The sequence below is a fragment of the Eschrichtius robustus genome, chromosome 3 (genome assembly GCF_028021215.1).
Source record: "Eschrichtius robustus isolate mEscRob2 chromosome 3, mEscRob2.pri, whole genome shotgun sequence".
NCBI classification, from domain to species: domain Eukaryota; kingdom Metazoa; phylum Chordata; class Mammalia; order Artiodactyla; family Eschrichtiidae; genus Eschrichtius; species Eschrichtius robustus.
The window spans coordinates 108570438-108712074 of NC_090826.1; the positions used below are offsets into that span (position 1 = coordinate 108570438).

The following is a 141637-nucleotide window of genomic DNA, read 5'->3' on the forward strand; positions in this document are numbered from 1 at the left end:
CAAGATGTATTAATCTGTGAAAATGGTTCTTCAATTGTGCACCTTTAATAGAAAAAAAAGACACTTAGTATTAAAATGGATAAATTATATATCACTATGTTTATGTAGTAGTTGTAGCCAAGGTCCCTAAACAGAATATTGTCCAGCGGTGCCAAGGGGATCGTAATAGTATCAAGAAGTGTTAGATTCAGATTTCAAGTTCTAGTTGAAAAAAGATAACATTTTATTTGTTTTTAAACTAAGCTAAGCTCTTAAAATCAGAAATATTCCTCAACAGTCACCCTCCAGAGTTGAGGGAAGTTTTTGGAAAAAGGAGACAAAAAAGCATTGAGAAAGATAACATTTTCTAGAGAACTCTGCTAATATTAGAATTAAATGTTTTAATTAGATAGTAATTTACTTGCTTTCTTGTACGTTATGTCATCTTCTCTAGTTTGTGTTGTTACAGTTCTGCATGTGAAATAACAAAAACATATCATATAACAAAAACTGATCATATTTTACATGATCAGTATGTTACAACATTAAGATCAGACTAATAATACAAATCCACTCCACTGCCAACTTTTAAACTCCCTGCAATCTTACAGCAAGTCCTCAAGAATATTAAAATGTGAACAACAGGCTTTATATTTATCTTACAGAAGGTATAAACATCAATTATAAAGAAGAGATGCAATCCTTTTTTAGTTAAAACATAATTAACATGATTATAAACCATCTCTAATAAAGCGGAGGCAATAATTATATTGCTTGTAGTTCTATTCAGCGTTCATTGAACAATTAAAAACTTCAAAAACAAATACAAAGGCAAATCCTTATTATAGAAACAAAATAAATGCATTAGCTATTGATCCAGCATTTGCTTTTCCCCAATCTAAACAAACTAATCTTAATTCCTATGGCATACAGGGTGGATTGGAAAAGGAAGAAGCTAAAAATCTGTTGTTGTAGAGTTCCTGGTGTGTGGCATGTGAATGATGTAGTAACAGTGAAATTGAAGGGGGAGGGGCAGTCTTCCCTCACAAAACCTCTTTTCCTGCAGTCTTCTCCATCTCAGTTCATGGCAGCTTCATCCTGCTAGTTGTTCAGGCTAAATAAAACCTGGTATCTTGCGGGGACTCCTCTCTGTCTCACATATCCTTCATCCAAACCACCAGCTAATTCTGTCACACTCTCCAGAATCCATCCACTTCCTCACCATCTCCGTCTTCCTGGTTAAGACCTCCTACCTCTCACCTGGATCATTGTAAATGCTGCTAACTAGTCTCCCTGCTTGTTGCCTTTGCTCTCTGCAGTTTACTCGCAACCCAGCAGCTGGATTGATCCACTCCTTAAAGCTCCCCAGTGACTTCTCATCTCATTCAAAATAAAAGTCAAAGCTCTCACAAAAGGGTCCTACACAAACGGTTTCCCATTATCTGTCTTTCCCGCTCCCGGCCTCAATTCCAGCTACACTGGCCACTTTGCTCTTTTATGAACAGGTGACTCTCACCTCAGGGGTTTTGCAATTGTTCTTCCTTTTACCTGGAAGTTTCTTTTCTTTCTTTCTTTTCTTTTTTTTAGAATTCTGTACCCAGTGAAAATATCTTAAAAAAAAATTTTTTTTTATTGGAGTATGGTTGATTGATACCTGGAAGTTTCTTTATTTAGATAACACATGGCTTACTCCTCTCACCTCCTTGAGGTTTTTGCTCAATGCCCACTTCTCAGTGAATGATTCCCTGACCACCCTATCTATAACTGTGAACTTTATAAAAAAGAGACACTTAGTATTAAAATAAATTATAGATTTATCTATAATTTATATTTTATAATTTATAGATTTATCTATAATTTATCTATAATCTATAAATACTCCTCCATCTCCCTTCTTTAAACCTGTTTTGTTTTTCTCTATAGAATTTATTACCATCTGATTACCATAAATTTTACCTATTTTCTTTGTCTGACTATCCTCACTAGATTGTAAACTCCATGAGGTTAGGAATTTTTGTCTGTTTTGTTTAATGCTTGTTTCTTTTTTTTTTTTTTGGCCGAGCTGCATGGCTTGCAGGATCTTAGTTCCCCGACCAGGGATTGAACCCCAGCCCAGGGCAGTGAAAGTGCCAAGTCCTAACCACTGGACCACCAGGGAATTCCTGCAATGCTTATTTCCACAGCTAGCACATAGTAGGTATTAAATAAATGATTTTTGAAAGAATGAATACACTCTACAAATCCTCTAGTAACCAGAGTTGAGAACTAGATGCTTATATAGGTGACCCAGACAATTTTCTCTAAGAACCACACAGAAAAATGACTTTGAGGAAGTTAAGTGTCATTCAATTTAGATGTTTTAACTCAATTAAAAATAGCAGCATTAAATAGTCACATAAAAATTAGACCACCATTCCCTTTACCGCTTTCCTATCTTAAGTCTGGATGCCATTACTTTACTTCCAGAAAGAAATAGTTCCTAAATATTCTGCAGGAGAAAGCAAAAGAATATTAATAGAGATACTCTGCCCTTACATTTACACAGTCTTTCTTCAAAAAGTTGATAAAATTCACACCTCCCTCCAGGAGTTTAAGAAGGGAGATACATCCTTCTTCTTCCCACACTTAAGGAAATGCTTTAACCAAAATTTAAGAAAGCAAGCACAAGCTATCCCCAGGAACCTATGCAAAGAAAGAAAATGACAGCATGTCCTAAGAAACATCAAAGACAAATGACTGTACTTCCATGGCTAGTACATAGTAGGTGTTCAATGCTTGTTGATAGAATAAATACCCTCCACAAATCCTCTAGTAACCAGTGTTGAGAACTAGATGCCTATGTAGAACTATTCTGGGGGCTCCACACCAGTGCTAAAGCAGACGCATGACACTGTTAGATTTCTATTAATATACTGCTCCCAGAAATTGAATAACATGTATAATATGAAGATATAAAACAATGATTTCCATATGCAAAATATAAAACTCAAAGATTTATGAACTGAGGTTTTCTAATCCGTTTCCTTCATTTGAAAGACAGAGGTCTAGTGAGCTTAAATCATCTCTGAAACTCATCTAAATATTAGTAGTGAAACATGCTATAAATCAGATTACTTGGCTCCATATTCATTACTCTTTTCATTCTATCATGGTACTCTCTAAACTTGAGTGTTCCTTGACCAGGAGTTCTATAGCATCTGAGTTTAAATTACTACATCACCAGGAAATTAGAAGTCTAATTTCCCAATATTATGCCTAAATTAAGTTGTGGTGAGCATGGATGTTGCTGTAGTCTTTCAACAATAACTGGAAAAAAACCAATTTCACAATTAATTGCATATTTCCTGCCATGAACAGAGGAAACTGTCATTTGCAGTATAGTTTTCTGGTATAAACATGAATTCTGGTGTTCACATCTCCCAGGTTCATATCCCAGTTCCGTCACTTTTTAGCAGAAATCTTCTTAATCTCTCTAAGCTTCAATCTTCTCATTTTTAAAAAGAAGTTAACAGGGAATTCCCTGGCAATCCAGGGGTAGGACTCTGCACTTTCACTGCCGAGGGCCCAGGTTCAATCTCCGGTTGGGGAACTAACATCCTGCAAGCCATGTGGCAAAAAAAAAAAAAAAAGGATCACATGCTGTATTTAGTTGCATGGAAAGTACTCAGCACATGGCCTAAAACATACATATTCATGTTGACAGATCTACTGTCAACTGCAGTCAGACATGAATAGAAGTTATAATCAGATTCCCACCCTTCAAATTTTAGACTTTATGTTTATTAAAATAATCTCCCAAACAGAATGCCTGTTGATTTGAACCTGGTAGCTATTACCTTTATCTAGTTCTTCAAGAAATGAAAAAATTATAAAGCAGTGAATTCATGTAACAGTTCGATAAGATTTAAAACCAAAACAGATTATACTCAACATTAAAGCATTTTGTGATCTATTTTGGCCAAAACAATGCATTTTTCCCTCATTCCTGTAACCATTACTTGGTGAACCAGCACCCAATGTTACAAAGATCTTGTAAGTTTTTTTTGTGTGTGTGTGATATTCAACACTTTATTATAAAATAGGCTTTGTGATTGATAATTTTGCCCCACTATAGGCTAATGTTAAGTGTTCTGAGTACATTTAAAGGAGGCTAGGCTAAGTTATGAAGTTTGGTAAGTTAGGTATAGTCAATGCATTTTCAACTTATGATATTTTCAACTTACAATGGGGTTTATTGGGATGTAACCCCATTGTAAGTGGAAGAAGCAAAGATCCTGTAAATTATTGATACCTTCTTAGTGGTCCAAGGGCGCCCTCTGTCTGGGTGCAGAAAAAGTTCAACGCTAAATTACTTTTTTAAAGCTGATGCTTTTCAAGTAAATTCTTAACAAGTCTATGAAAAAAAAAAAACAAGTCTATGAAATTAATCTTCTCTTTAATCACTGCTAACATATTGTCAGAAAAGACAATGTCATTGTTACAAGAGTACCAGAATGGTCAGGTCTTACATCCCTATAATTTACCTGGGAATTGGAAAGAAAACCCATGTTATTTTCCCCAGAATTTATTCCACATCATTCAATAAAATTGTTGGCATGGATCACCTACATAAGTATATTGATCTCTTTGTTTGTTCTGTCCATGTAAAACTCTATACTTTATTAACATGCCATTGTAGCCGTTTGCCCAGTAATGAGTATCACCAATGTTAAATATTTATTGGGCATCTCTGTGTACAGGACACTGCACTCGGTGAAAAGGATGGGGAAAAAATTCTCTATTCTCAAAGAAATGGCAATCTCCTTTCTTAATAAGGATGTGAACAAAGAAATATAGGGTAAGATGTCCACTGAAAAAGATATGCTTCTCTCAGTGCTGCTTTCTGTGTTACCTCAGGAAAGTTATTCAACTTCTCTGAACCTCAGTTTATCTGTAATATGGAGATAATACTCACCTCAAAGGAAAGTTGCACACATTAACTGAGATATTTGCAAAGGACTCAGCATATAGTAAAAGCTCAGTAAAAGGTGGTTGTTTTTATTTATTAATATTAAGAGAAATCTTAAATAACAGCATCCTACATTAAATTTCACTTGCTTCAAATGGAAAGATGCGTAAACAAAATATTTTGTATCTCATTTTTTTCAACATTATTCTTTCTAGTGAAGAAAAATAAGTGATACTGATCAAGTGCTTGATTAAATCAATAATTAGCCATTTCTAAAGGAATTATTTCAGTATAAAAAATATAGTTAAGACTCCTTTACCACTACCGAAATTTAGGATTCATAAGAACATGCATTTTCTGGCACTTACTTCATATGCCTTGCCTATTCTCTTCAAATATCTAAAATGTTGAAAATAATTTCATTGTGTTTCATGATCAGCTACATTTCTAACATAAAAGCAGCCCAAGAACAGAATCATGATCATAAAAGGGATCTTAGCAACTTCTAGTTCAATCTTTTTTTTTCTTTTTAGAAATAAGAACTTATGCATCTCCTTAACATTACAAAGCACTTTAAAATTTATTTTGTGAATTTTAATAATTTCTCGGGGGGGCAAGCACATAACAAAAAATTTATTCAGTTTGTAGGTGGGGAAACATAAATAGCAAAACTAAGCACAGTACAAAATATTCACTAAGAAAAAATAGTTAAAGCTAGGCTAAGGACTACATGTATTATCTCAATTCTCACATTAACCTGATATAGGTGCTATTTTCTCCATTTACAAATGGGGAAACTGAGTCACTAATCGCTTATGTAACTTACCAATGTCCTGCAACTAGCACACAGCAGAATCAAATCCAGGCTGCCTGATTCCAGAGTCTGCACTCTCAACCTCTATCTATACCTTTCTATTACTTAAAAGTGACAATTTTCTTAAATATCCATGAGTCTGACATAAATGATTGTATAAATAAATGGGGGAAAAGGATCACTTTTTTACAGAAGAATTCCAAATAATAACTATAGAAGGAATGAGGAAAATAATTATCATTCAGTAAACACCAACTGTTGCAAGGAAGAACCATCAACGGATTCCAGTTAAAAGTAACAGGTGTATGATGAGAATAGGATATTTGCAACTCACCACGGCATCTCTCCATATGATATTTATTAATTATAAGGAGAAAAATAGTAAATTTACGGTGGAGAAACCCAGCAGACACAACCTAAATAAAGTGATCAAAGTTAACATCACCACCAGAAAGGTGGAATCACTGTAATTACTGAATGTACAGACAGAACCCTCCATGCAAATAATTTTTACTTAATGATTTAAAGCTCTTCAGTGTTTTTGCTACCATAAAGTTTGGTACTAAATTACCAACTGTGACAAAAACTTAACAAATTCTGTTTGATTTGAGGCTGGGTAGGCACTAAGTCTCTGAAATCACTTGAAGCATTTTTCCTAAGTTTTGTCTTCGTGAAAACTGTATGCTTTAAAGAAATTATGATGGAGCAGGCCAAATATTCCCATTAATATTTCTATTATCGTATAGTAATGCAAGATACAGTTATTATGGAAATTATATTTGGAAGCTATAGTTTACAAATTCTGAAATCCATTCTATTTTTAAATATTATTGACAAAGGAAACTGAAATATGCCATATGTAAAAAAATAAAAGGTATGTGTACCTTTTGATTTCAAATAATTAAAGCTGATATTTATTGAGCCTTTACTATGTACCAGGCACACTTTTTTCTTGCACATTATTTCATTAAATTCTCACAATTTCATAAGGTAGATTATATTACCACCACTTCTCAGATGAGTAAATGGCTAGAAAGGTTAAAAACACTGCATAAGGATGGGTTGTCTGACACAAGCAATACTGTCATTCTTTTTCTAAATATTTTTCCAATTGCTAACAAGCAGAAAATCTAATTAATTTGAGTTTCATTGACTTTCATCTTCACTTCCCTCCTATGCAGGGCTATGTTAACACACAGCAACAAGGAGAATGGTAAATAATTAATAATCTAAGATAATTAAGAGTTGGCCATATTGTTAGTATAATTATACTGAACTTATTTACATATCCTTTGTTTTATATCAAACTTTGAGTTCTTATGGAGGAGAAACATGATTTTGATTAAATATAAAATGGACAGTTAAACCTCTAAATAGTACACACTTTGTAAGAAGCTGAAGCACATGTCATTATTCAGGTAATCATTCTTGATTACTTCATTTACACACATCTTCACAAGTCTAAACAAAATGTACGGATATAAACACCATAATTTTTAACTTCCTGTTTTCCACCCTTAAAGCACTGATTCCTTGAACCTAGTAAAAAAAACTTCAAGTAACTGCATTAGAAAGTTTAGAATTAATGTAATCATTTATATTTGAAGTATTTATTTTTTAAATTTGAAGTTTCTATTATTAAAAATATTTCTTATTATTACAGTTTATTTACACCCTTGATTTTTTAAAAAATAAGTAAGGTGCTTCATATTGGCTTCTGGATTTGCTGTCTTGCCCACAACAAAACAAGTCACTGGGTTTATCCTGGATGAGTCACAGAGCAAGAGTTTGGACTTGATCATTGGTTTCAGTCCTATTTTTAGAGGTATGGGAATACAAAAGAAGTTCTTAATCTGGAGACATTTAAAATGGCTTTTTTAGTTTTCTTCAGAAAGGAAATGGGCTGCCAAACTTCAGGACCATCAGAGAATCCATTAAATATATAATAAATATTCTGTACAAAATGTTTACATTCTATTCAACATTGTATCTTACCCACGTGTAAAATAACACTGCCACTGACATCAGTGGAATTTCATGGGCAACAGAATGAGTCAGTAAGTCTTGTCAAAATAGGCATTTTTCCTACTCCTCTAAAATGTTATAATTGTCCAAATATAAATACTTAAAAGGATGCAGTTTCCATGTATTACTTACAGATTGACAATTGTCTAAAAAAAGCACAAAGTTCATAGACAAGCCTCTCTCTCCTTGTTCTTTCTAAAAAATGCATAAAATGGAAAACAACCTTATACTATACTGAAATCCAAATTATAGGTAAGAAAAAACAAAAACCAAATGACACGAGTGGAAATTAATTTTCAAATATTGGTAACTTACAGGATTTGCAGTTACTTAATTTTTCATTAGCATTGGTTTGCTGTTTTCTATATTTTAAATTGTAATATACTTTAAAGAAAATATTTAATGTACTAAAAATTTTTTTAAACATTTTAAATTAATAAGAATAGAATTTTCAGATAACATTAGATTTTTCTCATTTGTATCCATTTAAAGATTCATTTTCATTTTAATATAACTTTTCTTGCAAAATATATCTCAAAAATAGAAAAAAATGCCCAAAGGAAAGTTTTATTTATGTGGTAGAAAAATTGAAAAGGAAAGAAAATAAACACATTTTCACAATTTCAGAGGTGACAAAAACCTATGGTATTTCAAGTGGTTTCTGATCTCCCTTAAAGGATTTGAAAATTGTATACAAAGTTTTATAAAGTAATCTTAACAGCCCGATTCCTGTTGACGTGCTCTGGGTCTAGTTTTAAGTGTAAACTTCATACAATGTAATGAAAGAAAATTGATTTGGTAATGCTGAACCTATTGATTAAACTGTGAACACAACAAACACTGGTCATTTTTTGGGTAGAAGTATTTACAAGCAATTAAAATCACTGATTTCTTGCAGTTGTTTCTTGTTGTCTTCCTGATTTTACAATTCCCCAAGGCAAAGGTGCAGAAAACTGACATTTACCATCCTTTTCGAGAAATGGCATGATGGAGAGAAGACCTGCGGGTTAGAAACACAAATGCAGACATGTGGAAGTTGATGGCTTTAAGATTCATTTTGTTGCTAAGTTTTTGTCGTTTCTTAAATTAAAATTTTGAGTTTTTCCTTAAAATCCCCGCGCTACTTTGCTTTAGCCCCACCGAATACATGCCCCCTACCCATTTTTGACCCTGTTAACTCTTCTGCTGCCGCTGTTTAAGCATCTCAAGTCCCCAGCACCCCGGGAGAGTTGAAGCCCACGGAATCCAAACGCCCAGGGAGCCGAAAACTGGGTGGTTCCGGGCTCCGCTGGACCCACGGCCTGCGAGTTCGGCGGCAGACCCCACCTCCAGGCCCTCCTGGGAGATCCGAGGCCTCTCCCAGAACATTCCTAAAGGGCGTTCCCTCTGTTTATTCGTTCAATAAGTATTTGTTCAATTTCCGATGCCCCTCAGTCTTCGGAAAAGCAATTCGGGCCTCACCTTGCTGTGCAGTGTCCTCGCCTTGTTAATGACACAAATATGCCGGGGAAGACGAATCTCGGCCACTATTTAGCAAATACCTCGTGAGATTTACCAAATGCCGTCCCTCCGAGTCCCTAGCATCTGCCGGGAACATAAAGCCACCTCCCTTCCCTCCATCCTTCACTGCCACCCAAGAAAGCGTTAATGGCAAATAGCGACCACGGCCAAGCTCTGCTGTTCTTGCCTCCGAGCCAGCATTATGCCAAGTTCCTCCACACCGCGAGGCGCCACCCTCTCCCCAAGCCAGCAGGAGGGGCGTCAGGCCGCGGCCCGGACCCCGGGCCAAGGGCCGGGAGAGATCTGAGCGTCCGGGCCTCAAACACCTCCGGGCTGGAGGTGGGTCGAGAATCAAGTCCGGGCGTGGCGGCCTAGGGTGTCTCAGCCGAATTCTTCCATGCAGCCGGGAGGCTGTATGTCCGAACCGCGTAGCTGAACTACAACTCCCAAGACCACAGCTGACCGGACTTCCGGAAGCCAAAGCCGGGCGGGGAGGAAGCTGTTGAGATCCGGCCAAGAGGCCGGGGGTTAATTTAGCAAGAAAAACGGGGGGCGGGAAGAGCTATAGGGCTAACCTGTCAATTCGCCACCATGAACGTGGTTTTTGCTGTGAAGCAGTACATTTCCAAAATGATAGAGGACAGCGGACCGGGCATGAAAGTACTTCTCATGGATAAAGAGACGGTGAGTTTGCTTTTGCTCAGTGTTTGTGAGGGAACCCTCCTCCCTTGGAATAGCTGGTCCCATTCCACTGTAGGATTTAGTATTTAATTAAAGATTTATAAGTGAGGGTCAGTTCAGTGTGGAACTGAAAGGTTGTATAAAGCTTGCCTAGAAGGATTTCAGTCTGAATGGCTCTAACCACTGCCAGAGGTTCTTGTACCCAGAACAATTTATTGAAATCAGAAATCGTTTTCTAAATGCCTCTGCCAAGAAATAATATATAAGACAGCGCACTTGGAGGACTTTGGGATGGTCCTGTTATTTCCACTCAGCATTATGTTTTTAAAGGAAAGCTGTTAGGGCTCAAACTGAGGTGACAGGTTATTATTTATTGGTTACAAAATTTAAAAAAAGAACTCTTTAAAGTGATGGGAAATTTTTTATTTGGAAATTTATGGGTTGTCCGTGTTCAGAGAGAGCGTTTCATTGTGGTACATTACTTATTATTTTAGATGCTCAGTAAATGTTATTACATATGTTAGTATTTAAGTTATCCAACTAAGTAGTATTAATGAAAAAAAAATTTTAAGGCTTAGGTATGGCTGCTTGTTCTTATTATTCTGGACTAGCATAATATTAGTTAATTCTTTTTCTTTACAGACCGGCATAGTGAGTATGGTATACACACAATCGGAAATTCTCCAGAAGGAAGTGTACCTTTTTGAACGCATTGATTCTCAAAATCGAGAGATCATGAAACACCTGAAAGCAATTTGTTTTCTTCGACCTACAAAGGTACTACATAAACAGCTGCCGTCTGCCTAGGCAAATACAGCACACTATGATCTGGAAGTATTATTAAGGCAAAATAAATTTATATTATCATCATCTGGCATCATAATTATCCTGGTTTATCAGAGTTATAACCATGACTCTCCTCCTTTCCACATCTCAGTCACTGCTTACAGCCAGTTTTTCCTTCAAGATGCCTTTAAGGTTCTCAGCTACTTCCGAAGCCACTAACTATACTAACAGAGACCCACATCACTTTATTCCTGGATTAACCTCCATACCTATCACACTGAACACCATTGCCATTTATTTATTTATTTATTTTTAATTTTTGAATTTTATTTTAATTATTTTTTTATACAGCAGGTTCTTATTAGTCATCAATTTTATACACATCAGTGTATACATGTCAATCCCAATCGCCCAATTCATCACACCACCACCACCACCCCCCATGGCTTTCCCCCCTTGGTGTCCATACGTTTGTTCTCTACATCTGTGTCTCCATTTCTGCCATGCAAACCGGTTCATCTGTACCATTTTTCTAGCTTCCACATATATGCGTTAATATATGATATTTGTTTTTCTCTTTCTGACTTACTTCACTCTGTATGACAGTCTCTAGATCCATCCACGTCTCAACAAATGACCCAATTTTGTTACTTTGCATGGCTGAGTAATATGCCATTGTATATATGTACCACATCTTCTTTATCCATTCATCTGTCGATGGGCATTTAGGTTGCTTCCACGACCTGGCTATTGTAAATAGTGCTGCAATGAACATTGGGGTGCATGTGTCTTTTTGAATTACGGTTTTCTCTGGGTATATGCCCAGTAGTGGGATTGCTGGGTCATATGGTAATTCTATTTTTAGCTTTTTAAGGAACCTCCATATTGTTCTCCATAGTGGCTGTATCAATTTACATTCCCACCAACAGTGCAAGAGGGTTCCCTTTTCTCCACACCCTCTCCAGCATTTGTTGTTTGTAGATTTTCTGATGATGCCCATTCTAACTGGTGTGAGGTGATACCTCATTGTAGTTTTGATTTGCATTTCTCTAATAATTAGTGATGTTGAGCAGCTTTTCATGTGCTTCTTGGCCATCTGTATGTCTTCTTTGGAGAAATGTCTATTTAGGTCTTCTGCCCATTTTTGGATTGGGGTGTTTGTTTCTTTAATATTGAGCTGAATGAGCTGTTTATATATTTTGGAGATTAATCCTTTGTCCGTTGATTTCGTTTACAAATATTTTCTCCCTTTCTGAGGGTTGTCTTTTCGTCTTGTTTACGGTTTCCTTTGCTGTGCAAAAGCTTTGAAGTTTCATTAGGTCCCATTTGTTTATTTTTGTTTTTATTTCCATTACTCTAGGAGGTGGATCAAAAAAGATCTTGCTGTGATTTATGTCAAAGAGTGTTCTTCCTATGTTTTCCTCTAAGAGTTTTATAGTGTCCAGTCTTACATTTAGGTCTCTAATCCATTTTGAGTTTATTTTTGTGTATGGTGTTAGGGAGTATTCTAATTTCATTCTTTTACATGTAGCTGTCTAGTTTTCCCAGCACCACTTATTGAAGAGACTGTCTTTTCTCCATTGTATATCTTTGCCTCCTTTGTCATAGATTAGTTGACCATAGGTGCATGGGTTAATCTCTGGGCTTTCTATCTTGTTCCATTGATCTATGTTTCTGTTTTGGTGCCAGTACCATATTGTCTTGATTACTGTAGCTTTGTAGTATAGTCTGAAGTCAGGGAGTCTGATTCCTCCACCTCCGTTTTTTTCCCTCAAGACTGCTTTGGCTATTCGGGGTCTTTTGTGTCTTCATACAAATTTTAAGATGATTTGTTCTAGCTCCGTAAAAAATGCCATTGGTAATTTGATAGGGATTGCATTGAATCTGTAGATTGCTTTGGGTAGTATAGTCATTTTCACAATGTTGATTCTTCCAATCCAAGAACATGGTATATCTCTCCATCTGTTGGTATCATCTTTAATTTCTTTCATCAGTGTCTTATAGTTTTCTGCATACAGGTCTTTTGTCTCCCTAGGCAGGTTTATTCCTAGGTATTTTATTCGTTTTGTTGCAATGGTAAATGGGAGTGTTTCCATAATTTCTCTTTCAGATTTTTCATCATTAATGTATAGGAATGCAAGAGATTTCTGTGCATTAATTTTGTATCCTGCAACTTTACCGTATTCATTAATTAGCTCTAGCAGTTTTCTGGTGGCAGTTTTAGGATTCTCTATGTATAGTATCATGTCATCTGCAAACAGTGACAGTTTTACTTCTTCTTTTCCAATCTGTATTCCTTTTATTTCTTTTTCTTCTCTGATTGCCGTGGCTAGGACTTCCAGAACTACGTTGAATAATAGTGGTGAGAGTGGACATCCTTGTCTCGTTCCTGATCTTAGAGGAAATGCTTTCAGTTTTTCACCATTGAGAATGATGTTTGCTGTGGGTTTGTCATATATGGCCTTTATTATGTTGAGGTAGGTTCCCTCTATGCCCACTTTCTGGAGAGTTTTTATCAGAAATGGGTGTTGAATTTTGTCAAAAGCTTTTTCTGCATCTATTGAGATGATCATATGGTTTTTCTTCTTCAATTTGTTAATATGGTGTATCACATTGATTGATTTGCGTATATTGAAGAATCCTTGCATCCCTGGGATAAATCCCACTTGATCATGGTGTATGATTCTTTTAATGTGTTGTTGGATTCTGTTTGCTAGTATTTTGTTGAGGATTTTTGCAACTATATTCATCAGTGATATTGGTCTGTAATTTTCTTTTTTTGTAGTATCTTTCTCTGGTTTTGGTATCAGGGTGATGGTGGCCTCATAGAATGAGTTTGGGAGTGTTCCTTCCTCTGCAATTTTATGGAAGAGTTTGAGAAGGATAGGTGTTAGCTCTTCTCTAAATGTTTGATAGAATTCACCTGTGAAGCCATCTGGTCCTGGACTTTTGTTTGTTGGAAGATTTTTAATCACAGTTTCAATTTCATTACTCGTGATTGGTCTGTTCATATTTTCTGTTTCTTCCTGGTTCAGTCCTGGAAGACAAATTTCTAAGAATTTGTCCATTTCTTCCAGGTTGTCCGTTTTATTGGCAAAAAGTTGCTTGTAGTAGTCTCTTAGGATGCTTTGTATTTCTGTGGTGTCTGTTGTAACTTCTCCTTTTTCATTTCTGATTTTATTGATTTGAGTCCTCTCTCTCTTTTTCTTGATGAGTCTGGCTAATGGCTTATCAATTTTGTTTATCTTCTCAAAGAACCAGCTTTTAGTTTTGTTGATCTTTGCTATTGTTTTCTTTGTTTCTATTTCATTTATTTCCACTCTGATCTTTATGATTTCTTTCCTTCTGCTAACTTTGGGTTTTGTTTTTTCTTCTTTCTCTAGTTGCTTTAGGTGTAAGGTTAGGTTGCTTACTTCAGATTTTTCTTGTTTCTTTAGGTAGGCTTGTATAGCTATAAACTTCCCTCTTAGAACTGCTTTTGCTGCATTCCACAAGTCTTGGGTCGTCGTGTTTTCATTGTCATTTGTCTCTAGGTATTTTTTGATTTCCTCTTTGATTTCTTCAGTGATCTCTTGGTTATTTAGTAACGTATTGTTTAGCCTCCATGTGTTTGTGTTTTTTACGTTTTTTTCCCTGTAATTCATTTCTAATCTCATAGCATTGTGGTCAGAAAAGATGCTTGATATGATTTCAATTTTCTTAAATTTACTGAGGCTTGATTTGTGACTCAAGATGTGATCTATCCTGGAGAATGTTCCATGCACACTTGAGAAGAACGTGTAATCTGCTGTTTTTGGATGGAATGTCCTATAAATATCAATTAAATCTATCTGGTCTATTGTGTCATTTAAAGCTTCTGTTTCCTTATTTATTTTCATTTTGGATGATCTGTCCATTGGTGTAAGTGAGGTGTTAAAGTCCCCCACTATGATTGTGTTACTGTCCATTTCCTCTTTTATAGCTGTTAGCAGTTGCCTTATGTATTGAGGTGCTCCTATGTTGGGTGCATATATATTTATAATTGTTATATCTTCTTCTTGGATTGATCCCTGGATCATTATGTAGTGTCCTTCCTTGTCTCTTGTAACATTCTTTATTTTAAAGTCTATTTTATCTGATATGAGTATTGCTACTCGAGCTTTCTTTTGGTTTCCATTTGCATGGAATATCTTTTTCCATCCCCTCACTTTCAATCTGTATGTGTCCCTAGGTCTGAAGTGGGTCTATTATAGACAGCATATATATGAGTCTTGTTTTTGTATCCATTCAGCAAGCCTGTGTCTTTTGGTTGGAGCGTTTAATCCATTCACGTTTAAGGTAATTATCGATATGTATGTTCCTATGACCATCTTCTTAATTGTTTTGGGTTTGTTTTTGTAGGTCCTTTTCTTCTCTTGTATTTCCTGCTGAGAGAAGTTCCTTTAGCATTTGTTGTAGAGCTGGTTTGGTGGTGCTGAATTCTCTTAGCTTTTGCTTGTCTGTAAAGCTTTTGATTTCTCCATCGAATCTGAATGAGATCCTTGCTGGGTAGAGTAATCTTGGTTGTAGGTTCTTCCTTTTCATCACTTTAAGTATATCATGCCACTTGCTTCTGGCTTGTAGTGTTTCTGCTGAGAAATCAGCTGTTAACCTTATGGGAGTTCCCTTGTATGTTATTTGTTGTTTTTCCCTTGCTGCTTTCAATAATTTTTTTTTGTCTTTAATTTTTGCCAATTTGATTACTGTGTGTTTCAGCGTGTTTCTCCTTGGGTTTATCCTGTATGGGACTCTCTGTGCTTCCTGGACTTGGGTGGCTATTTCCTTTCCCATGTTAGGGAAGTTTTCGACTATAATCTCTTCAAATATTTTCTTGGGTCCTTTCTCTCTCTCTTCTCCTTCTGGGACCCCTGTAATGCAAATGTTGTTGCGTTTAATGTTGTCCCAGAGGTCTCTTAGGCTGTCTTCATTTCTTTTCATCCTTTTTTCTTTAGTCTGTTCTGCAGCAGTGAATTCCACCATTCTGTCTTCCAGGTCACTTATCCGTTCTTCTGCCTCAATTATTCTGCTATTGATTCCTTCTAGTATAGTTTTCATTTCAGTTATTGTATTGTTCATCTCTGTTTGTTTGTTCTTTAATCTTGTAGGTCTTTGTTAAACATTTCTTGCATCTTCTTGATCTTTGCCTCCATTCTTTTCTGAGGTCCTTGATCATCTTCACTATCATTATTCTGAATTCTTTTTCTGGAAGGTTGCCTATGTCCACTTCATTTAGTTGTTTTTCTGGGGTTTTATCTTGTTCCTTCATCTGGTACGTAGCCCTCTACCTTTGCATCTTGTCTATCTTTCTGTGAATGTGGTTTTTGTTCCACAGGCTGCAGGATTGTAGTTAGAAGAACTTCTGCTTCTGCTGTCTGCCCTCTGGTGGATGAGGCTATCTAAGAGGCTTGTGCAAGTTTCCTGATGGGAGGGACTGGTGGTGGGTAGAGCTGACTGTTGCTCTGGTGAGCAGAGCTCAGTAAAACTTTAATCTGCTTGACTGCTGATGGGTGGGGCTGGGTTCCCTCCCTGTTGGTTGTTTGGCCTGAGGCAACCCAACACTGGAGCCTACCTGGGCTCTTTGGTGGGGCTAATGACAGGCTCTGGGAGGGCTCACGCTAAGGAGTACTTCCCAGAACTTCTGCTGCCAGTGTCCTTGCCCCCATGGTGAGCCACAGCCACCCTCTGCCTCTGCAGGAGACCCTCCCACACTAGCAGGTAGGTCCGGTTCAGTCTCCCCTGGGGTCACTGCTCCTTCCCCTGGGTCCTGATATGCACACTACTTTGTGTGTGCCCTCCAAGAGTGGAGTCTCTGTTTCCCCCAGTCCTGTCGAAGTCCTGCAATCAAATCCCACTAGCCTTCAAAGTCCGATTCTCTAGGAATTCCTCCTCCTGTTGCTGGACCCCCAGGTTGGGAAGCCTGACGTGGAGCTCAGAACCTTCACTCCAGTGGGTGGACTTCTGTGGTCTAAGTGTTCTCCAGTCTGTGAGTCACCCACCCAGCAGTTATGGGATTTGATTTTACTGTGATTGCGCCCCTCCTACCATCTCATTGTGGCTTCTCCTTTGTCTTTGGATGTGGGGTATCTTTTTTGGTGAGTTCCAGTGTCTTCCTGTCGATGATTGTCCAGCAGCTAGTTGTGATTTTGGTGTTCTTACAAGAGGGAGTGAGAGCACGTCCTTCTACTCCGCCATCTTGGTTCAGGGCCACCATTGCCATTTAATCTTACATACTTATATCAGTGTTTTGAGTCTTTATCATTTTATTCACATCTATGCTCAGGAACCTTTAATGGCTCAATTTTACTTCCATGATTAAATTTATATTTAGTAGCCCTCAGAGCCCTCCTTTAGCTGGTCTGGTCTGCCCTTATGTATTCAACCTCCTATGTCCTACCTCTGCTCCTCCACTGCGGCCAGATAGGCCTTTTTATGATCCCTCTACATGCTCATTCCTGTCCTCTGTTTGTTCTCTTCCCCTGATTAAAGATTCTTTAGCCTTCTGTCAGTTTTCATCCATCATCTTCTAAATCTAACTTGAGTCCTGCTTTAAAAATCCTTTACTATTTCAATCTTATTTTGTATATTCTCTTGTTTTATATTCATGTTCTTAACTCCAGTACTTGTACATTATCTACTTTCCAATATACAAATCTGACCATGTCACCACACTTGAAATCCTTGAATGATTTCTCATTGCTTTTATGATAAAGACAAAACTCCATTAAGTGTGGCCTGCAAGGCCCTGTATGGTCTAGCTCCTACTATTTCTATAGCCTCATTTCAAACCATTCCCCTTTTTGCTCTTAGCCACACTAATCTTTCAGTTCACTATATTCTGTCATGCTGCAGGACCTTTGCACAGGTTCTTCTCTTTGCCTGGAACATTTTCACTCCCTCAAGCAAATCTTTCCTGGCCTTGCTGACCAGGTCAAACCCCCCTCTCATAAACACTTATAGCACCATCTTCCTCTCCCTATTACTTGTTGTGGTTGAAGTCTCATATGGTTTGTGTGATTAATTAATATGTCTCACCTACCAGCAGTAAGCTCCAGGAGAGCAGAGATGATGTCCATATTTTCACACTGTTATGTCCCCAATGCCTGCCACATAATGGATACTCAATAAATAGTTCCTGAATTAATTAATACATCAATTAATTCTTTGATACAGTAGTTTCCAATTGCTTCATATTAGTCATGAAATTTTGGCTCTGGGAGGGATCTTAGAGATTATCAGTCCATCATTTCCTAACATTTTTTATTAGAGAAGCTCTTTCAGCGCCATACGTATGTTCTCTCAAACTCAAATGTGTTGTTAAAAACAATTTTTCCTTAAGATTACATTATAAAGTTAATTTTTAATGTGTTTTTTAAATTTAAATGACAGTTGTTAAAGTCTTTTTCCCATTTAACAAGCAATATGTATTGCTTACGTTACTTTTAATTCTGTAAGGAAATGTATGTTTTTTTAACATTCAAAAATGATATTTTATATCATGTATAATTTGGGGATCAACTTTATACTGAAATTTAACCATATGTTATAGTATCAAAAGTAGATAAGACCTGCATTATGATCGTATGTAATTGGAATTATTATGTTTTGACCATTTGAAAATCAACTGTTTTTTAGTTCTAAATTTCATGTTTTATTTTTAAATAATGTAATTATACAAAAGGTCTTAGCCTACTGTTTGCAAATACTTCACAAATATTGAAGTTCTGCAGCCTCTGGTCCCAATTAGTTAAAAGCCCAAGTGAATATATTTAACTATATTTTCTCTTTTTTTTTTTTTAAATTTATTTTATTTATTTATTTATTTTTGGCTGTGTTGGGTCTTTGTTGCTGCGCGCGGGCTTTCTCTAGTTGCGGCGAGCGGGGGCTACTCTTCGTTGCACTGCGCGGGCTTCTCATTGCACTGGCTTCTCTCATTGTGGAGCACGGGCTCTAGGCGTGCGGGCTTCAGTAGTTGCGGCACGTGGGCTCAGTAGTTGTGGCTCACGGGCTCTAGAGCACAGGCTTAGTAGTTGTGACACACGAGCTTAGTTGCTCCGCGGCATGTGGAATCTTCCCGGACCAGGGATCGAACCCATGTCCCCTGCATTGGCAGGCGGATTCTCAACCACTGTGCCACCGGGGAAGCCCCTCTATTTTCTCTTGAATGTTGGTTTTTAAAGGACTAGACACATTTTGATGTTCCACATAAGAATTTTGATCAGATGAATAAAATTTATAAGCAAACAGCTTGAGGCAAATTTGCAGAATTATTATCTATCTTATGTTATATTTCAACATCTATGTCCTTTATGTTTTTTAATCTTAATTTGGCCAAGGCAATGCAGCTACTTAATGTTACATATGATTCCTGATCATTATATTTAATGTGTCTCTTTTTTATCCCCAGCCCTCACCCCTCCCAACATACACACACTTAATCTAGACCTCAGCACACAGTGGGCACTCAGTAAATACTTAAATAAATCAGTGGATGATATGTATTTATTACTTTTTCACTTAAGCAGTTCTCATATTTTGTTTGTTTGTTCTTTTCTAGGAGAATGTGGATTATCTGATTCAGGAGCTCCGAAGACCCAAATACAGTATATATTTTATTTGTAAGTATGTTATTTCACCTGTTCAATCATGTAACTAAATCCTAGCTAATATGTTCTGTTGGGTACTTCATATCATCAGTAAGTTAATTGAATCCATCACTGTAAGAGTCTGGTGAGTTTTTTTGTCCTTTCAAAGTATTAAAAGTGTTGGACCAACATTCTGTTTCTGAGAGCTAAATGTGATTTCCACTCATCATAGACTGCTTAGGTTAAAAACAAATTTTTTTTTAAGTTTTACTTTGCCCTTCAAGTTTCTTTATAAGTCAAAAGTTATAAGTAGTCAACTTTCACATTCCACCTTTGCCAAAAAAGTATGTATACTTATTTCTATTTTACACTCTTATGAACTGAGGCATAGAAGCTGATTTATTTGGAGGGAGGATATACTTGAGTTTGTTGGAAAAGCAGAGATTTACTTTACATACCAGATGAAAACAGTCTACTTCTCTTTGCAACTTTATGTAATACTTGAAAGTACAAGTCATCAGGTAGATATCTCCTATTTGCATAACTTTTGGGGAGGGGAAAGGGGGTGGAGGCCTGGAAATAAACTGGGTTTGTGGTTACTATACAATTTATATGGATTTTTTTAATGTAATACATTCTGCTTTGGAAGTTACATCTTTTCTCCTCTAGATGTCATTATTGATCTTCATAGCATTTGTATTGTTTACTTGAAGGCTTTGGAGTTTTAGGGCTTAAACTATGGTCTAAGATATATACTTTCTTCCGCATATACTACAATTTAATAATGGTACAAAAAGTTAACATTTGTGATAAGACACTGTAGTTTATAAGAACTCTCTCATATTTTATTCAGCCCTTAAAACAACCCCAGGAGGTAAAAACAGGCAATTTTATTCTTTTCTGTCATCCTACTTTTGTTTTTGTAATTGTTTTATTTTTGGCTAATAATCATGGGTTTTCTTTTTCAATTAAGGTTTTTTTTTTTCTTTTTTTATTTTATTTTATTTTTTTAAATTTGTTTGATTTTATCTTTGGCTGCATTGGGTCTTTGTTGCTGCGCACGGGCTTCCTCTAGTTGCTGCAAGCGGGGGCTACTCTTCATTGCGGTGTGCAGGCTTCTCATTGCGGTGGCTTCTCTTGTTGCAGAGCATGGGCTCTAGGTGCATGGGCTTAAGTAGTTGTGGCATGCGGGCTCAGTAGTTGTGGCTCACGGGCTCTAGAGCACAGGCTCATTAGTTGTGGTGCACAGGCTTAATTGCTCCGCGGCATGTGGGATCTTCCCGGACCAGGGCTCGAACCTGTGTCCCCTGCATTGGCAGGCAGATTCTTAACCACTGCGCCACCAGGGAAGTCCTTTTTTTTTTTTTTTTAAATTACTGAGTAGTATTCCATGGTATGGATGTACCACAATTTGTTTAACTGTTCACCTGTTGAAGGACATCTGAGTTGTTTCTAGTTTGGGCTAATACAAATAAAGTTGTTATAAATATTTGTGTATAGGTTTTTGTGTGAACATAAGTCTTTATTTCTCTGTAATAAATAATACCCAGGGAGCAATTGCTGGGTCATATGGTAGTTGCATGTTTAGTGTTTTAAGAAACTGCTAAATGTTTTCTGGCATGACTATGCCATTTTACATTTCCATTAGCAGTGTACAGGTGATCTAATTTCTTTGTATCCTCACAAGCATTTAGTGTTGTCCCTGTTTTTCATTTTAGCCATCCTGCTAGGTGTGTAGTCATTCCAGTATTTTTTAAGTCTGATTACAAGCTAGGTACTGAGGATAGGAAAGTATAAAAACTTTTGTATTCAATGACACACGTAGACACACATACACACACATATATTTATAGAGAGAGAGAGATTGATTCCCCATGCTGTCAAATTTATCTGGACATCTAACAGAATTACTGTTTTGCTGAGTCTCTTAGCTAAAAATTGAATAGATCATGAGATGAAAGACTCCCTTTTCCTCTGAAAAGAGTTATTTGATGCAGTGGTTGAGCTTAATAACCAATAATAAGTCTAATATTTACTCTTCTGGTTGTAAAGTTTGTTTGATTTGGGCTGTAAATCTATGAAGTCAAAAAAAATTATATATGTTAAAGTAGTTAGCACTAAAGCCTAGGAAAAATGGACTGTTGAAATGTCTTGGGTGGAGCAATCAATTTCACAGTTTTATTTGATTGAAATAAACTAAAATGAGTTTATATATGGTGATTTTATTCTTTACAGACTTTCAGCACAATTTCTATTAATTAGCACAAAACTGGCCTTCTGCTCATGTCATTTTTTAATAATTCTATTTTTGTATATTCTTGTATAACAGGCTCCTCCCTTCCTTTATTTAAAAAAAACTTCTTTATTATGGAAGTTTTCAAATATGTAAAAATAGAATAGTCTAATAAATCCCAATGTACCCATCACCCAGTTTCTACAATTATCGTACTGTAGCCAATCTTGTTTTAGCTATACTGCTATCTACTCCCCCATCAATATTATATTGAAGATAATCTAAGACATCACATGATTTCATCCATAAATATTTCCATGTGCATCTCTAAATGATAAGGACTTGTTTTAAAAAGTACCATTATTATATCCAAATAATGAAAAAAAATCCTATTTATTCAAATATTCATTCAGTGTTCAAATTTCAAATTCTTTCATGCGTTTTTTTTTCACCACTGTTTGTTTGAATCAGGATCATAGTAAGGTCCACACATTGCTATTGGTTGATATGTTGTTTAAGTTTCTTTAATCTTCTGTAAGTCCTCTCTCTACCCCAACCCCCATGCAGTCTATTTATTGAAGAAACTACATTGTTCTATTAAAGTTTCCCACAGCCTGGATCTTGCTGATTGCGTCTGCATGGGGTATTTTAACATGTTCTTTGCAATTTAAAATGTTCCCTCTGTCCTCTAGTTCTTGTAAATTGGTACTTGGATACAGAGGCTTAATTAGATTCAGATTTGATTTCTTTTTGACGAGACTATTTCATAGGTAGTGTTGTGTGCTTCCACTGATTGTCTCTTACTATGATACTAGCAGAGGTCAATGCCCAATGCCTAGTTCCATCCATTGATTCATTAGGGGTTGAAAAAAATGATGGTGTTTTGTTTTGTTTTGTTTTTTATAAATTTATTTATTTAATTTATTTATTTTTGGCTGTGTTGGGTCTTCGTTGCTGTGCGTGGGTTTTCCCTAGTTGCGGCGAGCAGGGGCTTCTCTTCGTTGCGGTACGCGGGCTTCTCATTGCGGTGGCTTCTCTTGTTGCTGAGCACCGGCTCTAGGCACATGGGCTTCAGTAGTTGTGGCGCGTGGGCTTCAGTAGTTGTCACTCGCGGGCTCTAGAGTGCAGGCTCAGTAGTTTTGGCGCACGAGCTTAGTTGCTCCATGGCATGTGGGATCTTCCCGGAGCAGGGCTCGAACCCGTGTCCCCTGCATTGGCAGGCGGATTCTTAACCACTGTGCCAACAGGGAAGTCCCAAAATGATGGTGTTTTAATTCTATCATTATCATTCCTTCTTTGCTTTTTAGCTGGAAAATTTCTTAAAAGAGGAGTTTCCCCTCATCTACCGTTTGGTTATCTGGTGGTACAGTTTGCATATAAAAGGATAAAAGCTTACTTCTTTCCCAGTATTTGCTATTTTCAATATAATGATTTGGTTCCCTAGCATCCTCCAATGCCTACAATGGTGGTTCCCTTTTTTTTTTTTTTTTTAAGTATTATGAATTTACAGATTTAAACGTATTTGTGCTGTTCATTCCAATGTGAAGGTGTTTGACGTATACCACAATGTATACTAAATTTCACTTAGTCATTAGACTTTAACTGTCAGGCCCATTTATGTCTAATTGCAGCAGAGATGATCTCCTCTGAGTCAACCACAACTTATATGTCTGTTTCAGATTTCAGTAATGTGATCAGCAAGAGTGATGTGAAGTCATTAGCTGAAGCTGATGAACAGGAAGTTGTGGCTGAGGTTCAGGTAAAGGTATTGGTCCTCTAATACATATCTTATATTGGCCCTTTCTAAAGATTTGAGTCTAAAAATAAGGAAGGTGTTGTCTCATAAGAAAGGAAGCTATTGATCAGACAGAACAAATGTGCATTGCACCAGACTATACTCATATTTAGAAAGTTTGGAAGAGGTATCAAATTGAGTGGGAATAGAATTAAAGGAGGCAGTGGGAATGAGGAGATTGGAAAGGTACTGGATTGGTAGGGAGGGTTTCACAGGGTTGGGGACAGAGTCAGATATGTCTTATGCTAGTTTTATGAGCTATACTATAAGAATATTCATCTAAACAGTTATAGTTTATGTCTGATTGGGAGAGAATAGGAAGTAAAGGATGTGAATGAGGTTTATTAAAGTTCTGTTTGTGATTATCTTGCTTTGGGAAGTAGTAAGCAGATTTGTCATTAGGTTAAAACTTGAAACTCCTAAATATTTATACTGCATGCTATGTAATACTTCACATTAGAACATTTCACGTTACCTTTTCCTTCTTAAACCCTTTAGTGTTCTTGAATACATTTATCACAGATGTTTGAATACATTTATCACCTAAGTGAAGAATATAGTCCTCAGGGAAGCAAATAAACAAGTTTTGGATTTTCAGGAGGATGTGCTAGGTGATAAATGAATGAAAAAAGAATGACCTATTTTAAATCATATTCTCCCTCATGAGAATACACTGGACAGCAAAGTTCTTATTCATCTAACTGAGTGTAACATTGTATATCTTCAGCAGTGTTTTATTTTTACTAATTGATAAATCTCCTTAAGTATGATATGTATATTTATACAACTTTGTTTTTTTGGTTTTTTTGTTAAAGATTTATTATTATTGCTACTATTTTATGATTATCTTATTAATTCGCTCACATTGACTATTGTTACTCAATTGTTAATTAATCAATTTTTCTCTTTTATACCTGCATTTCCTCAAATTTGATTGTATCACATAGTATTATATCACATATGAAAAATAGTATTGCATGATACAGTTAGGAGTTTATGGAATGACTGACTGATCCTGGTGCTTTGTTTGCAGGAATTTTATGGTGATTACATTGCTGTGAATCCACATTTGTTTTCCCTCAACATTCTGGGTTGCTGCCAGGTATGGAAAGAAAGGATTTTTTTTTAAGTTTATTTATCAGGTAAGAGTTAATTCAGTAAGTAATTGGACTTGTAAGATAAAATTCAAATATTTTCTCTGAATATATGTTTTAACAAAAAGGGTCGAAATTGGGATCCAGTCCAACTATCCAGAGCAACTCAAGGACTGACAGCTCTCCTTTTATCTCTGAAGAAATGTCCCATGATTCGTTACCAGCTTTCATCAGAGACAGCAAAGAGACTTGCAGAATGTGTTAAGGTATGGCATTCTCTATCACCAGTTCCAAAACATCAAGACCATTCATTTCTTTTTCATATTTCGGAAATTAAAGGAATGTTTTATCTAAAACTAAGGAGATGATGTGTTAGGTTTACTGGCAAAGAGGTAGGCATTTGTAATTCAAGACCAAAAGCAACAAATTAGAGCTAAGATTCTTAGGTTTAACCCAAGAAACATTTGCAAGCTACTTAACTTCTTTTGATCCTATTAAACCGCTTGTAAAATAGAGTTTCAAATCCTAACCCCTTAAACAGAATGCTACTAAACTTTGTCAAGCTTTTGAATCCTTTTATGGAAGGCCTACGAAAGTGCAAGAAACTATTGTTAAATGTGGTTTTTGTGTATTAATTTTCTATTTATATCGTCTCTATCTGCTACTAATTGGTTCACCAAACCGTCTTTCTCTCTTACCCACAGCAAGTGATAACTAAAGAATATGAACTGTTTGAATTCCGGCGGACTGAGGTTCCTCCATTGCTACTTATTTTAGATCGCTGCGATGATGCCATCACCCCATTGCTAAACCAGGTGCAGAGCCCTTTGTTAGCATAATGAAAGGATGATTTCAAGTGGTATTCATCAAAATGCAGATGTGGAAATGAACAACGTGGTCCATTTATTTGCCTCCTTATTTTCAGCTACTCTTGTTTTTGCCTTGTGTTTCCTAGCATTCTGGTATCAGTGTTCTTTCAGCCACAGTCATCTTCAGCTCTTTCTTCTGCCTCATCCTTCCTGTCCCTTTCTGCCACCATCCCTAATTAAGGCAACTTCTGGGTTCTGTAGATTCTACTTTTCCAGTGTCTGTTCTTTTCCATTCATATTGCCATTATCTTGGTGTATCTAATCTATTATAGGAATCCTCAAATAGTCATCTTCCTGATTCCCCACTTTTAATTTCTCTCCACTCTAACGTATCTCACAGACACATGTTGTTAAATTACTTTTACTAAAGCACAGTTCTGATCCTATTACTCCTGGCTTAAAAATCTTAATTGTTTCCCATTTGCCTACTGGGTGAAATACAGACTCCTGAACTTGGCGTCCATGAGCCTTCACAATGTAGGCTCAACGTTATAGAAAACCTGCAGCTCACTACTGTGTAGATATACCTCAGGATTTCCTGCCATCATTTTATTCATGTTGTGACCTCTCTTTGAACTCTGGCATGTTTGGAATACATTCTCTTCCCATCTTCACCTCTCAAAATTGTTATCCTTTAAAACCACTTGAAACATCTTTTAAGTGTTTTTGAAACATCTTATGTCTCATGCTGCACTTTCTGTGTTGTACCTTTGATTGTTTTCACAGTCTCCTAGGTTATACATTCCTTCAAGGCAGACTGTGTCTTACTAATGTTTGTTCTTCTGTGAATACAAGCACAGTGCCTTACACCTTGTAGATACTTTATTAATAGTGACTTTAACTTTATAGGAAAAGGCACAGTCTATATTTCAGTTCCATCCCAGCTTATGTTAATGCTAGGGGAAATCTGTGCTGTGGAATGCAACTTCTCTATGATATGATAGATAGCCTTGTATTCCTAAAATTCAAAGTAATATAACTTTATATATTCTATATATTACATATTATATGTTACATATTTTATATACATTTTAATAATATAACTAAAGAAATTTTGATGATATAAAAAAGTAGAAAGAAAAATAATTGCTTATAATTTAGTTTCCGAAAGAAAAGCAATCATTCATTCAACAAATTTCACTGAGGACCTATTATGTGCCAGGTACTGAATTAAGTACTAGAGATAACAGGTTAAAAGATACAGTCTCTGCTCTCAAAGAGTTCATGATCCAATGAGGAGAAAGTAAACATCGTTATAATTATGAAGTATGTGCTAATGGCAAAAGCATGCACAGCATGCTGTCTATGGAAGCATAAAGCATTTTGTTGTACTTACTTTAAATGCTATAATAAAACTTGCTTTTTCAAGAACTCATTGGCAAATATTTTAGGAAATAAAGCACCTACTTTTATAACCTCTGAAGTTATTTTAACAAATCTAGTGTTTAGATTTAGAGGGTAATTTGCTGGAAAATACTTAGTTTTCTCTAATGGGCCTGTGACTAAAAGTAACCTGTTCTCCATAAAAGGTGAGAAGGCAAATTTGGGGGTTTCTCCTTTCCAGTTTTACAAAATAAGTTCACATTTTGTAAGACTGGAAACCGGTCCTTCTTCACAATGCATATTAAGTAAAAACATAAAGTAAAATGGATTCAGAGGCAAGCTTCTGAATATGTGTGTTTTGATCAACTCACAAGGTTTTTTTCTGGTAATATTAGTGTTCCCAGGATAAATATAGCACCACTCAGATCTGCAAGAACACACTTCTCATGCTGCAGAAAACCACAGAAGTGTACAGGAAATGGTACAGCTTGTAACTGCAGTACCAATATAGCCCTATCTATGAAGCCAAAAATATACTCTTAATTCACAGGCAAAAATTGGAGCTAATGATAGATCTAATTTGTTTTCTTTCTATCAGGAATATTAATCTGGCTGCCCTTCTTCCAAAAGTGTGAAATCTAAAAGTATTTTGACTTTCGGATGTTTAACCAATTAAAATGACAATCTTAATGCTTAGTATGGCACAAGGTATTAATAAAATTTGAGCTAAATAGAGAACCTCCATGTAAACAAGACTAGTTACTAAGAATGTTATAAGTTTTTATTTGTTTTCCTGAACGTTTACTATTTCCATGTTTTGTCAGTTACCAATTTCTTTTTTTGTCATAATTCTTTATTTAGTGGACATATCAGGCCATGGTCCATGAACTACTGGGCATAAACAACAATCGGATTGATCTTTCCAGAGTGCCAGGGATCAGTAAAGACTTGAGAGAGGTGGTCCTATCTGCTGAAAATGATGAATTCTATGCTAACGTAAGTAGTTTAAAATTCTTTTAAATTTTTTTAGTTGTTTTTATGTAAGAAGGTTAATATTGATTTGTTAGAATGAGAGCAGGTTTGGAATTTCATGTAGAAGGATGATAGAGGCATCCTGTAGATAAACTGCATCTCAAGGGAAGGCAGACTTTTTTCTGACCCTTTAACAGTATTTTTTTCACAGTAATCACATACTTAGTTTTGTACTTTTAAAATTAGAACCTAATTTATTTACTTCCCTCCTGTCCTTAGCCCTTTGTGAAAATGGTAATGGTATTCATCACCAGTGTCCTGGCCAATATCCAGATTTGGTAATGATAATGAAATTTTCTTGCCCTTCAGTTCTAGCTGTATTCAGTGTTCTTTTTCACTTCTTTTAAATTGTCTGAAAGTCAGACTTGTTGAAAGAACTGTGTTTCCAACTTCCTTTTTCACAGAATATGTACCTGAACTTTGCTGAGATTGGTAGCAACATAAAGAATCTCATGGAAGACTTTCAGAAGAAGAAACCAAAAGAACAGCAAAAACTAGAATCAATAGCAGACATGAAGGTAAATTGAACATGTACATGGATGATTAACATGCAAGACTTTGGAACTATTCATGTAATCAGCATTTCTGGAATATTCTGGGTCTGATTTCTGCCTTGATTCCTTTTGTTTGGTTTGAGATTATTTTCTGTAATACTTCTCTTTGGGAAAAAATATAGTGAAAACTTCATAATAAGCCATGTACTTCTTTCCATTCATCAGTCATATTTGGACTATTTAAAGACTCAGTCTACTGACATATACTCGTTCTTCTCTTCTTAAGCATAACAAAATGCCATGTGATTGAAAGTATTAGATGTCTTAGTCTGGGCAGAAGAATAATCCCTGCCTTTTTTTTTTTTTTTCCTTCTTCATACATGCCTGTCCTCATGAAGAAATAACAGAACCCCCAATTGATGTTTTTCCCATGGCAGGCCTTTGTTGAGAATTACCCACAATTCAAGAAGATGTCTGGAACTGTATCAAAGCACGTGACAGTGGTTGGAGAGCTGTCTCGGTTGGTCAGTGAGCGGAACCTGCTGGAAGTTTCGGAGGTTGAGCAAGAACTGGCCTGTCAAAATGACCATTCTAGTGCTCTCCAGGTATCTATTCAATCCAATTTGATGAGCACCTACTATGTGTAAGGCACTGTGCCAGGCAGAGCAAGAGATACAAAGGCAAGTAATCCTTCTTAACCAACATGGAATTTACAGTGTAACAGGGAGTTGAGACAAGAACACAAATTAGTATTAAGATAGATGTATGATAAGAGGGATAGTAGAAGAAAAATGTGCAATCTCAAAAGGTTCAGGCAATTAATTGTTTAGGAGGGCAGCCTAGTCAACTAGAAAGAATGCTAGACTAAAATCAGAAGATCTGAATTTCAGTGTTTGATTTGCCACTGCTGGCTTTGTGACCTGGAGCTGTTGGCTTAATCTCTGAGCCATTTTCCTCATTTGTTAAATAAGTATAATGATATTTATCTCACAGGGTTGTTAGGAAGATTTTAAAGATATAATATATTAAAATGCATTATCTAGGTTTTTATTATTGAACATCTGCTGTTTATTCCACAAACATGTGAATGCCTGCTCCATGTTCATGGTGCTGTGAGGATCTAGTGGTACAAAAATGAATAAGATACCATCCTTTTCCTCAAAAAGTTCAAATTTTAGTAGGGGAGAAAGAAATTTAAACCAGGAATTATAATATATGCAATAAGTGCTATACTAGAGGTATTACAAAGGGATATGGAAATACAGAGGAAGGACAACTGTTTTCCCTAAGGATGAGTCTTCTTAGAGCTTCTTAGAGACGATGATATTAGGTTTGATTCCGGACAAGTAAGTAAGTAGAAGTGCACCAACCAGAGAAAAGGAAGGAAATTCTCAGCAGAGGGAATGCAGGCATGGAGATGTGAAAAAAAAAAAAAAAATTTTTTTAAGGGAACAGAGACTAATTCAATGTAGCCAGTGCTGGATATAAGATGAGGAGTGGTCTTAGATAAGCCAGAAGGACAGATTGAGGCCTGGTTATGGCCATTGAAAGGAGGTTGGGCTTTAATCTTAAAATGATGAGAGCTATCAGAGGATTTTAGAAAAAAGTGACATAATCAAACCCTAGCCTCATGAAATTTACAGTATAAGTTGAAGAGACAAAACTAAAGCATGAGTAACAATTAGGCAGTGTTTCACGTTAATATTTAATTAAGTCAAAATTGTGGTACTGACTATAATAAGGTTTGAGGTTATTAGGGACAGTTTCTTAGAGAAGGTTATATTAAGATGGACCATAAATAATGAATAGAATCTGGAGGAGGATTTCAGCAAAGAAAAGATGCAGAGCTATGCAGAAAATAATAAACAGCATGACCTGTTGAGAGTGGGTGTGGGTGTCCAAGAGACATAGGAGATAAAATTGAATTGGTAAACAGGAACTAGTTTATGAAGACGCTTGTAAGGGGGATTTGTACTTGCTGAGATAGGCAAAGAGATCCAGTGTAGAGTCTTATGTAGAAGTTGATATGATGAAAGCAGTATTTTAGGAAATTTAATCTAGTAAGGATGCTTTGGAGATGAAAAAATTTAAAGGCAGAGAGGCTAGAAGACTCATAGTGATAGTAGTAAAAATGTACAGAAGGGCAAATATGAAAGACATTTCAAAGGGAGAAAATAACTATTTAGTGATAGATTAGATATAAGGATAACAAGACAGAACAAATCAGAGATAATTCCAAAATTCCTGAGAAGTGGCAAAATGTGGTATCACTGACAGTAAGTAACTTGGGAATGAGAGTCCTTTGGGAAATAGCTGTTTCTAAGCCACTTATTATAAGAAGCACATTTCCTTATTAATAGGACCCTATATTCTAAAACTTAGTCTGTTTCTTTCCCTGCTGCAATTCTGCTTTATAAAATAAAGCCAGCATGGTATAATGGAAACAACACAGGCTTTGGAGCCAGACTGTCCTGGCTTATGTCCTATTTCTATGTATCAGAGTTTCTCTGGGAAAATTACTTATTTTGCCCAAGCCTCAGGGATAATGATTTCAGACTTTTAGGTTGTTATCAGGATTTAATGAGATATAAAATGCTTCCCATACGGTAGGTACTTTGTAAAGGTTAGTTTCCTTCCTCTAAGCATAATTTTTTAAAGATATGGTACAATCAAAAGAAAGAAATTCACCCACCTGTGGTTTCTCTAGTTATACCAAAGTCTTCACTGTGATTTATGTTGATAGTTGTTAGTTTTTAATTTTTAAAAATGTTTATCAAGAGTTCCTCTGAAAACACCATCATTTTGAAAATCATAAAGATGCTATTTGCTTTATATTTATGAAAAGTATTTCTGTCAACACTTAATTTTATCTCTGTGTTCTTAAATCTTCACAAAGAACTTTTAGGCTGACTTTATATTTTTAGTTGTATTAAATGCTAATTTTTTTTAATCTATTTTTTTATTGAAGTATAGTTGATTTACACTGTTGTATTAATTTTTTGCTGTACAGCAAAGTGATTCAGTTATACATATATCAGCATTGTTTTATATTATTTATATCATTGTTATGATAAACCATTACGGTTTATCATAAATTCTAATTCTTAAATAGATAATATAAGTACTTGATGAAAGAGATACATAGTAAAAACTGAGTCTGTTAGTTTCACTTGCATCCTTACAGTTATTCTGTGTGTGTGCAAGCCTCTATGAGTGTGTATATTTCCTTCTCTCTCTTTTTAAAATTCAGATGATACCATACTGTACACATAGCTCTGCATTTTGCTTTTCACTTAACTGTGTATCTCAGAGATTGTTCCAGACCAGAACCTAAACACTCATTCTATTAAATCACTAAATAGTATTTCTTTGTAAAGATACATCACAATCTATTTAACTTGGCCAACTTACTTTAAACAGCACTATTAATAACAGTTTATAGTTGGTTTGTGGGCCTAATAGAAGTATTCCTGTGAAAACTTTTTATTTTTCTCAATAAAATGAATTTTTTTCTCTTATTAAATAAAAATACAATTGTGTCCTGTAACTAAATTTAAATTTCCTTATGTTTCTTTATCATTTTATTTTTCCCTTTAAAACAATAGAACCAAACTTAATCACTAGCCAATTTTAGTATCTTTATCTGTATCTCACCATATGGAAAGCAGTTAGAAAAGGCTACTGTAATTCCTTGCCTGAAATCTTATTTTTTGTTCATTTTAAAAGAAGAACAGATACTTTAAAATATGAATTCCATTTGTGATCCACTTTATATTTTTAAAAATTATCTTTTGAAGGTTTTCTTGCCCAGGGTATTAGGGTTTTACAGTGAGCAGTTGATTTGGACTTCCCCATCATAAAGGATTTCTTTGACAACATGATTTAAATAGTCAATAAAGAGAACTTTTGTTTAATAATGAGTAGATGCCAGGGGCCTGACCCCTAGATGGGTTACAGCATTCCTTGGCTTGACCTTAGGTGATAATAAGCAATGAATTGACTTTTGAGTAAAGATGAGGTTTGCTTTATTGAATAGTAACTGTATCATGGTGAGGCAAAAAAAGCTCATACATTGCTAAAAATTAACCTATAAATTGCTGCCACTTCTAACCAGTTATCCTACAGGGTAACAAAAAATTTGATTCAGAAGAATTTCACTAGAACCAAACTGCAATGTACTATCATTGGGACATATGCATAGCCTTGGAAAAGACTCATTTGATTAGTAAGGAAGATTTTTTTTCATACCATAAAGAGAAAAATCTTCAGAAAGTAAATAATTTCTCCCCCTTTTGTTGTCATATTACAGCTTTTCATTTGGAAGGAGGATCTAGTCTTTTTATATCCTTCTTTCCTGACCTTGGGTAAAAGATCTCAAATCATCCCATTAATAACACGTAGTAAGGACAATAAATATTCATTAGAGAAATAAAGATAAAGAGTTCTGTTTGACGCAGTATAGAATAGTGGCTAAGAGCTTGAATCTTTGATGGCTTGGGTTTGAAAATGATTCTTAACCACTCCAAGTCTTAGTCTCTTTGTCTGTAAAATGGGGGGAAATATCAGTACTTACTTCAAAAATTTTTGTGAGGGTGTAATGAGCTAATACATGTAAAGCACTTAATACGGTACCTGGTACTTATAACATTCAATGAATATTAACTATCACTATTTTCAGTATTATTGTTTGATGGTACATTCTCTTTTCTTTATGGCATCTAGGACATGTTTTTTAATTCACTCATGATCTTGGAACTCTCCCTGATTTTAGAAGGGTTTTTTTGCTTCTCGTTAAAATTGTAAGAAAATTGTTTTGGACACATTGAGCTGACAATTTTACTTTTACCAACTAAGAGTAAAAATGATCCTTTTCTCTCTAAACTATCATTTGACTAAGTATTTCAGAAACAGTGTTGACCAGCAGAAGACCTACACCAAAGCTAAATCTGACTAGTCATTAAGTAAAAGAATACTGACTCATGTATTTACCAGTTAGTGGAATTGGGTCCTGCCTACTTTCTATCATTTTTCCTAGATAAGCTCTTTATAGTCCCATAACACTGTTCTCTCAAACTGTTAGATTAGACTCATTATTTAATCATATCAGCATGTTGAAGACGTCCACCAATTTCATCTTGCTGTTCTAATCTTTTGGCTTATAATGCTATTCATTGAGTGTTTTACTACATTACTGTGATAGTTGATAACAAGGTACAGATCCTATTCTTTAGGTTAAATTAAAGCAAAAAGAAAATGGGGACTATCTTTAATTGCAGACTTCAACTGTAATTTGTACAATGGTTTAAAGTATAGGTATGTCGTTACAAAAGTTTTTTCTTGTACTGCTATATCATAGTTTTGGTAGAAGAAAACAGAAAAGTATAAAAGTAGTCAGGCCAAAATAATAGAAGAATCTCTAAATATCAGAAGAAAAGAATTGTTTTTTAATCAATGTCTTTTGAATGAACATTAGCTCCCTTTTGAAACTTGACCTTCAAAGATAGTGTTTTTGCATTTCTTTTCCTATTCCTTCATTGGGCCTACACTAATGTTAGAATTCAATGGAAGATTTTTGAATCTCATCTTCATAAGTGGACAATAGTTTTCTGTTTCACTCTTTATTCAGCCGTTGTTATTATGTAACAGTATACTTTTCTCCCTTGATTATCTCAAGGTTTACAGGAAATTTAATGAGAAAAGAGATACCAAAAAGTTCATTATATAATTCAGTCATATTTCCAACATATAAATACCACCGTGTAACACATACCTCCTATGTAATTAAAGTCTCTCAGATTCTTTTTCTCCTCTTCTCTGGTTAGTACCCTGGAATCTCAATATAATGTATGTCACTGTCAGTCAAGTTGATGAGTCAAGTAGCCATGAGGGAAATAGTTCAAAATTAAGTCAAAGGATAACGTGGGATCCAGGCAGACAAAAAGGCCCTGCTTCTTCAAGTACTTATATAGCTGAAAAAGAAGAAAGAATTCAGCTTGTGTCTACAGGTTTCTTTTCATGAGGGAATAGATAAGTCTAACTGGAACACTGATCTGAGCCATGGGTTGGGTCCTAAGAGCTCAAAAGTAAGTAAAGTACTCTACTCAGCGTAGTCTTGGACCAGATCTGGGCTATCGGATCAGAAGGCCTCCCATTGAGGGAGAGCTAAGAGTCAAGCCAGGGACTCTAAATACCAGTACCAAATCTCAAGGATTAGAAGTGGATTTTTTAAATGGGAAACAGAGCCAAGAGTCAAGATTCAAGGAAAGGTAATTAGAAAGGAGCAAATAGGAAGGGTATAAACTGATTGCTGCAAATAGTCTTTGACTGTCCCCATACCAGTTTTTGTGGGTTTACAGTTACTTGAGTATCTCAGATTTGCTTAGAAGTACAGGGACAGGTCAGTCAGAAGTTGAGTAGATTTAAGGTAAAAAGAGAGTGACTGCAAGGGCAGAAAATGAAACATTGTGCCTGTAAGAAAAGCGACAACAGAGATCCCAGATGGATGTTTTAAACTTATGCCAGGTTGACTGAGATACATATGAAATTGTGTATTTTTACTTGATAATTAATTTGTATCCTGAACTTTCTCCATATTATAGTAGAAATTAGTGGAACATTTAAACAAATATTCTAAATAGTCTGTATTTAGTCACTGCTGTGTGCAAACGTTACCACAAAAGGAAAAAGAGGTAAGGAAAATTTTATGACTGCAGGGTTTAAATCTGTAGAAGAGAAATTTATTCCTTTTTGATCCTGTAAGGACGATGGTAGTGAAATGTTCACCTGAAAAGCAACAATAAGAATCCTACCCAGAGAACTTTCTACTTGAAAGCTACCTGGGAGGTTGCCCATTTCATCATAGTCCCTCTTTAGTGTGAAAAAAAGAGTTCTTAGTCATTAGACCTGGTTGTTGTGAAGTACTAAAAGGACAATGTATGTAAATGCATCTTGTAAGTTGCAGAGTACTATACAGATGTTAGTTGTTATGTCCTCAGAATCCAGTGCCCTCCAAGGCTCTTACTAGTCTTTCAACCCAGCTCATTTCTTTCTCTGATTTCCATATTCCTATTAATAGCATCTCTTTCAGTCTCTCACACTAATTCCAAAATTTAGTTTTTAAGACCTTTTATAATTGATCCCTCAGTAACCAGATGAACTTCTCTTCACTTTGTGTCCCCTGTCCCCCATTGCACTGATTTTCAGTTTTTGGTTTTTGCATGCATATGTTTCTGTTATAATACCACATATGTGTTCCTGAAAAAACCTCACATTCTGCAAAATCATGCACTAAAAATAAACAAAGGTTATGGGAAAATAGGATTATAAGCAGATCACTTAAAATTTATAGAACTAAGAAAGAGAAAGAAAAATCTATATAACTTTGTAATCAGAGCCCTGATAAAATAATAATCTTAATTAAAATGCTAGCACAGTTAAATTTCACTGGCATTTGCACCTAGAAATGCACTCAGACCATCCTTTGTGGTTACTCCTGGGGCTCATGTTTTATTCTTCGACATATAAGGTCTCAAAAATATTTGCTTCTCATAGAGACTTGTGTCATCAAAATTAAAAATACAATATGGGGATATCAGTCAGTTTGGGGTTGTTGTTTTGTTTTGCTTTTTAACACAGAAATATCTTTGCATCCTTTTCATTTGCACTTGCCCTTTCCCCACATAGCTTAACATTGTGGAAAGCACAGCAGTTCTTAAAGCTACAAAACCAGTTACTTCTAAAAAAAAACACTTCTGTAGGATTTTCATCTTTTTTCCTTAACATATTGGTAAAGCTTCCTCTTTAAAGAGGAAACTTGTGCCTGATCTTTTCTAAATATTAACTTGCTGAAAAATTTACATGTAAACCAATATGCCTTCTGTGTTATTCCCATAGTTACCAATCTCATAGAGCTAAGTGCATTAAGAAACATACTTTATAGCAGAATGGAATATACTTGTTTTATCCCCCTTTACCCCATTGTCTATGAACTCACTGAGGACAGAAACTGTCTCCAGCTCATCTCTGTATCCCCTCCAGTGCCTGGCATAGTGCCTTTTGCTTAGAGAGCAATCAAAAAAGTATTTGTTGGCTCTAATTAGTTTGTTCTGCTGCATAATAAATATAAATCTATAGTATAGGGAAGTCCCTTAATGTGAGGACTGATACAACCTAAACATGATTTTGTTCAGCTTCCTTTGCTGTCAGTACCTGCCCTCTTAAGATCTTACGTATTCAGTTTAGAGATTATATGCTGTTACATATTCATATCTCTGTCAGCCATGTTGAGACATATTGTTATATATGATGCTTCTTGGAGATTAAGCCCAGTCCTCCTATGTAAAATTCTACCAAATTGTCTCCATTTCACTGGTCGGTCACTGACACTAAAAAAGGCAGTAGAGTTTTACAAGTCAACTGGTCAGTTCTCTTCTGTGCTGTATTGATTGAAGTGGTAGAAATAGTGGTGGAAATAGTATGTGTTCCTTATTTCAGTGAGGAAATTGCAACCTTTCCTACATGAGACCCTGGACCATCTCAATCAAAGGAAAGAAAAGGGGAAATAACCATAGTTAAATTCATATTTGTCTTAAAGCAATTGCAATGAGAATTTATGTCCTTATTTAATTCTTATCTTAGGCAAAACGCATTTAATTTTCTGTAGTTGAAACAGTTGCTAAACCTATGACTTGTACATTGCCATAGTAGTGATCTTAGTCATATGTATTTTAGTCAGATGTATCACTACCATTCAATAATTATTAGAACTAAGATATTATACATCACCCAAGTGAAGGGAGGATAAATATTAGTTCTCTCTTTTTTCAGAATGTAAAGAGGCTCCTGCAGAACCCCAAAGTGACAGAGTTTGATGCTGCACGCCTGGTGATGCTTTATGCGCTACATTATGAGCGACACAGCAGCAATAGCCTACCAGGATTAATGATGGACCTTAGGAATAAAGGTGTTTCTGAGAAGTATCGAAAGGTAACCAGATTTATATATTAATCCCACCAAACAGGAACCAAACTCTAGTATTATAGCCTTAACTCTGACAAATGATGTCATACTGTTTTTTTTCACAGAAATGTATAATTCTGTCCTCTCATGTTTTCATTTCCTTAATAAAGTTATTTTCTTCCTGTTCCACAAGCAATAAGAGGTTGTTTCTCTTTTTTTTTTAAAAAATAGCTTGTGTCTACAGTTGTTGAATATGGTGGTAAACGGGTCAGAGGAAGTGACCTCTTCAGCCCCAAAGATGCTGTGGCTATTACCAAACAGTTCCTCAAAGGATTGAAGGTATGATATCTCTATGCTTTCCTAAATGAGAAACAGTTGAAGTCCCTGAAGCTGAGAGTGAATGAATATGATCTTCAAAGTAACTTCAGGATTGCTTCTGATCTAGTACTATGTCAGTTAAAGGAAATTAAAGCAGACATCCTCTTGAAAGCTTTTTGTTTAAATACTTTCTGTATTGGAACCGCATCATCATTGGCCCAAATAGCTGAGAAGGGAATAATGAGATATTTCCAGGAAATACCCAAGAGTAAAAAGGCAGACAGTTCTGTTAGTCATAGCTATTTTACTCCATTTGTTTAAGATTTGTTCGGTTGTTTTTTTTTGACGGAAATTAAAGATGAAGCAAACAATTGTAGATCTTTTAAAAATACTAACCTATTTTCTTAAAATGGTCAAAAATTAGTTTTAATCTGCTAGCCTTTCTTATGTTTCCTGAAATTTTTCCATTTTCCTGAGTGTTTCTAGTCTCCTTTGCTACATAGTCCTTTTCTTTTATTTGCTCTACATATCATATAATATTTCCACAAAAGGAAGGGTGTCAGTGAAGAGATAATAAAGGAGTTAAGCAACTGCATTTAAAAAATTCCTTTATAATAGCTAACCTTAAATTATAGTTTTTCATAAGATTAGATCATTTCTAATTGATGAAAATAATTAACTATAAAATTCTCCTAAAATTCCTGCTTGACTCTTGTCCCATGAAATCTCTATTGAGTGCATGTCCTTTTCTGATATGAGTATCATTAACTGTTATATTGCAAGTTCCAAAAAAAATGACATAAGAACCATTTCCCCCTGTCTTAGGGAGTAGAAAATGTATATACTCAGCATCAGCCTTTCTTACATGAGACCCTGGACCATCTCATCAAAGGAAAGCTCAAGGAAAACCTGTATCCTTATCTAGGCCCCAGCACACTCAGAGACAGGTAAGATAACAAAGATATTAATAATAAAAACCAGAGACACTAAGAAAATAGGAAATTTAGGGTAATGTAAGAGACTACAACAAAGGTTATATCATTCTAATCTTCCTTCCCCAGTTGTTTCAGTTCTAAGATTCTTTTGGTTTTACATGTGTCAAAGTTAGATTTAAATTCCCCTACTAAGCCTGAAACATTATTTCTTTTGGAATAAAGAAACAGATATTTTGGAGAGCCCCAAATACTGTGTCCTGTCCTTTAGTATCAGACCAGTTTACTTATGCCATTTAAGGTTCAGTTCCATGGCATCTAGCATTTGGAGTTTCAAACATTAAGGCTGAAAATAGATTTGCTGCTTGATTGCCATCCAGAGCAGGTTGTTACTATTTTTGGTGAGGACTGGACTTTGCCAAATGTGGCCAGTATGTAAACTGAGACCTAATTGACAAAGGCCTTTTGTCACACAGGAGAAAAGGATGGCTTTCTTTTTGAGTATTAACTGAAGGAAGCAATTAATTGTCATTTTAATCCAGTGATTTGTTAGTTTTAATAAAAACAAAAGTTGTCCAGAACAACTTACATAGGCCAACCTGAAATTTTAAATATACACAAATTCTACCTAGTTATAAATTATATTCTTGTGTATTTTTTATTGGGACCACATATTATAAAGAGCCTAATATATGTAGCTGAATCCTATTGGATAGATTGATGTGAGAATTGTTACTGTTGGTATAATTCTTATATTATTTCAGCTAATCATAATCTAAGGCCTTGGAAGAATAGTGTTTTATAAATGTAACAAATTTCTGAAAGGAGAAAAATATTTTGAGGTACATAAATAACTCTTGTATGATAAAATATATTTTTTCACTTTTTTCCTTAAAAAAAAAAAACAACTCTGTAATTTGGTAACAGAACAGAAAGAAAAAAAAAGAAAAAAAGAAATCTTTTTAAAAATCCAAGGTTCAGAAGCAGAACATCTGGGGTTAAATTCAGAGAGTATACTCATTTGGCATCAAAATTTAGAAATGTCAGCTAAGTGGTAAGAATGAAAACCAGCCCAAAGCTATTCACCTACCTGAGAGGCTTTTTGAAAAACAGTATAACTCTGTTAAATAGCCTTCTAATTAACATGATAAAAGTAAAAATATTAATTTTCTTATGAATTTCATATAAGAATTATTGAATAAGAAATTAGCCACTTATTGCTAAAGGGACATAATAGACCACCAGAAGAATATTGTGGATGATTAGTTCATGACAGCAAACCTTTCTAATTTGGGGAATTCATTTCCAAACAAAGTTCAAAATGAGGCTCTTCCAACGAAACGCACATTTATCAGTTGTCAGCATCTGTTGGCATTTGTCACTATTACCTAAATATATATATAGTTAATAATTCAGTTACTTCATCCTTTTATATAACAAATATTTGAATGCCTTCAATATGTCAAGAACTGCTGGGGAAATAGAAGTGACAGGAAAGACAAGGTACCTGCCCTCAAGGAACTTACATGAAGGAGACAGACAGTAAACTAGTAAACAAATAAAGAATATAATTTGAATGAGATAAGTGCTATTGAGGAAATAAATAGGGTAATAAGCTACAAAGTAACTTTGTAGAGGTGGGGAGGGCTACTTTAGATGGAGAGAACCTCTCTGAAGAAGTGATACTTAAGATGAGCTTTGAATTACAAGAAAGAACCAATCTTATAATGATTAGGAGGAAAAGCATCACAAGTAGAGGGAACACCAGAACAAAGTCCTTGAAGAAAGAGAACTTGGCAAGTTCGTGGAACAGAAAGAAGTCCAGTGTGGTTGGAGCATAACAAGTAAGGAAATAAGAAGTTGAGAAGATAAGTAGGGCTGGATCACATAGGGTCTTATAGGCTCTGGTAAAGAGGTTTTTAAAATTTTTAAATGTCATAGGAACCCACTGAAGAGCTTTAAGCATTCAAGTGACATAAACTGAATTATGTATTAAGAGATCACCTTGTGGGGAGAATGGATTATTGAAGACAAAGTTAGAAGCAGAAAGACTACTTAGGAGGTGGCTGCAGTAGTCCAGGTAAGAAATGAAAGTGCTTTGGATAAGGAACCTAGGAGAGAAGGTAGAATCAATAGACTTACTTAATGGAGTAGAGTAATGGGATAAGGGTAAGAGAGAAACCAAGAATAACTCTCAGGTTTTGGGGGGAAATCAAGAGTTTTGTTGTTAAATTGCAGATGCCTGGTAGATATTCAAATGGAAATGTTCGATGCTAAATTGGGAGTCAACAAGATTTTGGTGATTTAAAGCCATGGGACTAGACTAGATCACTTAGGGGAAAAGAAGAGGACGCAGGACTAAGCACTGAATAGAGGATTGGAGTCAGCAATGGAGACTGAAGAAGAGACAGAAAGATAGAAGGAAAACCAGAAAAACTTGGTGTCATAAATATCAAGAAGTGAGTGGTTACCTGAGACCAGTCTTCTGAGACATAAAAAGGGTGAGGACAGTGAAAAATCCATCAGACTGTTCCCCAGGTTCAATGAGTTTGGAAGCCAAATTAGAGAGGGTTACAAGAGATAAGACAAAATGGAGATAACAAACAGTATGTAACACTTTTTAAGAAGTTTTGCTTGAAGGGGTCAGAGAATGGGATTGTAGCTAGAAGAGATTGTAGGCTCAGGGGAATGAGAGATTCTAGAACATACTTATAACCTGATGAGAATTATCCTAAAGAAGGAGAAATAGGTAATGCAGAAGAGAAAGGGCAAGAGTTGCAGAAGTGAAGTCTTTGTGAGATCTAGAACACAAGCAGAGAAGATTTTGATAGGAGCAGAGGTACTTCTTTCACTGTAACAGCTTTTTTTTTTTTAATTAATTTATTTTTGGCTGCATTGGGTCTTCACTACTGCACGTGGGCTTTCTCTAGTTGCAGCGATCAGGGGCTACTCTTTGTTGCGGTGCACGGGCTTCTCAATTGCGATGGCTTGTCTTGTTGCAGAGCACAGGCTCTAAGCATACGGGCTTCAGTAGTTGTGGCATATGGGCTCAGTAGTTGTGGCTCACGGGCTCTAGAGCACAGGCTCGGTAGTTGTGGCGCACGGGCTTAGTTGCTCCGCAGCATGTGGGATCTTCCTGGACCAGGGTTCGAACCCATGTCCCCTGCATTGGCAAGTGGATGCTTAACCACTGCGCCACCAGGGAAGTCCCCACTGTGACAGCTTTGATGTTGAGAACATGGGGGCCATCTTGTTTGATTACTTCTATTTTCTCAGTAAAATATGACATCAAGTTATCAGCTAAAGTACAGGATAAAAAGAGAAAACACTGTGAAATTGTTATCTTGTAGGCTTGTAATCAGATTTACTAGGGAAATGTAGTAGGACTTCTAGGCACGACTGAGTGCCCACTGGAGTTCTGTGGTCATTAATTTAAAATACAGCCCATGAGCCTAGTTGTGTGGTTTTCTCTAGCAACTTTTAGCTGCACTAGATTAAATGAGGAGAAGGCTGATAGCTGGGTCCAACCAGGATTTTAGGAAACAAAAAAAGAAGGAGGGTATTGGATAGTGAAAAAAATATTGTTGAATGAATTGGAGGTATTGATGAGGTCAAAGAAATATTACAGTAGAGGCATTAGCATAAGTGAATTAAAAGTTGAGGGAGTGGTTATTAGAGAAAAAGGTCTTCAATTCAAGATTTCATATTGTGGATACTTGTAATGTAAAAGTTTATGTTATAATCATGGATGTTGGTGGCTGTGAGGGATGAAAGAACGAATCAGTGTGGGTGAGGAGACCAGGACGTGAGATGAGTAATCCACATTGGTGTTAAAGTCACTGAAAATCTTGAAAGGAGCAGGAATGAAAAGGAGGACAGTAAACCAGAGCTGAAGTCTTCAGGGAATAAGAAAGTGACCAGGAAAGGAGGTCAGGAGAAAACAGTGCAACTATATCATAAGCCTCTAAGATAGTGGAAATTTTGAAGAAGGCAGAGAAATGGTTATGAAACTATAGTAGGGGGCACAGAGGATACCTATGCCACCTCCTGGCCCTGTTTAACAGAAAGAAGACCACAGAGGACTTGAAAAGACCTACTAAACAATTCACTTCTTAGTTTGCCATGTAGATATACCGGCACAAGTACACAAAGACATGTACACAAGGATATTTACCAAAACATTATTTGTAATGGTAAAAAAACAGAAAGAAGCTAAATATTTATCAATAGAGAACTGGTTACCTAGATTACAATACATTACTGTGCATTCTTCTTAAGAAATGGCATAACTCTTCATGGGATAATATCACAACTTTTGAAGATATATTAGATAGAAAATTAAGATGCTATAATATTCCTTTTGTGTAAAAAAAAAAAGCTTTATATAAGCATAAATGTGATTGTGTACATATGTGTATATAAATGTCTGTGTTTGACTATACATATATATAATATATATGTGCAAGCATGTATATGTTTATGTATACAGTAAATATTTCTGAAATAAGAAATAAGAAATTGTTAATAATGGTTACCTCTGGATACTGAGACAGTGGTTAGTTGTATACATATCTATCCTTCCCACTAGGTATTGTATTAAGTATTGTAATCTTGAAGTAAGAACTATGTTTTATTAATATTTGGGTTTTTCACAATATTTAACACAGTGCTTTACATATAGATGTTCAATAGATATTGTCAGATTTCTTATGTAGGCATCTGTAGTAGTTGATATGACAAGATTTACAGTTGGGAAATATAAACTAGAGAGTAAATTTGGTTGATGTTACCAGACAATTTCGACTTTTGCAGTTTTCCTGTATGGTATTTTGGCTCTGTATTCACTTAGACCCACCCTCGGCTCTAGGCACCATCTTCACACTGGGTTATCACATTTAAAAGAGTCATTGATTTTAGTCATCTTTATGGTTAACTTAAGTCTCATCATGATAGAACTTCTTGGTTTTGTTGTTATTGTCATATTAGAAGATATCAAAGGAGATCTGGCAAGAACACAACTTTGCAAAACCAGGAACAATTGTAGGAATGTTTTAGCCCTTAGCTTTAAGTTAGTGGTTAACCTGTTTGGCAGTATAGCTATATCCACAAATTGGGTTTGCTCTTTCTCGGCAGATGGGACTCCCACATATCCTATTTATCAGGCTAGATTTTTTTTTTCTCACTCCAGAATTGCTTCTTACCCCTGATAAAAACAAGCAACTTAAACATTTGGTGAGAAAAGGGAGCTATCTGGTCATGCATTCCAGAATTAGTCAATTCAAAAAGGAAGTACTCTTTCACATTTATACAAATTTAGTAGAATCTTGTTGTTTTTGTTTCTATGAAAGCAGCAGTCCTTTCTCATTGGCCTTTTCTCCTACAGTCGATGCTCATATGATCTTTACTACCTGTAAGTACTAGATTCAAAAATTTGAATTTTAGCCATAAGTGTAACAGTCCACAAAGTAGATAAAATACTGCCTCTTAAAAGTTTGTTTTTCTGCTTAACTGAATGATTAACGATTAAAGTAATGATTTCCAGAAACACTATGTGTGAAAATATTTTTATTTTTCTAATACAATAGGATATAAATTGGTTGGGTTCTCAAGGTGTCCTTGTATGTGTGTGTGTGTGTGTGTGTATATATATATATATATACACACACAGCATGAACAGACTGCTGTTTTCTAATGTTTGCTATCTGCATTAATTAATGCTTTTGGTTGCTATGGTGAATTACAGAGCACAGGAAGATGTGTACAAAGAATTGAACTTGTGTATTCCACGTAGCTTCAACCATCATATAAAAATGATTTGCTGTATGTTTTACTGTTGGCCTCATCAGAACATCTACTTTTAAAATTCACCAGGGGAAGGAATTAAAAGGAAAAATGTCAGGGATGTTTTTTTAAATTTTTTTTTCACCAATGTTCCTCCTTAAGCCAGCCTGACTAAGTAGTAGGAGGCTCAGGAAAACATTTATTAATGTTTTCATAACCAAATGTGACATAGTCATCTTTGTTAGGTACACAACTGAGTCAAGCTCTAAGAGCCTATCCCTACATGTAAGTTTTGTCCTTACATTGATATAACCTACACCCACCGTTACTACCCGTGGCATCTTCTTCCCTCTCCATCAATACGAAATACTCTGGCACCCTGAAATTATAAGACTAAAGGATAGTGTTCTCTGGCTATGTTAGAAACCTGCTTGAATTTATTCCTTCCCAGTTCTTGCCTTTCTTTTCCGTAAGAAAGATATGTACTCTAGAGGCAGGTGATAGGCAGAGGGCAGCTATGGAAAAGCGACATCATTTTCCAGGGTGATCCTTATTACTCCACTCAGCTGCTTTTCTTTTTTTTTTAAGATTTATTTATTATTTATTTTATTTTATTTATTTTTGGCTGTGTTGGGTCTTAGTTGCGGCACGTGGGCTCTCTCATTGAGGCATGCAAGCTCAGTAGTTGTGGCGCATGGGCTTAGTTGCCCTGTGGCATGTGGGGTCTTAGTTCCCTGACCAGGGGTCAAACCCGCGTCCCCTGCATTGGAAGGCGGATTCTTTACCACTGGACCAGCAGGGAAGTCCCTCAGCTGCTTTTTTTTTTTTTTTTTTTTTTTAATTATTATTTATTTATTTTGGCTGTGTTGGGTCTTCGTTTCTGTGCGAGGGTTTCCTCTAGTTGCGGCAAGTGGGGACCACTCTTCATCGCGGTGCGCGGGCCTCTCACTATCGTGGCCTCTCTTGTTGCGGAGCACAGGCTCCAGACGCGCAAGCTCAGTAGTTGTGGCTCACGGGCCCAGTTGCTCCGTGGCATGTGGGATCTTCCCAGACCAGGGCTCGAACCCGTGTCCCCTGCATTAGCAGGCAGATTCTTAACCACTGCGCCACCAGGGAAGCCCCCTCAGCTGCTTTTTAAATTGACTTACCAGATCAAGAGCTCAAAACAAACGTGTTACTGTCTAATTCTTCTCATCAGTCACTGTACCCCTGTAAGGGAGAAACCTACTTCCCTTCTTCTTAATGGAGTATTCTGTGTAATTCATGAGTATTTACTCAAGATAAGCTGCATAATGGGTCTCAAGCTAGATTTGTCCCTCAACATCAGGAGCACTGCTTTTGGAATGTTACTGTAAAAAATACTCATTTTCTGGCAAAAAAACTCATTTCAGTTTTGAGGATTTTATTGTTTCTGAATACTGTAACAGCCTTTTTTCTTTTTTCTTCTGTTTTCCACCTAGGCTGACCCTAGATAGTTACAACACAGACCAAACTATTGGTAGAATGTCCTCTGTCTCCTTGATGGCACATTCTTATAACACTGGAATTTTTTTTTCCAAAGAACTCATCCTTTAATGAATATTAAACCAGTTGGGACTGCACTTCAGAAGCCATTATTATCTCAGATCATTGGTACCTCTAGAACCAATATAGTGGGAAAATTTAAAAATATATGTCCTTAGAAATTTAGTGTATATTCTTGAGGGTAATACTATGGTAAAAGTTACAGGGACTCCTATCAGTTTTTAAAATTACAACCAATTGTAGTTTATTTGATCTCTTTCTTATGAAATACACCCCTAAAGATGCTGACAAGAACTGAACTTGAGTTTTAGATGTTCATATTCCCCTTCCCCTTCTGTAGAAATATTAGTAAGAATTGAAACAACACATATCAGATGTAGAAAAAGACAAGAACCTGTATTTTGCCTGAATATTCAGTCCCCAAATAATTGAGAGTTTATCATACTTGGTAGAAAAATATTGCTATCACAATTATACAACTCGTCCTAAGCAAATGACCTTTTTCAGCAAGAAAAAGCTGGCCAGTAACTGGAGGCAAATACTTGAAGGAAAAAACCTTGATAGTATAGAAAATTTTAGTCATTCGTGAACAGTGGTAATGCTTTCCTATAAGTTTATAAAGAACCTCTTTCCCTGCAGCCTAAAGCACCAGATTAATATTGGATTAATAATTTAGGCTTAAGGCTCATATCTCCTTTCTGTGCTACTAGAGGAAATCATACAAATTATAGATTAGGGCCACTACAAATTCATTGTTTCTCACTTCACTTGGGCCTTCAGGGATACTCAGTCAAACTTAGTAGTTCTCTTTCTGTCTCATTCACTACATCAGTTTAGAATGTTTTCCATAATGTCTAAGTCACCAAACCCACACCAGTGTTTCCTACTTCACAGTGGAAAAAATTGAGTCTGTCAGACATTAGCTCCCTCAGTGTCTAGCCCCCATGTTTATAAACTTAGTTACATATATCTGCCTTAATCTCCTTCCTTCATTCTAAAGGAAATACATCCTCTTTTCCAATTCAGAACTAACCTCTCTGCCAACACTCGTTTTAGACTCCTACCATCATTTACTTGCACTTTCTGTAATTATTTGTAATTATTTGTACTTCCTCTCCTCTCTCTCTTTCTCTCCCCCTTCTTCTCCCTCTCCCTCCTTCCTTCTTCTGTATTTTCGGCTTGTCTTCCTCTAATTACTTTTCCACAGACTACAGGCATACTCATGTTTCTCCTGTTAAGTAAAGTATTTAAAGCCCTTGAGCCTGGGTTCTCCTCTAACCTGTCTTCTCTTCAGTCAAGCTTCTTGGATAAAGTCACTATCTTCACTTCTCACCTCTTCAATCCATGTACCCTGGCTTCTTGCTCCACTATAATACCCTGAAACTCTTCTTGCAAAATCACATTGCAGGAATGTGCACAGTGGTCTCTTTCAATCCTCACTTACTTACCTCACTACTGCATTTAACACTTAACCATTCTGTTCTTCTTCAAACTCACTTGTCCCTTGGCCTCTCCCTCTGGTTCTCCTCCTACCTTTCTGACAGTTTCCTTCTCAATTGCCTTTGCTAGCTACTCTTCTTGCTTATCCTGTAGATGTTAAAGAATCCTCCCAAACTCTGTCTTTTGGTTCTCTTCTCATTCTACATGATCCCCCTAGGTAGAACTCATCTATTCCCGCGGCTTCAGCTGCCACCTGTATTCAGGGACATCAGGTCTCAATGTCCAGATGTCTGGTGGACATCTCCATTGGGATGTTCCACAGGTATCTCAGAAAGAGCATGTTTTTGTCTTCCTTTAAGTCAGTCAGTCTTGCTTTCTTTGTTCTCACACTTAAACCACTATACCTAGTCACCAAAACCAGAATACTTAAAGTTATCACAGATTCTTCCTTTATCCTCATCCTTCACATTTAATCATTGACCAACTACTGAATGAAGAGCCTACATTTTTTGTGTCTTCTATATCCAGTCCTTACCCCTCCACTTCTGGTATTTCTTTAGTTCCAACTTTTATCATATCTTCCCAAAAGTCTTACAGTAGCCTTTTGTTCTCCAGGTTTTCCCACCAGCAACCCCCAATTCATTCTCACATAGCTGCCAAAATTATCCTTCAGAAAAGCAAGTTTGATCATGTTTAACCTGTTAAAACCCTTCGGTGATCCCCCCGTGGCCTATAAGATTCAAGATTCTCCCTCTCTTCCTCTCACTATATCTGCAGCCATAAAGGAGAAGTTAGGATGGCTCCAAAGTTTTGTCCTAAGCAAGTGAAAAGATAGGTTAGCCATCCACTAAGATGGGGAGAGCTATATGTGGAACAAGCTTGGGAGAGAGGATTAGGGATTTGGACATGCCGAATTCAGAAATAAACTAAACAGCCAAGTAGAAATGTCTAATAGACAGATGCTTAAGTCTAGCATTTAGGAGAGCATTCTGGGCTGGAGATAGAGATTTGGGAGTCATCAGCAGATAAATGTATTTAAAAACCACAAAACTGGGTGAGATCATCTAGGGAAGTGCAGTTCAATAGAACTTTCTACAATGATGGAAATGTACTATATCCATGCTGTCTAATAAGGTAGCTACTAGCTACATGTGACTATTGAGCACTTGAAATATGGCTAGTTCCACTGAGGAACTGAATTTTTTATTTTATTTTAATTAATTTAAATTTAAATTTAAATAGCCATATGTGGCTAGTAGCTACTACATTACACAGATACAGGGAGTAAGTGTAGATCAAGAAGAAAGGAGGACCGGTGAATGGATTCTGGACATTCTACCATTAAGAGGTTCAGGGAGGGACTTCCCTGGTGGTCCAGTGGTAGAGAATCTGCCTTCCAATGCAGTGGATGTGGGTTTGATCCCTGGTCAGGGAACTAAGATCCCACACGCCGCGAGGCAACTAAGCCCACATGCCACAACTACTGAGCTCACGCGCCGCAAACTACAGAGCCCACGCTCTGGAGCCCTCGCACCAAACCCACATGCCACTACTAGAGAGAATCCCGTGCGCCACAACTAGAGAGAAGCCTGCACACCACAACAAAGGGCCAGCGTGCCACAACGAAAGATTCTGTGTGCCGCAGCTAAGACCCCACGCAGCCAAAAAAAAAAAAAGAAAAGAAAAGAAATAAAGAGATCAGGGAGATGAGATGAGACCATCAAGAGATACTGAAAAATGTCAAGTAATGAAGTAAGAAGAAAACCAAAAGAATGTGATGATGTCCTGGAAACCAAGTAAAGAAAGTATTGAGGAGGAGCAAGTGATCCACTTAGTTTGAAAGGACCAGAAGCCTTGATAATACACAGTACTGACAGGATGTGGAAAAATAGGCACTTTCCTGAATTGCTGGTAGAATGACATCTGTAGAACACCTTGGAGATACCTACCAAAATTTAAAATGCACAGTATGTCCACACAACTGTATATAAAATGCAGTTTATAGACTGTATATAAAATATATATTAAATATATATATACATATGCATGTATCTTATAATATGAATATGTAAATTTGTAAATATATGTATATACACATAGTATCTCTGAAAGGATATTCATAAGAGATGAGTAATAGTGTTTGCCTCTAGAGAGAAACTGGGGTGCAAGAGGACTGAGGTGAGAAGGAAACTTACTTTTTTTTACAATATGCCCTTTTTTTATATTATACCATGTGCAAACATTTATCTAGTCAAAAACAGATATTTTACTTTATAATTTTTTTTTTTTTGGCCGTGCCACGCAGCTTTCAAGATCTTAGTTCCCTGACCAGGGATAGAACCAGGGCCCCCTGCAGTGGAGGCACAGAGTCCCACCCACCAGACTGCCAGGGAATTCCCCAAAACAGTATATTTTAAAGTAACAAAAAATGATTGTAGAATATATAACACTATGGAACACTTAAAGCATCGTGATGCTAAATACATTGTTTCAGGTGGGTAGATTCGAATGAAGCTTACCTTGTCTTAAAAAGTAGCATTTCAAAGGCATGATTTTAAGTCCCAAGTTCACATAGAAATGTCATAATTGACTCTGCTAAATCAATTGCAAAATAACCACCCCTTCATTATTGGGAGCCTTTGTTGGGTATCTCTGCAATTCAGAGATTATCTGAACATTCTTATATTTATTTTTTAAGTTCTTTTTTTATTGAAGTATAGTTGATTTTCAATGTTGTGTTAATTTCTGCTGTACAACAAAGTGATTCTGTTATACAAATATATATTCTTTTTTATATTCTTTTCCATTATGGTTTATCACAGGATACTGAACATAGTTCCTTGTGCACCTGGTTGTTTATCCATTCTATATGTAATAGTTTGCATCTACTGATCCCAACTTCCCAGTCCATCCCTCCCCCATCCCCCCTCCCCCCCTTGGCAACCACAAGTCTGTTCTCTATGTCTCTGAGTCTGTTTCTATTTCATAATAAGTTCATTTGTGTCATATTTTAGATTCCACATATAAGTGATATCATATGGTATTTGTCTTTCTCTTTCTGACTTACTTCACTTAGTAAGTGATAATCTCTAGGTCCATCCATGTTGCTGCAAGTGGCATTAGTTCATTCATTTTTATGGCTGAATAGTATTCCATTGTATATATCTACCACATCTTCTTTATCCATTCATCTGTCAGTGGACATTTAGGTTGTTTCCATGTCTTGGCTATTGTGAATAATGCTGCTGTGAACATAGGGGTGCATGTATCTTTTTGAATTATAGTTTTGTCTGGATATATGCCCAGGAGTGGGGTTGCTGTACCATATGGCAACTCTATTTTTAGTTTTTTGAGGAACCTCCATACTGTTTTCCATAGTGGCTGCACCAGAACATTTTTAAATAGCCACAACATCTGATTCTGTTTTCATGAAGTCCCACAAGAACAAATACTCTCTCAGTTAGTGATTCCTTCAAGGTGTTTTAGAAAGAGACAAAGAGACAAACAGAAAGGAAATGTAGGGTTGGTTGTTGGTTTTTTTTCCATGATTTATACATAAGCAGGTACATCCTTTGACTAAAGATATTTCTATTTAGTTTTGTGCTATAACCTCCAAAATGGTTGCTTCTGCTTGATGTCATTTTAAATAATGGCCAGTAAGTGATTTAACAAAATTATTTGCCTACTAAGATTAAGTAATTTTATCTTCTCTTGGTGGCATGAGAAAAGAAAAACAAGGCAAACTTAAACAGTTTTGAAAATAATGTGATCTCCTTCTTGTTCATATCTTCAGAAGGATCTAATAGGAGGACCACTCAATTTTGTTATAAAGCTATTTTGATAAAGGTTGAAACACCGTAAAACTACACAGTGCAACCTAAATGAGGCTAGTGACTGAGCTGATGCGTCAGCATGTCCAGTATCAAAACTACACCCACGGGTTTTTTGTTTGTTTCCATGGTTTCTTTTTCTTGGTTTATCAAAGGATTGAGGAACAAAGATTTTAAGAAGAGGTGGATTTCTAGAAGCGCCATTAATTTATGTATCCCATTCTTTTTTTGCACTCAAAATACTAAATGTTTCTTGTTCCCGTGTTATGGGGACATCCAAATATACCAGTACTTTCCAAAATACTTTGAGGTCCTTGGACAGAGGCCATTGTAATGACACTGTACTAAGTATTTGACGAACGGCTTATACATGAAAGGAGATGTGTAGTACAAGCATAAATTACTGCTATATTGATACCATATCACAGTGAAGTACTCTTCAGCCTCTTGAATATAAAAGAATATTCCTACATTTGGTTCCAGCAAATACTATTGTGCTATTCTGAAATCCACAGCACAGAAATTATGACATCCACTCATAAACAGAAAGCAAATCACTATTCAGCATTTCCTGCTCTGTTTCCTGCCAATTTCAGATAATTAAAACTTTTTTTAAACCTTTTATTCTATTCTGCTTTAATTCTGCTTCCTTTACCAAAAAAGAAAGATTCAGAAATTAAAACTTTGTATATGATAGTAACAGCAAATTTTGCCTTTTTTCCCCCTTATCCTATGATATTAACTTCCTTCATTATTGTAGACCTCAGGATATCATTGTGTTTATAATTGGAGGAGCCACCTATGAAGAGGCTCTAACAGTTTATAACCTGAACCGTACCACTCCTGGAGTGAGGATTGTCCTGGGGGGAACCACTGTGCATAACACAAAAAGGTAAGGGAGAACATTCAGTCCTATAACTCTTTCCCCTTTCCCAGAGAGGAAGGCTTAAATTCCCTTTATCTAGGAAAAGTAAGGCCAGTGCTGACCAAACTGCTGTAGACCAAAATGCATCAGTTCATAGAATAATTTAGAGTTTGTGTGAGATGAAGGATGTATACTCTATTAAATTCATAAATCACTTAATTCGGTCAAAGACCTGGAGAGTAATGACCAACCTGCACTGTTAACAGTTTTGTTTCCTATGTTCAAGGAACAGACTGGCATTTTAAAGATACCCAAACATAATACTATTGAATTCTGTGAGTTTTTCTGTTTTGTTGATTAAGTACATTCATTCAGTAAATATTTAGTAAGAAGAATACAAAGATGAAGAAGATAAAGATCCTGCCTCAAGTAAGTCATTGTCTATTAGGAAAGATAGAACATAAGAAATAAGAAAATAAGTGCCTGGAGAGAGAGGTAAAAGAGCCATGGATTCTCAGAGTGGCTAAGAGAAACTAGCAAATGTTTCATGGAGAAGATAGTGTATAACCTGAGCCTTGGATAAAAAATGGACATATGGAGGGAGAGTACATTTTAGGCAGATTTAGCCACATGAACAAGTTACAGAAAGCTACAGGCAACATACATAGAAAAAGAACAGCGAGTAGTCAATTAGCTGGAATGTGTGTAATAAGTGAAAATGTTGATTGAATGCCATAATTGTAGAAGGTCTTGAATTCCATGCTGAGGAATTTTTTTCTACTTTCTTGTGTAGAAAATGAGGAATCATTGAAAGTTTTAAGCAGTAAAATTACAAGAAGGTCATAGTATTTTAGGAAGATTAATTTGGAAACTAAGAGTAAGAAAGACAGGATGAGGAGGAAACTAGAGACCGATGGCATGATAATTGAATTTAATGATTGGGACCCTGAGAGATCCATGCTGAGCCATGTATACATAGATACACAGGGAGGCATTAGAGGTGTTTGTGTACTTTTCACTTTGTATTATTATTTGCCTCATTGTACATTCTGTTTTATAACCTGCATTTTGTAGTCTATGATAAAAACATCTTATAGTCTTAAATATATAATCATTCATTCATTAAACAAATATTAATTGAAAGGTAAGATTGGCTGGATTTGAATATTTCCCTCTTACTGTTTTTGTGAATTTAGGCAGATTAGTTAACCTCTTGGTCAATTTCCAGAGCTCACTGGCCATTTATATATTTCTGTTTGTGAATTGCCAGTTCATATTCTTTGCAAGAATTATATCTGTATAATTAAGGATAGTGACCATTTTTCTAATATTATATATTTGCAAAATATATTTTCCTCTATTTGATATTTTTGTTTTATATTATTCACCGTGTTTTGTTGTATAAAACTTTTCTTTTTTTTACTTTTATGTAGTCAAAGTTACCAGTGATTTCTGCCTTTGATGTCATGCTTAGAAAGTTCTTTCCCAGTCAAGATTATATAAATACTAACCTCTATTTTTTCCATTATTTTTAGGACTTGTATTTAAAGTTATATATTTATAGTCTATCAAAATTTTATTTTGGTGTAAACTGTGCAGTAGTTTCCTTTTATAAATTTTATAGAAATATTACATGTACATACTTCGTTACATACAGAAAAGTATACAAATGATAAGCCATGAAATAGCACAAAGTGAATACATCTATGTAACCACCACACAGATCAAATAATAGAATGTTACCAGTACCTCTAGAAGCCTCCCTTATTCCTCATGTCCCCTCCTTTGCACAACTCCGCACAAAATAATATTATGACTTCTGTTATTATAGATTAGTTTTACCTGTCCATAAAAGGTAATTGTTGAATGAATGAAGAAACAGTGGTTAAAATTAATCTATTTCTACCTTTCTTGCAAACAGATCCTCAGAAGAATCTCTAATCACCTTCCTCCCAACTTACAAGCTATCATTGTCCAGCATATTGGTTCCACTTTGTTTTTATAATCCCCAAATGAATCATTATTATTTTCAATAGTCAATATTTGTTTAGATTTACCTACATATTTGCCTCTCCCCCCTCTTCATTCTGGCCCTTCTTTCTGATCCAATATCCTTCTTACTAAAGAACTTCTTTTAGTAGTTCTTTCAGGTTCTGGTCAACTTGACGTTTTTGTCTAAAAATATCTTAGTTTAGCTAAGTTTAGAATTTCAGGTTGATAGTTTTTTTCAGCACTTAGAAATCAGAAGACAGTGGAATACTGGTACTTCCCTGGCAGTCCAGTGGTTAAGACTCCATGCTTCCACTGCAGGGAGGCGTGGGTTCAATCCCTGGGGAGCTAAGATCCCACATGCCAGTACCGTGTGCCCCCCCCCCCCCAAAAAAGAAGACAAGGGAATACTATTTTCAATTGTTGCTGTTAAGAAGTCTACTCTCAATACAATTGTTTTTCATCTGTAGGCAATATTTTCTTCTCTGGCTCTTTTTAAGATTATCTTTTTGTCTTCGGTGTTCTTGTTTCAGTATTATGTATCTAAATGTGGATTTATTTTTATTTGTGTTACTTAGTATGAAAATACATGTTTGGCATAATTTCTAGAAATTTTCCAGTTGTTATTTCTTTGAATATTGCATTTTTTTCCCAATTATTCTGTTCTCTCCTTCTGGAACTCCTGGGAGCTATACGTTAGGCATTTATCTATTTTTCATGTCACTTAACCTCTTATTTATATTATCCACCTGTTATCTCTCTGTGCTACCTTCTGTGTAATTTTTTTCACATTAGTATTTCAGTTCAGTAATTCTCCCTTCAGCTATGTATAATCTGTGTTTAAATTGTCCATTCAGTTTTTAATTTCAAAGATAATATTTTTACACCTGTAATTTCTATTTGCTTCTTTTTCAAATTTGCCTGATTTTTCATTAATTTCTTCTCTTCTCATGTTTTCAAATCCTTTTCAAATTTTTCTTTAACCACATTAATTCTGTAATCTGAAGTACTTGGAGGTCTAATTCTGCTGTTGTGTCTGCTGACATTAGCTCATGATGGCTCATTTCTGCATGTAATTTTGTATTACGAGTTATCTTAAAGAAGACTCACAGGACTCATGAGGAGCCTAAGTTGAAGATATATCTCTTCTGCGTAGTTTGTCTTTCATTTATGCCAGGTACCCAAAGAGTATTATCAGTTCAGAATTTTTTTAATGTTAATTTCTGTACTGAAGGGTTCCTGAACCATGCAGAGCTTATACTGGTTTATTTTCAAGTTTCCTTGTCATCTTCCTGTGCAGATAGAAGATTTTTATTTTTCTATTCTCTCTTTTCAGTGAGGGCCTCTACATTATGCGAGAGTCTTAATTCTAATTCCCTTTCTTACTGAGGCCTAAGCCCTGTCTCCTGACCCTCTGCAGCTGTTAAAATACAGTGCCCTTGTTTATGAACATTGGCATATTATGAACATTGGCATATACCTATCGGGTAGTCGCAAGCATTGGTTTATACTTATCAACCTAAATTTTGGTTCCCTTTTTGTGATGACTCTTGGAGATTTCCCTTAATTTCTTAAGAGGTAAAGCTATTCATTTAAAAGTATGTAGGTCATTTTTTATACAGCATTTCTATGTGTTTTATTTAATTTCGCCTTATCTAGTTGGCCTTGATTTCAGAAGTTGAAGTGTAAGTGTGGTTATGATCTTGGAAAAGTTTAAAATGGTAATGACATTATGCGAAGTTTACTCTAATTTGAAAACTTAGGTAGTATTTGGAAGCTTAACCGTGCATCCTAAAATGTCAGACTGAGGATTCTGTACCTAATTCAGTAGTCTGTGGGGTACCATTAAATAATTTTGAGCACAGAGTGACACAATACTATCAGAACTATTTTATGCAAGTTTTTCCCTTTGTTCCTGCTGCTGCTAATAAAAATAATCATAATATTTATTGAGCATCTACTATGTGCTAGGCACTTTACTAAGTACTTTACATATATTAAGTCATTTAATCCTCATATAAGGTATGTACTATTATTATCTCCACTCTGTATATGGAAACTGAGGCAGAGAGATTAAATAACTTGCCCAAGTAAACATGGCTACTAAGAGTTAGAGCCAAGACTCAAAGCCAGAGTCCATGCTTTTAATCACTATGCATTTCCTTCATAAGTATTACTTGAATGCCTGACACTGTATTGTTCTCTAAATAATATTTAATAATTTAGTGTTCAAAATGTTTTATTACTAGATAGGCATAATGGATTTTATTTTCGTAATCTAAATGAGTTCTCTCATGAATGTATATATAATTATCTGCTTTTAAATAGGCTTTAATATCAGAATTCAGAAAGGCTAATTGACTTTTTTTTTTTTTTTTTTAATTTTATTTTTAGCTGTGTTGGGTCTTAGTTTCTGTGCGAGGGCTTTCTCTTGTTCCGCCGAGCGGGGGCCACTCTTCATCGCGGTGCGCGGGCCTCTCACTATCGCGGCCTCTCTTGTTGCGGAGCACAGGCTCCAGACGCGCAGCCTCAGTAATTGTGGCTCACGGGCCTAGTTGCTCCGTGGCATGTGGGATCTTCCCAGACCAGGGCTCGAACCCGTGTCCCCTGCATTGGCAGGCAGATTCTCAACCACTGCGCCACCAGGGAAGCCCACACTAACTGACTTTTAAATGATCTTTCTGCGAGTTAATATTTCCCACTGAGTATTTGTAGCCCCATGGCCCATACTTAAGAACTATAGCGGGCTTCCCTAGTGGCGCAGTAGTTAAGAATCCGCCTGCCAATGCAGGGGACACGGGTTCGAGCCCTGGTCTGGGAAGATCCCACGTGCTGCGGAGCCTGTGCACCACAACTACTGAAGCCCACGTGCCACAACTACTGAGCCCACGTGCCACAACTACTGAGCCCACGTGCCACAACTACTGAAGCCTGCGCGCCTAGGGCCCGTGCTCCGCAACAAGAAAAGCCACCACAATGAGAAGCCCGCGCACCACAACAGAGTAGCCCCTGCTCACCACAACTAGAGAAAGCCCGCGTGCAGCAACTAAGACCCAAAGCAGCCAAAAATAAATTTATATTAAAAAAAAAAAAAAGAACTATAGCATTTTCTCTTTAACTTGAAACAGACTTTAAAACTAAACATCTGTATCTCAATTTTGAAAATACTTTGGATTTAGATGGAAAGATAGATTGGCAAAGATTTTTATATATTTCTTTGTAATTTAGTCATATTACATACAAATAAAAATGCATATATTTTCAGATGTGTTTGGCTAATTAATAGTACTGTGAATAAAACTGCATTTTACTATTAAAAATGGGGGGGGGGAACCTAAACATCTAGGTTTTTCCTTAAATTAGTGTCCCAGGTCCTGAGAAAATAATCTTTAATGTAAAATTAAGACAGGCAGAAAAAAAAAAAAAGGCAGCTTTGTAAAAGCTTTATACTAGATTCTTCCAAATAGCCAGCTCAGTATTTCTTTGTCTGACCTAACAATATGCTAAGCAGTACACTAAATTACATTTGAGCAGATATCCTTAAGCAATAGAAGAGTCAATAAAATCTTGAATGGGATTGTTCACTGGTCCCCGATCAATGAAATTTTTAGGAAGAGGGTGTTGCTATGGTAATTACCAACCTGGAAAAAATTTAATGTTTGTGATACATAAATGTTCCAAAATCTGGTTTTTTAAATTTACTTTCATAAATATATAGCCTCCAGCAATAAGTAAATAGTGAAATTTTTCACTATCAGTAAAAAGATAGTGCAATTTGTATTTCAGAGTCCAGTTATTGTAAAGGCTTAAGTAATTAAAAGCAACAGTTTGAACTTTTAGAGGAAAGGCTCAATTTTCATGATGAATGTGGTTTACCTTGGGTATTACTAGACTGTTAAGTAATTAAGAGTTCACAACTCTTAATACATATTGAAATCCCAGACTCTCAGTAAATGGGAAGGTTAATATTTTTTAAAACTCAGTTTTATACCTGCATATAGTAGGGCTGCTGTGAGCAGCAATAAAATATGGGGGGAGAAGTTGAACAATTTGTTTCTGTGAATTGTTAGGGTTTAATTTTTGTGGGAGTCTGTGCAATTTCCTATGTAATACATGGATTATTTCTTAAAAGTCCAAAGGAGTAAGTGACAAAGACACAGCCTTAACCTCAAAACTCTACCATACAGAAGTATTATTTTGAGAGACTATGGCAACCAGGAAACAGAGTATACTTTTAGATGTGCCATGATGAGTGCCCTCTTTTTAAGCTTTTCTTTTTTTTTTTTTTTATTTTATTTATTTATTTTTGGCTGTGTTGGGTCTTCGCTGCTGTGCGCGGGCTTTCTCTAGTTGCAGCGAGTGGGGGCTACTCTTCGTTGCAGTGCGCAGGCTTCTCGTTGCGGTGGCTTCTCTTGTTGGGGAGCACAGTCTCTAGGCACGTGGGCTTCAGTAGTTGTGGCATGCAGGTTCAGTAGTTGTGGCTCGTGGGCTTAGTTGCTCCATGTCATATGGGATCTTCCTGGACCAGGGCTTGAACCTGTGTTCCCTGCATTGGCAGGCGGATTCTTAACCACTGCACCACCAGGGAAGCTCCGTGCCCTCTTTTTATACTTGGAATTATGTAAAATATGATATGCCCCACAAAGATCTGGATTGGTGAGCATTGCAATAAGCAGAAAAGAAATCATATCTTGGGAATTCCCTGGCGGTCCAGTGGTTAGGACTCCGCGCTTTCACTGCCATGGCCCGGGTTCAATCCCTGGTTGGGGAACTAAGATACCGCAAGCCCTGCGGTGCAACTGAAAAAAAAAAAGAAAAAAGAAATCATATCTTGTAGCTCAGAGTGTTATATGCTGATATAGAAGCTACCATCCTTCCAGAGTGGGAAATACCTATTGCAAGATATTTCTGTGATACAGGTCACTTGATTTCCCTGATGTATTAAATAAAATCTGCGATTATGACAGATTTATTTTGCAGTCAGATCCCAGCACTACCACTTACTAGTTTACGATTTGGAGCAAGATACTTAATGTAATACGTAGATGGGTCAAAACTCGTCTCTTGCATCTTAGAAAATCACATGAACCTCTCATGTAGCAATTTGAACAGCCTTCATCCTGGGATACCTTCTGTTTCTAAAATACATTGTGATTGCCTTCACTGTGAATTGAAACAAAATCTGTGTTAAACAAAACAAAAAAATGAAAAGCAATTCTTTCCTTCCCTCCCTGAGGTATGTATTTCCAGAAATGAAAGTAACTTTTGGTGAGAGAATAGGGCCTGTGTATAAGTAAGCTAAGTTTTAAGCCAGGAGGTAGCTGAAGATAAATGTCACTTAGAGGTTTTTTTTTCATTATAAAATATCTGCTTTATTTTTAAGAATAAAGGACTGTTATTCCATGTTGAATGTGGTCACCATTCTCTGTGAAAGCATTGAAAATTCTAACATTTTTTATTTCTTAAGTTTTTTGTTTTACTTAAAATGTCCCTTAGATTTTAAAAGGAAATATACATTAGTTGAATCTGAAATTCAACTTGCCATTTAGAGTTCTAATTTCAGCTGCTCTCTCTTAAGTACCTTATTTCTTTTTTTTTTTTTTTTTTATTTCACACACACACACTGTATTTTATTTTTACAAGAGATAAATAGACTGACACCAAGCATTGTACATGGATGACCACAACAAAAGCAACAATGATTGCAATTACCAAACATGAAACACACTCATACTATGTCATAATATTGACATTCAGTCCAGTAATCGTCCACTGTAACAGCTCCTTTACTTTGCAGTGAAAATTGATTTCTATATTCTTTGCCTCTGAGTCCTTGTGGGATTTTTTTTTTTTAAATTCAGACAGAAAGTCACAAAAATTATACTCATCCTCATCAGTTCACTCAGTCCCATGTAATTAATTTTTTTTTTCATCTTGATCTTTTTGTTAGCACTTTTATGAGTTCATCAGTTTTTCATTAGAGTTCTGAAAATGCTTATTCATTCAGTTCAGCAGTACAGTCAGTTACCAGAAACCTGTACTTGTCAGAGTCTTTTCCATGAATTTCTTGAAGATGAAACCCTTTTATAGGAACATATTTGCAAAATCATCAGAGTACACCCAGAACTGTCTGTAAATGACAAAAGACTTAAAAATGACCACGGTTAAAGATTTGATGAAAGTTCCTAATAATGCAGTTGACAAGAAAATTAGTTATTTCTGAGATATACATTTTAAAGTAATAACTAGGATTATTACTTATAACATTATACCAGAACATATAAGATTTTTAGAAATTTCATGTAATGTCTGAAACATTTATATTAACATATTTCCATACATATTTCCATACAAATACAAATATAAGATTTTTAGAAATTTCGTGTAATGTCTGAAACATTTATATTAACATATTTCCATACATATTTCCATACAAATACAAATATAAGATTTTTAGAAATTTCATGTAATGTCTGAAACACTTATATTAACATATTTCCATACAAATAACCCAATGAAAGTTTAGTATTAGTTGTTTTGTTTGTTTTTTTATACTGCAGGTTCTTATTAGGCATCAATTTTATACACATCAGTGTATACATGTCAATCCCAATCGCCCAATTCAGCACACCACCATCCCCACCTCACCGCAGTTTTCCCCCCTTGGTGTCCATATGTCCATTGTCTACATCTGTGTCTCAACTTCTGCCCTGCAAACTGGCTCATCTGTACCATTTTTCTAGGTTCCACATACATGCATTAATATACGATATTTGTTTTTCTCTTTCTGACTTACTTCACTCTGTATGACAGTCTCTAGATCCATCCACGTCTCAACAAATGACTCAATTTCGTTCCTTTTTATGGCTGAGTAATATTCCATTGTATATATGTACCACAACTTCTTTATCCATTCGTCTGCTGATGGGCATTTAGGTTGCTTCCATGACCTGGCTATTGTAAATAGTGCTGCAATGAACATTCGGGTGCATGTGTCTTTTTGAATTACGGTTTTCTCTGGGTATATGCCCAGTAGTGGGATTGCTGGGTCATATGGTAATTCTATTTTTAGTTTTTTAAGGAACCTCCATATTGTTCTCCATAGTGGCTGTATCAATTTACATTCCCACCAACAGTGCAAGAAGGTTCCCTTTTCTCCACACCCTCTCCAGCATTTGTTGTTTGTAGATTTTCTGATGATGCCCATTCTAACAGGAGTGAGGTGATACCTCACTGTAGTTTTGATTTGCATTTCTCTAATAATTAGTGATGTTGAGCATCTTTTCATGTGCTTCGTGGCCGTCTGTATGTCTTCTTTGGAGAAATGTCTATTTAGGTCTTCTGCCCATTTTTGGATTGGGGTGTTTGTTTCTTTGATATTGAGCTGAATGAGCTGTTTATATATTTTGGAGATTAATCCTTTGTCCGTTGATTCATTTGCAAATATTTTCTCCCATTCTGAGGGTTGTCTTTTCGTCTTGTTTATGGTTTCCTTTGCTGTGCAAAAGCTTTGAAGTTTCATTAGGTCCCACTTGTTTATTTTTGTTTTTATTTCCATTACTCTAGGAGGTGGATCAAAAAAGATCTTGCTGTGATTTATGTCAAAGAGTGTTCTTCCTATGTTTTCCTCTAAGAGTTTTATAGTGTCCAGTCTTATATTTAGGTCTCTAATCCATTTTGAGTTTATTTTTGTGTATGGTGTTAGGGAGTATTCTAATTTCATTCTTTTACATGTAGCTGTCCAGTTTTCCCAGCACCACTTATTGAAGAGACTGTCTTTTCTCCATTGTATATCTTTGCCTCCTTTGTCATAGATTAGTTGACCATAGGTGCGTGGGTTAATCTCTGGGCTTTCTATCTTGTTCCATTGATCTATGTTTCTGTTTTTGTGCCAGTACCATATTGTCTTGATTACTGTAGCTTTGTAGTATAGTCTGAAGTCAGGGAGTCTGATTCCTCCAGCTCCATTTTTTTGCCTCAAGACTGCTTTGGCTATTTGGGGTCTTTTGTGTCTCCATACAAATTTTAAGATGATTTGTTCTAGCTCCGTAAAAAATGCCATTGGTAATTTGATAGGGATTGCATTGAATCTGTAGATTGCTTTGGGTAGTATACTCATTTTCACAATGTTGATTCTTCCAAGCCAAGAACATGGTATATCTCTCCATCTGTTGGTATCATCTTTAATTTCTTTCATCAGTGTCTTATAGTTTTCTGCATACAGGTCTTTTGTCTCCCTAGGTAGGTTTATTCCTAGGTATTTTATTCTTTTTGTTGCAATGGTAAATGGGAGTGTTTCCATAATTTCTCTTTCAGATTTTTCATCATTAGTGTATAGGAATGCAAGAGATTTCTGTGCATTAATTTTGTATCCTGCAACTTTACCATATTCATTAATTAGCTCTAGCAGTTTTCTGGTGGCAGTTTTAGGTTTCTCTATGTATAGTATCATGTCATCCGCAAACAGTGACAGTTTTACTTCTTCTTTTCCAATTTGTATTCCTTTTATTTCTTTTTCTTCTCTGATTGCCGTGGCTAGAACTTCCAGAACTATGTTGAATAATAGTGGTGAGAGTGGACATCCTTGTCTCGTTCCTGATCTTAGAGGAAATGCTTTCAGTTTTTCACCATTGAGAATGATGTTTGCTGTGGGTTTGTCATATATGGCCTTTATTATGTTGAGGTAGGTTCCCTCTATGCCCACTTTCTGGAGAGTTTTTATCAGAAATGGGTGTTGAATTTTGTCAAAAGCTTTTTCTGCATCTATTGAGATGATCATATGGTTTTTCTTCTTCAATTTGTTAATGTGGTGTATCACATTGATTGATTTGCGTATATTGAAGAATCCTTGCATCCCTGGGATAAATCCCACTTGATCGTGGTGTATGATCCTTTTAATGTGTTGTTGGATTCTGTTTGCTAGTATTTTGTTGAGGATTTTTGCATCTATATTCATCAGTGATATTGGTCTGTAATTTTCTTTTTTTGTAGTGTCTTTGTCTGGTTTTGGTATCAGGGTGATGGTGGCCTCATAGAATGAGTTTGGGAGTGTTCCTTCCTCTGCAATTTTTTGGAAGAGTTTGAGAAGGATGGGTGTTAGCTCTTCTCTAAATGTTTGATAGAATTCACCTGTGAAGCCATCTGGTCCTGGACTTTTGTTTGTTGGAAGATTTTTAATCACAGTTTCAATTTCATTACTTGTGATTGGTCTGTTCATATTTTCTGTTTCTTCCTGATTCAGTCTTGGAAGGTTATACCTTTCTAAGAATTCGTCCATTTCTTCCAGGTTGTCCATTTTATTGGCATAAAGTTGCTTGTAGTAGTCTCTTAGGATGCTTTGTATTTCTGCGGTGTCTGTTGTAACTTCTCCTTTTTCATTTCTGATTTTATTGATTTGAGTCCTCTCCCTCTTTTTCTTGATGAGTCTGGCTAATGGCTTATCAATTTTGTTTATCTTCTCAAAGAACCAACTTTTAGTTTTATTGATCTTTGCTATTGTTTTCTTTGTTTCTATTTCATTTATTTCTGCTCTGATCTTTATGATTTCTTTCCTTCTGCTAACTTTGGGTTTTGTTTGTTCTTCTTTCTCTAGTTTCTTTAGGTGTAAGGTTAGATTGTTTACTTGAGATTTTTCTTGTTTCTTTAGGTAGGCTTGTATAGCTATAAACTTCCCTCTTAGAACCGCTTTTGCTGCATCCCATAGGTTTTGGGTCGTCGTGTTTTCATTGTCATTTGTCTCTAGGTATTTTTTGATTTCCTCTTTGATTTCTTCAGTGATCTCTTGGTTATTTAGTAACGTATTGTTTAGCCTCCATGTGTTTGTCTTTTTTACGTTTTTTTCCCTGTAATTCATTTCTGATCTCATCGCGTTGTGGTCAGAAAAGATGCTTGATATGATTTCAATTTTCTTAAATTTACTGAGGCTTGATTTGTGACCCAAGATGTGATCTATCCTGGAGAATGTTCCGTGCGCACTTGAGAAGAACGTGTAATCTGCTGTTTTTGGATGGAATGTCCTATATATATCAATTAAATCTATCTGGTCTATTGTGTCATTTAAAGCTTCTGTTTCCTTATTTATTTTCATTTTGGATGATCTGTCCATTGGTGTAAGTGAAGTGTTAAAGTCCCCCACTATTATTGTGTTACTGTCGATTTCCTCTTTTATAGCTGTTAGCAGTTGCCTTATGTATTGAGGTGCTCCTATGTTGGGTGCATATATATTTATAATTGTTATATCTTCTTCTTGGATTGATCCCTGGATCATTATGTAGTGTCCTTCCTTGTCTCTTGTAACATTCTTTATTTTAAAGTCTATTTTATCTGATATGAGTATAGCTACTCCAGCTTTCTTTTGATTTCCATTTGCATGGAATATCTTTTTCCATCCCCTCACTTTCAGTCTGTATGTGTCCCTAGGTCTAAAGTGGGTCTCTTGTAGACAGCATATATATGGGTCTCGTTTTTGTATCCATTCAGCCAGTCTATGTCTTTTGGTTGGGGCATTTAAACCATTCACGTTTAAGGTAATTATCGATATGTATGTTCCTATGACCATTTTCTTAATTGTTTTGTGTTTGTTTTTGTAGGTCCTTTTCTTCTCTTGTGTTTCCCACTTAGAGAAGTTCCTTTAGCATTTGTTGTAGAGCTGGTTTGGTGGTGCTGAATTCTCTTAGCTTTTGCTTGTCTGTAAAGCTTTTGATTTCTCCATCAAATCTAAATGAGATCCTTGCCGGGTAGAGTAATCTTGGTTGTAGGTTCTTCCCTTTCATCACTTTAAGTATATCATGCCACTCCCTTCTGGCTTGCAGAGTTTCTGCTGAGAAATCAGCTGTTAACCTTATGGGAGTTCCCTTGTATGTTATTTGTCGTTTTTCCCTTGCTGCTTTCAATAATTTTTCTTTGTCTTTAATTTTTGCCACTTTAATTACTTTGTGTCTCGGCGTGTTTCTCCTTGGGTTTATTCTGTATGGGACTCTCTGCGCTTCCTGGACTTGGGTGGCTATTTCCTTTCCCATGTTAGGGAAGTTTTCGACTATAATCTCTTCAAATATTTTCTCTGGTCCTTTCTCTCTCTCTTCTCCTTCTGGGACCCCTATAATGCGAATGTTGTTGCGTTTAATGTTGTCCCAGAGGTCTCTTAGGCTGTCTTCATTTCTTTTCATTCTTTTTTCTTTAGTCTGTTCCGCAGCAGTGAATTCCACCATTCTGTCTTCCAGGTCACTTATCCATTCTTCTGCCTCAGTTATTCTGCTATTGATTCCTTCTAGTGTAGTTTTCATTTCAGTTATTGTATTGGTCATCTCTGTTTGTTTGTTCTTTAATTCTTCTAGGTCTTTGTTAATCATTTCTTGCATCTTCTCAATCTTTGCCTCCATTCTTATTCCGAGGTCCTGGATCATCTTCACTATCATTATTCTGAATTCTTTTTCTGGAAGGTTGCCTATCTCCACTTCATTTAGTTGTTTTTCTGGGGTTTTTTCTTGTTCCTTCATCTGGTACATAGCCCTCTGCCTTTTCATCTTCTCTATCTTTCTGTAACTGTAGTTTTTGGTCCACAGGCTGCAGGATTGTAGTTTTTCTTGCTTCTGTTGTCTGCCCTCTGGTGGTTGAGGCTATCTAAGAGGCTTGATGGGAGGCTCTGGTGGTGGGTAGAGCTGACTGTTGCTGTGGCGGTCAGAGCTCATTAAAACCTTAATCCACTTGACTGTTGATGGGTGGGGCTGGGTTCCCTCCCTGTTGCTGTGGCGGTCAGAGCTCAGTAAAACCTTAATCCACTTGACTGTTGATGGGTGGGGCTGGGTTCCCTCCCTGTTGGTTGTTTTGCCTGAGGCAACCCAACACTGGAGCCTACCCATGCTCTTTGGTGGGGTTAATGGCAGACTCTGGGAGGGCTCACGCCAAGGAGAACTTCCCAGAACCTCTGCTGCCAGTGTCCTTATCCCCACGGTGAAACAGAGCCACCACTCGCCTCTGCAGGAGACCCCCCAACACCAGCAGGTAGGTCTGGTTCAGTCTCCCCCAGGGTCACTGCTCCTTCCCCTGGGTCCCGATGCACACATTACTTTGTGTGTGCCCTCCAAGAGTGGGGTCTCTGTTTCCCCCAGTCCTGTCAAAGTCCTGCACTCAATTCCCACTAGGCTTCAAAGTCTGATTCTCTAGAAATTCCTCCTCCTGTAGCCGGACCCCCAGGTTGGGAAGCCTGACGTGGGGCTCAGAACCTTCACTCCAGTGGGTGGACTTCTGTGGTATAAGTGCTCGCCAGTCTGTGAGCCACCCACCCAGCAGTTATGGGATTTGATTTTACTCTGATTGCGCCCCTCCTACCGTCTCACTGTGGCTTCTCCTCTGTCCTTGGACGTGGGGTATCCTCCTTGGTGAAGTCCAGGGTCTTCCTGTCAATGATTGTCCAGCAGCCAGTTGCGATTCTGGTGCTCTCGCAAGAGGGAGTGAGAGCACGTCCTTCTACTCCGCCATCTTGGTTAATCCCCCTTATTTCTTTAAAATAGTTCTTTTGTGACAATATTTTTCAGTGCTTCAAGCACTGATCACAGTGAAACAGAGTTCTACAGGCCTTTTGTAGTTATATGAGTTGTTTCTATAGGACCTGCTCTGATGATGTGTAATTGTAATTATCTTTGTTTAGCTTTAAACACGATTTAAAATAGATGGTGTGTGTTCGCTAAGACACCAAGGAACTTTGCAGAAACTAATTATCTCCTTAGCAACATTCTTAATAAAACTGCTTTCTGAATGGAGAGAGGTAGTCAATATTTTCTTCTCTCTCCATAGCCATATGAAGTTTAATATGAATTTTGTATTGCTTTCCCTTCTCCTTTTATACATAATGAAATCAAAGAAATAAAAGATAGTAACTGATCACAGGGACCTCTTTACAGGCATAATTTTCATGCCTTTTTCAAAGCAGAGAACCTGCCCTGAAAAAGGGTCTAGGTAAATAGATTCAGCAGTGGCCTGAACACATGCAAGTGCTTGCCCTAAGCAGTTAGTCTGTTATGTCTCTGGGGTCCATGCAGGTTTGCAGTGTGCAGACTGTCATCTCCTGTGTCAGTATTTGCACATCTTATGGATATACTTCCCCCTGGCCCTTACTACTTCCCTCTTCATTTGTCTCATTAGTCATACTGGCCTAATAGATCCTCAGTTAGCGGGGAATAAGTCAAATTTCAACTTCTGAAATTATATATGACATGGGTGTTCTACTCACCACAAATATTTTCACCAAAGTCTTTGTGAAACAGTCAGAAGTAATATTGCCCTAGTTATGAGTTCTAGAATAGATAAACATTTATTGAACAAATGAGAAGAGCATAAAGTCAATAGTTCATTCACTCAGCAAATATTTACTGAATATTGGTATACCTCTGTGAATAAAAGCAAATATCCTAATCCTCAAGAAGCTTATATTTTAATGCAGAGACAGAAATAAACAATAACTTAATAAATAAGTATATTTTATAGTAAATCAGAAGATGATAAATTCTATGGGGGAAAAAAGCAGAGCAAGGTGAAGGGAAATCAGTAGTGCATAGAGGCAGTAGGGTTCAGTCACACTACTCAGTATGGTATCAGGAAAGGGCTCATTAAGAAGAGATTTGAGCAAAGACTTGGAGGAGGTGAGGGAATGAGCCAAAAACAGATGCAGGGAAGAGAATCTCAGGCACAGCAGCGCTGTGTCCTAAGGCAGGATCATGCAGTGTGTTCAAGGAGACTGAAGAGTCTGGGGTTGCAGTCAGGGAGGTATCAGGCACCTGATCATGGAGGGCCTTGTAGACTATTTTGAGGACTGGTTTTCACTATGAGTTAGAGAGCATTGTAGGACATTGGGGGTTTTTTTTAACAGCTTTATTGAAGTAAAATTCATATACCATATAATTCACCCCTCTAAAATATACAATTCATTGGTTTTTGGTATATTCGCAGATATGTGCAACTACCACCACAGTCAATTTTAGAACATTTTCATCACCTCAGAAAGAATCCCCCAGCCTTAAGCAACCACTAATCTACTTTCTGTCTCTATAGAGTTCCCTGTTCTGGACATTTCATATAAATGGAATCATACAATATATAGTCTTTTGTGAGTGGCTTCTTTTACTTAGTATAATGTTTTCCAGGTTCATCCATGTTGTAGCCTAGATCAATACTTCTTTCCTTTCTACGGATGAATAATATTTCATTGTGTGAAATGAAATACCATATTTTGTTTATCCATATGTCAGTGATGGACATTTGAGTCATTTTCACCTTTTGGCTATTATGAATAATGCTGCTATATACATTTGTGTACAAGTTTTTGTGTGTATTGTAGTGTTTTGAGTAGAACCATGGCATCTGACTTATATTTTAGCAGGATCACCCTGGCGATCAAGTTAATATGAATTGAGAAGTATTATTTATCTTAAAATATTCAGAATGAATATGGGTTATTATAAAAATGCAAGTTTCCTAGACATATATAAATGAACTATACCCATTATGTATTCACCTACTGAGTCATTATTCTTGTTGTGTTTCTGAAGCACATGATCGTACCTTGCAAATAAATGAGCATCTTGGTTTGGGTTTTGAGCTGGCTTGCCTTATCACTTCACAAGTCAATCAGTGTTAAAGAGTTCTTGTCCTTGCTGGCAGCAGTTGACATGTTAGGTTAGCTGTGTGAGCTGAGAGGCCAAGAACCAGATCACTGCGGATGGAATTGTTCTCCCAATAGAAGAAATCCCTCTGTCTTCTCAGAAACAGGATAGAAGTGGAGTAGAAAAGGGAGGTGAGGTGAATGTATTAGTCAGTAGTGCTGCCAACATTACCTGAGCCCTGCCTGAACTGTGGATGAAGAGAGCTCTTTAGTCTTTCCCAGTGCTGTCAGTCAGTTCAGTACTTTCTTAAGACTTTTGACAAGGAGGAAAAGTAACCCTAGATCAACAATCTTCTTACTGCCAGATTCCCTTTCAAACCAATAATAATGACTACACATAGTAGGTTCTCTATAACACTACTGGATTCAAATAAACCCTCATTAACAAGTCTGCACAATAATTAATGGTCTCATTTTTCAGTTATTTTCTCTCTAACTAGCAAAGACAGATGAAGAAAAATAGGCTCCCCCCCCAAGTAATTCATGCTCATTGTAATAAAAAAAATTAAATATAATAGTCAAAATCATTCATACTACCACACAACTCAGAGCTAACCACTGTTAATATTTTGGTATATTTTCTCCTAGTGTTTTTTTCTTTACCTGAAGGTTTTTGAGTTTTGTGTGTGTTATGTTTGTTTTTGACATAATAAGGATCACATTACATTGTCTATAAAGTTTTGTACTTGTTTTGCCCACTTTTAATTATACTCAGAACATTTTACCATGTTATTAAAATTACTTAAAATGATCCTAATGGCTCTATAGTTTCAATTTTAAGGATGTATCTCTGTTTAACCATTACCATTTGACATTTAGATTGTTTACAATTTTTTGCTTGATATAAATACTGCAGTAAACATCTTGTATATTGATAAACCCTTGTCCTATCTCTGAATATTTCCTCAAGATAAATGTACAGTGAGGCAGTCTCAAATATTGCTAGTAGAAGGGTAAATCCATAACTTTTCTGGAAAGCAATTTGACATTATATATTCAAGGGCATGGGGTTGACTTCATGGCCCTTGTTGTTACTGAGGTTTTTTTTTAGTTTCTTGATTTTTTAGAAGCCCTAACTCAGGTGTTGGAAGTGTCCTATATCTTGATCAAGGAGATGGTTACATGACTGTATACATTTGTCAGAATCATCAGATGATATCCTTAAAAGTGGTACATTTTATCGCCTATGAATTATATCTCAATTAAAAAATTAAAATTTCAAAAAACAAAGCACTGTAGTACCAAACTGACATTTTTTCCTTGATATGGTTAGAAAGATAGAAAGCTAAAGAGATAAAAAGAAGTAGTTTTCTTACTATGTATTTCAGTGTTATTTAGTGACATGCCTTAGAACCACCAGATAGTAGCTGGTGTTACGAGCACATGATTTGAGAAACACTGATCCATAGCAGCTCCTAAGAGGGGATTATGATGACACTAAGAAGTAAAATTTATTTAGCATATACTATGTGTTAGACACGGTTTTAATACTTTATACCCGTGCTATCCAAAATGTAGCCACTAGCCTTTGTAACTATTGAACACTTGAAATGTGGCTAGTCTAGTTTGAGGTGTGCCACAAGTATAAAATACATATTGGATTTCAAAGACTTAGTACACAAAAAGTGTAAAATATCTCATTAATAATTTTTTAAGTTGATAATGTTTTAGATATATGGATTAAGTCAAATATGCTATTAAAATTGATGTTACTTATTTCTTTTTACCTTTTTAATGTGCTTACTAGAACATTTAAAATTACATAGCCACTCACATTTGTGACTTGCTTTGCATTTCTATTGGATAGTGCTGCTTTATTCATTAAATTTTTATTTAATTCTCATAACAACCCAGTGAGGTAGGTATTTTTATTATTATATCATCAACCTTATTTTTCAGATGAGACAGAGTAGTTAAGTACTTTGTCCAAAGTCATAGAGCTAGTAAGTGGCAAAGCTGGAATTGAACTCAGTTTGTTTCCAATCTGGGCACTCAGTTGAAATAATATTTTAGGAAGATTTATCTAGCTATAATTTTTTTAAATCCCTTGCTTATAAATGTCACTTACAAGATAGCAAAATATGTTTTTACCTAATGGAAAATATGTGAAGCTTTCTGCCTACTAAAAAATATTGTAAACCAAAGCAGGGAAAAAACAGTATAAAAGTAAGGAATCATTTAGTTTTGTTTAAAGATTTCTGTCATCCAGAGATAATTAAGAATGAGATTTAAGACAGTGTTGCCCTTTGGATAAAAATGACTAACTTGATTAACTAGTGGCAGCTGTTAGTTTCATTACTATCCGAGATGATGCCTGAGCTTTGGTAATAACGTAATTCTGACAAAGTCAGGACATTAGTGTTTTTTTGTAGAGAGTACAGTTTAGAGCTTAGAAAACAGTTGGCATTTTGAATTTCTGTAGATAGATTTGAAGCTGGGAGGATGCCAATTCATATTATCAACAGGTTCTTTATAGATTTCTACCTAAACAAGTAACACTAGAAACTTGGACCTTCTCCTATAACCACGAGTTGGTTTGATCTCTGAATTATTTACTGAAAAATTAGGATCCTGTGACAGAATTTACATTTCAAAGGAAGAGGAATTCAGAGGACACTTCTTCACTTGCAGGTATTTCAGAATCAGTTTTGAAACTGTTGGAACCATCACCATCTACCATCTCTTGGTAGAGATTTTTGGGAGAGTTTACTTTTCTCCTGTAACCAAAGTGTTAAAACACCATTGCCAAGAGCTGTGATGGAGTGTATCACCTGTCACTGACAAGCATTTATTGAGCGCTGTTATGTGTAAAGTTCTGTGCAAGGTGTTAGAAAGATGAAGACATATTCTATGTCGTTAAAGATCTCAGTGTCTAATGGAGAAATAGGCATATAAATGAATAACTCTAACAAGATGCTTTTTAAAAAAACTAATCCAAGATTCAAATCTGTGTCCCCTGATTCCAATTTATTTGTACACTGAAACATATTTTTTAATTAAAAATAGCTTTTTGTTACAAAATCAATACGTAATCCTTATAGGAAAAAAATTTAATACAGTTAAGCAAAAATAAGGTAATAAAAATATTCATACTACCACCATCACACCATTGGAAATGTCAACCATCTTGATGTATGCCCTTTTAGGTTTTTTCCTATTAATGTATACACATGTATGTTTAAATAAAGTGGAATATACTATACATGTACTTTCAATGAAAATACGTATATATGTCATTTTTAATAACTGAATAGCATTCTCTTGTCCAATTGTGCCACAACTTATTTAACCAATCCTGTTTTTTGTTCACTCAACAAGTACTTATTGAGCACCTATGTATTCCAAGAGCTATCTTGAGACTAGTTATATGGCAGTGAACAAAACAAATATTTTTTGATATTCATTGTTTATAATTTTTTTACTCTTATAAAGAGTGCTGTAACAAACATGATTTTATATACATATTTACACACTTGTCCATTTGTTCACTTGGGATAATAGTAATTGGGCATATACTATATGCCAATCTGCTGACTTCATTTCATATATTATCTCATTTAATCTTCGTGATCCGAAAGGTAATATTGTTGTGGTTCCAATTTTCAAGTGAAGAAACCGGAACATTAAGAGAAGACAATTAAGTAGTTTGCATTAGGTCATATAGCAAGGAGGTGCAAAGCTAGAATTCAGGTTCAGATTTTTGTGGTCCTAGATTCAATGCGCTACTAGCAATGTGGAGATGAAATTACTGCATCAGAGAATATTAACATTTTTAAGATGCTTAAATACTAATTTGCCAGCCAGAAAAATTTTACGTTTATAGCTTCACACCATGCCCTTCCAACCCTGAAGTTAACTGCTCCTGATTCTTAAAAATAAACAAATTTTAAAAATCATCAATTTGGGACTTCCCTGGTGGTGCAGCGGTTAAGAATCTGCCTGCCAATGCAGGGGACACGGGTTTGAGCCCTGGTCCAGGAAGATCCCACATGCCACGGAGCAACTAAGCCTGAGCGCCACAACCACTGAGCCTGTGCTCTAGAGCCTGTGAGCCACAACTACGGAAGCCCACGCACCTACAGCCCGTGCTCTGCAATGAGAGAAGCCACCACAATGAGAAGCCTGTGCACTGCAACGAAGAGTGGCCCCCGCTCACCGCGACTAGAGAAAGCCCCGCGCGCAACAACAACGAAGACCCAACGCAGCCAAAAGATAAACAAATAAAACTAATAATTTTTTAAAAATAGATTAAAGAAAAGAAAAAAATCATCAATTTGTATGGAGAAAATTAGTTAAAAAACATTTTACTTCAACTCAGAAGAAAGAAGAAAAAAGCAGATAAATAATGCGAAGCTAAAAGAAGAGACCAATAAATGAAAAAGTCAGAAATAGAGACAGAGTCAGAGAGGTATGTACTGTCTGGTTTCAAAGCAGCCTCCAGTTCCAGATTCCAGCCTCTTATGAGGCACTGATCTTACACTGGTTCAGTGATAGACCCCCACCCCCATGTCGTTGAGTACACTTTTTTTCTTTTGCTTAAGCTAGTTTGAATGGGTTTCTGTCTCTTGCAGCCAGAAGGTTGCAGTTTAGGAAAATGATATTATCTTTTACAATTTTGTAGGATGTGCCTTTTTGTGTAGTATGTAAGACCCTATCCAGTGTTTGCATATTTGTTTCAGGATTTGTTGGGTTAGACAAAAAACTTCAGGGTTAGACAAAAAACTTTAAATGAAGGGAAAAGGTCAGAAATGCTAATTATGTGTAGTGACACACGAGTGACTCGTTTACTCTTTATTTCCTAGGTTATCTACATTTTAATGTTTTTTAATGATGAGAAAACTATTAAGATGTTCTACAAATTTTTAAAGGTCAATTTGATGTCCCTTGGGATTATTAAGTAGTAAAGTATGTAGTTGATTATCCTCTACACAGTCCTGCAAAACTGTATTACCTTCCCCAATTGAATGATGCATCCTTTAGGACATAAGTTCTTTCACTAGGATTATCTTTAGAATTTCTGGGCTTGAATGAGACCTGTTATTTATAAATCACCTTATTGTACTCTTTGCTCTAAGAGGCAGTGTAGCACAGCAATTAAGAGCAAGGGCTCTAGTGACAGACTGACTACCTTTTTTAAATCCTAGTTTTGTCATATGTCCACTTGTATGAACTTAGGCAAATTATTTAACTTTTTTGGACCTCAGTTTTCTCAACTGTAAAATGGAGGTAATAATAGCTCCTTATATCATTGTTATGATGATTGGGTGATATATATAAAATATTAGAGGAGAATCTGGTGCAGGGTAAGCACTTAATATGTGTTGCTTGCTGCTGCTGTTGTTATTACTGTTACCTTTGGGGGAAATAAAGTAAAAAAGACTTTGGATACTCATTGTCACCACCTCTATTGTCACCCATACTTCCAAATCACTTGTTTTGAAAGCTACTTTAACGTAATTCAGGAGCAGAATTATATTATTATGCCAGGTAGGAATATACTGGGGCAGTGGTAAAATTTACTCTGACGGTAGTCCAATTTCCAGGTGACTTTTGTGGTCTTTGGAGAAAAAGCTTTAGTAGCTTGATTTCCATTTGTGCTCACACAAATTTCCCCTTTGAAGCCTCCAGACTCAGTACCTCTATAATTAATAGACTTGCACAGTCTTCAACAATCATGTTTGCTACAGATAGGTTATTTGGAGCTTTGTTTCTTGTTGGGTTTGGGGGGGTTGTTTGTTTGTTTGTTTGTTTTGGTATGGCGGTCACCATTCTACTCCTCTAGTTGTGGTTGCTCTGACAAATTGACGTGGTCTTGAATGTTCCCAGTGGTGAGAAAGTACATCTGTAGCTCTCTTCATTCTCAGATGATAACCTCCTTTCATATCTTTATGTAACTGACATGACAGGCGGTTCAGTCTTTGAGGAGTCCATCTTTTGCCCTGTGGACCATGAGGATAATCCTTTCTCCTCCCATGACACTCCAGTGAATGACACATGCACGGTGCTGGATACATGCAGAATCCCATTGGTTGCTTTTCTGTCCTGTTTCTTCACAGGGGGAGAGGAAGTAGGACCAAGGGCTCCTATTTATTTGTTTTGCTTTGCTTTGCTTTTTGTTTTTTCATAAATCAGGTGTCCAGTACTAAGGTGGGAACTGGGAAGGAGTAGCTACATTTTTTAATAGGCAGTTACACTGTTTGTAAGAAAGTATCATGGGGTAAAGTAACCTCAATGGAATTGGTTATAATCAAGGAAATATCTTATATCTTAATTCAGTGTTTCCCAAGGTCTGTTCTATAGAAAATTTGTTTGGGGAGATATTGATAGATACTCCATTTAAAAAGATTCTTAGCCAGCTAAGTTTGGAAAAATCACTGTATCCTCCTGGAAAGGAGAGATATTCACATTAGCATGCTAAAGATTGTGAGAAACTTCAGAGTATAGAAACCCTATAGATATAGAAGCTTTTTTTCTTAATTCTATCTTAATATGTTTTTATTAAAGAGTATGTGTAAATATAAGTTAGAAAATATAATAATATAATGAATACCCTTGGATCCTTCACCTAAGGACTAGAAAATTGCCAATAACATGGATCTATCTGTGTGATCTGCTGAAATTACATCCTTTATCTCCCTACAACAAGTAAGCACTATCCTAAATTTTGTGTTTAATTCCCTTGCTTTGATGGGGAGAGTCGTATTTTTATCACTAATTCTAAACAATGTGTTGTTTAGTTTTACTTAGTTTTGAGCTTAATAAAAAAATTATGTCATACTTTGTCACTCAACATGCTTCTAAGATTCATCTGTATTGTTCCATGTAACCTTGTTCATTCCTTTGTCGGTGCTGTGTACCATTCCACTGTGTGAACATACCACAGCTTGCTTCTCCATTCAGCTGTCCATAGATATTTGAGTTGTTGGTTTTTTGTTTTGTTTTGTTTTATTTACTATTGCTATTACTATTGCTTCAGTCAAAGAGCAGCAAGAAAAAAAAATGTGAGCCAAGGATATTGACAGAATGTTATGATTATACTGTTTGGGAGCAAGAGGGAAGATACTTATTAAGTAGCTGCTTTATATAAAGTACACTTCCAAAGCAGGGCCTAAAATACAAAGAAAATAAGATGTCCCTATCTTTGATGATCTTATGTCCAGATGGGGGACTTAAACAAATCTGTATTTCTCAAATTAGGATATGATTAGTACCAGGGACACACAAAGGCACAAAATAAACATGACACATCTTTTGGAGTGTCTGTTTTCTTAGAATTGCTGGGGGGAGGGGATGTTCAGAGATAGAATTAAATAATTTAACTGGTAAATTCCTTATCAAAAATATGTTTATGTTGAAATTTAAAAGGTCCTTTTATGAAAAGTAACAAAATTGTTATGTATTTTTAAAACAAAATACCAGACCTCAAAGAAAGATGTAAGCTGGTAAACCAATTTGGACTGTACCCTCAGGACTAATAAATTCATTGTCTTCTGTTGTTACGGGTTCTTAGGAACAGAAATTTGAGAAGTGTTTATGTAAGTTAAATAAAATGCATCCAAAATAGATATAATTAATTCTGGCAGAGTAATCAGGAAATGCTTCACAGTGGAGATAGCATTTGTGCTAGACCTTAAAGAGTAAGTTGGATTTCCATAGGAAGAAAGAGCATTCAGGACTGAGAAAACAGCATAATTGAGGACAGGAGGTGGTGGGGAAAGGTGCCGCCCATTTGAGAAATAATGAGTTCTTTCTGGGTAAAGTATATACATCCAGTGAGGAGCAAGATGATCTGTGTGTGTGAGATTCCTAATATTTTCCGACATAAATGTTGAATGCCAGCCTTTTTTGCTTACTCCTGACAAAATTGCTGTTGAATATTTAGGAAAAGTGTAGCACGATAGGTGACATTTAAGCTGAGGTCTTAACTTCTTTAAAAAATATGAATCTGATTCATGTATTCCTTCAGCAGATACTTAATTCAACATCTACTTTATACTAAGGATACACACATTAAGAAGCTATTACTTGAGGTGTACATTAACTGGTAAGAGAAGTCATTAGAAGAGAACTTCCACGGCTCCCACTACCGCTGCTATCCTCTGCCTTCACATCACAGTGGAGAATGCTTCTGGCTAAGCCCAGCCCTCCTACTGGGGCGCCAGATTCCATCCCCTCACCTACCCCAGGGCATCACTCCAAACCTGCTCCTCTCTCAATCCTGAATGGGTTTTTCCCACCCTATTGGATCATTCACAGAAGCGTAGAAACATGCTAGGTTTTTTCCCCATCTTTAAGAACCTTCTATTAACCTCCTATCTCTTTCCACGTTCTGTACTATTTCTCTGTTCTCTTTTATAGCAAAATTCTTCAAGACTTGTTTTTACTCACTGCCTCTGATTCCTCTCCTTATATGTTCTCTTAAACCTCCATCTTCTTTTAAACCTTACCTCTTCTCTTAAGCCACTCCATTCAGGCTTTCATGCCCATCAATCCCCAAAATTGCTTCTGTTGAGGTTCCAGGGATCTCCACATGGCTAAAGTCAGAGTCAACTTTTAGTACTCATTTTACTTGACATACCAGCAGCATTTGACACAGTTGATCAGTTCCTTCACTTTGAAAGACTTTTGTCACTTAGCTTCCCGAAACTGTACTCTCTTAGTCCTCCTACCTCACTTGCCATTCCTTCTCTGTCTCTTTTGTTCATTTCTCCTGTTTTTGGAATCCCTGGAACTCTGTCCTTGGACTACCTCTCTTCTTGTCTACACCACACTCCCATCTAGTCTCATGGCTTTAAATTTTATCCTCTAATGACTCCCAGATTTACATCTCTAGTCTAGAGTTTTTCAACTTCAGCACTGTTAGTATTTGAGGACAGATAATTCTTTGTTGTGGGGAACTGTCCTGTGCATTATAGTATGGTCAGCAACATCCCTGGCCTCTACACACCAGATGCCAGTAGCACTCCAGCAGTTATGGCAACCAAAAATGTTTCCAGACATTGCCAAATATCCTCTGGGCATAAAATCACACCCTTCCCCATTGAGAACCTCTATTTTTAGTCTGAGCTTCTCCCCCAGACTCCAGATTTATATATCCAACTATTTGACACTTCTACTTGAATGTCTAATAAACATCCATATTTAACAATGATCAAACCAAGCTTCTGATATTTCTTCTTAAATATAATACCCCTCAGACTTATCCATTCTTCTAGTTTCTTAGGCCAAAAACCTTGTTGTCTTCGTGACTCCCCTCTTTCTCTCACCTACATCCTGATTTACCAGTAAATCTTGTGATCCTTCCCTTCAAAGTGTGTCCAGAATCTGAGGCCCCCTCACCACTACCACCCTGGTTCATGCCACCATCACTTCCCATCGGGATCATTACAGCTGCCTTACCCTTAACCCCTATAGTCTGTTCTCAATACAGCAGTAGAGCGATCCTGAGAAAATATGTAATTCAGGGCATGTCACATCTCTGCACAAAACCCTCCAGATGTTTCCCATCTTACTTAAAGTAAAAATCAAAATCCTTACAATCCTTACCAGGCCTTACATGATCTCATCTTCACACTCCCCTCCATCCCCTTCCCTTAATCTCTCTAATCTCATCTCTTACTACCCGACTTCACTCCAGCCACACCAGCCTCCTTTCTGTTCCCTGAACGTACCAGGCCTTGGACCCCTTGCACTCGCTCCTCTCCCAGATATGCCTTCCATTGCCTTATTCAAGTCTTGGCTCAAATGTCAGTTTCTCAGTGAGGTCTTCCTTGACCACTAGATTTAAAATCTCACACCACCACTATCACCTCCAAGTCTCCTTCAAACCTGCTTTATTTTTCTCCATAGCATTTTCTTCATCTAACATACTAGAGAGAGTTCTCTTGAATAAGAGAACGAGATTGTCTGGGTTTGCATCCCAACCTGGTCACTTTCAAGATATAAGACTTGATTCCTGTGCCTCAATTTCTTTGTAAAGTAGGATAGTTTCTATCTCATTAGAATAGTACCTCGCATATAGTAAGTGATATGTTTTCACCATTATTATTACTATTATATTTTACTTATCAATTTTGCTTATCTTCCCTCCTCCCCCAGTGGAATATAAATTCCATGAGAGCAGAATTTTTTTACTTCACTTACTGCTATATTCACAGCTTCTGGAACAGTGCCTGGCACATAGGTGCTTAATAAATGTCTGTTGATCAAATTGTTATCTCTAGAAAGACTAATGGGGAGAAGAAGAGTCAAGGAAGACTTGAGCTTTATGTATACTATTTAAAACTTTTACAAAAAGAATGTATTCATGTATTACTTGCGCCCTCAAAAAACTCATAGGCTTACATGGAAAATAGACATGTAAACAAATAAATTCCTAGAGGAATATTGTGAGAGCGAGTTGGGTTTTAAAAGATGCATCGTTCCACTAGATAAAATGCGAGAGGGGTGGGACAGCTTTCTAGACAGAGGGAGTAGTATGTGCAAAAAGCAAAGAGGTATAAAACACAGCGGTAGCTCTGACAACTGTAATCAGTATTTTGATGTATTAAAAGTTCCATCTTGGTGAATGGATAAAGAAGATGTGGCACATATATACAATGGAATATTACTCAGCCATAAAAAGAAACAAAATTGAGTTATTTGTAGTGAGGTGGGTGGACCTAGAGTCTGTCCTACAAAGTGAAGTCAGTCAGAAAGAGAACAACAAATACCGTATGCTAACACATATATATGGAATCTAAAAAAAAAAAAAGGATAAGTTCTGATGAACCTAGGGGCAGGACAGGAATAAAGACACAGACATAAAGAATGGACTTGAGGACACGGGGAGGGGGAAGGGTAAGCTGGGATGAAGTGAGACAGTAACACTGACATATATACACTACCAAATGTAAAATAGATAGCTAGTGGGAAGCAGCCGCATAGCACAGGGGGATCAGCTCGGTGCTTTGTGACCACCTAGAGGGATGGGATAGGGAGGGTGGGAGGGAGATGCAAGAGGGAGGGGATATGGGGATATATGTATACATACAGCTGATTCACTTTATTATACAGCAGAAACTAACACAACATTGTAAAGCAATTATACTCCAATAAAATGTTTAAAAAAAAAAAAAGTTCCATCTTGGGACTTCCCTGGTGGTCCAGTAGTAAAGAATCTGCCTTACAATGCAGGGGACATGGGTTCCATCCCTGGTCGGGGAACTAAGATCCCACATGCTGTGGGGCAACTAAGCCCACGCACCACAACTACTGAGCTCGCACGCCCCAGCTAGAGCCTGCATGCTCTGGAGCCGGTGGGCCACAACTAGAGAAGAGAAAACCCGCACGCCACAACTAGAGAGAAGCCCATGCGCCGCAATGAAAGATCCCGTGTGCCGCAACTAAGACCCGACGCGGCAAAAATAAAATAAATAAATAATAATAAGTCTTAAAAAGAAAAATAAAAGTTCCATCTTATCCTTCTCTCTCACTAATTCCTATGTTCCAGCTAAGTATTTGGCTATAATTAGAAGGTTTTTACTCCATTAAGGCAAATATCTTGGGTTATTTTCTCATTATTTTCCTGTAAGTCTTTTTCTATTTTCCTGCTCCCCAGAATGTCCATTCATTTTTTTCATCATACCACTCTTCAGATTTGATTCTAAATTCCTCCAATGTCTTTGTTATAATAAGAAACTCACATGTAATTTCTATCTGTGGAGTATAGTAAAAAAAAAAAGAGGAAATAGATAAGATAGATAGATAGAGTTTTGTTATAAGATGTAGCTTTGTTTAGGAACACAGTTGTTCAGCTCAATTATTTTAGTAATTAAAATTTAAAATCCTATAAATGTTAGTGTCTAGTCCCTTACCAAAGACTTAAAAGTGAAGAAACTTGTTTTTCAATGTGTGATGCAAGACTTTTTGAGGTTGACTTTTTAAAATCAGGGATTTTTTCTGCCCACCTTCCTTCTCTGCATAGAGCTGGGAAAGCACCCTTGATGACAGCACAAACCAAGGCAAGCAATAGCGCTAATCCACTAGATTAGCTCCTGGTACCATCACTGTTTATACCATCTCTCATGTTGCATTGTGATTGTGTATCTCTCTGAGAGCCCCTTAAAGTTAGGAGTCATAACAAGTGTTCATATGTACACCTAGTTCAGTGCCTACCGCATAATGGATGCTCAGTAAATACTTGTTAAATTTAATTGAACTGAGCTGAATTGAATGGGATTATAGTACCACAGGGGAAGGGGATTTTTGAGTTTGCTTTTTAAGTAAGACTGATTTAAAACAAATCTAGAAAAGAAAAATCATTCTTTTTTGTTGTTTTTAAACATAGTCTAAAGTTTGGGGTACAGATACCAATATGTTCATCACCTATAATTTTTAAAGCATTCTGCAATGACTCATCAGAGTCCCCAGACAGATACTTTTTAAAAAGCCACAATGGCCCTGGGAACAAAATTAGGCCTGGCAAATATAAATAGTGTTTTCTCTTTGCAGTCAAGAATGTGGGGTCTTGGGCTTCCCTGGTGGCGCCGTGGTTAAGAATCCGCCTGCCAATGCAGGGGATACGTGTTTGAGCCCTAGTCCGGGAAGATCCCACATGCTACGGAGCAGCTAAGCCCGTGCGCCACAACTACTGAGCCTGCGCCCTAGAGCCCGTCAGCCACAACTACTGAAGCCCGTGTGCCTAGAGCCCGTGCTCCGCAACAAGGAAGCCACCCCAGTGAGAAGCCCACGCACTGCAACAAAGAGTAGCCCTGCTTGCCGCAACTAGAGAAAGCCTGTGTGCAGCAACAAATACCCAACGCAGCCAAAAATAATAAATAAATAACTTAAACTAATTTTTTAAAAAAAGATACCTAAAACACCTAAAATTTAAAAAAAAAAAAGAGAATGTGGGTCTTGTTGATACACAGAGGAGGATCTTTAAGTATAATTTCAGGAAAGTTACTCCTTTCCTTTGCACATGTAGGAGTCTCATGTGAAGCAAAGATCACCTCATAAATTCCTATAGGGTTTCCCAGCATGTTTGTTTCATTCTTACTAAAAGTCCCTAATCAATAACTTCTTGTGTTATCTTTCAAAAAAAAAAGGCAATGCTGCCTCATTTCCTGACACTTGTTTTCTGACCTCAAAGTGTCTCCTGTCCAACTGGCCAAAGAGCCAGGCTAGACAGAGGTGCCAGTATAACAGAGGTGTTCAGTAGAGGAATAGATGAATTTAGCTTCTACTCCTTTCCCTCTACTTCACCATTTTCTTCTTTTGCAAAGGAGTTTGGAATTTAAATTTTCTAAGCCTAGGATCTTCCAGGTCTAAGACTGCACAGCTGTGGTAATAATAAGGTACCTGGTCATTTCTCCAACCCTCAATCTGCTATAGACCTGTATCCTGAGAACGAGTCCAGCATACTTATAAGTAATGCCCCCCAAACTCCTGTGTTATAGAGAAGACTTTCTTGCCAATGGGTAGCTATTTTAATTACTTCATTTATTCCGTATACCTTTATTGGGTACCTACTAGGTGTCAGCCTCTGTGGTAAACCCTGGAGATCCAAGATGAATAAGTGTTAGTCCCACCCTAAGTAACTCAGAGTCTATTTTGGCATCAATAATGTACAGAGTACCTAATTAATAATAATATGGTGCTAAAATAGCACTAGGACAAAGTGATAATAATGATGGGGGTGATTAGTTCAGCATGGAGGAGAGTTTGGGAAGGCTTCACAGAAAAGGTGGCTTTTAATCCTCAGCCTTAAAGGATAAAAGGGATTTCATCAGACAAAGAAGGGGTAGTCTATCATTTCAGGCATAGGACATAATAAGAGCAAAAGCATAAAGGTATGAAAGCTCAAGACATGTTTAGGGAACAGTGAATGGTTGGGCATGGAAGGCACATAGGCTGCATGGTTGGCGGGAGATAGAACCAGACAAGTGAGAGTATTGTGTGGTACTGAAGGGCACGGATTCTAGAGCTGGGTTTGAATCCCAGCTAAGACACTAACTAGCTGTTGTGACCTTGGCAAGTCACTTAACTTCTGTATAGCTTGGTTTCTTCATTTTTTAAATGAGGATAATAGCATATTTACATATACTACGTTTATATGTATACACACACAGCTTAAACCAGTTCTCAGAACAAAAGAAATACAAGTAGTATTATGAGACCACATTATGAAGGGCCTTGAATTTTAATCTGTATGTTATTCTGTAAGCAAAAGAAAGGTTTTAAAGCAGAAGAGGGGAAAGTATGCAACAGGATATAATCTGTATCTTAGAAAATTGGTGCCACTTTGGAGAGTAGACTGGATAAAGAAAAGCTAGAGGCACAATACAAGTTCTGAGGCAGTTTCAAGAGTTTAGATACGAGGTGCTGATATAACATGGTTCTGAGTTGATGTACAATAGTAGCCTTGCCCTTAAAAATTCTGGGTTCCTGACTAGAAATTTCAAACTTGAAATATTAGTCTTAACAGATCTTACAAGTTTAACGCTAAAAGACACAGTGAGAACCCTGGGGAAGCGCACAAAGGGGCTCTCCTTCTAGTCTGGATGTTTTAGTGCTCAACTGATGCTTCTATTCTGCACCCAAATATCAGACCAGTGCTTCTTCCGTTCTATTCATGATATCCTTTCATCTAGTTAAATGTCATGAGCAAGACATTCTGTTTTGGAGATGCTTTTTTTTTTCCCTTGAGTAACCTCAAGTCTACTGGTCAGTTTCCTAGAGGAAGTTCTGGCTTCTGGACTGCACAGCCGAAGCAAGGAGAGCTCCCAAGTTACATCAAGGTTAGCAAGCAGAAGATGAAATGGTGATGGAGAGGTGAGAAGAATGGCGCAACTTCCCCTCTTGCCTCGCTGCAGGCTTTGTCCACTGACCAGAAGGGTGTTGGAGAAGAGCCTTGGGTTTTGTGCTTCTTGTTATAACCCATCTCCAGGTAGCCTGCTGATTCCTGAACTGTTGGCACAGACACCAAGACTCCAGTGGTGAGTTGAGAATAAGTCTGAGCCCATTCCAACCCACTTTTCTCATGTTTTCTTTATCAAATAAATAAATGTATTCCTTGTATTTGATAGCACAATCACTTCAGTTTCTGGCGAATTTTGTTGGGATCTTACTTGAGAAAAGGGTTATCAGAGCTTAAAGGAGTTTTAAAAAGTAAAAATTAGATGCACATACTATAGACTCTTCTCTTGACCCCTTTTATTTTTCATTAACCACATTCCTGAACAACTCATTTCTGAGAACCCATCATATTTCTGTAAGAACCATCCAAAAATTGTCCCTAAATTGCAATTTTCTGTGGAACTGAGAAACCATGTATGACTACAATAAAAATGCATTTTGTGAAAAGACACAAGTGATTTGTTTTTGTTTCTTTGGGGTTAATAACTATTTATGGGAATTTATGTGATGAGCCATGAGCTGGCTTTACACCAAACTTAGAAAAGGCATTGCCTCTACCCAAAGGATATTTAAAGTATGTCAAGGCAAATAATAAATTCTGGTGTCAATGGGACTTCCCTAGTGGCACAGTGGTTAAGAATCCACCTGCCAATGCAGGGGACTCGGGTTCAATCCCTGGTCTGGGAAGATCCCACATGCTGCGGAGCAACTAAGCCCGTGCGCCACAACTACTGAGCCTGCGCTCTAGAGCCCGCGAGCCACAACTACTGAGCCCACGTGCCACAACTACTGAAGCCCACGCACCTAGAGCCCGTGCTCCGCAACAAGAGAAGCCACTGCAATGAGAAGCCCACACACTGCAACGAAGAGTCACCCCCGATCGCCGCAACTGGAGAAAGCTCGCGTGCAGCAACAAAGACCTAATGCAGCCATAAATAAATAAATAAATTTATTTATTGATTTGTTTGTTTATTTTTTTAAAATCTGGTGTCAATTTCACTTCTCTTGAAAGCAGTGGAAGGTGATAATGTCATTAATACCAGGAAATTATGGTGTGCTCAAATCATATCACAGTCCCTCCTTGGTGCTCTGTAATAAATTTTTTAAACCTTTTATGTTGATTAACATTCTCTAGCATCAGATAGCCTAGGCTCAAGTCTGTGTCAAGTTATGTGGCTTTGGGAATGTTACTAAGTCTCTTTGTGGCTCAGGTTCCTCATCTATAAAAAGAGAGTAATAAAGTACCTCCTCATAGGAGCATAAGGACTAAATGAAATGAGAGAATACATTTAAAACACTTAGAACTTTGGTACATAGTAAACCACCCAAGGAAATTTGACTAATAATAGTAAATAAGATTGATTGCTGTCTCCAAGTTGGGGATACAAAATCACTACACAAAATGGTTGGATCCTGTCATCCTCCCACTACATTAATCAGCAGTTCAAGAAGTAGAGGGAAGAGCTGAAGGGTCATCTGATCCATCCCCCCTTTCCCCATTCCCCTCAGCTCTCGACCACTGTTTCTTCGCCTTACACTCATGCGAAGCCCTAAGCCTTTTGTCTATATTACAGCTAAGAGCTAAGACCTAATAAGTTCTGTTTTGGTTGTTTTTTTTTTAAATAATAAAAAAAGTAAGGCAGCCTTACTTTTAAGGCTAGGGGAGACAAGTTTTAAATGCAGCGTTTTACAAGTTACATAGTCTTTTCAAATAAACAGAAACCTCCTTCCTCCAAGCAGGATTACCTGTGCTTGCCTTTCTCTTGGCAAGATAACTCTGGAATAAGAATAAGAACAGAGACTTTTCTAATATCATTCTCCTCATTCACCTGCTTCCATTGAGCCTACTCAGCTAACAATATCAAGAAGTCTAGGGACGTCCCTGGCCGTCCAGTGGTTAAGACTCCTTGCTTCCACTGCAGGGGGCCCTGGTCAAGGAACTAAGATCCCACATGCCGTGCAGTGCAGCCAAAAATAAATTTTTTTTAAGTCTAAGAAATGAGCCTTACCTTCAGGATGTTTTATGCCAGAAGTTGGCATTTCTTTATTAAGGATCAAAGATTCATATTTTTATTTAAGATTTACAGAGCTGATTACATTATTACCGGTCCTTTATTTTTTCTTCAATCTTTCGGCCACACCACGCGGCATGTGGGATCTTAGTTCCCTGACCAGGGCCCCCTGCAGTGGAAGCGTGGACTCTTAACCACTGGACCGCTAGGGAAGTCCCTAAAAACGTCATTTTAATTAAGGTCTCATGCTTTTAATGACTTCTCTTCCAGAGATTGAAATGCCTAGTCAGAACCTCCGTGTCCCATTTACTCTACAAAAGCCAAGGTGCTTGTTTTTAGGTAAACAACTGTTTGGATAACAGTTTTTGCCCAGTAAATATGCAGGCAGCAATTCAAAATCTTTATCTCTGATGGCTCACTTCTTCGCTTAAGTGGAGTTACTTATAAAATAGTCAATTTAAGAATAAAGCTACTGACAGTTGTGTCTTATCCATGGTGATGCAGTTAGGGAGGTAACCCCACCATGAGTACCCCCAGTATCTTATCTCCACCAAAGAAGGACACTGAGTTATCTGAGTTATTTTTGTGGTTTGTATGTGCGGTAATGTCAAGCTCACTGAGGAGACAGTGCTGTGAAAATGAGAAAAGGAACCCATAAGCTGTTACTCTGAGATTTCTCACTTACGAGTTGGTCTTCAGAAATAGTCTCAATTCACAGATCCCAAGTCAGGTGCCACAAGGTTCACCTGGTGGAGAGAAGTAAAGCTTGAAGAACAGGCCAGGGGAGGAGTATGGCTTATGGGAAGAGGGATGAGTAGCAAGACAAAAGGGAGACAGAGTAAGGGAAGGTAGGGGCAGGATGATAAGATGAGGCAGTGCAGCGGTGCAGGTTAATGAGAGAGAAAACCAGAGATTTATGTAACATCTCCAGGAGCAAATAGGCAGGGAAGGTTCTCCAGCCCACATGCATCTGTTCTGGAATCTGCAAATTACTTTGGAGGGTTTTGATTTTTTAGGAGTCCCTCTGCCTGATGTTCCACAAAGCTCCAGCTCCTGCCTGATATAGCACATAGGACTCTAGTACCTTGCATACAGGACATACTCAAATATTTGCTGACTAAAGGAAGATGGGGCAAGTCATGAATTACTTTTTTCCTCATAAACCGGAATCTATTTAAACTAAAAGTCCAAACCACTCCTATCTACCTGGCAAGCAAGCCCTCAAAAGATCAAACAGTGTAGTGTTCTCACCAGTACGATGGGACATTTTGCTTCCTTACTTATGAAGATACCCTGGATTTTCTCATTCTTTTTAAATCACTTTTTAAATAGAGAGGGTGGGAAATAGAGATGGTGGGAAGGGGAGAGTGTGTGTGTGTGTGTGTGTGTGTGTGTATGAAACCTAAACAGAGTGGAGTCAGAAAACCTGGATTCTAATCTATTTAGCCAGTAACTTGTTGTGTAAACTTGGGTAAGTCCATTGATTTGCCATGCCCTGTTTCCTCATTTTCCAAGTGGGAATAATATTTATTCTATTGATATATACCTCACAAGGTGGCACTAAAGATTTAAAGAAATGATATATGAGAGCATTTTGAAAGGATACATTTCTATATGAGTCTAAAATACAGGAATTAATTAGTATGGTAAATGAAAAGAGGTTAAGAGGAATATTATTGGATTAGGGGAAAGGGGGGCTTGGAAAAGAGAGAAGCCCCCTCCTTTATTTGACAGATACCAGAAAAAGCCAAGACCACTCCACTCCTTAATTTGGCCAACATTTTCTTTTATCTTGAGACATCTTCGAAAAAAAGGGGTTCTTTCTTTTTCCTGCTTCTCTGTGCCAGGGATTTTTATTCATTTTGAAGTTACTGCCTGCCTACCATATGCCAGGCAATGTGTTCGTTAGCTCATTATTATTTAGTAATTAGCCCTAGAGGGCAATACTGTATTTTTAAAGGACTTTCATGGGTTATCTCATATATTCCCCTATCTTTCCTTGTTGATGGAATTGGCAGTCAGTACTTAATACGTAGAGGAACTGAGGCCTAAAGAAATTCAGTGACTTGACCAAAGGCCACGGGGCAGTGATGAAACTAGTACCCAAACCTAGGTTTCCTGACTTTCCTCTTCCCATTAAATGGGTACTGGGGAAAAAATGAAGTTACCAAGATGCTGGTGTGTGGGCTCTGAGGCAGATCTGGCTTAGGGGTGATCAGCAGAGCCTTCCCCAGCCAGGGCATCCTCTGGGCATTGCGGTAGACAGGATGGAATTTTTACACATCAGTGCATCAGGGAGAGGTACCAGGTAGTAGGAAGTTTAAGCCTCACCTGGAGCTTGTCTTTAAAGCCACTTGGTCTAACAGACCAGGGCTCTGGAGACAGACAGTTCTATTCCTGCCAGCACTTACAGTGTGTCTGCAAATCCCTCAGCCATTCTGAATCTCACTTTTCTCTCTGTGCAATGGAGATCATAATATGTACCTCATACTTATGGCTATTCTCCTGAGGCTCAAATAAGGCCTGAGGCTTTGTAAACTGTAAGAAATGTATATTAATATTAACTTCTCTTCCACGGAGTCGCCCTACACATCGGTACTCTCCGAAGCATAAAACTTTTCCCCAACGGTTGACCTGCCCAGACCACTATCTGTACCACCTAGGGAGTGTGAATTCCAGTTGCCAGTCCTGGGTAACGCGCCCTCCCAGCTCACGTTCTTGTTTTTGTTTTGGCTTTGAGGGGGAGAGGATCCCGATCTAGGTTATCGCCGGTCTTATAAACCTCCCTGTCTCTCTATCATCCGCTCCATCCTCCCCTGCCGTCTGTCTCGGCAGGTCGGCCCGGGCTGTCTTTTCTGGCTCCACCTCTCGCTCCGGCGGTCTGTGCGAGTCTCGGTCTCCCTGCCCCTCCAGACGCCGTCCTTCGGTGGGGTTTAGGTCTGTCTTCTTCACCCTCAGTGAGTCAGAAACAAAGGAGGGGGGTGGAGGGAGCGCACTCTCTCCGGCTCGGCGATTCGCCCTTTATTCTGAACTCACAACGTCAGCGGGCGGGTGGATGGAGCTGCGGGGCGCGGGCTGGGCCGCCCACAGCGCGCCGGGCCGGGGGAGCGGCCGGGCCGGGCCGGGCGGGCGGGCGGCGGGGGAGCTTTCGGGGGCCCGGGCCGCGTGGGCGCCGGGATGGAGGGCGCTGAGGGGCGGGGAGCGGGCGTGCGTGTGTGTGCGAGCGCGAGGGAGGCCGGCCTTTAGTGTAACCGGAGCTACAAAGAAGGGGAGAGGGAGGGAGGGAGGAGCGGCGGCGGCGGCTCCGGGGGCCTCTCCGCACCCTCCCCCTGGGCAGGAGCCCCCTCGAAGCGGCCTCGGCCCCCGACGCGGGGCCGCCCCTCGGCGCCCGCGCCCGCCCGCCCGCCCGGAATGATGAAGAAGAACAATTCCACCAAGCGGGTGAGTGCGCCCGCCCGCCCCGTGCCCGCCGCTGACTTTGTGCCCCGAGGACCCCAGCCCCGTCGGGGCCGCGGGCGGCTGGGTTGGGGGCCGGGGACGCCCCGCGCCAGCCCCCTCCTTCCGGCCCGTGGCCCGGTCGCCGGTCCCCTTAGCCTCGGCCTCGGCGCGCTGGGCCCCACGACGAGGCACCGGCGGGGGCTTTTGTTTGTTTACTTGGGCTGGGGGTTAACTTGGCTGAGTTTCTGCCCGACCCCCGGCCTCCCCTTCCTCGGGCGGCGGGCGGCCGCCGGCATCGCGCTCTGCAGCGGCGAGAAGACAATGAGAAATAAAATAAAATGCCGTTAATCCTGGCGCGGCGAGGAGGGAGGCTGGGGGAGGGGGCGGGGGGCCCGGCGGAGACCCGAAGGCCACCCCTCGGCTCCAGCCCGGCCCTCACCCCTTCCACTGGCAGTTCCAGTTGTTTATTTGGGAGAAGGGGGAGGGGAGCGATGGGGAAGCGAGTTCCTTGGAGTGAAAGGCTTTGAAGAAGTGGGGAGCGAACGCGGGTCTCCCAGACTCCAGCTGCGGCGGGGCGGACGCGGGAAGGAGGGGACCGGGGACTGAGGGGGGCGCCGGGGACGGAACGGGAGGAGGAAAAAGCTGTAATCACCTAACCGTGTGGTTCTCATCTGGCTCGGGGGGCAGGGGCCTCAGGATGGAAATCATCAGTCTGCACCGCCTGAGAAGGTCGGCTGGGTCCGGAAATTCTGCGGGAAAGGGATTTTCAGGGAGATTTGGAAAAACCGCTACGTGGTTCTGAAAGGGGACCAGCTCTACATCTCCGAAAAAGAGGTAGGTGCCCTTTGCCGCTAACTATCCTTGTTTTCTCAGCCCCCACTTTGTCTCTCCGCAGGGGTCTTATCTACTTCTCATCTCCCCCTTACCTCATCCCTCATTTTGTTCCAAAAGCTAGTTCAGCCGTCTGGTTGGTCTCTACCCCCATCTTATCTGCAGAGAAAGGTCACCCTTTAATGAGGAGACCGGAGTTAGAATTGGAAGTTGAGTTTGCATCTTATTTAAAAATTTTTCTTTGGAAATACCTTTCTGACAACCATGATAACTCCCTCCCAAGAATGTCCCAAAAGTTTTAAGTGTCCCCTGCTGGCCTCTACCCTATCCTGGCCTCTAGCTGACCGTAGGATTATTTTTTCTTTGCTGTTGCTGCTGAAACACTGTTCAGCTTATTCTCCACTCCTTCCTGCCCTCCCCACCCCAACCCAGCTAGCCTCCCCTTTCCTGTCTCTCACAGGGACATATGCAAGTCATATCAGTAGTACAGCTGCCCTGAATCACAGAAAACACACATACAACCCAGGGTCAGTCTCACATGACCTCAGGTAGAGTATTTGTAAGTGGCAGTTATTTCTGTTGAAGCCAATGTCCCTAACCAACATGTTCTCTGTTCCCCATCCCCACTCCACTGAAAAAAAAGAAGCAAGGAACTCATTCTCCATTCCTTCCTGCCCAGCTGCCCCCCACCAGTTATATCAGAAGGGAGAATGGAGTTATGAACCCCTGTGTGTCTCTGTGTCTTTGGGGCTATAGTTAAAATGAAAACCACAGTCCACATTGGGTCAGAACCTGCGCCCACATATTGAATCCAGATTATTCTCTCCGTTATCTCTAATTCTTGGGATAAATGACACATAGTAATATTGAGAAACTGAAATTGCCCCTCCGTGGGTTAGAAGTCATTCCAGTCCCTACCTCTGCGACTGTGTCAGCATCGCCTAGGAGACTGTCCTGAGTTCCCCTGGTAGGATGACCCTCCACCCGCCCCCATTCTGTATTCCCTCACCCAGGGCTAACTGGGAAGTCCTCCCTGAGTTCTAACCTCTTCTGCTTTCTGCATAGACTATATTTAGGTAAATAAATCCTTTTATGGTATTGAAATAGACACATGCGCAGTCCTAGAGAAAGTATTCATCTGAACAGGACATCTACTGAGGCAGCTAAGAAAGAACTAAGCTGTGCCAGGGCCAAAGAGATCCCTCATAAGGGTATTTAAACCTTGCTGTTTACACTAAGCTGAGAACTTGGTGATGGAGCGAGGTGAGAAAACACTTTGACAGGAGAATTTATTTTTAAGGGTCACCACTACCCAACCCCAAATCCTACCCAAGGTTTTTCCACAATTTGTGGGCTTTCCAGGGTTTTTTTCTGGCTTTTTTTTTTCTTAGGCAAGTGTCAAAGTGTATCTCCTGTCTTCCCTGAACTCCATAATGGCAGGAAACTCTAGTGAGCAATCAGGGAGAACTTCCCACACGTCAGTGGGGAAAACATGTGATCAGGGAAAGGGTAGAAGGAACAAGACATCTTTTTCTTGTTTGTATTTGTTCAAAGAACAGAGTCAGGGGGCAAAAGAGCGTAGTTGACCCTTGTTTGTGGAGGAAGGGGTACTGAGACAGGGGAAAGGATGGAATGACCTCAGCTTAGGATGTCTGGTGTCCTGTGAGTCAGGAGCATCTGACCGATCATGGGGCCAACTGCTCACTGCTGAGAAAGGCATAGGAGAAGAGGGAACAAGCCTGTTGGTAGTACTCTTCTTTGGGGCCAGTTTCCACGCTACAAAGGCCTAGGTTAAAGGTGAAACTGATCAAGGACTATAGGCTTTATTCTGTCCACTTCCCAAAAGCTCCAGAGCCAACAGAGTCAAGATTTTTTTTAATATAGTATGATGTTTGTAATTTACATGGGCTTTTTAAAAAAATATTTATTTATTTGTTTTGGCTGCACTGGGTCTTAGTTGCGGTGCGCAGGATCTTCGTTGCGTCCTGTGGGATCTTTAGTTGTGGCATGCGGACTCTTAGTTGCAGCATGCACGCGGGATCTAGTTCCCTGACCAGGGATTGAACCCCGGCCTCCTGCATTGGGAAGCTCGGAGTCTTACCCTCTGGACCACCAGGGAAGTCCCAGTAATTTACATGTTAATGCAGGAAATCCCTAACCCTCTCCCCTAGAATTTGCGACTGTCTTTTTTTGCAACTGCCCCCACCGAAGAAATCCTTCTGTATTTGTTGTTAATAATCGTTTTCTTCATTCTTAGTCAAAGGGCACCTTATGATCATGGAGCTGATGTATAGGAACAGAAACTAGACCTTAGGGAGACCTCATGGTAGAGGAAATTGAGTTCAGGGCATCTTTTTTTGGCAAGCATGGGAAAAATTCCTTTCTGTGGGCTAAGGAGAAAGAATCAGGGGAAAGGGTTGACTTTTGTGGGTGGTAATTATAAATGAGACTGTGGGAATTAGATGAGCAAAAACAATACAGTGGAGAACTAGGGTCTTGGAGTTGTCCATCTTCCCTGGGCACTGGAATATGCTTGTTTCACTGCTTGCCTTACCCCATCCCCTACCCCTGCCTTATGAGGGGCTAACCTCTGTCAATGTCTTCTGCTCCCCAGAGCTCCTTATCAGTCGTGTCCAAGCCAGAATATCTCCCTTTCCCTTCCCTTCCCCTCTGTTCCCCTCCCCTTCCGTTCCCCTCCCCTAAGGAAAACAGAACAAGTAACTCTCTTCCCCTGGCTACATAACACACACCCAGCACTTTCCTCTCCAAGATTTCTGGCCTCTGCTGATAGTCTCAGCTCTGAGGGAGGAGGGGAAGAGGAGTGATGCATCACCCTGCATCCCTGCTTCCATGTTTCTGGGAATTGTTCTGGGACACCCCTTGCCAGCATCTTGTCCACTTTCACCTACAAGCCTTCAAGGCTTCTGGTCACTTCCTAGTCCAAAACCCGGGAGCCCAGGATAGGGGAGAGCCCTGGAGGAGCCAGGCCACGTGGAAACAAAGAAAGGTGGGTGTATGAGCAGCCATTCACCTGAATGAGTCTGTGTCAGCCCCCTGGGTCCAGCGCCAAGTCAAAAGGATAGGCAGATACAAGAGCAGAGATTGGCTGGGGGATGGAAGAGAGAACCAGGTGGATAGATGAAGTCACCTCCAGGCACACAATTCCTATTTCAGAGCTTGAGATGTGGGGACTCTTTTGTGAAATACCTCCAGTCAGGGAGGTCAGATGTCTTCCAAGGAACATATGAGGCTACTTTTGACTGTTTGTTTAGTTTTAACAAGACAAGTGCTGGTGGTTTCCATCCTCATCCCAGGAAAGCCTGGACAGCTCATCCCACAGGGTCTTCCAATCCCAGGCATAAGTAGCAGAGGGTGAAAGGGTTTTCTGATCACAGGCTGCTCCGTCCAGGCCAGTGATGAAGGCTTCTTTCCTCTTGCAAGCCAAATCACAGCTTCAGAGGATCAGGGCTATGGGAATACCTTAGGGGAGAGGAGAAAAAACCCTGAGAAGTTTAAAACGGACCTTGGCAGAAATGTTAGTAGAATTTGCTTTGTGGCACTCATAAAAGGCTGGTTGGGGTTGGAGGATGTAGATGGAACTGTGGTCTCTGATTAGACATTCAACAAGGGAGTTAAGATCCAAATGATGGATAGACATGCTGAGAGTGGAACCGGGTGCAAGATAGATTCTACAAGCAGGAAGGGCTCAGTTTAGACACAAGGAAGAACTTCCTGGCAGTAAGGGCTCAAACTGGAATCATGGAAACTGGTAGCAGAACACTTTTTTCCAAGTAGTCCTCCAGGGAGAGTATAAATGCATCTTTGCCTAGAGAGCAGTGGATGATTTAAGTGGCTTCTCAAGCCCACAGGAGCTAGGTTGGGTTGTCACGGTACCTTGGAAGGAAGAAGGAGGGGTAGGAACTACAGGTGTATTTTTCACCCTGTCTGAACAAACTCAACAAACTGAACACAGGGGCTGCTGTTCCTGTGGTGCTGAAGCTTCTGAAAAGAAGGAGATAGATCAGGCTCTTCATAATAGTATATATTTAAGGAAGGAGCCAAGGGATAATGGGATAAGAAAGCAACAGCATAAACAAAAGACAGGGAAGGGCGGAGGCAGCCCTTTGTTCCCTCCAGACATCCCCTGATACTGGCCCTGCCTTTACCTCCTCCCTCTGGACAATCAAGGGCCATCCGGGTTTTGCTTACTTCAGGATGATAGGATTAAACTGTTAGCCCTGTAACCATGTCCTTTGAAGGACAAAGTGGGAGTCACAGTGAAGAGAGACCTCCTGGGGCTCTGGAAACAGTAGCTTGGCTGAGGGGAGTGGGGACAAGGGGTTTAAATGGAAACCCACCTGAGGAATCAGGACATGGGGGCTGCCCCCCACTGTCAGGCCTCTGTGGGCCTTGGGTAGGACAGCCTTTTCCTAACCTATGGTCATCCCTCCCCTCTCAGGCTTCTTCTGGTTCCCAAGACTGGTCTATAACTAACAATTTGGGAGAAGGGACTAAGTAATTTCATCCTCAGCACCTCACCTCCAACCCTCCCCTAGGTAAAAGATGAGAAAACTATTCAAGAGGTGTTTGACCTGAGTGACTACGAGAAGTGTGAAGAGCTCCGGAAATCCAAGAGCAGGAGCAAGAAGAATCACAGCAAGTTCACGCTTGCCCGCTCCAAGCAGCCCGGGACCACGGTATGCCACTCTGCCGCCTCGGCCACGGGGACGCTGACCAGCTCAGGGTGTGGGGAGCAGATCCTTCCCCTTCAGGACCTCTCTCTCGGCTCTCTTGGCTCAGAGGCCCTGAATGATTGCTCTCCTGCCAGCTTTTATTATTTAACCTGAGAATATCATGGCCATTTCCTTCCTTCCAGGCAAGCCAGCCTTTAAACTGTCCAGCAACAAAGACCATATCTCTCTCCCTCTCTCTCTCTGTCTCTCTCTCTCTCTCTCTCTCTCTGTCAAACACACACACACACACACACACCCCTCTAGGGAGACAGCCACTTTTCCCTGGACCGTGATAGGTGCTTGAAATTCTGAATCTAATTTCTCTTGTCTGAGGAAACCCAGGGAAGCCATTCCTGTCACATTCTATTTCTTCAAACATTTAAAGATCTTTATTTTAGTACCTGTCCTTTACCAAACCTCCTCTCATTATCTCCAGTGCCGTATTAATATCTGGTACCCTTCTAAGCTCCTCATTGGTCGTTTCTAAAACAGCCTCCAAGCAATGGCATTTTGCAGGAATAGAGGCTGATTTCCTTAAGTTACGGATGACTCCAGAAGTAGAATCTCTCTCCTTCCAAGAGCTGGGTCTCAGAGAATGAGATTATAATTTCTTATTTCTTCACTGTCAAGGTGAGGCCAACTGTAAACCCCTGACTGAAACAAGAATCTTCTCCTCACAGGCACCCAACTTGATCTTCCTGGCAGTGAGTCCAGAAGAGAAGGAATCATGGATCAATGCCCTCAACTCCGCCATCACCCGAGCCAAGAACCGCATCTTGGATGAGGTCAGGAGGCTTATTGTGGGGAAGGGGACGCTGAGGCAGAGGGAGCAGAATGACTCACTGAAGAGGGAAGAGGATGGTGTGGGCCCCACTTACTAGCTCCCCACCAGCTCTGCTCCTTTATTTCCCTTTTGAAACCCTATTCTCCTTCTAACTTCTAAGTCTTTTCTGCCAACTCCTCTTTCCCTGCTTTCTGATGCATGGGCCAGCTTAAGGAGCTTAAGCTTCATGTCCAATACATCCCTTGCCCTTGGATTTGCTCAGTAACGGTTCATGAGGTGGGATTATTTCCCAGTCCAAGCATGTTCAGGCCTCAGGGGAAGCTGGGTTGGGACAGAGTCTCCAAATAGCACCCATGACTCACAGTGCATCTCTTCAGGTCACCGTTGAGGAGGACAGCTATCTTGCACACCCAACTCGAGACAGGGCAAAAATCCAGCACTCCCGGCGCCCCCCAACTCGGGGACACCTAATGGCTGTGGTATGTAAGACTATAAGAAAGTAAAAATTGCTGAAGGGCCAACTCCATGTCAGTTCATCTCAGACAGGACTGTATCTCAGACAGCCCACCAGAGGCATTTGTGTACCAAGGTCAAAGGCTAGGGAAGTCCCTCCACCCTGTTCCCTTTCTTGATTCCTCCAAACCAAAAATATTTAGTCAGCACCTACTGTGAATTTGAAAGTCCTGCCCTCAATAAATGTATCATCCTTTGGGGGAAATGAGATATACCCACAAGGGAAGTGAAAAGTAGAAGAGATGAATACAGTACAAGGCAACATAAGCTACTGTCTGGTGGCTTAGCTATCCTGACGGATAACAGCATTATGTATCACAGGCACTTAGAGGAGCAAGGATTTTCTTTCATTTGTCTGAGCGCTAAGTGTCTAGGGAAAGAGGTGCTCAGGTATAGTAGAAAGAACATGGGGGCCTCCCTGGTGGCGCAGTGGTTAAGAATCCGCCAGCCAATGCAGAAGGCACAGGTTCGAGCCCTGGTCCGGGAAGATCCCACATGCCACGGAGCAGCTAAGCCCATGCGCCACAACTACTGAGCCGCCTGCCACAACTACTGAAGCCCGTGCACCTAGAGCCCATGCTTCCAACAAGAGAAGCCACCACGGTAGAAACCTGTGCACCACAATGAAGAGTAGGCCCCACTCGCCGCAACTAGGGAAAGCCCGCACACAGCAACGAAGACCCAACACAGCCAAAAATAAAATAAATAAAATAAAATTAATTAATTTAAAAAAAGAAAGAAAGAAAGAACATGGGCTTTGGAATCAGACAGAGCTGGGTTGGAACCTAGCTTTGCAGTGTACTCTGAAGCTGCCCGCCTCCAACTGTAAAGTGGGGCAGTAATCATGCCCACTTGAACGGTTGCTGTGAGGAATGATTGAAACAACATATGTATCAATACATATAAGGTGCTGAATACCCTTATCACTTTTTTAAAAATTACAGTATTCTGGAAATAGAACAAGTTTTATTTTAAGGCAAGAGGTTCTGAGGTCAGAATAGCAGAGGGGGTTGAGGTGTGTGGCTCAGAGGATACAGATGGAAAAGGACAGTTACCCTGCCATGCCAGGCATCCTGTATGTGTCAAACCCAACTGATGCTTAGAGTCCACAATACAGAGGAGAAAAACACTCTTCAGGAAGCTCGTAGTAAAGTGGAAAATACGGGAAACAAGCAGGATAAATTATTTTTTTTAATAAATTGGTAATTTTTTAAAAATACTTATTTATTTGCTAACTTACTTTGGCTGTGCTGGGTCTTAGTTGCGGCATGCAGGGTCTTTAGTTGCGGCATGCTGACTCTTAGTTGTGGCATGCTGACTCTTAGTTGCGGCATGTGGGAGCTAGTTCCCTGACCAGGGATCGAACTCAGACACCCTGCATTGGGAGCGCGGAGTCTTACCCACTGGACCACCAGGGAAGTCCCCCAGGAGAAATTACTTTAAATCACAGAAAAATAAAAGAAAGAAGTTAAAGTCACTATCAAAGGAATAAGAAATAGCAAACAAAGTCAGAGGGCTGTGTCAGGAGTGGGGGCTTCTCATTCAGGGAAGGCATGTTGAGGAGGGAAATGACCACAGCCTGCTTCTCTTTCAGGCAGTCAGTCCTGAAATGCTCACTGACGACAATCTTCCCCCTTCATTCCCTCCTTCTCCCTCTCCAGGCTTCAACCTCTACCTCGGATGGCATGCTGACCTTGGACCTGATCCAGGAGGAAGACCCTTCCCCTGAGGAACCAACCTCCTGTGCTGAGAGCTTTCGAGTCGACCTGGACAAGTCTGTGGCCCAGCTGGCAGGCAGCCGGCGGAGGGCAGACTCAGACCGCATCCAGCCCTCCTCGGACCGGGCAAGCGGCCTTCCCCGACTTTGGGAAAAGCCAGACAGAGGGGCCACCTACACGCCCCAGGCACCCAAGAAGTTGAGCCCCTCAGAAAAAGGCCGCTGTGCCTCCCTGGAGGAGATCCTGTCTCAGCGGGACACTGCCGCAGCCCGCACCCTCCAACTGCGGGCCGAGGACCCCCCGACCCCCATCCCACCCCACCCGGGGCAGCTGTCCCGGATCCAGGACCTGGTAGCGAGGAAACTGGAGAAGACTCAGGAGCTGCTGGCAGAGGTTCAGGGACTGGGAGACGGGAAGCGAAAGGCCAAGGACCCCCCTCGGTCTCCTCCCGATTCTGAGTCAGAACAGCTGCTGCTGGAGACAGAGCGGCTGCTGGGAGAGGCGTCATCAAATTGGAGCCAGGCGAAGAGGGTGCTGCAGGAAGTCAGGGAACTGAGGGACCTGTACAGACAGATGGACCTGCAGACCCCCGACTCCCACCTCAGACAGCCCAGCCAGCATAGCCAGTACCGGAAGAGCCTGATGTAGAGGAAGGTGACAGAGTCTGGAACGTGTGGGGGTGGACAGACTCTTATCTCCAAGTGTTGCAGGATACAGCTTTTTTATTTACCTCAGTCAAAAAAGAAAACAAAAACACGATCAAATTCGTTGCTCTTGCTGCTGCCCGACCCTCCTACAGCCCTTATTTCCCAAACTCCTTTCCCCCCATCTATCTCTCTGAGACCTAAATTGCCTCAGATCTGGGGAGGAGGTGACCCCTACAGCAGTATTAAGAAGCTTTCACCTGGATGAAGAGAGAGAGGGTAACGAAGGCACAGTCTGACCATGTTACACGCACCAGCCCTCTGGGGTGTGGTGAGGAATATACTGCTGCTCCCGAGGATGTATCTGGGCTCCTAAGTTTAGAGGGGGGAGGCGTGGGGCGTCTCTCGTGTCCCATTCCAAGTTTTCGATCTGAGGGTGAAATTTCAGCCACTCAGCCGTAGCTCGAGAGATGTGGGAGCCAGTGCCACCTCTCCACGCACACACAAGTGAAATTTATCCCAGCCCCGAGGAGGGTTTGTGCAATTAAAACACCCCCAGCCCCGCCGCCAGGCACTGGCTTCTCACGCCTAGCAGCCTCTGATTGAGATCAAGCTGCCTGGCTTTCTTGTATGAGGTGTTTCTTCCCTTCATCTCTCACACCCTTCCCAACACTGATTCAGAGATACAGCCCTGGACGGATGGGATGGATTTGGTCATTTGGCTAGGGGCGCCTAGCACAGGGGAACCGGGGATAGTCAGCCCCACGGAAGAACCAAACTAAAAAGGAAACTAATTTGTGATGCAAGCTGGGTAGGATGAAGGGGAAAACCAAATGCATGCCCAGGTTCCTCTTTCGGCCAAGCTAGGGTTTCCTGTAGCCTCTCCCTCTCCGTCCTCGAACCTTGCTTCCAACACTAATCAAGCCCCAGCTTTAGAAAACCATCTTTATGCTCACACCACCACCCTCCTGACCACCTCTGGAGCTGCCAGGCGCCCCGACATTCTTGTCTGTGGTAGATACTACACAACTCATTTTGATTGCTTCTTCCCTCTGAAGTTTCTAAGGTCAGGTTTAATAACAGTGATAGTGTCCAGAGAAGAAGAAGGCAACATATGAATGATTTTTGGAAAGAAGGGGACAGCCCCATGAATCAAGTAATGAAGGGTTAAAAGAAACACTTTGAAGTACAGTTGACCCTTGAAAAGTGCGAGGGTTAATCCACCTGTAACTTAACAGTCAGCCCTCCATATCCATGGTTCCTCTGCATCTGAAGGCTCAACCAACCGCAGACTGTGTAGTACTGTAGCGTTTATTGAAAAATAACCGCAGGTAAGTGGATCTGCGCAGTTCAAACTTACGTTGTGCGAGGGTCACTTGTAGACCCCTTGCTTGCTTCTTGATCCTCTTCCCTAGATCCCCTCTCACCTCCAAGAGCCAAAACCTAGAGTTCACCTAAGGGTGAGAGGGGAGAAGAGGAGAAAATGGGGACAAACTGTGTGTACAGCCTGGCCACAAAGCTGCTCTCGTGTGACACTCAGGAAGGTGGGGTAGGAGGGAAACAAGGAAAATCCTCCGGGCAAGACACAGACCCTCAATTGCCACTCTTCTGCTCTGACGTTACTCCATAACTCCCGTAAGCAAGATGGGGGAATCTGTCCAAGCTGAACATCTGTAGGGAAGGGAGATTCTCATGCTCTTTCGGTCCCCACCACTCACAGTCATGACGATCTTCCCTAGATATACCCTGTAGTTAACTAAATCACATGTATCCTTGAGTGAGGAGAGTACACCAGAGTGCCACCTACATGTCATTCCCAGAGTCTCCTGGGGTAGGAGGGGAGGGAGCCTGGGTCTCCAGACTTCCTGTCCTCCAAACAAGTTTCACTCACCTAAACCCTAAGCACGGTCAGCAGAGCTACCCGTTGTCACAAACATTGAAAGTCTAGGTTAAAATGATATTTACTTTCTATATGTAAGTCTGCAATTTTGTATTAATTTATTTTACCAGCATTTTCCCTTTTCTCTCTTTCTCTTCCTTGTCGCTCCCACATAATGAAGAAAAAGACAAAAGCAAGAATGACATGTAGATCCCAACATGCCAATTATCTGTGGCTCCCAGGGGAGCTAGAGGATGGAGGGAGACACCGGAGAGGAGAAAGGTGAGGGGAAGCAGAAAAGATCAGGGACCCCGGGAGACTAAGAGTTGGGCACTAGGCTCCTGGAGTCTTAAGGCACCAAAACCAGGCCACAAGGTGGTAAAATGAGGCCAGCTTTGGAACCAGACAGATCTGGGTTCAAACTCTGACTTTTTAGTTATGAGACCCTGGGCAAGGCACAAGCTTTCCAAGTGTCAGTTGTCTCATCTGCAAAGTGGAAGTGTAAAGACAATGTATGGAAAATGCCTGCCAGCTGGTAAGTAGCTGCTGTGGCAGCTGCTGCTATTATTAGTTTGACTCAGTGGGCTATTAACAGTAGCTCAGGTGGTAGGAGTACAGTTTGAATGAGGCTTAGGGGATGGGGTTACTGTCGCTGTGTTCTGGTACACGAGCTGATCCAGTCCACGGACTGTGCCCGTAAGCCTTTCTTCAAGGAGAGAGAATACCAGGTACTGGGCTAAAGGCCAGAGATAGAAAGAAGGGGGAAAGCTTGATCTCCTGTCTTCAAGAATTTCAGAGCTTAGCACAAAGCCAGGCTCCCCGCTAGACAAACAGCTTAGAGCGTACGCTGGTGGTGGGCTGCTAGCGTGAGCTCTGTTAAGGAAGCATGAGCACAGGCACTGTGGCTGGAGGATAACGATGCTGGAACCCTAGCTTTTCCCTCCTCCCAGATCCCTCTTCCCTCACTGCACCACTCCAGTTTCTTTACCTGAAATATTTCCCTTACTTCCTCTCAGTCACGTGTTCTGGGGCAAATGGGTGGATCGAGTAGGGGTGTGGGGCAACCTGCTTACTACACAGTTGCCGATAGACGTTTTTCAGGATGTGTATTTTTCTTCCTCCTTTCCTCTCTTCCAACATCTTTGCTATATTCTTTTCTTACACAAATGAACTGGAAAAGGGAGAATCTTTTGGGAGGCGCCAGGCAAGGGAGATGAGGAAATCCAGTACACAGAGTTGAAATGGGGTGAGGGGTAGAGACAGGTAAAGAACTAAATGCCATTTCCTATTTCAATGACATTTTCCTCAACTTTTCCTGTTCTTCCCCCATTAACTTGTAGAGGTTTGGGGAGCAGAGTGCGGTACAGTCCTGATTGGCTTCCATTAGGAAGAATATCTGAGGTGTTGACCTGGAAAGCTGATGAATTAATTTGCATGCTACTTCCACAGCATAGCTGTAGGTTGTTTAGGGTGAAAAGAAAAGGAAAAAAAACCAAGTTTCTCTAACTCCCGCTCCAGCCTTCACAAACCATGCCGTGCCGACCCTAGGGAAATAGCTTTGCCTCCTTCCCTGCCCTCTCCCAGACCCTCTGCCAACAGTAAGCTCTACCTCATTACACACAAAAAGCAGTCGCAAAGAATCTCTCCCCTTTCTAAACCTTACAGGCAAGGGGACCCAGCCCCATTCTGCAACCCTCAAAGCTCGGCTACAGCCCCTCCCCTTGACACTCCCTCCCCTTGCTGGGTTCGTTCTTTTTTCTGCTTTCTTCCTACCTCCGAGTCTCCCAACAACAGCAGCCAATCCCCAGGCTGCTCTAGAGCCACACCATATATGGAGAGGTTGAAAAGAAACCCGAGTAAATGCGGGAGCGAACACACACACACACACCCTAACACACACACACACGTTAACAGTTTTTGAGCGCCTCTCTGCACGTGACCCTGTGTCTATTTGTCTGTGTGTTTGACACAAGTCCCACCATTCCCTGCCCCTGGCTCACCCCACCCAAGAACGAGGAACCTGTTTGCTATTCCCGGCCTTTATTCATGCCCCCTGAGACCATCAATCCAACCAGTTGCCTCTGACCTAGATTCTCTGCACTAATTACAATCCTAACGAGATCTAACAAACACACAACTTAGCACAGCTGAGACCCTCGAGGTCAATTAGTACAGCCCAGCTCAGCTCAGGAAATGAGAGATGGAGCCAGAAACTCTTGTACTTGCCTCACCCCAGCCCCAGCCCCAGCCTGGGCTTGAAAGCAGGCTTGAGGAGAATGCAAAAATTAGCAAAACCAGCTTAAAAATAAGATCTTGGAGAGTTAACGAGTATGGAGAGAACTGCGTTAAGGTTGGGGAGAATTGGAGAATATAGATTCCCTGCTCTTCCTAAGTTATCAGGAGGGAGAGGCTGATGCAGCTACAGAAAGGAGGGACATAGGCAGTTTTCATTTTCGTAAAGACAATACGGAGAAGAGTAACTTAGAGAAGAGCAGGTAACATAGAACTCTTGATCTGCATCACAGCCTCCGACTTATTCCCTCCTCCTCTTTGCTTTCTCCTTTGGACAAGTTGGATTTATCTCCCCTGTCTTTCCTGCTGGTTTGGAATAGCTCTGAAATCACCTCTTTCTTTCAAACATACTAGACTCAACCTCATTCTTGCTTTTCCTCTTCCAGATAGTAAAACCATGACAGCAAACAGCCCCTTCCTCCTAAGAAACACAGAAAAATCTAAAATAAGGGTAATCAGTTTTGGGTTAACAAAGTGTTGTCGGACATTTGGGGATGATGCCTAAACTGTCTTCTAGATGAAGAATGAGAGGAAATGGCCAGAAGTGGTAACAATGGGAATGCAGTTGCTTTTGCAAATTTGTCCTACCTGGCAGCAAATGCAGCGCAACAAAAAGAAGATTGAGCAGGGCAATGTGGCTCGTTCCCCGTTTTACTGGGTTCCTTTCTTTAGGCGGCAAAACAAGGCAGTGGAATGGTTGCCTGTCCTATATCCTCTGCGTGCAGACCAGTTGTCCTAACCTCATCCCTAGCGCCTGTGGCTCTATCAAGGTGGGAGGAGAGCAGAATGTTCTTCTCCCCCCAGTCTTTACCCAGCCTCGTTCAGAGCGCTGCGCCCTGCTAGCACCCCGACTCCTCCACAGTCCCCTGCCGCAGCAACCAGGAACCTGCAGGGCAGGATGATTCACATAAGCATCAGGCCTGTATGTTGATGATTCCCAATTTCCTTCCCTGGCCTAACCCCCGGCTCTGGGATCAAGGCACTTACAGCTAAGTACCTACTTGGCATCTTTACTTGGGTGTCTAACAGGCATCTTTTTTTTTTTTTTTCTTGTGATGAGAACTCTTAGTATCTATTAACTTCTTTTAATACAATTTTAAAGGTTACACTCCATTCACAGTTATAACAAAATATTGGCTATACTTCCCATGTTGTACAATACATCCCTGAGCCTATCTTACACCCAATAGTTTGTACCTCCCACTCCCCCACTCCTATATCCCCCGCTCCACTGGTAACCACTACTTCGTTCTCTATATCTGTGAGTCTGCTGCTTTTTTTGTTAGATTCCCTAGTTTGTTATATTTTTTTAGATTCCACATGTAACTGATATCATACAGTATTTGTCTTTCTCTGTCTGACTTATTTCACTTAGCATAATGCCCTCCAAGTCCATCCATGTTGCTGCAAATGGCAAAATTTTATTCCTTTCTATGGCTGAATAGTATTCCATTTTAACAGGCACCTTAAATTTAAGTGTGGTAGATCCTTAAATAATGGCCCTCAATGAATCAACCTCCATCCATGCTCTTGCATTGTGAGTTTACTGCTCCTCCCACTCAAGAGGCATTGCTATTTCTCCAAGTGCTGTCTGAATCTGGGTTTGCCTTGTGACTTGCTTTGACCAGTAGAATGTGCAATTGTGTAAGTTCCAGAGTTTAGGCCCTAAGAGGTCTCACAGTGTCCTCTCTGGCCCTCTTAAAATTTAGCTGCAAGTAAGAAACCTGGCCGAGCATCTTTGGGATATGAGACCACATGGAGAAAGAGGCATTGAAACCCGCGAAACCATCCCAAACATCCGAGCCTCTGGGCAAACACAAGCTAAATGCAGCACAACATGCAAGACCAAAGACCATCCATCCAGTCAGCCCACAGAATTGTGAGAAATTAATAAATCATTGTTGTCTTAAGCCACTAAGTTTGAGGGTGGTTTGTTATTCAGCAGTAGAAACTGAAACACTGAAGTGGGAAACTGCCATACTTAAAACCCAAAACACAGGACATTGGCATTGGGACCAGGCAGCAAACAGAGGCTAGAAGGGCAGCCAAGAGACTATTAGTAGAGGCTGGATGATCGGGGAGGAAATTACCATTGGACGCTGGAGAAAGGGTTACCTTGTGTTAAATAGTGGTGGAATAATTTATGAAACTGTCACCTATGGTACTTTGTACCAGTAAGCTTTTCTTAGCTGTAAATGGTAAGGTATTGCAAGAGAAAGGAACCAAAGAAGGAACCATTCAGTTTGCAAGCAAAATTTATTGGAAAAATAATAGAGAGACAGGAACAGTCTCCAGCCAGAAAAACTTTCACCAGTGGTAATTCAGGAGAATGATCTGATGGAGGAGACCCTCCTGGCCAGTGAAATGATTCAGGTATTTGAAAAGCATAGGGAAATGACTCATACAAGGACATGAAAATTGGCTGATTGTTACTAAACTGCTTTGGCATCTTATGGGGAGACAAGGAAAAGCAATTACCGACCAATTGAAATTAAGTGTGAAAGCCTGAGACTTCTTCGGTAGCTTACAAAGAGGTTCTTCTCTCCTGCTGTTAAGAGAGCAGTAGAGAATGAAGACCCAACTCAGAAACTAGTAGAGATGCAGAACTTCAAAGACAAACTTTCACCTGAGGCAGGAAACTAGAACCTTCAGACAGGGTAGATCTGTTGTGCCAGGGCCAGGGCCCTAGTTGAGAAAACCTGTACTGGAACCCTGAGACATGGAGTGGGGACATCTGGTATCCTCGGATGGTAGATGTCCCTGAAGATTTTGGTTTCCCATACAAAAGTGATCCACCCCTCCCCATTAAGAGCTAGCACCACCTGTCCCCAGTAAAGGCCCCTCCCTAAAAGGTGGCAGAGGTCAGGATCTGACCCCACCTCCTTTTCTGGCTGCCAGGATGATAACTGGTGCTAAGTCACAGCACAATTCAGCTGAGAACATACTGGACCTCAGAAGGAAGAAAAGGAACTAACACCCAGCATGTAACAGCAGGAGCAGGAGAGGATGCCATGGAGTAGATTTTGAGTGTGCTTGATGAAGGGTACCGAATATAAAACTGGATAAGAAAGAGTTTACTAACTTAGGGGCACTCTCTTGGGATATAGGGTTTACATTCCAGCAAGGACACCAGAGGTGGTTCCCATGTGTTCTTAGAGTGCTCCTAGAAGCCTGGAAAAAGTGATGTCCCACACTGAGCAAAGTTGGAATGGCGGAATTGCCACATCAGACAGTGGAGGAAAGGATTAAAAAGCTTAGGGAGTGGGCATAGTGGAATGGATCTATTATTTGAGGCCTGAAGACCCACCAAAGGATTGATTATATTTCATGGAAGGTCCAGAAGACAAACCATTCACCACAGCCATTAGAGGGGCACCAGCATCACTAAGTTCAGTGGTGGATCGTCTCTGCAGAGCAGGAGAGGCAATCACAGAGCTGAGATCATTGATAGCAATGGAGATAATCAAACCCGCCTCCCCATCTCCATCAGTTGAGGCCAAGTGGCAACAGTAGGAGCCAGGGGGTCACAATTATCTTAATGAACAGCAAGATTGAAGGGCCAACCAAGGGGGCTTAACCCACAGAGATCTGAGTTGGTTAATAGAACACGATATCCCTAGGGACAAAATAGATGGGCAATGTTTAATATATAAAAAGAATGCAAGACTAGGTGAACAGGGAGCTGAACACTGTTGCCCCAATAAAAAAAAAAATCATGATCCCTTGATGTGGAGAAATTGGAACCCTTGTGCACTGTTGGTGGGAGTGTAAAATGGTGCAGCCACTATAGAAAACAATATGGTAGTTCCTCAAAAAAATAAAAATAGAATTACCATATGATCCAGCAATCCCACTCGTGGTATATATCCAAAAGAATGAAAGCAGGATCTTAAAGAGATATTTGCACATCCATGGTCATAGCAGCATTATTAACAGTGGGCCAGAGGTGGAAGTAACTCAACTGTTCACCAAAGGATGCATGGATAAACAAAATGTGGTATATACATACAATGGAATATTATTCAATCTTAAAAAAGGAAGGAAATCCTGTCATATACTACACCATGGATGAACCTTGAGGACTGCTAAGAAAGCCAGTCACAAAAAGACAAATACTGTATGCTCCCACTTATATGAAGTATCTAAAATAGTCAAAATCATATAAACAGGAAGTAGAATGGTGGTTTCCAGGGGCTGTAGGGAGGGGGAAATGGGTTGTTTTTTAATGGATGCAGTTTCAATATTGCAAAATGAAAAATTACTGGAGCTGGGTTGCACAACGTTGTGAATATGCTTAACACTACTCAACTGTACAGTTAAAAATGGTTAAGATGATAAATTTTATGTGTTTTTTACCACAGCTAAATATATTTTTTTAAAAACACTTTATAAAAAAGTCATAATCCCTTGTCCAGTTCAAAGACCTGAAACTGCTTTCAGACCTGAAATCTATTGAATGAAAAAGTGTCCAAGTCCCCAGGAGAAAGAAGCCTGCAATGTCACAGCAAGTATACACTGTAATAATTCTACCAGTCCTTCTTGCAAAGGGACTCACAGCCATTTTACTTGGGTGACTGTAAACTAGGAGGTTGGGGGGGAATATCCAGCAAGACCCAGGCTCTGAAATGATGCTGATATTCAGAGACCTAAAATGTCATTGTGGACCCCCATTAGAGTGATGGGACATGGGCCAGGTCAAAATGGAGTCCTGGCTGAAGTCAGCTTAAAGGGGGTCCACTGGGTCCATGGCCCCACCTAGTGGTCGTTGCCCCAGTCCCTGAACGTGTAGCTGGGATTGCTATATTTGGCAGTTGGCTAAGCCCCCACGTTGGGTTATTGGTTTATGTGATAAGCGCTTTCACAGTGGAGAAGGACAAATGGAAACCTCCAAAACTGTGCACCTCTCCCCACTCCTCTGCTCTCCAGACAAGATGGTAAATAGAAAACAATATCCCATTTTGGAGGGAAGATAGAAATCAGTGCCACTCTTTAGGATATTAAGGATGCAGAGATGGTGGTCGCTACCATACCTCTGTTTAATTCACCAGTATGGGCCCTGCAGAAAACAGATGGATCCTGGAGAATGACTGTAGACTGTTGCCAGTTCAACTCAACCCCGATTGCAGCCACCATGCTGGACGTGGTCTCACTGCTAGAGCATATAAATATGACTTCAAGTACATGATATGTGGCCACTGCTTTAGCAAATGCATTCCTCTTTATCCCAATCAGGAAAGAGGATCAGAAACAGCATTCAGGTGGACTGAACAGCGTTCATTTAGTTTTTTCCCCAGGCTGTGGTAACTCTCCAAATCTATGTCGTGATATATTCAGAAAAGATCTAGACTATCTCGACATCCCACAGAATATCACATCGATCCATTGCATCAATGACATTATGCTGTTTCAGGAGACTGAGCAAAAGGTGGCTAGCACCTTAAAGCCTTGGTGAGACACAAGCACTCAAGAGGGTGGGATATAAACTCTATGAAGATTCAGGGAACTGCCCCTTCAGTAAAGTCATTTGGGGTCCAGTGGTAGGGGTATGCTAGGACACCCATCTAAAGAAAAGGCAAATTGCTGCATCTTGCATCCACAAAGAAGGAAACACAATCCCTGGTGGACCTCTTTGTTCTGGAGACAGTATGTTCCACCCCCTAGGAATACTGCTGTAGCCCATATACTGGGAGACATACAAAGTTGCAGCTTTTTTTTTGAAGAGCTTACACTTTTATTTATCCTAAGCCTGATTCCAGTCTAACTCCAGAAAGTAACTATTCACTCATTGATCCAACTAATATTTTTTGAGTACCTCCTATGTGCCAGGCACTGTTCTAGAAGCTTGGAATACATAAGTTACACAAAAGAGACAGCTCCGAGCCTTCCTGGAGTTTGTAGTCTAGCAAGAAGAAGTATTTCCATGGCCACCTCCTTGGCCCCAACCACCATCTCTCACCTGAACCACCACAGGAAGCCCTGCTTGTCTCCAGAAGAGAGGGAGAGTGGAATTTAGGGTAGATAATGGAGCAGGGAGACAATAAGTTACCAGCTGTAGCCCCAAGACCAACCACAGCAACAGCCAGTGGTTGTCCCATAGACCTCCTTTTTCAAAGTCCCTTAGGACCCTGGAGAGCTCCCCCTGCTTCTCCTCTTCCCCACTCAGCAGCTGGAATTCTTAGAGCACTTCATGTTACTTGCCTACTTAAAACCATCCAAGGGACTTCCCTGGTGATCCAGTGGTTAAGACTCTGAGCTGCCAAGGCAGGGGGTGTGGGTTCTATCCCTAGTCAGGGAACTAGATCCTGCATGCGGCAACTAAGATCCCGCATGCGGCAATGAAGATCCCACGTGCTGCAACTAAGACCCAGCACAGCCAAATAAATAAAAAAATTTTACACACACACACACACACACAAAGCCATCCAAGCTTCTCGTCACTCTCAAAATAAAAATCCAAACTTCTTCCCCTTCATCATCTGACCCATGCACATCTCCCACTTTATGTTGCCCAGAAGCAGCCACACAGACTTCATTTCTGTTCTTCAAACACACCAACCTCTTTCCTACCTCAAGACCTTTGCCCTTCCTAGTCCTTCCGCCTAAAAAAGCACTAGTGCTCTTCCTTAAAATCTTTTTTCAAATGTCAGCTCCTCTGAGAGCTCTTTACTGGCCACTCTGTCTCAAGAAGCACCCCTTCCAATGGAACTGCTCCCTATCACGTCACTCTATTTGCTTCTTTCACAACAATTAGCACAGTCTCATTATTTGCCTCATTTACTGTGTTATTATCTCTCTCCCTGAGTAGAATATAAGCCCCATAGGGGCAGGGCCTTGACTTGTTCACTGTTCTCTCCCTAGCACTCTGCACACAATATAAATGCAAAAATCGTTTGCGTAATGAATGACTGAATAAAATGGTGCCTAACCCGTGCACACATCCACCAAATTCATCGCAACCATTTAGTTCCATTGTAATAATATTAATATATTTTGATGACCCATTACAGTTTTTAAATAGCATATTCTTGTTTGCTATTAATAGCTTTTACATACATTACTTATTTTGATCTTAAGAATTAACCCTGTGAGGAAAGTAGGGCAGAGATGACACCAAATTAAGGATAAAAAAAAAAAAATTTGAAGCTGAGAGAAGTAACCAAGCTAGAAAGTGCCAAAATCTAAATCTAAAATCAGGTTTTGGGAAAACGCAGTGATGTCCAGCACCAACTACCAGGTTTAGGCCAAACTTCACAGGTTATGGGCCCAGCCCTCCACAAGGCTGCCCTCACTTCAGATACCAGTCACAAGAGCAGGAGTCCCACTACTCCGTCAAGTTTGAGAGAGAACTCAGGAAAGCACTGTACTTACTATAAAAGTATTATTACCAAAGGATACAAATCAGGACGAGCTGAAAGAAGAGACAGATGGGGTGAAATGTGGGAGAGACCCAAACATGAAGCTTCGGGTCATCTCTCATGGAGTCCTGGATAGCATTACCTCCTCCCGGTTACACCGTGTGCCGACATTCAAGAGTGTTGCCAAGCAGAGATGTTTACCCAAGTCTCTGGTGTCCAGAGTTTTTATTGAGGCTCAGTCACACACTGCCCACACCTCTGACCTGTAGTCTCCTGTTCCTCTGGAGGTCAGAACTGATATAGCATATTCCAAAGCCACCATCATAGATCACATCGTTAGACTGGTCAGTGGCCAAACCCCCCAGGCAGACAAAGACACTCCTATCAGGTAGGACGTTTTAGGGGCCTAGATATTACCTCCCAGTAGCTGAGGGCAAAGGCCAGGCCTCTCTTTGGGTAAAGTTAATTCTTCATTATACAAGGGAGATTTACTCCTCCTTTTTTTTTTTAATTCTAAGCCTAGTGCTCTAAACACACTGCTCTGTTTAATCTTGAATCTCTAAGTCTGACCTATCTTTCCTCTTTTAGAGTCTGCTTCAGGTCACATGTTGCCCTGGAGAACTGAGAAGGATGAGCAGACCTACAACCAATTATGGCCCCGAGAAAACAAGAGGACAGAAGTAAGCAAAGTCTTTATTATCAAACAAGAAATATGCTGTTTATAAAGAAAATTATTACAAATTCTCTTTTTTTTTTTTTACATGATGTTGCTGAAATAAGATCTAGCAAATGTAGCTGTTAGTAAGGAAAAGACTAAAACAATGCTGGGCAGTGACATCAAAGTAACATAATACTGTAATCTAGTTGACATTCTCTGATGATACACTACTACCCTGCAGCCTGTAATTCCCTACAGATTAACATGCCAAGAAAATGCCAGTTACTTATTGGAATGTAAAATTCAGATGATTTTCACTGATATCAGGGAGTGGGGGCTCGTTATGGGTATGTGTATGTGTGGCTTCTCTCTCCCACTCTTTACAAAAGTCAATAGTGATCATTAACTTTTGAGGAAAAGTTTTCATCACGCTGTCATTAAAAACCACTTATTAAGTCTCCAAACTGCAAAGTATATTTTGTCTTTGATTGTAACCATTTGTTTATTTACCGTTCTCCCAACTAGATAGTGAGCAGTTTACAAAGGTACTCAATAAACATTTTTTTTTAATTAATTAATTAATTTATTTATTTATTTTTGGCTGTGTTGGGTCTTCGTTTCTGTGCGAGGGCTTCCTCTAGTTGCGGCAAGCGGGGGCCACTCTTCATCGCGGTGCACAGGCCTCTCACTATCGCGGCCTCTCTTGTTGCGGAGCACAGGCTCCAGACACGCAGGCTCAGTAGTTGTGGCTCACGGGCGTAGTTGTTCCGCGGCATGTGGGATCTTCCCAGACCAGGGCTCGAACCCGTGTCCCCTGCATTGGCAGGCAGATTCTCAACCACTGCGCCACCAGGGAAGCCCCCAATAAATATTTTTTAAGGGGCTTCCCTGGCGGCGCAGTGGTTAAGAATCCACCTGCCAATGCAGGAGACACGGGTTTGAGCCCTGATCCCAGAAGACCCCACATGCCACGGAGCAACTAAGCCCGTGCACCACAACTACTGAGCCTGCGCTCTAGATCCCGTGAGCCAAAACTACTGAGCCCGAGTGCCTAGAGCCCCTGCTCTACAACAAGAGAAACCCACACACCACAACAAACAGTAGCCCCTGCTCGCCGCAACTAGAGAAAGCCCACATGCAGCAACGAAGACCCAATGCAGCCAAGAATAAAAATAAATAAAATAAATAAATTTATTTTTTTTTAAAAGGCATTGAAATTGCTGGCCAGAAGGCCAGGTTCCCATTCTGGCTCTTCTCCTTACTGATTGTTTGACCTTGGGCAGGTCTCAATTCCTAAATCTATTTCTGCATCTGCAAAATGGAATTACTCACATTTTCTCTACTTACTTCATAGGGTTATTGTAAGAATCAAATGCATACGTGGATTTTAAGGTATTTTGCAAACTGTAAAATATCTTACTAATACAACTTTTTTTTTCCAGTGAGAAATTACTTTTAAAGTGACATGGGGGGACTTCCCTGGCGGTCCAGTGGTTAATACATCACTTTCCAATGCAGGGGGTGCTGGTTCGATCCCTGGTCGGGGAGTTGAGATCCCATATGCCTTGTGGCCAAAAAACCAAAACATAAAACAGAAGCAGTATTGTAACAAATTCAATAAAGACTTTAACAATGGTCCACATCAAAAAAATCTTTATAAATAAATAAATAAATAAATAAATAAATAAATAAAGTGACAAGGGGACTTCCCTGGTGGTCCAGTGGTTAAGACTTCACACTCCCAATGCAGGGGGCCTGGGTTCAATCTCTGGTGGGGAAACCAGATCCCACATGCCACAACTAAGAGCCTGCATGCCACAACTAAGATCCAGTGCAGCCAAATAAATAAATAAATAAACAAATATTTACAGTGACATGTATTTTACTAGGATGTAAAATATGATTGGGGAAACAGACTCAAGAATTCCAAGCCTAAGCAGATTGAGAGCAGGGAAGCTACCTCTCACCTCATCAGTCCTGTAGTAGTCTAGAGGGACCTCTTCCTGCTCTCTGCTATTTATTACCAATGTGTCTTCTGTGAGTCTCAGTTTCTTTATATCAATTTCTCTGAGCCTCAGTTACACCGTCTTTTACATGGGAATAAAACATGCCCTATTTACCCCAGATGGTTTGATGGGAGGCTCAAATTAGATCATTGTTGCTAAGGTCTCTTTGCCAGCCATAGTGCTATAGAAATATAAAGAAATCCGGTAATATTTTCCTAAAGGTGATGAACTTTCAGGAATAGCTTCAATAAAGCATAAAAGCCGAGGGTATGGGAGGCTTACACTGGGAGGCACATCCCAGGAAAGAACAGAATATGCTTCACTGTCTTGGGTTGGATTACATATTGCTTTACAAACTCCATTCTGGCAAGGTCTTGGAAAAAAGTAAAATGAAACACAGGCCCTTTCACATCCATTGGCTTATTAAATCTTACCAACACCGTGCCAACCAGGAATTATTATACCCATTTTGCTGATGGGAGAACTGAAGTTTGGAGATATTGAGACTTTCCCAAGATCATGCAACTGGTAAATGGTTGCATCTGAAACTAACTCTTCCAACATCAGTGGGAGAGGACAAAGTGTGCTTAAACCAAAGGGAAGAACAAGTGGGCGGTAGCCTTACAAAATGGCCCATTTCTCATGCCTCCCAAGCTATCAGACCTACTCTCTGTCTTTTACAAATACTTCCTGTTTCTCACGATGGCTAGGGGGCCCAGATAAACAACTGTGACAGCAGGTAGATTTAGGATACAATACAGTGACTGACAGCCATGGGTGGACAAGAGGGCATTTCTACTGGAGGGAAATATGGTCAGTGTTCACAGCTGTGGCAGCCTCCTCCCCTGAAAGATCTTTACTTGGTGAAGAAGTGACTATGCCAGCTTCAATCCATCCCTGTTAGACATGCCCAGTTCTTAAGTCACATAGATTCAAAGGTCTGCATAAACACTCACTACTCTCCCACCTCCACTCTCATAATTACATTCACCCTAAGGCTTAGGCAAGTCAAGAGTAGTTCCTCAGTCACAAAAATGCCAGGGGTCCCTGTTTATATATAAACCTTTTTTCATGACCTGAAATTCTTTCTTTATTAATTCATGTCTCTTCTCTTATGTAAAAATCTAATTCAAATACCAAAAATTGGAAATAGCCCCAATGTCCATCAGTTTGGAGACCAATTTAAATAAATTACGATAACACATTCGTTCAGTGGACTATTTTTTTTTAAATGCATCATTCTTTTTTTTTTATAAATTTATTTTACTTTTTATTTATTTTTGGCTGTGTTGGGTCTTCGTTGCTGTGCGCAGGCTTTCTCTAGTTGTGGCGAGTGGGGGCTACTCTTTGTTGCGGTGCGTGGGCTTCTCCTTGCGGTGGCTTCTCTTGTTGTGGAGCATGGGCTCTAGGCTCACAGGCTTCAGTAGTTGTGGCACGCAGGCTCTGTAGTTGTGGCTTGTGGGATCTAGAGCGCAGACTCAGTAGTTGTGGCGCACGGGCTTAGTTGCTCCACGGCATGTGGGATCTTCCCGAACCAGGGCTCAAACCCGTGTCCCCTGCACTGGCAGGTGGATTCTTAACCACTGCGCCACCAGGGAAGTCCCCATTCAACAGACTATTAAACAGTCATTAAAAAGAATGAAGCAGATGTGGCAAGACTGCCACAATATAATGTTAAGTGAATTAGTAAAGGGAAGAGCAGGGTGTATGGTATGCTCCCATTTTTATAAAAAGAAAAATATTAAATGTTTTAATAAAAAGAGATATTTTTAATGAAAATACTAAAAATTTAAGCTTACAGTGGTACAGAAAACTTCTAGAAGAATACACAAGAACTAGTAACAGTGGTTGACTCTGGTTAAGGAGACATACTTTTCATTGTACAGCTTTAGTACGGTTTGAATTTTGCCGTGGCATGTATTACTCTTTCAATTAAAAAACAACTTTAAAAATGAACTCAAAATTTTTTCCCGCAAAAGATTTCCTTGTCCATCCTACTTTTCAACTATCTCCTAAATCTGATCACCTCCCTCCCTCCCCCTGCCTCTGCCCCAGACTAACTGCTAGGGAGTGACGGTGCTTTTCCCTTGGAGACAAAAATGCAGAGAGGGAAGTTTTTTTGTTCTGGGGGGGTTTTTTTTTTTTACACAATTATTTTAAAAGAATAGCACCTGGTTATCCACAATATTTAGTTAAATTGAAAGCTATTGGAATGCACATCACAGTCACACCCACTTACAAGCCATATCTTGAATTACAGAATTGTTTGAAGGTCAATTTTTAGCTGTTTGCCTTGAGTGCCAAAATTGCTTTTCACAGTTCTGTCCCTGCAGGTTCAGGCCATCAACCCTTCTCTCTTCAACTAATGCAACATTCTTCTAATTAGTCTCACTGATTCTACTGTTTCTCATTCTCCCTGTCCTATAATCCAACCCAATACAGCAATCAGTGAGATCTAAAATTTAAATCTCATAGTCATATCCCCATTGCCCTTGAGTTAAAGTCTACTTTTTTTTTTTTTTTTGGTAATTTATTTATTTATTTATTTATTTTTGGCTGTGTTGGGTCTTCATTCCTGTGCGAGGGCTTTCTCTACTTCTGGCAAGCGGGGGCCACCCTTCATCGCGGTGCACAGGCCTCTCACTATCGCGGCCTCTCTTGTTGCGGAGCACAGGCTCCAGACGCGCAGGCTCAGTAGTTGTGGCTCACGGGCCTAGTTGCTCCGTGGCATGTGGGATCTTCCCAGACCAGGGCTCGAACCCGTGTCCCCTGCATTGGCAGGCAGATTCTCAACCACTGCGCCACCAGGGAAGCCCAAAGTCTACTTTCTTTAACACGGTTTACAAGGCCCTCCAGATCTGGATTCTTCAGCCTCAATCTCCCTCTCCCCACTCCCTTTGCTAGATGCCTCAGGGCCCCGCCCCCTGCTCTATACTCCAGCCATATTGCATGTGCACTAAACTTTCTGTTCCCTGAACCAGCAGTGCTCTCTCCGGCCTTAAACTCTCGTATCTGCTGCTTGCACTTTGGGGAGCACCCCACACACACACAACTTGACTGCAGAGCAGGGACCAAAATACATGTGCTGTCACAGGCTTTCCTCTCCGAGGCATACACTTCTCCTGCTGGAACAAGTATCCTTTCGATTAAAAGTAATAAATCTCCTCTTGTTTAAGTAGCAGATGGTTAAGATTGTTACTTTTGCTTTTAGCAATGCTCTTAAATGGGAAAGGAAACCTATAGGCATAGGCATAGAGTGAGAAGAGATCACATATTAAGGCCAAGAACTAATTCCTAGCAGCCAGGCAGAAGTTCCAGGGGGGTCGCTCAAGTTCTTTACGTCAAGACCTCCACAAGACCTCCACAAGGGCCCCTCTTGTCATAGACTCAAAGTTCTAGCAATGAACTCAAAGTTCATCCTCCAGTGTGTGATGGCCAAGCTTACTCAGAAATCTGTGAATCACTTGGACTCCACTTCCCCTCCCACCTCCAACCTCCCAATCCTCACCCAGCTTTCATTTTGATGTTTACTAAGGGAACTTCCTGTGTGAACGTGCTCCAACAGAGAGAACATTTAAAGGCTCACACTTGAACTGAAGGATGTAAATATCCCCCAACAACACAGAACAGAGACCAGATTTTTCTGGTTCTTTTGTAATGTCCACACCATACCCATTCTTCAAAATCTGTCACACTTCCAGATAACACCAGGTAACAATGAACTCTCCCCATGTGCAATGGCAATTGATTATTCAATTTACACTTCAGCATATCTCATCTTGAACTGTTCTCTGACAACGATAGGCACTTTCAACAATAGTCGAATGGAAAAATACCAAACTGGGAGTAAAATGATCTAGCTTCCAGTCAAAAATCTGCCACTAACTCCATGTAATCTCGAGCAAGTCAACTTTCCCGGCCTCAATGCTCCCTGCAGAATAAGGCTGAACCGCTCATCTCTAAGGCTCTTCCCTAGTCTATGGGTCAATGACTCTGAGCTCCTCAAAGTTCGGGAGCACAGGCCACATCCTTTCTCAAGGCTAGACACATAATAGGAGCTCTATTAATACTTGAATGAAAACCATTGATGAAAAGGTTGCCTGGCCTCAGCCCTTCTATACCAAACCAACATGCCACAGATGATTGTGTCTTCCTTGAAGCACTCTCTCAAAGTCTACAAGTGAGTCTACAACTTCACTGATACAAATCTAACAACTTTTAATACCTTATTCTACTGGAAAGTTATTCCTTAGCATAAACTTAAATCTCTCCAGATCAACTTTCAAGACAGCTGAGAATCATCAGCTTCAAATTTGTCTTATTTCCCCCACCCAAGGACTCCTTTTTGCTGCAGCACCTAGATTCTAGTTCAGAAAGCAAATACTAATGCTGGGCCACTAATTTGTTAGGGACAACTATTTGGCCCTACTGCCCAGACCCCCAGTGTTACCACTAAGCAAGCCAAGAGATTATGTGAATCATTGACTGACACTCAAAGGCAGAAGATAAACAAAAACAAACTCCTTTTCAGTAATTTCACTTAGAAAACCAAGTATAGTGGCAAAAAAAAAAAAAAAAAAAAAACCCTACCAAAAATAAAAAAGCCTAATATTTTAAGCTTTTGGGGATGTCGGGGGTGTAGAGATCTGAAGAGCTGGTTTCCGAAGGGCACTGCATACCAGACAAAGTAGTACAAGAGCCTCCCGGCTGTTGTGTCAATGAAGCCTTTCAGGCCTTCCACACTACTTCACTTGTTCCCCTAAAGTAGCGGTTTCTAGAAGCTAAACTCTCAGCTGGCGAGAACAGTGAACCCTGTGCCATTTGTCTATCAACTTCTTTAAAAAGAAAAACCTCCTGCACAGCTGTCTTGTTTTGCATTTTCTATTCTGTACTTCAGTACACGTAATGACAAACAGAGGAGGCAAGGGGCTCTTTTAAAACTGTGAAGAAGGAAGAAATAAAACAGTGCCCATGGGGCTTCCCTGGTGGCACAGTGGTTGGGAATCTGCCTGCTGGTGCAGGGGACACGGGTTCGAGCCCTGGTCTGGGAAGATCCCACATGCCGCGGAGCAACTAGGCCCGTGAGCCACAACTACTGAGCCTGCGCGTCTGGAGCCTCTGCTCCGCAACAAGAGAGGCCGCGATAGCGAGAGGCCCGCGCACCGTGATGAAGAGTGGCCCCCGCTCGCCGCAACTAGAGAAAGCCCTCGCACAGAAACGAAGACCCAACACAGCCATAAATAAATAAATAAATAAATAAATAATTTAAAAAAAAAAAAAAAAACAGTGCCCAGAAGTCTCTGCTTCAGCTATTGGGAAAAGTTTGCAGCCCATAGAAACGAGCACTAATTTAAAACAAAAAAAAAGTCAGTCCTGAGCACTAGGAATTAACAATAAGGCATACTTCAGGTTTTGGGGTACAAAAGAAGAGGTACACAGTCCATGCCTCCTTTCTAAATCAAACAATATAGCCTTCCAAAATTTGAAGGTAAAAATCTTTTCACATGTGAATTTTATCTCAAAAGATAAACTTAAATAAATAAATAAATAAATAAACTCAAAAAATCTTTTCACATACAATCCACTCTATTGGCACTACCGTAGGAAAATAGTGCAGATAATTCAAAGTAGTAAATATTCCCCAAAGCATTTTTTTCCCAAAAACATTTTTTTACCACACTTTGGTATGCCCAATGTATGTTTTACAGAAAATGTATCTTTGTAATTTTATTTTTCTTAATTGCTTAGTATAAGTAGTTTACACCACTTGAGCCCACACCCATTGACAGCATAAGAAAGCAGTTCAAAGAGTGCCTAAAAAGAATGGAAACTAAATGTTTTCCCCAAATAATATATTTTTTAAAACCCAAAAACCCTACATGTTGAAAACTGGTGTTTAAAGGAATATTATTTTAAAAGAACTATCAACACTATCCATTAAAAAAAAAAACTAGCAATGTCATAACACATCAAGAACTCAAACAAACTGATAAAACCTGAGAAAATTACAAAGTATATAATAATATAAATAAATAAGAAATAACCATAAATATGAGGAATTGTTCGTACTTAATAGTAGTCATCAAAGAATTGATATTAAAACAATAAAATTACATTTTTTGTCTCCCAACTTAGCAAGTGAAAAACAAATGAGACTACTTCAGTGCTGTTGACTGCCGTGAAATGGGCCTCACTGATGGGGACAATACTTCCAGTAAGCAATGTGTCAAAATATATCAGGAACCTTAAAAATGGTATACTCTTTAGCTTGGCAGCTCAACTTCCAGGAATTGGACCTAAAGAAGAAAACCTAAATACAAAAATGAGTTTGTTTACAAAGATGGTCACTGAAGCATCAAATGGGCATGGCTGAACAAATGATGACACATCTCACTATTGTCAAGTAGGTATTTTAAATGATATATATGAACATTTTTAATGCTTGTGATATAATTTTAAGGAAAAAAACAAAATAAACAATTCTATTTCATGATCACAAGTATTTTTAATGTTTTTAAAAGACTTGGAAGGAAATATACAGAAATAGTTGTCTTTAGAATTATGGATTAATGTTTTTCATTCTTTCATATTTTCAAAATTTTCAAAGGGTCCTTTTCATGATGGAACAAAACAGATTAAGCTTAACTTTAAAACATACTGTCTCTATAATGTGTAAATAATGCCAGTGTGACTGCTAGGATGGATATGAAGTTGTTTTTGAAATAACTAGTTATTTCATTTTAACTCAGAATCCATGATGAACTCTCTCTCTTGCATTTCTGGAACCATGAATTTAGTACTTTGGGAGTTTAGCACTTTAGGATTATAGTTTAAAATTTAACTAAATCTCTATACTAATATTACTTTCCCACTCGATTTCAAGCTTAATGAGAGCCAAGATCATATGTTTTTTACGTAGTGAACCTACCACCCCACTCCCCAGCTCTTCTGCATATAATCAGAACTTCGTGATGATGACTGTTTGTTTCTCTAATTGGTAAAGAGCTAGTAAGTAGAGTGCAGCTAGCGAAGTGATCAAATATAATTGAGACCAGTTTCTATAATTGACAGGTAGTTACTAAAAATGCAGTATATTAATACTACTCTCGCCATATTAGGCAGACAAATAAATGCCAGACGACTAAATGAACCTCAATTCAGAATGTGAACAAATAACCTCTTGGCCATTAAAATCAATCCATTTGAGACCTACTTAGTGGTTCTAGAGGACTTCACATTACCCCTGTATTTCTACAGGTCTGCCCTGGTCCCAGTCCATTTCTCAAGAGTTTTAGAAACTCTCATTGGCCATCATCCCTGGCATTGCTCCCACAACCTCCAAAATCATAAAATTTTTACCTTTACCTGTGAGCCACCCAACTAATTGCATGACTTTGGACAACTTATGTGCTTCCAAGGTTTACATTCCCTCTTCTATAACTTAGAGCTACACTGTTCAGTTAAAGTAGCTATTAGCTACATGTGGCTATGGAGCACTCGAAATGCGCCTCCTGCAAACTCAGATATGCTGTAAGTGTAAAATACATATCACATTTTATAGACTTGGTATGAAAAAATAATGTAAAAATATTAACCGTCTTTATACTGATCATATATTTAAATGATAATATTTTGTTAATTAGGTTAAATAAAATATATTATTAAAATTAATTTCACCAATTTTTAAAAAACTTTTTAAACGTGGCTACTAGAAAATTTTAAAAGTAAATAACGTGACTCAGGGGCTTCCCTGGTGGAGCAGTGGTTAAGAATCCGTCTGCCAATGCAGGGGACACGGGTTCAAGCCCTGGTCCGAGAAGATCCCACGTACCGCAGGGCAACTAAGCCTGTGCACCACAACTACTGAGCCTGTGCTCTAGAGCCTGTGAGTCACAACTACTGAGCCCGTGTGCTACAACTACTGAAGCCTGTGCGCCTAGAGCCCGTGCCCCGCAACAAGAGAAGCCACTGCAATGAGAAGTCCTCGCACCGCAATGAAGAGTAGCCCCCGCGCTCCTCAACTAGAGAAAGCCCGCACACAGCAATGAAGACCCAACGTAGCCAAAAATAAATTAATTAATTAATTTTTTAAAAATTGGCTCACGTTATATTCCTATTATACAGCTTGCCCTGAGGGACTACAGGACTTCAAAGACCCCTCCTCCTGGATTTAAACAGTCTTCCAGGGAATTCCCTGGCGGTCCAGTGGTTAGGACTCCACGCTTTCACTGCGGAGGGCACGGGTTCAATCTTTGGTGGGGGAACTAAGATCCTCAAGCCATGTGACTTGGCAAAAAATATATACATATATTCTTCCAAAATTTGTTTGGCTTCAAATCTCTGTTTTACCACTTACTAGCTTTATAATCCTAGGCAGTTATTTAAACTCTCTGTGTTTAGTTTCCTCACTGGTAAAAATGGAGATGACGATAATGATAGTACCTAGCTCCTAGAGCTCTTATCAATGTATGGATTAAATGAGTGTACACATGTAATGCACTTAGAACTGTGCCTAGCACTTACAGACTAGTGTTAGCTATTTTCATCATCATTATTATTCAGCAAGGAGAGCAAAGTCACAAACAATGCCCTTACTGTTTAAAATACCTAGATGAAAACAGGAAATATCTTGTATAATTCCAAATATAGTGTTGCTTAATATTAAGGGATGTATTATAAATATCCAGGTCGTTCAATGAATTTCAAGCTTTAATTCAGATGGATTATGTTCTATATATCTATTCATTCAACTACTAAGTATTCCTTGAACATCTACTATGTGCTAGGCATTTTTACAAGTATAAACAAAAATAGACAAAAATTGCTGTCTTCATGGGGTTTACATTCTAGTAGAGGGCAGTAAAGCCAATGACCAATAAAGTCAATCTGAACTACTTGGGTTTTTTTAAGATCACATATTCTTGGATATTTAAAAGAGGCCTTAAGGGACTTCCCTGGTGGCGCAGTGGTTAAGAATCAGCCTGCCAATGCAGGGGACACGGGTTCGAGCCCTGGTCCAGGAAGGTCCCACATGCCGCGGAGCAACTAGGCCCGTGCGCCACAACTACTGAGCCCGCGAGCCACAACTACTGAGGCCCACTCGCCTACAGCCCATGCTCTGCAGCAGGAGAAGCCACTGCAGTGAGGAGCCCACGCACCACAGCGAGGAGTGGTCCCCACTCGCCACAACTAGAGAAAGCCCGCCTGCAGCAACGAAGACCCAACGCAGACAAAAATAAATGAATTCATTTTTACAAAAAGGCCTTAAAAGTAAGCTCAAAAATTATAAAAATTTTCCTAGTCATTTCCCCATTCCCAGCACCCTTTCAAAAGAATGATAAACCTAATTAGTATTCTGTACCACTGCACCAATTAGTACCTACCCAGAGCTAAGGGGAAAGAAGCTACAACAAAGATGTGTTTAAGCTCATTACTTAAACCAAATGAAAGCATAAGATTCAGAGAATTCTTTTCATATCTGTTTCAGAGTTTGAGAAAATATACAATCTGATGCAACAGATTATAGGATTTTGCATTTTTAAACTTAGATTTAATTGATAAGAGAGCAAAATATGAATATGTGCCACCTAGCAAGTCCATCCTATGCGTATACACTAGAGCAGAAAGCAGCAAACTTTTTCTATAATGGGTCAGATAGTAAATATTTCAGTCTTTGCAGGGCATCCAATCTCTGTTGCAACTACTCACTGGACCTGAAAACAGCCATAGACAATATATAAACAAATGAGCATGGCTGTTCCAATAAAATTTCATTTATGGACACTGAAACTTAAATTTTCATGTAATTTTCATGTGTCCTAAAATATCAGTGTTTCTTTTTAAACTTTTAAAAGCCATTCAATAATGTAAAAACCATTCTTAGCTTCTGGATCGTACAAACACAGGTGGAAAGCCCTATGGGCCAGGTCATAGTTTGCTGACTCCTGCCTTAGAGAACTCTCACACATGCACAAAAGCAGCTACATATGAGAACATACATAACATCATTATTTGGATTAGCAAATAATTGGAAATAACCTAAATAACTATAATAGGAGGATGATAAATAATATTGGTATAACTGGAGATACTTGTATCAACATGGATAAATCTTATGAACATAAGGTTGAAAGGGAAACACAAATTACAGTTTAGTTAATGCCATTTATAGAAAGTTTTTAAATATGCAAAAATTATATATTACTGTGCATATTTAGCATATATAATAAAACTATGAAGAAATAGATGGGATTGTTTAACATCAAAGTCATTTACCTGGGCACCTGAGCATGATGGCGGGTGAGAGACAGGAAGAGAAGGATGCAGTTGGAGAAGGGTGCACAGAGGGTTTCAGTTGGATTGGTTCATAAATGTCCATTCTTTATACTGTGTTGTATACCTTGAATGTTTAATAATAAATAAAAAGGAATGTGTAGGTTTAATGTGAGTTTAGCAAATGGTTTGTCCTGTTTAGGGGAGGGAGGTTCAATTTTTATTAAAATACCCAAAATCTTAGGCTTCAGCCTGGATGTCTCACACTAAAAAGAGAAAATATTGTTTCATTCTAAATACGTGGACTAACCCTTAGGGAAAAAACAGAAAATGGTATTGCGTTCTTGCATAGTTAACTAATGTAAATACCTTCAAACAAACTGGTTATTATTTATCTGTTTCAGAGACTCAAAGAGCTGAGTCAGACTCTCTCTACCTCATTTAATTGGTTCAATCAGCTCTGCCTGTCTGCTCTTAGTCCCCCTGTTCCAGACACATCCTCCACAGCATTACAATGATCCACATGCCCTAGGAACAGAGACTTTCCACCACCTGCTTTGACAGAGCAAATAGAAGTGTAGGTGGCAATGACGTTAGTGTTTCTGTGTGTGAAAAACCTAGCGTGAATTTTCCCCTTTCTCTGGTAAAAGTTCACAAGGCATCAGTTATAAAAAGAAGAAAGAAAAAAAAACGCTTGCTCTGCTTTTACTGATTTCAGAAAGAGTAGTCATTAAAACTGCCTTTTGGTCTAGAATTACTTAAATAATTCTTTAAGGGTCTCCTAAAGTCACTTATCTTCAAGTAACCTAAATCACGAGCTCCTTTTTAACTTCAAAGACCTCCAAAGTAATATCAGTCACAACTGTTGGGCAGGTACTGCCCTCTAGTGCTTACACTTTTAGAATAAAATTTTTAAATACTGACATATCAAAGTCTGTCAAAAATTAGATAGCGTCCTCTTGACCAAAGATTTTTCAACTTCACACTATTGACATTTGGGGCCAATAAGTCTTTGCTGTGGGGGCAGCCCTGTGCAATGTTGGATGTTGAACAGCATCCCCAGCCTCTCTACCCGCTAGATGCAGTAGCACCCCTACCTCAACTGTGGCAAACAAAAATGTCTCCAGGCATTGCTAAATGTCCCTTGGGGAGCAAAATCGTCCCTGGTTGAGAACTGCTAAAGGCTGTCCAAAACGTTCATATTAGTCCTGAAAATTATAAACAAAAATAGTCTCTCTAGATTCATTCATTTGAGTGAAATAAAACTTTCATTTCTGCATGAAAAACAAAAAAAAATAGAGAATTAAGATTTTCAGCTCTTCTCCCCACCCCCAAAATCCTGGCTGGTGGGAAATTCTTTACAACTTTATGTTCCAGCTTCACTTCTTAGATCTATTCACTTCCATTCAAAGTGCTTAGAAAATAAAGCTTGCACTTCTAGCTGAATATAGGGAGCATGATCGGGAAAGGGTGGGGGGAGGTATGAGTGTCTGTACTGTGTTCTAGCAAAATTTAGAGGGTCAGGCAACAGAGAATCTGTATTGATCGTAAACATAATATGAAAATTCTTATAAAATACCAGAGGATGTTTCAAACTGGACTTTAGGAAGTTTAATTAGGAGGGTTTATTCAGATCTGCTATGGATGACTTTTTCCTCATGTAAGTGCTTTATGTGTGTAAGTCCTGATTCTATGAATTTTAAAGCCTACAAATGACTGAGGACTAGATATTTTAAAAATAAAAAATAGTTTGGACTGACATTGAATGAAACTTCCTCCCCTCATCAAATTTCTCACTGGCCCAATTGGTTTTACTGGAGAAATAAACAAGAAATAAGAATCAATAAACAATTTTAATTCACTTATATAATTAAAAACATATTTTTATTAACACATTCAGATCTAATATTTTATTCATTGCTTAATGAAATTGAAAGTATTAAAGCTCTACAATTGTCAAGCTCTTATTAGCAGAACCTTGGAATGGATATCTATTTTAGCTGCACAGAGCAGTTTGTGATCACTCCTGACCTCTTCTTAGAGGCTGTTGCTTTGCTGAATGTTCATATTGGTTTCATTCTATCCTCTCTAATTAAATTCACTTAGAAAGTCTTCTAGTCATATAATAAAGCCAGGGACAAAGAGGTTTTAGGCTCTGATCTTTTAAAGGACAACCAAATGATTTAGAATGTATATTGTTTAAATACAATGTACATAGAAAAGTTAAAAACAATAACATAGAAAAGTTACATGACTTGGATCAAAGTAAAGAGCTAAAGGAAGGGATTTCCCTGCTGGCACAGTGCTTAAGAATCTGCCTGCCAATGCAGGGGACACAGGTTCGAGCCCTGGTCCGGGAAGATCCCACATGCCGTGGAGCAACTAAGCCCGTGCGCCACAACTACTGAGCCTGCGTGCCACAACTACTGAAGCCTGCACACCTAGAGTCAGTGCTCTGCAACAAGAGAAGCCACAGCAATTAGAAGCCCGTGAACTGTGGGCAGAATAATCGCCCCACCTCTCCTCCGAAGTCCATGTCCTAATCCCCAGAACCTGTGAATATGCTACCTTACATGGCAAAAGGGATTTTGCTGGTATGATTACATTAACAATTTTGAGATGGGAAGCATATCCTAGATTATCTGGCTGAGCCAAATGCAATCACAAGGTCCTTATAAGTGAATGAGGGAGACAGGAAAGTCAGAGGAGATATAATGATGGAAGTGGAGGTCTCAGTGATGCAATAGCTGGCTTTGAAGATGGAGGCTACATGCTGAGGAATGTGGGCCATGTCTAGAAGCTGGAAAAGGCAAGGAATGAATTCCCCACTAGAGCCTCCAGAAGGAACACAGCTCTGCCGACACCTTGATTTTATTCCCATAATACCCATTTCAGGCTTCTGACCTCCAGAACTATACAAAAAGTAATTTGTATTATTTAAAGTGACTAAGTTTGTGGTAATTTGTTGTAGCAGCACTAAGAAACTAATACAGGAACATTTCATTACTCTTTTAGTACTTTTAATATCCTGTTAATTCAGAATTTCAGCATTTGAGTAATTACCTCTCATATTATTACCATGTTAATAATTTTTAAAGGTACAGGTGCTCTCTTTCTCTGGTTGCTAGTAACTATCACATTTTACTAAAACATACTTGCTATTTACCTTTAATAACATGAATCTCAAGATTAAAACCTGGAGGCTAGTACACATACAATGAGGAGAATCTACTCTAGCACTGCAAGAAAAATTTAGTGGACATGAAACATGCATTTAAGTATGTGGCAATAGCTACCTATCAAATCTCAAGAGGTAAAAAAAGTCCAGTAGCCCAACGACACTGGCTGTTAAACAAGTTGAAATTTGATTCATAAAATAGAATCTGACTTCAAAAGACAAAAATGGCAAAGTTAACAATGCTACTTTGATGTGACCCTTTAGCAGAAAGCTGACCTTTGTAGCAGTTGTTAAAAACAAGTTAAGTCATTGTAGGAGAGAACTGAGCTTGATATATTATGAAAAATAGGCCTATCCCTTTCATGTAGGTAGAGAGAACTGGCTGAAATTTTATTCTCATCTCATTTCACTAGTATTTTAACAGTGAAAGCTGTCACTGTGAAGGCTCATTACACAGCACCTGCGGTGCCTCATTCTGATATAGTAATTCCCAATAATCCTTTTGATGGTAAGCATCCGTAAACTCTTCCTTTTCATGGAGAAGTATTATTCAGACACTCTTTAAGGAATTATAATTACAATCTTTAAGGGTTACAATACCTTCAAATAACTAAACAATGGCATATACTCCCAGAAGAAAACAACTTTCCTACCTTTGCCAACCCCCTGACAAATTTGGAAAAGATACAATTCCAAACAATGTTCATTACTGCTTATGATTTTGACTCCTGAAACTTTATGAAGAAAACTCTGTATACAGATTATTTTCTCATCTTTTCCAAAGTACTTAAGAAAAACAAGAATTTTTAATCCAGATGCTGTTTCCTAAATTGGCCAAAAGGTGTATTCCCTGATTTGAAATGGAAGAAATTATTTTAGCTTAGCACTTGTTGTTTAAGAAAGTAAGCTTCAGAAATTCTCTTGCTTCATCTCCTCCTGTCAGGTTTCAATATCATCTGGTGAGTTAAACTTTTAAAATAGTGTCTACAGAGTAAATTAATTCATTACAGAACATTTTCTTTATTTTCACCTGGCATCACTTTGGGCATCAAGGTGTCCTTTGTACTAAGCAGTTTAATCTGAACTGGCAATATATGGATTACATATATATATAGTAATTTAGAGATTTTACTGTATTTCTCTTATGGAATGCTTTATACAATTTATTTTTTCTCCTTCTGTGATATGGTAAAATGCCTCTAGAGAACTTTATGGTTTATGTAACATAAAGTTACATAAAAGTGCAACAAGTAAAGTATGAGTTTAAGGAAAAATATTTCAAGAAAAGTAAACTCTAGCCATTTTTAACCTATACTTGAAATTTTTCCCTTCTTGTACTTCTGTAATGAGGCAACTGATAACTAAGGGAATTCTAAAAATCTAAACAAGCATTATAAACAAGGCACTGCTGCAAAAGGTGGAAGATGCAAAGACAATTCCTGCCCTCCAGGAGTTTTCATTTTGGTGGGGACCGGAAGAATGATGATAAGAGACTAACAGCCCCATCATGTGGGAGCTCTAGACAAGCAATCCAAGGATATGTTAGAGAAAGACTGTATCCAGAGGGATCCATAAAAGAAACTGCCCTGACGATGGATAGGAGCTTAGTGAATAGAGATGGGGGACATTCCAGACAAAGGGGAAAGTGTGACCAAAACCAGAGAAATATGGTATGTTGTTTTCCAAGGGGTGCTGTAACAAAGTACCACAAATTAAGTGGCTTGACATAACAAAAATCTATTCTCCCATAGTTCTGAACGATAAATATAAAAAAATCAAGGTGTTATCAGGGCCATGCTCTCTCTAAAGGCTTTAGAGGAGAATTTTCCTTGCCTCTTCCTAGCGTCTCATGGTTGCCTGAAATCCTTGGTGTTCCTTGGCTTATAGACACATCAGTCCAATCTCTGCCTCCATCATCACATTCCCCTGTGTGTGTCTCTCTTCACATGACTGTCTTCCATGTGTGTCTGTGTCTCTTCTCCTATTTTTATAAGGTTACCAGTCATATGGGATTAGTGCCCACCCTAATCCAGGATGACCTCATCTTAACTACATCTACAAAGATTACATCTACAGAGACTCTATTACCAAATAAGATCACATTCACAGGTACTGGGGGTTAGGACTTGGACATGTGTTTTGGGGGGACACAATTCAACCCACAACATATGGTAATGAGAAGTTCAATGTGGCTAGAAAGTAGACTACATCTTGGGGAAGAATGAAAATAACACAGGAAAGAGTTGTAGAAGACCTTGATGAATAAGCAATGGGTTGTGCCACAGAATTGTTTTCTTCGTAAATTTATTTATTTATTTATTTATTTATTTATTTATTTATTTATAATTTTTTTGGCCACGCCGTGCAGCTTGCGGGATCTTAGTTCGCCAACCAGGGATTGAACCCGGGCCCCGGCAATGAACGCCCAGTATCTTAACCACTGGACCACCAGGGAATTCCCCCACAGAATATTTTTAGGTAAAAGAGTATTACTAATGAAACTATACATTTGGGAAAATTAAGTTGTCATTATTATGTAAAACTCATGTGAGAAAAAGACAAAATAACACGCAAAGTCAGAGAGTTACTTTAGGAATAGAACGTGTTTGTGATGCCTCAAATAAAATGGTCTCATAAGGTCTATAAACAATAGCACATACGAGAGAGGCTGGTTATAGGAGATAAGAGATGAGGTAAGACTGAATTTGAGGACTCGGAGAATAGTGGTACGATTATTATCAGTATGTTAATTGTATTGCATTTTAACACCAATTCTCTGACACTAACTGGGTGTCCTACAATTCGACTCTGACACTATCTACTGAGAGTTAGTGCAGGCCACACAAGTAAAGGGCAAAGTCCTTCACAAGACTGCCCTCGCTTCAGACACCAGCCACCTGCACATCTGCTGACTACAAATTCTCAGGTTTCTTACAACCCCTCAGGTTTGATAATTTGCCAGAACAACTCACTGAATTCACTGAAAGCACTGTAGTTACAATTACAATTTTATTATAAAAAATACCATTCAGGAATAGCTAAATGGAAGAGAAACATAGGACAAGGTCTGGGGTGGGGGACGGGAGGAGGGGGACACAGAGTTTCCATGCCTTCTCCTTATGCAATCCAGTGCAGCACCATCCTGGCACATTAATGTGTCTATGAACCAGGAAGCTCCACTGAGCCTCAGATCCAGAATATTTATTGGGGTTTCACCACACAGGTATGATTGACTAAATCACTGGCCATGTGACTGAATCCAATTTCCAGTCCCTCTCCCCTCCCAGGAGGTTGGGAGTGGGGGTTAGGGGAGTGCGGTTGAAAGTTCCAATCCTTTAATCATGTGCTAGGTCTTTCTGGTATGGCCAGTCCCTCACTTGAAACTATCTAAGGGCCCACCAAGAGTCATTTCATTAGCATAAATTCAGGTATGGTAGAAAGGGGATTGTAATGAATAACAAAAGATACTCAGGAAATTCCAAGTTTTTGAAGCTTGTGCCAGGAACTGGCGACAAAGACTAGATATATTCTTTATTATATTACATGCATATTAATAACAACTATTTATTAAGGACTTGATCTGCAACAGGTACATTTAACTCTCACAAAGCCTTATTATTATCATCTCCATTTTACAAATTAGGAGATTAAGTCTCAGGGATCATATGAGCCCCAACTTCATAACACTAGTAAATGGTAAAGATTCGAAGTCAGGTCAGTTTACTCCAGAGCCCATGCTGGTAACCACAATGCATACTTCCTTACTGTGTACCCTTGGGCAAATCACTTTACCGCTCCAGACTATCTAGTAAAATGAAGAGGCTATGATTACCAATGTTCCTTTCAACTCCAGTGTTTCCCTTTTTCATTTAAATTGTTTCAAAACACCACAATATCCTACTTACGAGTAAAGAATGATTTACTATTACTCTGCTGTTGGACATTTAGGCTGCTTCCAGTTTTTCCTTAATATAATTAACCCTGCAGTGAACATCCCAGTGCACTCACTATCTGCTTTACAGATTATTTCCTCAGAATAAATTCTTAGAAATAATCCTATGTAAATATATTTCAGTAATAAGGATTTTTTTAATTTTCTTAATCTAATGAGAATTTTAAATTATCATTTTAATATACCTGCTTTTAAAAAGCAATATTATGCTATAATAGGAATTTAGTAAGAAAAAAAATAACACGTTTTATTTTAACTTGATTTCTTTAAAAATTTTTATCACTAATTTTTTAATATCAGGTCTACGTCTTCTTATCTTCATAAAATTACATTTGTTAATGATAATAACAATTCATAAGAAGAGAAGAAAACACATTATACTTACACCTGATTACTTTTAAATTGTAACACCTTATTCACAGATGTATCCCTAGGGCTTAGAACATAGAAATCAATAAGTACTTATTGAATGAATAAACTTGTCTTGGTCTTTTTGTTTATTCTTTCAGACTAACTTTATAAAAAATTTTCAGTTCCCCCCTAAAAAAAACTCCATAAGGAATTTAAATGGGAATTGTATTGAATTTTTAAGTTGACTTAAGATGGTGTGAAATCTTCAAAATGTTTAGGGTTTCCATCCAAAACTTAGCATGCCTCTCCTTTCATTCAGTGGTGAAAAACTAAGGGTGTTTCTATTAAAGGGTGTTTCCAATATTTTTTCTCTCTGGTAATATTTTGATAGTTTGGATTATATAGGTCAAACACATTCCTCAATAAAGGCATGCCTATGAATTTTATTTGTTGATACAGTGAATGAGATATTTTTCATTACATTTTCTACCTAATTATTGCCAGAATAGTTGAGTGATTTTTTTTCCTGAACTACTTTATTAATTCAAATGTTCAGTTTAACATAAAAATTCTATCATCTATTTCCCCCTAGGATTTAAACCACTTATTTATTTACTATCTTATTGCATGAGTCAGAAATTTCAAAACAATTTTAAATTATAGTGACTGAGAGACTAAATATAAAAATGGATAATGGCCAGACCATATAGAAAATAGAAACCTGACCCACAAGCTGCACCCACCTGCCCAGGAAACCAACCCCTTATCTACAATAAACAACCCAGGAAGCCAGCCTGCTATGTCAGACTTGCAGGAAGCCAGGTTGCTATCTATAGTGACAATCCTAGAAGCTAAACAATAACTTCTATAACAAACGGCTCAAAATGGCCAGGACTTCATTAATAACTGACAGCTTCCCTAATTTTGGTCCCCACTTCCAATGTGGGACCAACCATAGAAAGCCAAATATGCACCCCTAACCAATCACGCAGGATGCCCCATTTCTAGTTAGCCTGCCTACAAGCTTCTCCATGCCAGCAGCCTCCAATCAGCACACACCTGAAGCCTTCCCTTTTTCCACTATGAAGCTTTCCCATTTCTGCTCCTGATTTTGAGTCACTGACAAAACTCAGGTAACAGAGGCTGATTCCTTTGCTATAGCAAGCTCAGAATAAATAGGCTTTGCTTTTCTCATTTGGCTGGTCTTCATTTATTTGCACAGGCAATAGCAGGCTTCCTTAATTTTGCTCCTCATCTTAATGGAAACATCCTTAATTTTTTTTTGCCATTAAGAATAATACTGTTATTTTAAGAATGGATAAACAACCAGGCCCTATTGCATAGCACAAGGAACTATATTCAATTTCCTGTGATAAACCATAATGGAAAAGAATATAAAATAGAATGTATATATATGTATAACTGAATCACTTCGCTCTACAGCAGAAATTAACACATCGTTGTAAATCAACTATACTTCAATTTAAAAAAGAAAGAAGAATATTGTTATTTTGAAAAATATTTTTATCATATTGAAGCATTCTTCTATTCCATTCCTAATAAGTACTTAAAATAGAATGTTTACTTTTTATCAGATATCTTTTCAGCATCTGAAAAGATCTTGTATTTTTCATTTTCTATGTTTTAAGATTAGATATCTTATTATTAAGCCATCCTCAAATTTCTGAGATAAGCATTTCTCAGTTGTGAGTAATTATTCTTTCAATATATTTTAATATTTATTTGCTTGCTTTTTTATTTAAGATTCAAAGTCTATATCTATAGGCAAGACTCATTTTTAGTATTCAGTATTAACCTTACTAGTTTTATTTTCCAATGGATAATTTTATTTTCAGACTGAGAGGGCATCTTTTAGGTACTTAAAAAACTTAAAAAAGATAAACCAGAATGTTAGCAGCCACCTATAATTATAAAGGAATAATAAACAAATGCCTCACCTTCAAGAGTATAACAACATGGGGCTTCCCTGGCAGTCCAGTGGTTAAGACTCCGTGCTTCCATTGCAGGGGGAGTGGGTTCGATCCCACACACCAAGGGGCACGGCCAAAAAAAAAAAAAAGAGTATAACAACAATTCAAATGTATTCAAAAGTGAGGTGAAAATAAACCTACTTGCAAATATCTGCTTTAATTAAATAGAAAACCATCATTTTAAGCATTGTCTTTATTGGAAAATTCTCTACTGTAGAGAACCATAGCACTCAAGCTAAAGAGAAAAGTCTATTGATATTAGGGACAAAACTTAAGACTTCTCAGAAATAAGAATAGTAAATACATAAAATAATGCTTTCTTTTAACGCTAACCTGTTCCTGTATTAAATGAGAGTATATGTTTTGCATATCAAATTAATATATGTTTGGGCTTCCCTGGTGGCGCAGCGGTTAAGAATCCGCCTGCCAATGCAGGGGACACGGGTTCAAGCCCTGGTCCGGAAGATCCCACGTGCCGCAGAGCAACTAAGCCTGTGTGCCACAACTACTGAGCCTGCACTCTGCACCCCATGAGCCACAACTACTGAAGCCCGCGTGCCTAGAGCCCGTGCTCCGCAGCGAGAGAAGCCACCGCAATGAGCAGCCCGCGCACCGCAAAGAAGAGTAGCCCCCGCTCGCCACAACTAGAGAAAGCCCGCGCACAGCAACGGGACCCAACACAGCCAAAAATAAATAAATAAAATAAATTAATTTTTTTTAATTAATACATGTTTAAAATCTGACTTCATGAAGTTTACTATCCTGCTGTTAATGATATTAATATTTTTAAATAATTAGACATAAGTAAAATATAACCATAAAAATTTAATATATGCTAAAAAGGAGATATCAAAAATCACTGGCAAAGGGATAGATGATTCAATAATAAATAGTGCTGGAAAAACTAACAATTTGGGAGCATGGAGAAACCAAAAAGAGTGTCCAAAGAATGGGCCCAGGGGCTCCCCCAGGGTTGCCTGACAATGAGCTGGCTGGTATCTGGAGATGCCTGATCTCACCTTCCTCCAGTCTCCAAGTGCTGGACAGCTAGTGTTTCCAGCAGCTCTCTAAAGAGCTGGCACCCAAGCTTAAGCTATTTGACACCCAAATTCAGCTCCACTCTCAGGCCACTCCCATGTTTGACCACAGCACACCTGGTGCACTCAAGCAAGTACACCACTCTCCTGGAGAGTGAGTGCATGGCCCCTTGCATCCTGCTGACCCTTCTATTTATGAATTCCTGCTTGAACCAAATAATACTTGGTGTTGATTGCCTGAGTCCTTTGCTTGAGGAAATGGGTGTAAACCCTGACCTCACATTATGCACCAAAACTAATTCTGGAAGGTAAACAAAATAAGGTCAGTAAAATAAAGTTAACAACAACAACAAAAAAGGTTAATAAAAATAAATAAAGACAATGAAAAGCTAGAATAAAGTAGAATTAAATGATTTCCAAATCTCTGGAGGGTGAGACAAATTTCTAGGCTTCATAAGAAGATAAATCACAAATAAAAACACTAATTGATTTACTGCTTACTACATAAATATTTTAAACATTCATATAACAACAAAAAGACAAAGAAGAGAAGAAATATTTCATCTAATATGACAAAAGGTTAAAATCCCTATTACATAAAAAATTAATACAATTGATTTTTTAAAATCAAATCATTGAAGCCTAATTGATAAAGGTTATAAACAATCTACAAAGGACCATGCAACCAGTAACCAAAGAAATGCAAATGAAAGCAACAACAAGGTACCATTTTAACCTACTTTTCCTCCTACTTTTCTGACAGCTCCTTTTTACGCTCTTTTGCTCTTCATCTCCCCAACCTCTGTATGTTGAAGTGCTCTAGGAATTCAATAGTATTTAGACTCATTACCTAATGACCTCAACCAGTCTCATGGCTTTACACAGCATCTATTTATCACTGATTCCCAAAATTTATATCTCCAACTCAGACTGGAATATCCAGCTGCCTACTTGCCATCTCCACTTGAATTTTTAACAACAGACTCAAACCTAATGCAAATATGTCTCATTCTGTACTACTGATAATGCCTCTCTCTCCCAAACCAGCTTCTCCTGCAGCCTTCTCCTTCTCCGTTGATGGCAACTCCATTCTTCCTGTTGCTCAGGCCACAAATCTTGGTACCATCTTGACTCCTCTCTCTCATATGCCACATCTCATCAGTCAGCAATTTCTGTCAGCTCCACCTCCAAAATACACCCAGAATTCAATTCACTTCCCCGACCCCCACCAGGATCCAAGCCACCATCATCTTTCACCTGGATTATTGCAATAACCTCTTAACTGGTGTGCTGGCTTCTGTCCTTGCCCCTCGTCCTCTGTTCTCAGGAGAGTAGCCAGAGTGAACCTGTTAAAACCTAAGGCAGATGCTCTCACTCCTTTGCTCAACTCTCCAATAGTTGCCCATTCCCATTCAAAGTAAAATCCAAAGACTTTACAAGCCCTACATGATCTATTCCCTTCTTACCCTACCTCACCCCTTATCGCCATGACTTCATCTAATATTGCTATCCCTCTTGCTTACCTTCTTCTAGCCACGTGGCTTTGGTGTCCCTCTACCCACACAAGCCATGCTCCTACCACAGAGCCTTTGCATTTGCTATTCTTTATCTGGAATGCTCTTACCAAGATATCAAATAGCTCACTTTCTAATTTCCTTTGGGTCTTTACTAAAAATTTGCCTTAATTTTCCTCCTCCCCTTTCCTTCCTTTCCTGGCAATTCAGTCTTAAAGATATTCAGTGGGGCAGAACAAGGTACACTGGCCCATAGTGGTATGTCAGAGCCAAGCAGGACCAAGAGGGCACCCATGCAGAGGGATGGCCTGGCATGGGGTGTCAGACCTGAGCAGGGTGAAGATCTTCTTACATGGAGTGGGTGGAGCCCATATTGAGCCCATATTCAGTCAGAAGGGCATCGAGGCAGGGGAAAGGGTGGCAGCAGAGGAAGAGATTATTTATACACAGAGGGTTTGATCAAATAAGTAAATACATTGAGGATAAAGACAGCTAATTTCTCACTAATAGAGTATAGAGGTACAAAGATGGAAAGGGACAAAACTAGAATGAAAACTGAAGTGTTGGATTGAAATTGAAGTGAACTCATGGTTTTCAATATAGTTATAGTATAAATAAATATAGTATAAATAATATACTTATAGTATAAATAAATATATGTGTATATTGTTTATATATATGTATATGTAAATGTATACATACACAAATATTCTCGGTCCACTGAGAGTACCTGGAAGGAGCAAAATGCCAATAGCAATGAGCATACCTAACACACAGAATGTGGCTTCAAGACAGCATTCTCAAGGGCTCCTTGGAGAAATGCCTGATTCCAGGGTTGGGGCAGGAAAGTACAAGATAAGCCTGGAACATCTTGGTATGCCAGAAAGCAAGGACATGTTCAAAGAATGATCGGGACATGATGAAAAGACACAGAAGCTTAGCTTGAAATGTTCCAACGGGAAAATGTGAAAATAGTTTTACCACCAAAATAATGATACTAGCTCACTGATTAAAATAGGAAACTATGAGCTCATATAGACATAGACAAATAAACTGAAAATTTGATGAGAAATGTCATTAAGTATCTCCCCACAAAATACTTAATTACAAAGAGAAGAAGACTAACTTTAAAGTGGAGAAGTTTGGAAGACACCATTTAAATCAAGTGATCAAAGTAAACAGTATCAGTAATGGGCCAAATAGAAATTATGTGCCATCTGATAAGATACAACAAGAATACAGCATTGCTTCAGTGATATTCCTGCCAAAAATGCATAACCTTAAGTCTAATCATAAGGAAACAGCAGACAAACCTAAATTAAGGGCTATTCTACAAAGTAAGTGGCCTGAAATTTTCAACAGTGTCAAGGTCATAAAAGTTGAAGAAACACTGAGAAACTGTTTCAAACTGAAGGAGACTAAAGAGACAAGATAACTAAATGTAATAAGTCATAATGGAGAACTGGATCTTTGCTAGGAAGGGCATTATTGAGACAGCTGACAAAATTTGACGGAGGTGGGGGGGATTGGGGGTGGGGTGGAGGGGTGGGGGTGGGGTGGAGGGGTGGGGGTGGGGGGGTGAGGAGGATAAGACAGTAATAATGTATCAGTGTTAATATCCTTATTTTGATGGTTACATTTTGGTTAAGTAAAAGAATATCTTTGTTTATAGGAAAGACACCCTGAAGTATTTGGGGAAGGTGGAACATTATATAGGTAAGTAACAGACTTTCAAATGGTTCAGGAAAAAAAAGGTTTTGCTACTATGCTTGCAAGTTTTCTGTAGGTTTGTGATTTAAATTTAAAACATTTTTTAGAATTTTGTCACTTATTCAATGAGACCTTTACTAGCCACTCTAAAATGCTCACCCCAATGACACTTCACATTCTCCTTTCTGCTTTATTTTTTACCTTTAGCAAACATATTTCATTTATTTATCTAGTTGATTGTTTCACCCAGGAGGATCTATGAGGGCAGGAATTTTTGTCTGTTTTATTCACTGCTGTGTCATGAGCACTTAGAACATTGCTGGAACACAGCAAGTGCTCAATAAATAATGAATGAATAAATGGATAAGCCTGTTAAATAAATGTTTGAAGAAAGATATAACCATTACAAGGACCTGTGAAATAAAACTGTTACTCTCATCATCAATGATAGTTTGTTAAAAATCCTTTTGGAATTGAAAGTCATAAAAATATTAATATCCTTTAACCTATAAATTCCACTTCTGGGAATTTAGTCTAAGGAACTATCCTAAAATATGGGGAAGTAATCACAATGTCAAGGTGTTCACTAGAGTGTTATTTATACAAAAAAAATAATAATAAAAGAGAGAGAGAAATATTCAGAAAGCATTGGATAAATTATGCCATATCCACAGATTAAAATTCTATTTCAAATTCCGCCATCCTCTGAGCCACCTCTCGCAGTCAGCGCGTCCCAGCCCATTCTCTCCGTGCCCCGTCTGTACCCACATTTACTCCTCCACACACACCCGAAGCCACAAAGTATACCCTGCGCGCTCCAACTGCACTCTGTTTTTACCTTCCTGGGAAACCCCACACTCCACCCACCCGGACCAGGCCCTGGCCCTCGCCCCGGCCTGCAGGCGTCCCCTATGCTGTTGAAAAGAGAACATTTCCGGATGGAGGGGCTTGGGTAAATGGGCCAGTTTCCCCATCGCAGGGTGCTGGCAGTTGGGCTGGGTCCAAGAGACCGGTGCCCTGAGTCTGTTCTTCAGGGGAAAGGCTCCAGGTACAGGCAGCGATGGTCTCCTGAGACGAATTCTAGACACCTCACTACTGCTGGGAGGAACAACCGGCCCCAGCGATGTGCGTTCGGGTTGCTTTGGCCTTGGACCTTGGGGCACCATGGTTCCTGGCCAGGGGCTCACGTCACTGCCCCAGAAGAGACTTGCGCCCCTTGCGTGTGCAGTTTCTGGCCTCCGGCAGTCCTGCCCCTGCACAGCCTCTGAGCCAGAGCCCTGTCCCGGACACCTGGCCACAGGCCCTGAGCCGAGGCAGCGCTGCGCTGTGACTCTGAGTAGGAGGCAAGGCACTGAGGAGGACCGGGGTTTGCTTAATAGGCGGCATGAGCCACACTCCTTACGGAGGAGTCTGGGACAAGGGGCCTCCAACACTGGGGCACCCAGGTGATGTAAAAGAAAAAAAAATTAATTAATATATTAATTTAAAATAAGGCTATAGGTATAAAGTTTCAATTATGCAAGATGAAAAAGTTCTAGAGACCTGCTGTACAACATTGTGTTTATAGTTAACAATGTAGTTAAATTTTACAGTTAAAATTTTGTTAAGAGGGTAGATCTCATGTTGGTTTTTTATCACAAGAAGAAAAAGGCTATAAAATATATACAATTACATGTAAAGGATGTTTAAAAAAATCTATCATGCCAATCTGTGTATGTGTACAGATATGGAATTAAACACATTAAAAAAAATTCTATTTCATTTGAAATTCCATTTGTTTTGAAATTTCATTTCATTTGAAATTCTAATAATGCAGGAAACTGCTTGCTTTAATGTATTATTACATGAAGGGAAAAAACAAACAATATAAATTTACAGTCTATGAGTCCAACTAAATAAAAATATGCACTGTAATAAGCAATTATTGTATTGGGGCAAATTTTGTTCTTCTCTATTTACCAAATTGTTGGTAATATAGTTGTAATTTACATTCTTAAAATACATCTATAATAAATTTATATTTATTTTTAGAAAACACATCATGGATGAAATTAGCTAGATATAGAAAGTATTAACCCCATGAAAGAATAACTGTTTGGCTGAAGAGATTAGGAACATACAAATCAAATATTGACTAGTCTGCATTCAAATATGACTAAATATAAAAGAGGTAAAAAAATTTTAAACCTGTTTGAATAAAATGTTAATAGAAAAAAGTGATTTACATAAAATCAAAAGAAGAATTTGGCAGTATCAGTGTATTACTGCTGATGCAAGACATGTTAAATGCAACAAACTCTAAAACCACCAAAAAGGTATACTCTACTGGATCAGGGTAGGTTCATCATGCTTGTCAGGCCAATAAAATATCCTTCAAGACTATCCAGCACCCCCTGTTCTGATCCATGCTCACCAGAGAGTCTTCTGATTATTATCTTGGCCTCCCAGTTAACTTCTTCTAGGAAAGGCATATCCTAGACCTTCACATAGCCACGTGAGTACTTGAAATAGGGCTAATCTGAATTGACATGTGCTGTAGGTATAAAATCCACCCCAGATTTTGAAGACTCTGTATGAAAAAATAAATAAACTACCTCAGTAATAATTTTCTTGATTACCTGTTGAAATTATAAATTTTGGATAAGTTGGGTTAAATATGTTGTTAAAATTAACTTTACCTGTTTCTTTTTATTTTTTTAATATGGCTAAAAAGAAAATTTTAAATTACTTTTGTGGCTCACATTTGTGGATATTATTATATTCCTATTGAACAAGAACACTGAACAAGAATACTGCAGTTGGGACTTCCCTGGCGGTCCAGTGGTTAAGACTTCACCTTCCAATGCAGGGGGTGTGGATTCAATCCCTGGTTGGGGAGCTAAATCCCACATGCCTTGCGGCCAAAAAACCAAAACATAAAACAGAAGCAATATGGTAACAAATTCAATAGAGGCTTTAAAAATGGTCCACATCAAAAAAATCAAAAAAAAAAAAAAAAAAAGAACACTGCAGTCAATGTAATTGTACCATCTCCCTATAAAGCAATAAATTGACCCTCTGGTTTAGACATTAGCCTCTTGTGAGTTTTCATGGCACAAGCCTGTCCCTCACAGGCTGATCAACTTTGCGTTGACAAAATTAAGCCATGCTAAATGGAAGATGAGACCTTCACTGAAGTGAGCAAGTCAAGGTTCTGGCATCCTCTGAGCTTCCTGGGCACAAGCTGTCAGCTCAGTCATTTCTCTACCTTCCATCATTTTCTCTCTCAGTTCATAATCTTGTGTTTAGACTGTGTTTTTCAAAGGATAGGGTTGTGTATTATTTATCTTTGTTTTCCTAGCACTTAGGTGCTTTAAACAAAGATATTAAAAAGTTTGTTAAATGAACATTTTTCTACATCCTTTGCCTTTGATCATAGCTACAGGCCTCCTTGCCTTGAAATACTGTGCATAACCTCCTCACTTCTTCATCCGTTAATTGCCGCTTATAAAGATTGAACACATAAAAACCTGAAAGTGAAGTTATACAGTCATGTGAGTTAAAAATAATAATACCTAATGTGGAGTGAAAGCTTCATAAGCATCACAGCACACTATATTATCAAGGACAGAGCCTTAGAGACAGACTACAGAATTGATATTTCATCATTATGCAATGACCTACATTATATGACCTCTTATTTGTCCCTGAACTCCAACAGCAACCTGAGGCTAATATAAAACAGTGGTGAAAGGGAAAACAGATGACACAAAAAGAAAAGGAGGTTTATTATGGGATCAGTGTAATGATTTGGCTTCATAACATAGACCAGATGGCAATAGCCCCTTTCTCAGCAGGTGGCTTCTCAATGTCCTATGGGTTGTAAAAAACAAATTCACTATCAACCTCCTCTGCTAATAATTATTTCTGAGTACTGTGGCAGTATCAAAACAATGCTGAAAACACACACAATCCCTCCACACAAGGAGAAATAAATAAATAAACTTCTAAATATTTACTTCTGACAAAAGGAAAATCCTTTTCTGAGAAATACTGTTACCCAACAGAAGATCTTGGCTTCTAAAAACGCAGGTATGTTCTCATCTTTTATTTTAAATGAAGAAGATGGCCTTTGTTTTACCCAATTTTTTGGCTGTTTTGTAAAAGCCATTGAAAATGCCTGAGAAACGATTGGCATCAGTTTTACTGAGGTTTAATATTTATAGTTGCTAATTCTGTAAAATCATGAACTTTTTTTTTTTTTTTCTTCACCACGCGGCTTGTGGGCTCCTAATTCCCCGACCTGGGATGGAACCCGTGCCCTCGGCAATGAAAGGGCGGTGTCCCAACCACTGGACTGCCAGGGAATTCCCCATCCTTTAATATTTTTATAAAAATTGTGTATACAAGAATTCGTTTGCCTTCATTTTCCATACCTCCAAAGAAACCTTTCTGTTGTACAAGACAAACTGAATCAAATAGTCTCTGAAAGGTGACTTACCGATTCCAATAAAAAGTACAATTTGATGACAATTTCTCTTCAATAGTTTGAGATACTTCTAACAAACTACAATTCAGTTGCCTTAACTAAAAGCCTGCAAACTGACCTTTACAAAATTTCCCCAATAGAACCGTTCTTTCCTTCTAGGAGAGAGAAAAGATCGTACATATGTTACAGCTCTTTATCATTTTACATATGGGCTGAGCGTCATTTTTTAGTGACTTCCCTCTGGTTAGTTGGTTGCTCTAATGTTTTCCAGAATTGATTCGTCCTTAGGTACCGACTTGACTGAACTATTAAGGCTCAGATCAATCCAGAAAGTCTGGCTTTAAGATAGGGAAAATGGGAATAGGAACCGCAGAGCAGGCTAACTCCTAGGGACAAGAAGTAAAGTTCAACACCAAACGAAGGTCACTCAAGTGCAAACTTGAAGCAGAAAGGCACAAGGAGAGGGAGGAACAAAGTGGCCTCAGCTCGAATCGCATTTAGAGATCTAGAAAACAGACATAACACATCTCAGTTTATAGTCGTTAAATCGGATGATATTCGTGAATGTGGGACTAAGAATCATTCAATATTTGAAAATTAGAAAGGAAACAGAAGCTCTGTAAACCGTTAAGCGAGGGCTGTAAAACGTGAGTGAAGAAAAGGAAGGTTGTAAGGACCCCACCTTCCGGGAGAGTTCCAGTCCGCGTTAGCTGGCGGACTCAGGAAGAGGAGGAGGAGGAGGAGGAGGAGGAGGAGGAGGAGGAGGAGGAAACCCTTCAGCGGGACCACTGGCGCCCAAGCTCCCGGCGCGACTTGCAGCAACCCGCTGACGCATGCGCAGCTCGCTAACCTAAAGACGAGGGGGCGCCCCGACCCTCGTTTATCTAGAGGCGGGGAGGGCGGGGCGAAAACACGTGACCGGGTTGCGGCATTTCTG

General features: G+C 39.0%; 2 protein-coding genes and 1 long non-coding RNA gene across 5 annotated transcripts; 2 read left to right on the forward strand and 1 right to left on the reverse strand.

Moving 5' to 3' along the window:
- Positions 1-363: 363 nt before the first annotated feature.
- Positions 364-9708, reverse strand: LOC137762605 (uncharacterized). The gene is made up of 4 exons (XR_011073604.1): positions 9228-9708; positions 8731-8766; positions 4271-4372; positions 364-3576 (listed from the first exon to the last, which is right to left on the reverse strand). It is a non-coding gene; the product is annotated as an uncharacterized lncRNA (long non-coding RNA).
- On the forward strand, positions 9685-83811 carry VPS45 (vacuolar protein sorting 45 homolog). 3 transcript variants are annotated; one of them, XM_068540688.1, is made up of 15 exons: positions 9685-9950; positions 10590-10724; positions 19306-19366; positions 23246-23331; positions 24395-24463; positions 24584-24721; positions 25160-25270; positions 27509-27643; positions 28084-28197; positions 28611-28778; positions 37000-37158; positions 37363-37470; positions 38275-38396; positions 51717-51848; positions 83178-83811. In XM_068540688.1, exons 1-15 carry the CDS (start codon positions 9858-9860, stop codon positions 83263-83265), a joined length of 1719 nt encoding a protein of 572 aa, XP_068396789.1. In that variant the 5' UTR covers positions 9685-9857; the 3' UTR covers positions 83266-83811. The 3 variants fall into 3 exon arrangements, with proteins under 3 accessions (XP_068396789.1, XP_068396790.1, XP_068396791.1); XM_068540689.1 differs by having other exon boundaries at positions 23246-23325; XM_068540690.1 differs by lacking the exon at positions 51717-51848.
- Positions 83812-88648: 4837 nt separating this feature from the next.
- PLEKHO1 (pleckstrin homology domain containing O1) lies at positions 88649-98157 on the forward strand. Its single transcript, XM_068540691.1, has 6 exons — positions 88649-88817; positions 89502-89648; positions 94202-94342; positions 95059-95163; positions 95540-95641; positions 97337-98157. The coding sequence occupies exons 1-6, from the start codon at positions 88788-88790 to the stop codon at positions 98039-98041; spliced, it is 1230 nt and encodes a 409-aa protein (XP_068396792.1). The 5' UTR covers positions 88649-88787; the 3' UTR covers positions 98042-98157.
- Positions 98158-141637: the final 43480 nt, after the last annotated feature.

Excerpts from the sequence above, each read along its gene's own strand:
- PLEKHO1 (XM_068540691.1), top strand. The coding sequence starts at position 88,788 with ATGATGAAGAAGAACAATTCCACCAAGCGG. Across the intron at positions 94,343-95,058 it reads CCAAGCAGCCCGGGACCACG|GCACCCAACTTGATCTTCCT; the intron begins GTATGCCACTCT and ends TTCTCCTCACAG. Across the intron at positions 95,642-97,336 it reads GGGGACACCTAATGGCTGTG|GCTTCAACCTCTACCTCGGA; the intron begins GTATGTAAGACT and ends CTCCCTCTCCAG.
- VPS45 (XM_068540688.1), top strand. The coding sequence starts at position 9,858 with ATGAACGTGGTTTTTGCTGTGAAGCAGTACATTTCCAAAATGATAGAG. Across the intron at positions 10,725-19,305 it reads GTTTTCTTCGACCTACAAAG|GAGAATGTGGATTATCTGAT; the intron begins GTACTACATAAA and ends GTTCTTTTCTAG. Across the intron at positions 37,159-37,362 it reads TTTCTGAGAAGTATCGAAAG|CTTGTGTCTACAGTTGTTGA; the intron begins GTAACCAGATTT and ends TTTAAAAAATAG.